Consider the following 132,755-nt stretch of genomic DNA (forward strand, 5'->3'; position numbering starts at 1 on the left):
AATAAAAAGTACAGTCCTAAATTAAAGTAGTATAAAATTAGGGTTATTAAACGTAAGGCCCCTATTAAGAAGAAATAGCGAAGTTATTCCTATAAATTGAAGATTTAGGTTAGTTTAAATCTATATGGTATAGGCTATTTAATAGACGAACTAATTATTAATTATTGTAGGTTATTACATATTTAGTATAAATTAAATTACTTCCCAATAATAATTAGTAGCGTTAATATATACAACCCCGCTTAAGAGTAAAAGTATTCGACAACGAATACCCTTTCAATAGTAATTACGATATTTATTATTACGAAGTAGCCCTATTCTATAGCGTACCTAAATTAAATATATATTGCTAGTAGAGGAAGAGGGATTATATATTCCTTAATTTAATACGCGAGGGTATACTTATATAGTTAGCAATAGAGTAGAAGTTGTATAAAGAATTTTGGATAACGAAATAGAGTAACGGCTTAATTACAATAATTTAATTTCGCTAATATTCTATATAATTTTTGTGGAGATTTATCCGGAATAAATAACGTTAGAGGAATTTTGTTTCTTACGAAGTTAATTTAGTAACTTCTTATTACGGTACTATATATTTAATCGAAGGATTATATATTAAGTTTAGAGACTATTAGCCGAATTGTATGTTAAAGTAAACTTATTTTTGAAGTAAGTTTATATATTTATATGTTTATATATTAGTGTTATTGTTCTTCGTATTTCTATTTCTTTATGAAAAATTTTATTAAGAAAGACCTAGATATTATTATAGAAGATTTAGAAATTGTTGGTGAAGATTTAGAGATTGTCGGTGAAGATTTAGAGATTATCGGAGGCTAATTGGTTTAATTTATAGGTTTATTAAGTATAATAGCTAGCTTACTATATTTAGTATACGTACCTGATTTCTTTTCTATATTATCATGAATTTCGACGAGATCCCCCTCCCTTTCGAATATTTCAATAACTATATTTATAAAATGAAGGGTAGTAAATTTATTATAGGTAAGATTAGTCGAAGTGGATAGAGTAAGCGGTAAGTCATTTTAATTCTATTTATTTTTATTGATTGGGTGTATTATTTTAAATTAATTATTATTTTTTATAGAGAAGGTACTTTTGATAAAATTATTAAGAAGAAAGTTTTCTATATTTAAAATATAGAGGTATAATTTAATAAAGTAACGTATTAGAACAAATAGTTATTATTTAATTGGTTTAATAATGAGTTCGCTCTTATTATTAGGGATAATATTAAGTAAGAGTTTTTATTAGTTATGGATGTATACTTATTTTATAATACCTAGCAAGTATGTAATAAGCTTAGGAATGAGATGCTTTATAAAGTGGTACTAGTTATAATTCTTAGTAGCTTTACTAGCCTCTTCTAGCCTCTTAATATAGTAATTAATTCATTATTTAAGAAATTATTAAGGGAAGAGATAGAGTTAGTAATGAAGGATTGGGAGGAGGATAACCTGGGTAAATAATAGTCTATTTTTAATAAGAGAATTATAGTTATTTATATCGCTTTAAAGTATTGGAAAACTTTATAGATTAATAAAAAGGCTATAGTAATAAAGTCTTTTAAAGATAACGGTATAGCCGTTCTTCTAGACGGATTAGAAAATTATTTTATTAATATTAAAGAGATCGATAGAAATATATTCGATTGGGCCAATTGGAAGTACGTTATTGATATTATAAGAGGATTTAACGATTTTGAAGTTATCCTTAAAGGCGAGGATAATTATAACCTTTATTATATTAAAGAGGCAGCTAAAGGTAGTGGTTTTGGTAGCATGTTTAAGAAGGATATGGTGGTATAATATACAAGAAGGAGATTATCTTTATATAGTAATAAGGATGTGCTTTTTATTCGTTTAAGAGTTTATAAATAGGGACGATAAGAATAATAAGAATAATAGTAATAATAGTAATAATTAGTAGTCTAGATAATAGTAATTAAATTTTATTATTAACTTCGTTATCCTTAAAAGAATTAATATCGTTAATATATTTAACGATATTAATATATATAAAAGTAATACTTTTAATTTCCTACTACTAGCGTACTACTTTAAGGCAGTTATCCTATTTATATTAGTACTTGCTTAATTTAGTTATATAATAGTAAATATTATTAATACTTTAAAATTTAACCTCGAGCTCGATTTTTTAACGGCTTTTATTACGAACTTAATTAAAGTAGGTTCGTTTATAGGCTATATTTATGAGTGTAAGGCCTTTTAGTACGTTAGGAAATAAGGGTATTTATGGGACGACGACGTAATCGGTATATTTAACGAGTTGTTAGGAGTTTGGGTAATCGTTGGTAACGTTTATAAATAGGGTAAGGGAATTAAATAGATAGTTTTAATACTAAGGGGTTTGTTTATTTATAGACGAGGTTGATATTGCTAAGGATTAGTTTTATCTTTGCTATAGTTAGATTGTTGGGATTCGGTTGTATGGAAAGGTTATAGGGGGAAAAGATAAGGGGTAAAAGATAGGGTAAAGATAGAGTATAATAATTTCGAATTTATAGTGCTCCGGGGTGGCAATATGTCTCCCCCACCTAAGTTGGCGGGCATATATATACCTGGCATCGGACAGAAAAATGGCATATATGTGCCTACCCATTGCATTCCCTAATCCCAATTTCGCAAGTTTATACGGTAGAGTTCGAAGTAAATAGCATAAACAAAAGTCAAGATGCTCTGCAATATCTCCCGTCATTACTAAACCAGAGTTCTGCCTTCTTCACGCATATGTGAAACTCACATCGTGCCTCGGGTTATGCGGGTGATCTCAACCCGCAGTGTCTGGACCGTGACTCGATTGCTGTTCACATGCCACTGCACCTTGAAAAGCAATTTACATAGCAGAAGGCACACTGTACAAGAGAACATGGCACAGAGGGAGCTTGGGACTGTTGAGGAAGGAACGAAGCCATTCCCAAGGTTAAGCTGGCTGCAGTGGCTGCTTGCGCCTGCCTGCGCCTGCCTGCCTGGCCACGAGAGAAGAGTCATATAAACCCATGGCCCCCCAGCCTTTTGGCCAGTCTCTTCTTCTCCGGAATCAAGTACTTTACCACGTTTTTGGATGAACACATCTTTTGCTTACATCTTTGGTCATCATCACACCTTCCGGTCCAAGAATAGCCCGATCAGCCCGGCCGATTGGAAAACGTCAAACTTCTCCTCCCGTCGGTTACCGTTCGGCCGAATGCTGCCCCCGCACCGCGCGCCGTCAAGCACGTCAAGACCGATCTTCCTTTCTTGATACGCCCTGTCAAGCTAATACAATATCTCCCATTTCTTCACTCGCCTCCACTAGTGGCAACTGAGTCCCTTGATCTTCTTCATCTGGCTTCCGAGTCTTGAGCAAGTCCATACGACCAAAGCCGTTAGCCATCAGGACAACCTACCTGGACGAAAGACTCTCACAACAATAACAACAACAGCCCCAGACAATCAACTCACCTGGACTGAAGACACTCACCCCATCCGTCCGCAACAAACAACTTACAACATGATGACCCCCCCAGTCGACATTCAATACCACAACCACAACAACAACCCGGCCCCCCCTGTCCCAGCCTCCGGTATCTGGGTCCCCACCATAACCCTCTTCGACCCCAAACTCGACACCGTCGACCTCCAGGCCCAAGCTAAGTACTTCCGCTATCTCTCCTCCCCAAAAATCGGTCTCGCGGGGTTTTTAGTCCTCGGCACCAACGCCGAGACCTTCCTCCTCACTCGCCAGGAACGTTACGACCTGCTCTACTGCGCCCGCACCTCCGTCCCCCCTGGGTTTCCCATCATGGCGGGCGTGTCGGGCCACAGCACGGCGCAAGTGCAGGGTTATATTGCCGATGCCGTTGAGGCCGGAGCGGATTACGTGCTTGTGCTACCGCCAGGGTATTTTGGACCGAAGGGACCACGGGGAGGGGAAGAAATGATCGAGAATTTTTTTGATGACATTGCGAAGTTTTCAAAGTTGCCGGTGCTGATAGAGAATTTCCCGGCGGTGTGTAATGGGATCGATCTCAGCAGTGAGCTGATAATCAAACTGGCGAATCGGCACAAGGGCAAGATTGTGGGGACCAACTTGATGTGCGGGAGCGTGGGGAAGATTACGCGGTTGGCGAAGGAGTTCAGCCCCTGGAAAAAGGAGTTTGCGATTTTTAGGGGGCAGAGTGACTACTTGATTGGCGGGTTGGCGGCGGGTTCGAGCGGGTGTATTGCGGCTTTTGCGAATGTGTTGCCTTGGGCGACGGTGCTGAACTATAACGACTGGGTGACGGGGGAGGAGAAGAATATTCAGAAAGACAGGGAGGCCGCACTGCGGAGGAGTGGCATCCTGGCTAAGGTGGAGGAACTTCTTAAGGCTGATGGGATTGCCGCGGTCAAGTTTGCTGCTAGCTTGTATACGGGGTGGAGGGCAGGTGTGGTCAAGGGGGATGGAAAGTATCCTTTGTCGAGGAACGGTTATAAGGGTATGGAGCTGTTTAAGCCGAGGAAGCCGTATCCGGATATCAGCCTGGAGACAAAGCAGAAGATTTGGGTGGCGGTTAACTGGGCGTTTGGGATGGAGAGGGATCCTATTGCGGATGGGGATTTGTTGGACCGAGAAAAGGCTGAGAAGATCCGAAGGTCGTGATCGCAAGAAGGGAATACAGCCGAGATGAGTAACAGACGGCTGGAGGATTGTACTGGATAACCTTCGTTTTTCAGCGGTCATCAGCGTACCAAGCTTTGGCAATTTGATGTAGCCAACGGTTGATGACAGACGTAGAAGCAAATGACTTTTCCTATCCTTACCCGTATATCGTATCTATAAACTTACCTTGGACATGAAAGCACACAAGTGACTTCGACTTTACATTACCAAGCCCATCCCACTGGCATCATCTGTCTCTCCTCTTTCCTCCCCCCAATCCCCATCAAACCTCCACCTTACCACCTCCTCCCCAAATCAACCTCCCTCACCAGCCTCATCTTCTCATCATCCCCCTTCCCCACCCCCTCCGCACCCACAAACCCACCCACCGCCTCCCTGACCACCCCCTCCCAAAACCCGCCCACAACCCCCTTCAACTCCCCCGTCTGCTTAAAGTCCGGGAAAGCATTAACCTCCAACAACCACGCCGTGTTTCCCTCACCATCAGCATCAGCATCGACCAGGAAATCAAGTCCATAAACCTCAAACGCCTGTTCCATCGGCTGGAAATGAATCATCATTCCCCTAGCGGCAGCCTCGAATAATTCACCCGTGACTTGGCAAATCTGGTCCCAGATTTCTTCCGCTTTGGCCTGGGGGAAGTGGACGGGCGAAAGGGTGGGAAGGTCCCAGAAGCGGTGGACGGAGTTTTCGGCTGCGTTGGGGGAGAGATATGTTTGGAGGCAGGTGTTTGTTAGGTGGGCTGAGAGGTCCATCTCGGTGGGTTCGGCGTCGGGGTTGGGGTCGGAGGGGTCAGAGGAGAAAGAAGTGGGAGCCGTGGGCGGGGTGTAGGGAGTACCGGCGAAAAGGGCCAGCATATCTTTGTACACGTAGACTTTGAGCGCACCGATGGCGAGGACGTACACCCTTATGTGGAACTTGCGGTTTTGGAGTTCCGGGAGGAGGAGAGGGGGGTGGATGTAGGGTTGGGCGATGAAGTGGCGGAGGTGGGAGGTGTTGATGTTTGCGTTGGCGTCGGAGTCGGAGTCTGCGTCGTTGTCGTTGTCGTTGTCATCCTTTTGGGTAGCTTCGCCGGCGTCGGAGTTGGAGTTGTTGTCGTCTTCGTCCTCGTCTTCGAAATCGGATTCGGATTCGACTTCCCAACCGTCAAAGATGGATTGGAGCTCTTCCATCGTGCTAAACAACCGAATCCCCTGTCCACGATCACTCATACTCGGCTTCAGAATCCACCATTCCACTTTTTCTGGGTTTCCCCCCTCAATGAGCTGGTCATTCTTCTCCAAGCTAGCGCGCAGGTCGAATGCTTCGACGAGGGAATCATCCAAAAACTCGGCGTAATCGACTTCGAACGCTTCCGCCCTTTTAACGTGCGTCTTGAGCGCGGAAGAAGGGTGCTTGGCGACCCAGTTCTCGACTGTGGAAGACAAAAAGTGTTTGCGGATGAGCGCTTTGCGGATGATGTAGCTGTTGATGAGCGTGGTGGTGGGGTGGGACAGGGCGTGGTCGAAGTCGATTGTTTCGTAGGGGGTTATTTGGAGGATTTTGGCTTCCGCAGAAGGGACGAGCGAGGAGAGATGGATTTCGAGGTCGTCTTTGTTGGAGGGGGTGAAAGGGGAGGGGAGGAGGGTGTATGACGAAGAGGGGAGGAGTTTTTGGAGGGCGGAGAGGATCAGGGGTTGAACGTAGGCGTCTTGGTAGTCGATTAGGGCGTAGAGGTGGTCTTTGCAGTTGGAGTTGGTGGTGGACGATTCCCTGATGGGGAGGTTGGTCAACTCGGTCTTAGTAGCCGAGGAGGGAGTCTCAAGAGGAGGCCTGTATCCAAGCTGCTTGTTAGGATCGTGACCGCCAGTACAAGTAAAGAAAGAAGCACACAATCTCATAGTGACAGTAGTGAGCCAGATCAAGAACCTTCTTGTCTATTTCACCTTTCTATGCTCTATCTGATTAGATAGTTAGGTAGTAATTCATTAACTCTTCTTGATCATCAACTGTGCCGTCGTTGCCGTAGTTCTGTCGTTTCCCATGTCTCATAACCAACTGTTGTCGTTCCTCTCATGAAAGCGCCGTGTCTCTTCTCATCACGCCAAAATAAAAACCAAACGCGAAGCCAACGCAAACCAAACACGCGCAAACTTACAGCTGCAACTCTTTGCCATGCAAATTCTCGGCCGTATTCCAAAAGTTGGCCTTGAGCGGGGTGACACTGTGACCATCATCGTTAGCAACCATCCCCCCAATCCCTCTCTCTCTCTCCTCTCTCAATACTTGAAAACTCACCTGGTATGCCCCTCCTTAACCGCCCACCCATCATTCCCCGGCGGCGCCTCCTCCACACTCTTATAAACATCCGTAAACCTCGGACTCCACTTAAAGTGCTTATGGGTATGCAACCCTCCTCCCCTTCCACCCCTCTTCCCAATCGCCTCCCCCCCATCCGTCTCCGCGCGTCCGGCCTCCCCACCCTCTCTAATCCGTTCCTCATCCTCCTCCTCGCCATATACTGACCCTTCCACTTCCTCAAAACAGCTGCCCGCCCCCCAATAATTCTGCAACATGGGCGTATACAACACCTTGCCCTCTTCTAGTTTTTCCAACAACGGCACGTTGACACTATACAGATCCACGCTCCCATCTTCCGGCCACTGCTTCCACAACGCCTCAATCACGCGCACCGATTGCCGAGAAGCCTTGGCGATGATAGCCGGGTCGTGGTTGCGGTTGAAGAAGGCGTAGCTAAGTGCGATAGCGCGACGCTTGCACACCGCGGCTTCCAGCGCGCCGCCGAGGGTTCCCGAAGAAAGGGCGAACACAGCCGTGGTGTTACGTCCGTAGTTGGGACCGGACACCACGAGGTCGATGGGGCCGCGGTCTTGGAAGAAATGGTAAAGGCCGATTTGCACGCACGAGGCGGGCGTGCCGTCGACGAGGATCCATTCTTCGGTTCCGGGCACGGTGGAGGGGCGGGGGTGGGTGGAGCCGTGGTCGGTTACGTTGACCGCCGTGGTCTCGGTTTTCTCAGGGGAGGAGTCGGAGACGAGAGCGGTGGTCAGGCCGGCGGCCGGGGAGGACGCGGGGGGAGGGCGGTAGTAGAGCGGCTTGACGGTTTGTCCGATCATGTGGGCTTTGCCGATCCAGGAGCGTTGGGTGTGCGGCAGGCAGACGGAGACGATGTGCCCTGCGGCTTGCAGGTCGCGGACGAGGGAGTGGACGTAGGGGGACGAGTGGGGGGAGGGAGGCCCGTCGTCGTTGACTACGAGGATGTGCATGTTAGGCAGTGTGTTGGTTGTCGTCTGCCGTGGGGTGGTAAGAGAAAGTGTTGGTGGGTTGTTGTGTGTAGTCGGGATCCAAGACCTGGGAAAACTTTTCAGGTACAAGTCCAGGAACCGAGGGACAATCCGAATTTTTTTAAGTGTTGAATTGGAGAAAGAAATGGAGTTGCGGTTGGTCCCGCTCAGCCTTGACGTTTTGACGTTTTGCTGGGCCCCATGATGCGATTGCGGGGGTGGGGCATCAAAACAAGCTGAAGAGTGGAGCGGCCCTGGATGGATTTGGGTTCACGGGGTGATGATCCAATAATATAAACAAAAACAATCACGGGGAGCCAAGAACCAAAGTTTGTGCATTTCTGACTAACATTGACTAACAATTACTGTTTTGTGTTTGCCAAAGACTTTGAGACTGTTTGACCATACGTTGATGCATGTTCAAGTGTCGTGGAAGGGGATGCATAACTGTGCTATCAAACTGGCTTGTCCTAGGGAAATATGCATACACGAAGAGCAGTGTCTCGACGTCTCCTACAGAGGTAAAATCGTCTTTACAAACTCCTCTTAGACATTGAAAACTTTGATTTTCATGCTCATCAATCTAAGAGCTAGCCTTATTTGAACCTCGTTCTCTTCCAAGACTGACACGTTAGACAAACCAGAGACCTAGTGACCTGATTAATGACTGCATAAAGGTTTTACTAAACTACCTAACTTGTAGCCTTGCATCCAGGTTTTGTGATAGCCACGGCAATTCCAAGCCTATCTAGACCTCATTTGACCGGGTGGGATGGAAGTACAGGTCCTTGTCCCCTATGCCATCAAGTGAATGGACCACATCCACAAACATCAGCCCATCTACCACCCGGAGCAGCATCAAAACATGGGTAACATGAAGAGAAAAAGAAAGTCTCGAACGGTCCAGTAATTGTAGCCTAGCCTGCCTTGTCCCTCATAAAGCAACATCAACAAGTCAAGGAAAGAAGTGAAAACAACCAAACGGAAATGACGACCGGTGCAATCTTGCCATGCTATACCATGCCATGCACTTGTACAACACAAAGTGAAAAAAAGAAAAACAAAGAGGAACGAGGGAAAAGGAAAAAGGGGATGAACGCCTTCGCTGGCCACCCCAAGTTCCAGTCATAGAATCTCCCAGACCAGACGTTAATGAATCACCAGACATGCAATCATTCCATGAACGCGCACAAAGTAACCACCAATCCCGAATAGTTTCTCCACATAATTCTCTCTCTCTCGTGGTATGTTCGTCGTCTTCTGCCTTGGCTGTCCTTGTGATGCCTTCTTGCCCTGTCCTAAAAGATAAAACGCCTGCGTAGTGATCCGTGTTCCCAACGCCTCCAAACCCCGTTGTTGAGTGTCCCATCAAAAGCAATAATATTGAGATGTCGAAGTCAAGCCAGTGTATGGAGATGCCGTCCGCCGGCGCCGTAGAAAACCTTTTGAAAGGAAAAGTGGAAAGAGCACCACCCATTAAGTTGTGTACCATATGCCAGAGCGTGATCAAGTCCTAGTTCGCTTAGCTGGACCGGCTCCGACCGATGGTGTCTCGCTGGCTCTCTTTGTACCAGCACTGGAGGATGCACCGGCCTTGGTTCGACGGAAGGCGTCGAATGGACTCTTCCTTCCCTTGGGTTTGGCCTTCTTGGGCGTGTCTTCTGCAGCCTTCTTGCTGCCGGCTCTTGTGGTGCGTGCTGTGGCTGGCGGTGAAGCTGGCGCTAACGGTGTCGTCTCGGGTGTGCCTGCTCTGTCCTTGTCTTCTGTTTGGAGCTCAGGGGCAGCGAGGGGCTCTTCCTTGGCCCCTTCGACTGGCTTTTCAGGCTCAACGACCTCCTCCTTCTCCTCCTCCTGTACCTTCTCCTCCTCGGCCTTCAGGCTCTCCAGGACGTGATCCTCAATGTCGGTAGGGGCCTCTTCGTCTGAGTCAGGTACCTTTGCCTCTTTGGGTTTGGGTGGGAACAGCAGACGGGGCTTGATGGAAGAACGAGTGAGAGGACGTCTCAAGGGAGAGGCAACAGCACTCTCAAATTCGTTATCGGCCTCCACCACCTCCTCTTCGACTTCAGCGAACTTGCGGAACTGTTTTTTGCCGCGGCTGTGAGGTAGTCAGTAAACATGCTCGTAATTTCAGGGGTCTCTCAGATTTCACTCACAACATGATCAACATGCCGTCCTTGCGGCCAACCGCCTCCTCCAAACTCACCACGCCCTCACCAGGAATGATAACCAGATTTCGGGTGCTTCGGCGGGTGGTGGTGCGCTCAGTAGAAGTGGTAGTGGTGGTAGTCGTTGTCTTGGTGCCGTAGAAAGGGTTGTCAATGCTGTCATCCACCACGGGGACGCGCTCATGAGAGTCAGTGAAAATACTAATTTCCTCCTCATCAGAGTGAGCCGCGAAGCTGTCCAGGGTGCTCTGCTTCTTAGCGCGCGCTTTCTTGGGGCTGGGCATGGCCTCATTCTCGTCGACCTTTCTGCTGAAAAGAGTCTTTGTGACTCCCTTCAGTTGAGACTTGCTGCGCTCCGTTGGCGGCTTGATGGGAGTCTTGGCGGGGGTGATGAGGCTGCCAGCTCCAGTTGAGCGACCGCCGGGGGCGTGAATGGAGCCCTCAAGATTTAGAGTCCTTGAAGCGCGATGAACTGAATCCACGGCGGGATTGACAGCGCGCTTCTTGACGGGGGTGAAGGTTGGGGTGACCATGGCCGACGATGAAGGTTCAGCAGCTTCAGTCTGATGATGGCTGTGATGATGGTGATGAGGTTGACGTTTTGTTGACTTTGGCGAACCTGTAGATTTGTGGTGGGGTGAAGGTTGTTGTTTGGCAACAGATGAGATGTGACGTCTGGGAGTGGGTTGAGGTGAAGGGGTGCGGGCGCGGCTGCGGGATGAGGATGAGGCTTGGGCCTGTGTGCGTTGGTGGATGCGTGTGGACTTGCGCGGCGTGTAGGGCTCCCAGTGATCCTCAAATCCGTGAAGCGGCGCTGGCGGGGTGTGGATGTCGGAGGGAGAGTGCGGGCCGGAGGGAGTCGCGGCCCCGTGACTGCGAAGTACCTCCATCATTTTCTTCCTTTCGTTACAAACAAGGCTGACAGTATATCGGACAATTGTTATCCAAACACAAAAGTGTGCGACCAATGAGACGATCGCTACTCAGGCGACAAAGGCCTAAAAGGATGCGATGAAGGAAGGAGCGGGATGGGATGAAAGACCCGCCCGCGCAATCGATCCTGAAATTGGCGACGACAATGGAAGGCGCGTCAATTGGCCTATGCAGTCGGATGTGCGCGCTTCAACGGCCCGATGTTGTCGATGCAAGGCCGGCGCAAGTGGATGTGATGAATGTGTTGCGACTCCAAAGTGCACACTCCAAGGGTTGTGCGATGTTGTCAGGATGTCGTCGTCGTCGGGGTCGGGGTCGATGTGGTGGTGGTGGTGGTGGCCGGCTATGCGGAGATCTTTGACTTCCAAACTGTGAAACCTGGAACGTGCGAAAACAACAAAAACTTGTGCCCAGTTTCTTTCCTCCTCCACACAAATCGCGCAGCAGCAGTACCCAATCGAAGCTAGTAGTAGAGTAGGTAATTGGACAATACAATAGAGGGTATAGTGTAGTTGCAGTATAGGTTGATGAAAACAGTTGACGATTCCACTTCTGTGTGGATGCAACACAACAATATAGAGGCTGAGTGGTGATGAAGATGGGATGTGTGAAATTGTCTGGGGTTAGGAGTGAGTGTGGGAAGCAAGGCCGATGATGCGGATGTTGTTTGGGGGAAAGAATGCAAAGAAGGGGCTGGGGGGCGGTCTGCGCCTGATTGATCTGAGAGCATGCCAGAATCACCACCCAAGTGCACGGACCATCCCTCGCTGAACACTCCGTCACACCCTGTCTTTCTCCCGTTTCCGTCGTCGTTGGCAACCAGGGTCAGTTGATGCATTCCTGTTTTTCCATTGGCTGGATCTTGATTGCAGTCTTGGTTGATTGCGCTAAGACGCGTAAAGTCTTTGTTCACCTGAGACGCGTCTTTTGCTCCCTTGCCCTTGGATGCTGCTGCCCACTTGCCCTTGCCGAAAAGTGTCCACCGTCCCTTGCGAAAAAGTCCACTTTGACCCCCGTCCTGCCCGTCACTGTCCAATCCCGTGGTTGCAGGCCGATTTGACGCCTGGCCTTGTTGGGCACAGCTCGCAATTTGATCAACGTCATTCCAATGGCGTGCATCGGCATCCGTGCACCATCAACCAGTCCAGAACATCAAGTCAACAACAGCTCTAGCTCTCTACCCTACCCCAGATCGTCACCTACCTTGTCGGCGATATCAACGACGACGAACCACCGCCAAAAGCAAAAATGGCAGACGACCGAATGGAAATCTCCGACGAGGAGGGTTCCTCCCTCTTCGCATCGCCCACTCATCCTCCCACCTCCCGCGCGCATCCCCCGTCGCAAGCGCAACAACAGCAGAAAACTCCCGTCGCTTCGAGTGCAGCAGCAGCCGCCTCCGCAGCCAAGGACCCCGCCACCAATCAGAGCAGTAGTCGCTCATTCGGCATCGACAACACCACGATCGAGAGTCGCGAAGCCGCTCTACAGCGAGAGCTAGAAGGAGTGCGCAAAATCAACCAAGTGATCGAAGGCGTCATCGGTACATTGGAGCGCGCAAAGGGGAATATGGGTGTAAGTTTTTGTTCTTTTCTCCGATACTCCTCTGTTTACTTTCACAGGTTTGGTTCTCGGGTCGAACATCCGTCCAAACTTTAACCACACCTCACCTGCCTCCCTTAACCTCCACCCTAAACTCTAATCCAACCACACCTCTTCCCTTCCATGTTTGCCAATCACTAACAAACCGCCTCACAGACCGTAAACCGCACAATCCACTCCGCCTCCCACCTCCTCACAACCTGGACCCGCATCCTCTCCCAAACCGAACACAACCAGCGCCTTCTGCTCAACCCCTCCTGGAAGGGCGCCACTGCAGATCTAATCGAAATCGAAGCCGAAGCCCTCGAGCGACAGCGCGAAGCCGAGCGCAAGGCCGCCGAAGCCGAGCGCAAGCGGGAAGAGGCGCGCCGCAAAGCAGAAGAAGAAGCGGAACGGAGACGCTTGGCTGCTACGAGTACCACAGGGGTAGGCAGGGGGAGGCCGAGGAGTAGATCTGTTGGCGTGGCCAGTTCGAGGTATGGGATTGGAGTTACGAGGAGCGCGACTAGTGCGGCGGGGACGAGGGGGGGTAGGTCCGGGTCAGGGGTGGGAAGTTTGGTTGGAACTGGGAGGACGGGGACGGGGACGGCGGCTGGAAGAGCGGGCATGACTACTAGGAGTGGATTGGCTTATCGACCGGCTGGAACGGGGACGGGGACGTCCGGGATACCGAGTGTGAGAGGAGGGAGAGGAGGGACGACGACAACCAGGAGTGCGAGGGGTGGGACGACGACGACTAGAGGGACGAGAGGTGGGAGTTCGACGAGGGGTGGTGCGCGTTGAACAATGGAAGGGGAGGGATGAAAAGTGTGCTGGACATGCTTATGATCATGATCATGACGAGATGAGATGAAGATATGATAGAATGCTGTACCTCCGCAACGGAGTCAAGAGCCATGTCTTTTTAGAACCCCATATACCCAATATGTACAGATACCCAAACCAAACCTTGAAACCCTTCAAAACGCCATTTTTGTGATCTTGCCATACATATCAATCCCTTTTCCCTTTTGCCCTATCCAGACAGAACCTTTCATCCCCCATTCCCAAAACCCCAATCCCCCACCAACTTCACGTCTTCTTCTGAAAAAAACTAGTCAACTTCATCATCCCCCTCGTATTAACCTTGGCCAACTCCTTCACCCCCCTACTCACACCCGCCTTCTTCACCTTTTCTTCTTCTTCCTTTTTGCGTCTTTTCTCCGCCCTCTCAAACGCCTCCTCCTCGTCTCCCGCTATCCGCTTCCGCGAGAAATCACTGTGCGACCTCGACGCGACCGCTTCTTGGCGGAGCTTGGTTAATTGCGCCAGGTAGGACTCTAGGGGGGTAAAGTCCACTGAGGAGGGAGAGGATAGTTGGGACTTGAGGTAAGAGGAGAGGGAAGGAGGGAGATAAGAGGAGGTGAGGAAATTGAGAGATACGCGGAGACGTTGGAGGTTGAGGATTTCTGGGGTGGGGAGGAGGGAGGCGACGACTTCGACTCCGGCTCCGGCCGTTGGAGTCGCTACAGCGGTGGTGGCTTCGGAGAGGGAGGTCGTCGTCGTCATTGTTTCCATCGTCTCCTCCCCTTCTTGCGACTCAGTACTGGTAGACTCAGTGGTGACAGTGGTACTCGACCTCGTCACCGTCGTCCTAATCCCCACAATCGGCGCCTCCAACGCCTTAGCGACAAACTTCTCCTCCATACTCTTCGGCAAACCGCCCTCGCTCATGCGCTTGGCTTTCGACAACAGCTCCTCGACAAGCTTTGTCTCGTTAAGTCGAAACATCGTCTCGTCACCCGCCTCCACGGTGTCGCAGACGCTCGCCATGCGCTTCTCAAGCAGTTTTCGCGCTTGAGGCCATTTGAGCACTTCCAGGAGGTGGTTCTTCCTCTTTCCATCACTGCTGTCCTGCTCCGATACGGCGTCAAAGTGGTCGTCGCTCGAGAGGAACATGCGCTGCTGCTGCTTCTTGTCTGTGATCTTGGCTGCTGCTAGGGCGGGCAGCACGAGGAAGAGGGGGTCGATCTGCGTGGCCACGTAGAGCTCGGAGTCTTTTGTGGTTTGCGCGGGCGTGAGGGGGGTGCCGTCTTCGAGGGTGGCGCTGTCGATTAGCCAGCTGCGTGGGGATTTGTTCTGGGGGGCGGCGATCTTGGTGAACTCGTAGAAGCTGCCGGAGTCGGGGCAGACGAGGTAGCGCGTGGGTTTGGCATAGCGCGGGTTTTGGAGGGTGACGATGCGGGATTGTGGGGTGGCGGACTTGGGGAGGATGAAGATGTTGGGAGGGGAATCGACTTCTGGGGCGAGGGTGTAGATTGAGCTGTTGCTGGAGGCGCTCTTGGTCTTGGTGGTGGACGTCGACTTTGTCTTTGAAGTGTCCTTGGATTCTGCGCTGGCCGTTGCGGCGGCTTTCGATCGTGTTGTTCGTGGCATGGCTATTTTTGACTTGAGTTCTTCACACCCTTCTGCCCGAAATTAGATGTTATGCTCGTGTCTTTGTTTGTTTCTTGTGTTAAGAGTCGCAATGTGTGATATCGCCAGGGTCCCAAAAGTCCGAACTCCAATGGCTGGATGGAGACGGCTTCGCTTGACCCAGCTCTCCACAGTGAGCGGCAGACCCCTGACCATCAATCGCGACTTTGGCTGGAGACCGACGCGACTGACCGCGATTTCGTAGCGCGCCCCACCCTCTTTGGTTAAATGACCCACTTACACGAGACTTCCCCAAGTTTTGCCGTTTGCGCTTTGCCAGAGATCGCGTTGTCTTGGAGACTGGACTCCACTTTCTGATGTCTGGCCAACCATGTGACCGGGACCCTAACTTCTCAACCTTGAATTCCCCCGCTGTCGTTGTCCCGTCCACGCACTCGCGCCCGCTGTTGATGGCTGCCAATGCCACTGTCACTCTCTCACCATTCCAGTTTTGGCTTTCGATCCAGTCTTGCACTTCCACGGCCAAGCTAAACCCGACCAGCCTTGATACCATCATACCGCCGCGATACCGACATCCGCCGCCGATTTCACGATTTCAATCTTTTTCGTTGTCAGTTAATTTGTGGCTTATCGTGAAACATCCACTTTCTCTTCACTATTCATTGGTAAAAATATTTTCGCTTTTTTCTTTTCTTCCATTACCACAGCAACGCTGCCTGACTTGACTACCCTATAATCTGTGAGTGTGCCCAAGCCTGGAAGATTTTGAAAGACTCAAAAAGGCCTGAATGGAGCCTTGCGAATGTTTGCACCTCATCTTGGGACTGGACCTATTCTTGGCCGCCACGACTGACTGTGTGGTTATTACACCATGACTTTTTAGATTTGCCTGGATTTCTCGAGTTCCACTAGGCCAACAAACTCAACCTAAACACTTTTACGAACAGCCACACGATTCCCGAACTCTTCTCGTCCATCTTCTTTCGCTTCCACCGACCACCGCACAGTCTCACCCTCGGGCGCCTCCCTGCATAACACCATCCAGCCTGCAGTCCTTCCCTTTGGCGACCAATGTCCGTAAATGTCGTCCTTGTCGCACACTAATTGGCCGCCCAAATAGCCATAGCCTTCAGGTCCCGTCCCATCCTTGCATAAACCTGGAACCTGCAACATCGATCCTGAACTGAACCAGCTGCACACACACCTCCCCGCCGCCGCCCGGTCAATAATCCAAATTCGATCTCCGCTTTCTATCCCGTCCCCGTCTCCCTGGGTTCCGGATCTGCCCTGGGCCACCAGTCCAGTCGAGTCGCTTTGGGCTGCTCGATAACCTTGGGCGGAGACGATCCCCATCACCTCGTCGATACTTCAGATCACATTCCCGGCGGATAACATCCTGGGTTCGGGTTACTAGTGTTGGAACGCAACAAAAGGTCATGGCGACACATTGGCCACCCCGGTCCCCTCACGAAGCTCTCATCAGTACCCCGCGAGGCCGCCAGCGCTTTCGTGAAATGCAAACGTCGCCCACCCCGTCGCCATCCAGACTCAGAATGTCCCGATCGAACCCCGCCCTAGCGGCGCGCTACACCGACAATGAGGACGCCGTTATGATCGACGTGGACGACCTGGAGGATGAAGATGAGGACGAGGAGATGGTACAGCTGAAGCTGCAAGAAATTCAGGCGCGCATGAAGTTGAAAAAGATACAAAATGCAAAGGCGCTAAAAAGGGCAAACTCATCCATGGACGCACGATCGAATGGAGGCCGGCCAGAAAGCGCTTCGGCGAACAACTCGAAGAACTCGATGCAACCCCCAGCCGGACTTCCCATTCAGTCAAGGTTAGCTGCGGCAAGAGATAGGATGGAACAACAGTCGAATCCCGTCCAGGTTCCCGCTTCTCCGATCAGGAGGGGACGTAGTGAATCCGCTCCTCAGCCTCCTCAGTCACCCCAGAGGGTCATGTTGGGAATCGACAAGGGACGAAAAGCGGCCGACATGTCACTCAAAAGGGCGCCCTCGTTACGAAAGGTCGAAAGCGAACGTCCTTCTTCCCAGAATCTACAGTCCCAGCAGTCCGGCTACTTGCGACGGTCCATGACGACATCCTTTAGCGAAGATCAACCCAGTTCCCGTCGTCCTGTAAGCTTCGACGGGCGGGCAAACTCCTTCTCCCAAGCAGAAGAAAGACGTCCCATGAGTTTCAACGAGCGGCTAGCATCTGCCAGGAACGAAGAGCAGGAGCGCAGGGAAAGAGCACAGAGGATACAGAAGATCAGGAGTAATGCCTTCAGTATTGGCAGGGAAGAGATGGAGGAGTACAAGACCAAAGCGGTGGACGTTCCCGAAGTTCCATACAAGGCTCCGGAATATTCCCGGGACGAGATTCTATCGGCAACAGGAGGATCTTCATCGACTGCAGGAGCTCGTGGCCGACCGGCCATGAGCGCATCATCGTCGTTTACGCAACCAAGCTCGACACAAGTCAACTCCGATAATGAGCCTGGCTTCGAACCATATTCAGGTCTTCGCCTGTCCAAGCGCATTCTCCCCCATAATGTGGTCACCCGCGCTATCACAGGCAAGAAGACGTATGGTCTGAAGGATCTTTTGAGGCAAGTCAAGGCGCCCGACTGGTCCCTCCCTGATGTCGAATCCGATGTTGTCGTCTTCGCCATTGTCGCAACCAAGTCCGAACCGCGCAGTCATCGTAGTGACGGCAAGCCCCTGCAAGAGCGCGGCAAGTACATGGTCATCAGCCTCTGTGATCTTCAGTATGAAGTGGAACTGTTTCTCTTTAACTCCGGATTCGACCGCTTTTGGAAGCTCACACCGGGAACTATTCTCGCCATCCTCAATCCGACCATCATGGCGCCAAAACAGGGGCAGCAAGACACCGGCCGGTTCTCGTTGGTAATCAACAGCGATGAGGATACCATCTTGGAGATTGGTAATGCGCGCGATCTGGGCTACTGTAAGAGTGTCAAGAAGGATGGTATGCTTTGCAAGAGTTGGGTAAACCTCCGACGTACCGAGTACTGCGATTTCCATACCAACGAAGCAGTGAACAAGTCGAGACAGGGGAGGCTTGAATTGAATAACTCTTTCGGTTTTGGAGAGAAATACAAGCAAAACTCTAGGTACGCCAAGAGTGAAGATGCTAGGAGAAAGGAGGAGGAAATACGACTGAGGGGTCAATACGACCGATCAACCGGTAGTCACTTCTTCATGAACCGTACTGCCGCAGAGCTCATTGATGGCGGTGGCATGGCTGATCAGGCCGAGAAGAAGGAAGCCATCAAGAGAAGCTTGGCGAGGAAGGAGAAGGAAGCTGAGATTGCAAGAAAGCTGGCCGAAGTGGGTGGTGGTGCTGGGAGAGAGTACATGAGTCGAGCCGCTGGTGGTCTTCGCGCAAGCTTCTCCTCCACCACCTCAGTACCCATGTCAGGTTCTGCTTCCTTCTCGTCAGCCACCGTCTCAACACCGATGTCGTCACTGTCCGGCCACAGCCAAAGCAACAGCATAAATGACCCCCTAGGCTTTGGCGGCAGACCCCGATACGACCTCCAAGCCCTCGGCCTACTCCGCAAAAAGGGCGAAGAACAGCCCAAGATCGACCTCGGCCCAATAAAGCGCAAGCGCCCCGAGTCCGCCCTCTCAAGCGAAAACAGCTTCAGCAAATCCAACTCCACCAGCAGCGCAACCATCACCCCCTCCAACTACACCAGCAACACGAAAGCCCCCTCCCTAGGCTGGGGCTCCGGCCTCCGCGACAAGCTCTCTCGGATGAAAGAAGGCGAAAAGCTCAACCTCTCCCACCGCGCCAGCACCTCCAGCATGCGCGATTCCACTCCGGCCCTAACCAAATCCTCCACCACCACAACCTCAACCGGCCTCACCCCCGCCATCAACCGTCTCTCCACCTCCTCCAGAGACTTCAACTTCACCAACTCCTCCAACGCCCCAACAATGACCCAGGGCCACAGCAACCTCCCCAACCGCCCCTCCCCCGCCGTCCGCTTCTCCGCTGCCCCTAATAACTCCTCCGGCACTACAACCACCGGTCCCACCACTTCCCACACCTCCTCTTTATCCTCCTCTCGTCTCCTCGGCGCCTCAGCGTCCGCACGTCTAGCAGCCGCTAGAGCAGCCGCCGCCGCACAAGCCGCTGCTGCTGCTGACGGGCACTCGCAAGGTGCCCAACCGCCGGTGAGGAAGAAGACGAGGTTCGTGACGGATAAGGGTATTAGAGAGGCGGGCAGGGATAGTTTGGGGGAAAAGGGGTTCTTGTTGAGTGCGGCGCAGAAGAGTAGACGACAGGTGGTGTTGAGTGAGGATGATGATGATGATTTGATTGTTTTGAAGTAAGGAGTCGAAAAGCTCAAGGGGTATGTATACATATGGATGGGCAAAGATGGTTGTTAGTGGGGTATACGTGGATGTTGTAATGCATTGGCATGGTGGACGTGGTTGATGCGTTGGGATCAAGAACTTTCATGCTCATTGTATGTCTGGATACGATGCGGTTGATCGGTTGGTTGGGTATTTCGGCTTGGTTCAGTTATTGGCTGGAAACTGGATGGCTCCTCGGAGGTTTGTTTTATAGACTGGATTGGATTGGATGGGTATGGTTGCAACTGTTTGGGGCATGGAGGATGGATGGGTGGCTTCGGGTTTCGGACTGGATCTTGATCTTTCTTTTGTATGATGAATTGAATGACAACACACACACACACACAGACATACGCAGACACATAACTGGCGCAATGGCAATATTTGTGTTCTGTCTATACCGAAAACATCGAAAGACCGCAAAGGCACTTTGTACGAAGTGAGTGGTCGCATACATGGGATGTCATATTGGGTATGTACACTGGAGTTGTAAAAGCAAAAAACGTCAGGAAATCAGAGTTGAGATGAAAGTTACAACGGTCAGTCTGAGAGGATTTCGTACTGGTCACTTAAGCCTCAGTTCGGTAGCATTTTTCAACAACAACTAATAACCAATCAAAGCCCGCATGGCTCAGTGGTAGAGCGCATCACTAGTAATGATGAGGTCGTCAGTTCGATTCTGGCTGTGGGCAACCCAATCATTTCTTTTAACTTTTTTTTTCTCTTGCAATGTTTCTTTTTGCAGTTTCCAACAATTCCTTTTTTTTTCCCAGGTGTTTGTCTGTCTTTCATCATATCTTCGGGAAGTGAATGAAGCGATTTTAGGAAAACCACCGGTCTTCCTTCGACATTACGAGACTCGCTCTCAGATGTTTAGGTATGTAATTCCCAAATACTCGCAGGTGCATGCCATTCTAGACCTTTCATTCCGTTTTCCAACAATTTTACCTACCTCCAACTCGCCAAACCGTCACACTCGAACGAATCCCCAACCGGTTCGCCAACTCACAATTTGTTCCATCCAACAACACGATATCTCGACCTTTCCATCAACAGAACGAGCAAATAACCCTAAATCCTTAATTTAGCTCTTAGAAGCTGCCGCCGCCTCCTCCTTCTTCTTTTTCTCCTCCTCTTCCTTCTTCTTTCTCTCCTCCTCTTCCCTCTTCCTCTGTTCCTCCTGCCTCTTCTTTTCGGCTGCCAGGTACGCCTGGTACTGTGGGCAATCTAGTCTGGATCATGCAACAAAGCAGGTTAGTTAGACTTAGGTTGTTGAGTAACAAAGGGCCAGAGCCAGCCCCCAAGGAGAGAAGAGAGCCAGCAGCTGGGTGCATGTATGATTACGTACGGGATGGCCATGTTGGATTTAGTTGGGCTGGTTTGACTTGGTGGATTGTGGAATTGTCAAAGATGGTTGGTTGTTGATATTGTAATTAGTGCGGCAGGGTTGGGAAGTTTATCGCTGTTGTTTTTCGATAATGGACGATGCGAAACTTGACACTGGGCGGGCATGAATGGTGGTGCAGAGGAACACTTCTATATAGGCTTGACATCGACTTCGAGAGACAGCCATTCATTGGCACCCATGCTGTACGCTTGAATCATGTAGACCGTTTGGCTGTCTGGCTTCATCCTAAGTGCATGGTGCATCGAAGTCACGATGGCCAATTACCTCTACACATAGGTACGTGATTCAAGAGGATTTTCCAAACCAATATCAACTCTCTCGCGAAGTCACCGCACCTGTTGTTACCGGATCGCCGACCTGACTCGTCACATCTCCAGCGCAAGTCCGATTAGGCACGTCAAGCTCGCAAGCGCAACTAGTGACATCGAGCTCGTAGATATCGTTTCGTGCGTCAACCTCGTGTCTCCTCGCGGCTTGTACCTTCCGGTGGCGTCACGGGCATTTCCATCACCAGCGGCTCCGTTGAAAGCTCGGCTTTGGTGTTGGATGACGGGCTACCTTCATGACACCCCAATTCCACGAACGAAGTCGGCATCGGTTTCCTGATCCACAAGTAGTAGATCAGTGACAGGAGAATTGCCGTGCCGACGAATGCTCCTACCACACCACCGGCTATCGGGCCAACTTTGTTGGAAGAAGTAGTCGTCTTGTTAGAACCAACCGACGTTGTTGAGTTCGAGTTCGAGTTATTGAATAAGACAGGCTTCGCGAGAAACATGTCTTTCACCTCGTCAGATGACCACGGCACAGCGGAGGAGAGATTGGTATTATTTTTGTACCAGTCCTCCACCACCTGAGGAGATTTGTAGGGCTGCGCATCGGCGTGGTAGGTGTAATCTTTGACCCAGCTCATGGCCGTCATATTGAAGAGACCGAGTCCTTGCGGGAACGGATCCTGCGTCTGCCAGTACCGCCCGCGGTCAGCTAGGCCCGAGGTAAAGTCGTGGCCGCCCACCACCAGCATTTGATGGTTCCCTATCAGCGCACAGGCAGCGTTGGCGCGGGTCTCGATTGAGCGCTCAGCGGCTTGGAACCAGACGAAACCGGGGAGACTTAGGACGTAGAGATCGTCGTAGGAATTCATAGCGGTTTCGTCGGCGCCTCCGAATACGAACCTGAGGTTTGACTAAGTTGTCAGCGAGTGGTTGTGGATGAGGGGAAAATGATATCGGAAGACAGCAGGCAACAAAAACAGTACTGAAGTCCGGGTCGTGATGGGTCTCCGTTAGACAACTCACAGTTCGTATGTCCCAGCCGGACCGGCCACACCAGCCATACAGACCGTTTGCCGAGGCTGTGGGATATCGCCGCTCGCGGTCTGCCACATCCATTGCCCAGTTTTCGGGTCGAAAAAGGTTATGTTTCCGAAGTCCAGCAGATGATCGGCCTGCAAACTTTTTTCAAATGCGGTCCCTCCCAAAAGAAAGACCAAGCCGTTGGGACCGAATCGAGGGACATATTGTGCCCGTCCATTCCGCAAGCCTCCGGCCGGCGGTATTGCGGCGCTCAAGTCAGAGGATACTAGTTGCTTAGACTTCATGTCGTAAGTAATCATATACGACATGACTGTAAACCCGCTCCACACGTCCGGGTCTGACATATATGACGTCGTGCCCCCTATGTGAATTCCTAGACTTTATGAGCCATAGGTGCTGGCAAAGGCCGCACTATCAGTCAGGTCGATTGACTGGAGCAGATGAATATTGGAGGATTTCTCCAATGCCCAGGCGCCACCGCCTTTTCCGTCGGCTGTGAACTTCCAGATCCCATTATCTTTTGTAATATTTTCTTTGCCGACGCCGTTCGGCGCTCGGCCGCCGAAGATGTGAAAAGCGTTACTGCTGGGATCTGTCCATATGGTCTCGTCTGAGAGCGCGACAGGGCCGTGGTCACCTTTTGGTGTTGCCTTGATCTCGACTGTTTGCGCGGACCATGATCTCGAGATGTCTATGGAGAGAGTCGACTTCATGGGGCCTCCGCCGGGGTTAGCCAGCTGAGAGATCTCCCCACCGTCGATGTAGAGATAGTTTCCCAAGACGGTAACTTTCAAGCGCCTATATTAGTACCATATACGCTGCTTGATTGCTGTCGGATTTGTGACAAGAAGGGAGGGATTATGGGAGAAGTATCGCAAGGTACGATTCTCATACCTCGGGCATGTCCTCTGCGGAGGAACTTAGCAGCGGGAGGAGCGTCCGACAGTTGAGCCAAAGCATGCTGAAGGTGAAATAACCAAATTGTCAGGGCGAAGCGAGGGGAGGAATGGGAAGTTGGGGTCAATCTCAAAAGACAATTTGCTACTGAATCCATGACGACATATGTCTTCTTCAAAAGAGAGAAGTATGCTCCAATTCAGGAACTTGGGATGGTAGTCGCAGTGGAGAGGGTAATGATTTGGAGAAAAGGGAAGGTGCCCAAGGAAGGAAAGTCCAACCCATCCATATTATCAGGCTGTACTTCCCTTCCGAGACTGAGTACTGAAACACTCGAGGTCTAGACTCTGCCTCGTGCTACTTAACCGGGCACAGGAAAAACGGGAGTATCGTGTCACCAAACTCGGATCTCACCAAGAATGTCAGGCGGTTTGTTTGCCCCTCGTGTATTTGGCTAGGTAGAAGGTTACCGTCTCAGTCGGCACCATGGAAGATACTCGGTCGCCCCGTGACATCCTCAACCAAGCTCTCTCGCTCCAACCCACATCCGGTGTTCAGGAATGAACGATACAACGTTTTGGAAAAATTGGATTCGGCCAATGCGGGCTCGTCTTCACCGTCCCCGACCAGCCCGGAGTCGTGATCAAGGTCGCCCGCCCCTTCTTCGGTGACGCCTTACAAAACGACTACCACGTCCACCAGCGCATAGCAGACGTCTTGGCCAGGCGCGACTCTCTCGACCACATCTCCACTGTCAGCACCGAGTCACCTCCCAAAATCCGTGTCCAAACCCCGCAAGTCTTCTCCTTCCTTCCCTACAAAGCTCCTGCCGGCGGCAGCAAACATGACCTCGACCGCTGACCGACCCTGAGCCGAACTCCGACTCCGACACCAGCGCCGCCGGCGGGTATAGCCATCTCTGGTGGAAGAAGAACCTTTCCAAATTTCCAGACTCCGAAACTTCAAACAACGGGGCTTCCATCCTCCCCGCCCCCGCCTTATTCACCGAACACATCCCCCCTCTCCCCTCCGCCCTCCGCTCCGCTCTGATCCCACTCTACTGTCTACCGTCCCAGCAACGCTCTGTGAGCTCCAACCTCGTCAACGTAGACTGTCTTGCGCGCGTCTACCTTGGCCGAGGAAGACCGAGGAAGCCTGACGGAACCATAATTGAGTCTGCTAATTTTGGTTTGAGGAATTATAACCTCCACCTGGACCAGATGCTAGATCTGGAGCTGCCGGTTGCTCAGTACGTGACAATGATGGCCGAGACGCTGGCGGAGATGCATTGGGCGGCTGGGACGGATGGGTATGATGTCGAGTTTGTTTTGGGCGGGTGTCGACATTTGAGGCCTCATTGTCGACGGCTCCGGAGAAGGGGAAGTGATGAGGAGAGTCACGATGTCGTTGGTGGTGGAAATTACGGCGGAACAAAGGAGAGAATGGCGGAGATGTGGTTATTGAATTTTAACTTGTGTAGTAGGTTTGAGTTGAAGGAGGGACACTGAGGAGAAGAGGGAGAGGCTGGTGAATGATCCGTATTATCCTAGGCCTCGGAGGGTAGAGGAGACGGAGAGAGAGGGTGGTGATGAGGGTTGTGCGGATGATGATGATGTCAAGATGTGGAGGATTTTTGAGAAAGCGTACTTGGAGCAGTCGAAGACGTTGGAGGGGAAGGAGGCGTCGGAGGAGGAGATGAAGTTGCCGTTGCGTTTTATTGAGGCATGTGTTGAGAAGCAGAAGACGTTGCCCGACGGAGTGGATAAGATTGTTGAATGATGATTTGAGGGTGTTGATGTGTTGGGTAGGCTTAAGATGTCTTTGTTAGTCTGGTAAAAGGTTGGGACACTGTGAGAAAAGTGCTGTAACTTACCAAGACATGTTGGTCCATGTTCTCTCCGCTTTCCAAATTTAACGACGGAGTACTTTACTAACTCCCCTTAGTTTCAATATGCACTGCAACCTTGCCGCCTTCGCTTAAACCCTTCATATACTAGTTCCGTTCTTCGTCCATCTCTAAATACCAACATCACCAACGTCGGTTCTTTCCCTTCGGCCACCCATCTTTCAACTTTCATCATCATCCGAGTGAGAGCACACCTCTATCCGCGCATGCATCATGGCCATAACCTCCGCCCCTGTTGAGATAATTCTCTATATCCTTCAATCTTGTGACTCCTTTACCGAGCTGCGGGCTTTGTTCTCGACCTGCCGCCGTATCCACAACGTTTGGCTTGAAAATGCCCCCAGGGTGGTGTGGCACGTTGCCCCCAAGGTCATACCAGCCTTTGACTGGGCTTTGCTGGCGGTACGTAATCCAGTTCACCGCACACTACTTCATTGTCATAGAGCCGGTCCGTCTAACATCCCAACCAGGCCCGCGCCACCGCTCTTGTCCACGATGCCCATCGCGATGGACGTCTTCCGCCGGAAATCAGACCCGACGATTTGACTGGCGCGTTACGGAAACCATCCCTTCAAGAGCTCGATTCCGTCTTGGGTCTGCATCACTTCGTCCAGTGTGTCGAGCTCAGATACTGCCACGACCACCTCACGATCAACAAGGCCTTTAACCAGCCCGCAAACCAACCGCAAAACCTATGGCCTGAGGATAGGAAACCGCCACCCCCCATCAACAATAACACTCCAGAGGACCCGGGAGAAGGCATGCGTGTCTGGACGGAGCGATTCCATACCGCGGCTTATACGTCCCTTCTCATGGGTGCCGTGTTTGCCCGTGCATATAATCAGCCGTTCTACCCGGATGTGGACGACACGTCGTCGTCGCCTTCGGGTGACGGCCATCTAGAAGACCAGTCTCCATCTTCAGAAGCAGAAGCGCGGAGGAAGGAGCTCTGGGATCTCATGCGCAAGGCTTCCTCAGACCGCTCAAACGAGCGGCATCACCGGCTTACCATCAAAGAGGACATGCGTGAGTATCTGCGTCAGTTCCCCGTCTATGATCTCAACAATGAGCTGGGTGGCCAGGAGAACGTGTTTGGTCCATTTATTGAGTGGTACATTCGTTTCACCATATCACAGTACAACAAAACCACACCAAAACCGGCATCACGGGATCCGTCCCGCCCCGCTATCCAGTTGGAAATCGACCGTCTTTATGCCGCTTTTGATAGAGGCGAGGATGTTGACCGTTGCCCCGACCGTCCGAGCAAAGCTTTCATGGAGTGGGATAGCACACAATTATCCGAGTCGTTCCCAACAAGCTTTGTCGGATCCCCGGCCGAAGGCGAAGCGGTTGTCTGGGCTGCCATGCAAGCGGTCCACATGTTTGAGTTTATTCTGACCTGCATCACGAACCTGGACGGGAGATGCCGGTTCGGGAGGAGTTGTACGTGCTGCGACAGCAACAATCAGGAGGGGACCGCGGGTTCGACTTCGACTTCGCCGACCCCTACTAACTTGTGGATCACACCATCAAAAGCCGTAACCGCAAAGGTTGTTCTCTTTGGCATTTTCCAAGCCGAAGAAATTCTGATGCAGGTCGACGTCAAATACTCAATTGGGCAGCAACTGGTCGCATATTCGCCGCCAACACATGCATCGGCCTCGTCTCCGTACACGTATCCTGACGGTGAAGGGTATGTCAACCACAACGACTATTTAGACATACCCCTGGTCTTTTGACGACCTATACAACCGCTCAGGCATCGCGAATCAAAACCATGGCGCAGAACGACCACCACCCCCTCTTCAACTTTTCATGTTCCTACTTGAGCATCGCTTCAACCTCGAATTTGACTACAGCCTGTTTACAACTCATACGGACGGTCCTCAGAGTTATTGGCTGTTCAAGAAGAGGGCTACCATCTTTGCCCACGGGCCCGAGCTCGTGCCGGAAAGAAGTGTGCTGGACTATACCAATGGTATGGAGTTTCTGGTGCCCTTATATACCCGGGTCTTCTCCTTTTATAACCATGACGATTCGTACTTTGACCATCTCACGTATCACGGCAACCCTCGTACGTGGGAGCCAGACTATAACTATTTTGAGGAGCTTCTCCATTTAGGTGAATGGTAGGACCTTCTCTATCTCGGTAACCCTCGCACCTGGGAGCCAAACCATAGCTTTTTTGAGAACTTGAGAACTTGTGTTGTTGTTGATTCCGACATGTTGGATGGGCTCGACTCCTCCAACCTTCATCGTTTATTGTATCTCCGTTTATTCTTCTTAATATTCTGTCTTTTGTCTTTGGCCAGACTAGCCCGTGGTTTCTGTATCCCTCGTTTAAGTTGTGCTCTGCGGAATGCAAAGCGGCTTGGACAGCTCAGGGAGCCCAGGGACTGAAGTCATCCCTGTCTCTCCACAGTGATGTTCCTGCAGTAACGCAGAATATCTCAATCCAGGGGTCACGGGCTGTTCCGTCACGGGCCGCCCTATCACAAGCGGAACAAAATGTGGAGGTGCCGTGGTTGTCGATGTACGGAAGTACCTCTAGAGTATCTCTGGAGTTGTAGTACGTAGCCTTAATGAAAGTTAAGAGGTTGAAAGTGAATAAAGAAATGATGAACAGAAAAGGAGAGAAAAGGCTGAAAGAATGTAATATGTCCTACCCCAAAGCAACAAGGATCCTCTCCCGTTTACACTTCAGCCACCTCCGCATGGGAACATAGTCGAGCATAGCGACCCTATACGCAATGCCCTCCCGCCTCTTGACTAGGAACAATACAAGAGACACGTTCAGTTTCTTTCGCCATAAACGATTACCAGGATATTTGTCAGGTAAACTGGAAATCGCAATGAATTCGGCCTTCATTCGTTCAACTTCCCAGGTGCGTTTAGGTCCCTCCCATTTTCCGTCCAAATTATCCACAACCGAGGGTTGATGAATGAACCCTAGAGGCATGATGGATCCTTTCTCGTCCTCTACGATGATAGGTGACTCGCGGTGGGAAGGCTTTACCAGATAAAGGTAAGCACGTTCACACCAGAAGAAGAGAAGCTGATCATCGGGGGTGTGAGAGAGGCGCTCGGGTGTGATATCTGGGCAGAGGGTCTTGTAGATGATGTCCAAGGTCACGAGTTCCGACGCGTTTGGATTTTTGTCAGGTGGCGGCGGTAGTTTTCGGTGTACAATTTCTGTACCGTCCATGGAGGATGTCGTCGTCCTTGGATTGTTGTCCAGAGGAACGTCGGAGATTTTGATAAGTCGAAGGGGCGTATTTCTGAGGATGTAGGGAGTGATCCCGAGTTTCAATTCCCTAATTTTGTTTTCTACGTCAGCTTTTGTCTCCAAGGAGTGGAAAAACGTTTCCCGAAACTTGTGTTGTTATCTGTCAAAGTTTCAAGCCACAAAGATTGTCAGTCCTAGATACATACCCTAGATTGGCGCTTGTGGGGTTCCGAAATATGCCACCTTTCCAGCCGAGCCATGACCAGCTTGGGAACGGCACCTTAATTTGCAGTGATGTAGTCGGTAAGGTGGTAAGACATTTTCTTCGCACGGGAGGCTTATACGTCCTCCAGAACCTGTACTGTATAGGCCTTGTGTCCAATTTTGCTTCAGGGCTCATAGCAGATCTCAAAGGACCGCCAAGTGTTACGTGTGCCTCATCCATACACCACCACGACAGGGAGGTAAGCTCAGTCTCAGTATCGGTCTCCTCCTATCGTTGACACCGCCTGCAACTCTAGAGTTGTTGCTCGCCTGTGAACGTGAACACGCGTCGCGACAAAGCTCTTTCTTGTAACGTCCAACCACAGTTGTGCCAAGGAAGGCTAGATGTGTAATATTCAAGACTTTCCGTACGAGGCATCACTGTTGAGATGAGCCACAAGGGCATTTCTTGTGGGCCCGCTGGTTTGACTTGGACCTTGCGTTGGATTACCGTTCGAGGCGTATGGATACTCGCAAGCCCTGAGCCGGAATTCTCACCTGCAGCGGCCACAATTGTGAAGACGGAATTCTTGTAGATATCACCCATGTTTTGGATTTGGGACATCTTATCCGTGTCATCATCTTGTATGATACAGAAAAGGTCCACCCAAAGGTACCGATATCCCATATCGGATGTGAAGATCATAGCGTCTATAATAGTTTGTGGAGTAATATGTGCGAGGGAACCGGCAGACTGTAATTGAAGGAGATTTTCACGCTTGAGCATGACTTGTTGTGTGGTGCCCCAAACATAGCTAAGCGTCACGTACGGAGTATCTCCGAGACGGTGCTCCTCGAATCCCACCACTGCTTTTGTTTTCGTGTCAATAAGGCGAAAGATTGACGCTTTGACACCTTCGCCTTTTAGTTTGGGAGCACAACAGTCGTTATCGTTCTCCAAACAATCACGTAACCATCGCCGTGGCAATTCCAGGTCGATCAGGGCTGGCCTTTCCCGGCCACTAAACAGGCTTTGTCGTTTTTTCGTGCCCACTTCAATGCTTTGAAAGCATTCGAAGAGCTCAATAACGCCTTCATACTCAGGGTAACGCTTCCACGAGGGCATCTCATGCTTTTCAGGCACCGTCCATCGCAAGGAGATTCTTGGATAAGTAAAAGCGGGGCCCCTCAGCGAGGGAGGGGATTTTTGCGGTAGCAGTTTACGCCATAGGTATTCATGCTTCCGCGCGAACTCCCGTAACGATGTCTCAAGTGGCGCGTATCGCTTCCAAGTAACACCAGGAGGCGCTTCCACGCAGCCAGCATCGGTGAAGTAGACGTCGCAAATGGGATCTTTTTCGAAAACAGAAGGCGCTTTTACTCGCACCCCTGATGTTTCGAGAACGTGACAGACTTCCCGGCAGAATGAGCAAGTGGCCGCAGACGTCTCAATACGGCTCTGGGTTCCTAGACTCCAGTGGGGACGATCATCGTTGTAAACATTGTAATTGGTGCAAGGAAATATTCGTTCGATTGGCTGTCCTTTGTTCAGCCCTTCCACATCTTTCGAAGATGGAAGGCGAAGCTGTTCAAAGTCAATGGCGGTGCAGTATTCACAAAGCTTTTCCGTTTCCGCCATTCTGGATCTGTCGAAATGGACAATGGCGATCCTAGAATATGGTTAGCTCATTTTCATAAACCGTAGCGTGCGAGTGATGACTTGCCTCCGATTCCGGCCTGCTATTTTCTGTGCGTTATCGTTGAGGAGAACAAGTGAGAGGAAGGCCAGTGTCGTTGCTGAAAACGCGCCGACCGTGCTTCATTGCGGAGGATGATCAAGGCGAAGATGCTTCAGCTCCTCAAAGGAACGAATACTGCCCAATCAGCTGAACAGTCACGTGGAAAAGGTATGGTCGAATCAACCATTGGGATGCCGTCCTAGCCTCACCGCCAAACGCATCTGGCGAGGCCAAATGGGATCTCGTCGACTAGAAAAAAAGGGCGCCTTAACACACCCACAACACCAAATTCCCAGGTGAGCGGCCTCCTCATCGGATGCTTTCCATCACAATAGATCAAGGCCATACGCAATACGCGATCTCCGTCATAGTCAACCCGGCGAGCGACTTCGTATTGCACGTAACCGCTTTGCTAACCGTACAAGTGGCCTGCCAAAATTTATCGCAAACGAGGTACCCGACCTCCTGCCCCTTGGTCGCCAACTGATTGGTTGCGTAAAAGCTACAAGTGCCTCCAAATACGGGCATATCGTAGATGGCGCTGGGAATGGTGAAGTCGACGGCAGGTTCGGTGTATGCTGGTACTTGGCTAGGAGACAGAAGATGGTTAGTAAGTAGCCCAGGCTGTCAGGAACAATGGTAATCAAGCAAATGGAAAAGAAAGGGCTGTAGGGAGTGAAGGAAAAAGAGGGGAAGAAGTAGAAGGAAGACTTACTTGCACGAATCAAAACTCGCACCCTCTTTCTCTCCAAACGCATCGACCGAATACTCCATGATAGTATCTTGTGGTCAGTTGGGGTCGAAATACCGCTCGCCGATATAGGGTATTCTCCTTGCGGCTTCTTTGGGTCTGGCCTGCTGGCGGCGGATCCGGAGTGGGCGTTGGCGTGGGGATCGACCAGCTGGCACGTCCATGTCGTCGAGGAGACGTACTTGCCTCCGGAGAGACTCGGAGCCCCTGTCGGCTCGAGTGTCGGCGCGTTGGTGAGAGTGAAATCCGCAAAGTCCCATTTTTTGCACACGGCGTGCGAGTTACACACGCGGTGCGATTGCATTTCAAACTGGTCGTCCGGGAAAATGTTGGATGGGTCAGGAGGCAGCGTGGGCAACTTAGTTGGGTTGAACGTTTGTGGGAAAACCTGTGTCGAGTCGACCTCTGGTAAGTGCTATTTGAGCGGCGGCTTCTGCGGCAATACCGCCAATCACTGCGGTCAAGGATGGTAAGTATTCTGTTCGCCCAACTCAAACGGATCGATTGCTGACATACCTGGCTTGGTTGAAACAGCCAAAAGACTTGGTCCAACGCATATATCACGACCAACATTCCGTCAGTGGATGGCACCCGCGGCCCCAGCAAAGAAGGTTGGATGTGTAACGGCGGTGATTTCAACAAGCAGTGCTGTGCCTCGACCGGATTCTGCGGAACGACGAGTGCCCGTTGCAGTACTGGATGGTACGTCTTATTTCCTCGCAGTCTTTTTGCTGATATTGAAGCTAACTCTGGGAACTTGGAAGGGAACAGCCAGAAGGGATGCGGACGTTGCAGCTAGAGCGGTCCGGGAGCAATGCTGCAGAGGTGGATGAAGAGGCATGGAGGTTGACCAGGCCCGACTAGATTCTCAAAGGTGAAAATTTGGACTGTCACAATACTTGAGGAAGTCGCATAGTCGTGATAGGAAGGAGCGCCTCAGAATAGGTAACGGAAGTATAGAAGTCCCGCATCCGTCGCCGTTTGGTTGTTCCTTCCTGTTCTTATCGACAACAGGAGTCGTTAACTGTAGCGTGACCGTCACCAGGAGCACCTCCCGTCTGTAGCCGAGTTGTGAATATTGAGTCGGTATGTGAAAAATAGCGAAACATAGCAGCGTCCAATCGTTCTATGCGTCGTGTGTTCCCGTTAGTGGCACTTCTTCCCACTCTTTCTCCCACTCAGTAATCACCGTCGATCGGGTTGTTGCTTCCACTCAGCCGTCCAAAAAGATGCCGACTTGTCCCCGGCCGTGCACGCTGCTGACTTCGTTTGCAGGTATCGGCGTGGCGGACATTTGTTGGATCAAACGGCTTAGAGAAGCATGCATCCATCCTTTTCCTGTCAGGTAGGCATGCATGGGGAGATGGAAAGCCGTTTGAAGCGTTCCCGGTGGGTAATGGTTGCCACCAGAGTAAGAAACAGTAGCAGTTTCCTGCTTTCTTCTTCATCCTTCTTCCCCCGTCTTAGTGATCGATTCAGCTTATAAGAACCTTTCGTCCCCCAACAAACATGGATGTCCCATTCGATGTCCCATTCGATGTCTGGTTAAGTCGCGTCCGAATGAAAGAAAAGGCCCACACACGACCAGCGAGAAGTACGCACTCCTCATCATCATCATCTCCTGCTTCTCGTACACCCTCAACTTCCTCAAGCGATACCATCCGAACTCCCACGTCCGACTCTGAATCAACAGCACCATCCTCTCTTCATACCTTCATCACTTCGATGCCTCGGCCAAAGATGGAACGCTTATTAGAATCTTCCGCATCTGGATCCGTTGGTGACTTCTACCAAGACCGTGACGACAATCCCACGGCCAAGTCGACATACCTCGTCCTCCACCAGCCCACCAACCTAGCGTTGACTCTGGTCGGCGGGAAGTTGACCCTCCACAAAGTCCCGGCCGTGGTGGGAGAGGACCACCCGCTCGCAGGCAAATGCAGTTGGCACTGGCAATGCGTCGAAACGGACGGCTGGCTCGGGTTCCGCAATGCCGCGAGCGGGCGGTATCTCGGACTTGATGGCGGGAAGAAAGACCCCGACTCTGAGCAGCCCTCCGGCATTTATCGGGTCGTCAGCATCAAACATGGGGCGTCGGAGCGCTTGGTATGCGTTAGGGCAGGGGATGGAGAACACGAAGAGGGATGTACGACACCGCAGCAGAAGAAGCGCGGATACATCCTGCGTTCTCTTTTTACTGCTGCGTCATCGGCGACGGCGAGCGAAATCTCGCGGCTTGTCAAAGCATGGGTGAAGCCACAGGGCTCGGGCTCCGATTCGGAAGAAGGCTGGAAGGAGGGATCCGAGGTGTCCATGGTTTGGCAGGATGGACAGGAGGGGACGATATGGAGGTTCGTCAAAGTTTGACACCTAACGGATTGTGTGCCACCACCGACACAACCCAAGCCGGATTATCTTTAAGATCTCAAGTTTTGACTCGGCGGGCAGTGTAATGCCGAATCAGTTTCATGTTCCAGCAAGAAGTTGTCGCATTCTTTCGCGGACTGCAAAGACTTCCCCGTGAGAACCATAGCATAATGCCTCGTCGGTAAGAGCATGTTTGGTATCGTTATCATTCGTTCTCTTTGGCATTAAAGTTGGGTTGATGACCACTCTGTTGATGATGCCTGTTTTGTCGCGTTCAGGTGTTGATCGTCGTCATCGTCCAAGGTTCCATGTGGAGGTGTATACCTAGAATTAGGGAACTGTCATTATCTTATCGCTCTTATCGATAATATGCACGTGACACCCTTCATCTTCAACATTTACCCCCATGTCTCTACTGCACCAACCAGACATAACAAGAGACGTATCAGGCTTTCATACCTACCTATCACCTCCAGTGCATTGAAGCATTAAAAAACAACCCAGATTTTTGTCTTCAAGCCGGCGACAATGGCACAGTCGAAATCAACACCGATCTAGTCATCGTCGGCTGGCCACAATGTGGCTGCTATTGTGCCTGCTCGTCTCCGATTGCTGTTACACTTACAGGTGGTTATTTTATATTCTCCCTTCTCGTGGTAATCTGCTGTTTTGATTCCTACGTTCACCAACAAACTTTCGCTTTTGTTGCTTTACTTCACCTCCATCTGTCTTTCCCTCATGCTAGTACCTTCACTCGTCTCCTCCCTCGACTGCTGTGTATATCCTGCTAGAAACGCGCAACCCATCGCGGTTTGGATGACATTTTTCGCTAAAGCCTGGTCGATATTAATCCGCCCATGTGTTGAAGTCACCTAGTTCACCACCAGTATTTGGTAGAAACTGCCTTGTTTATGGCGGTAGTAAGGCCAGGTAAGCAGAAATTTTGTTTGAGACAAACCCACAAGGCAAAAGATTCTTCTCCAGTCTTTTGGCTTACCCTCGTCAAGATAGTTCCCCTGATGGCTGTGCCTATTTTACAAAGTCAAATTTGCCCCTGGGAGGCCTCTCCCTCACTTCATTTCCTCACTTGCCATAATCTTGCTTCCAGCTACCCAAGCATGCCTCGACGGCAAATTACGAGGCTTGTACAAGAGATGTGATGGGGAAAGAGAGATGGCTCAGGCAGATAGGAATCTCTACGTGTATGCCTTGCTGAAACTTGCCAATGAGCCGCATTACCTCCACCTTGATGAGTTCACTGCCAGACTCGGTAGTCTTTCTACTCTTTAACGTGCTCAATTCATAACATAACATTGGCTGTCTGTTGAGAAACTGGAGAGTGAAACATCTCGTTGAATCTAATCCATCCTGGAGATGTAGGTTGCGAGTTTCTTGGCTGTGGAGTTTCTTCCTATTAGTTTCATGACCATCAATACTCCTAGCGCAAGTTGATCCCCACGTCCAACGTCCTTTGAGATCACAGCCAGTCATTACTCCCAAGTCCTTATCAATACCGCTGGGCGTGAACAGCAAGAAGCTTGGGATGGTCCATTCAAGGGCATAGCCACGATGCCAGAAGTTTGAAGATCAAGATTGTGACTTGGCAATTCAGGTGCCCAAAGAAAGGTCGAGATGACGACGACAATGACCGTGACGAGGGTGAGCATCTACCTTCAACCATCAACTCTTGCTACCCCCTAACTACCCTCTACCTTGATACAGCACACAAAATTCCCATGCCCATGCCCATCACGATCACATCCCCATCACCAACAAAGATCAAGACGTAGCGTAGCTTCAATCCTCACAGCCACGATGCGCCGAGTCGGAGATGGAGATTTGCAATATCCAGTTTGCCCAGACGATGGTAATTCTGACAACGATGCCCAGGACATGGTGATAGCTAACTAGCCACGACGTAACCTGTTTCCCAGGCTTGGTATCTGCCTCATAACATCTTGTCTTGCCATATCTACCCTATCATGGCTTGACCTGCCTCTTTTGACGTAAGTGAAGCGAAGTGTATACCTTGGCTCCCTCACGACATGATGTCTTTCTTGGTACGGGGATCATGGGAGGTATTCGTGACTGTATAATTGTCTCCTCTTGTTGAAAAACAAATCGACGATGGTAATGAGTGGTTAATGGACTCTATACCTCTATGCTTGGCCTACGCGTTGGTGTAGGTTGGTGAAGTCGGCTCGATTGGCTATGCCCAGCACGAAAGTGAAGTGAGCACTAGGTACACTGCCTACCTCTACCTGCTTGTCGTCCCTATCACCATCGGAGAAGACAGTGGAAGGCCAGGGCGTTCTCGGAGCTCTTGCTGAGACCGGAGAATAATCTCACGGACCTAAATTCTTACATCGAATTTTAGACTGTTCCTCTGACAACGAAGTCCTCCGCCCATAGAAGACCCGACGAAACGACCGTCGTCGTAATGCAAGAGAGCACATCGACATGGCATGTCGTCCAACCGATACCAGCCCCGTTCGAGTAATGTCAATGCCAATACCAAGGCATACTAATGCCAAACCAAAAATTGAGAGTCGGGGAGGCGGAGAACCGAAGCCGCCATCACACCCGCGCGGGCATATGCCGTGTACTGACACCTGCGTGAAGCGAAGGAGGCTTAGACTTTTTCGGCCTCCCAGTCCCTGTTGACGTTGCCATTTGTACGATATTATTGATGGAGCCAAGTGATTAGTTCGCGGTATGTTTGTTTGGGTCCAGCCAAGTCTGTATCAAGTTTCTTTCCTGCCTCGTTTTTTTTTCGGTATCAAGCCGGTGCTTGGAGGCCGGGCTAAGACTGAGGCTGGGAGGTTGGAGGTTGGCTAGCAGAGGTAGCATAGCATAACATAACACCTTCCGCAGTTTGAGGTCTCCGTCCAAGCTACCCAGCTAGCTGAATGGCAAGTCGTGATCTCCAGCCGAACGTTGATCAAGCGCGGATCTGGAAAGCTTCCGGTACTCCATCTTCTGACCATGGCCATGGCCTGGTCCGTGATATGACTGAGGTCTAGACTAGGCGGGCGGCATTGCCAAACAGCTGGCCGGGTGGATGGTTGGCATCAATGTCTCCGATTGGGATGAGAGCCTGCTAGTACTGTGACTGGAAGGGAAAAGAAAGAAAAAGGGCATAATAGGCGTTACGTCTCGTTACCTTACCTTCCACTTGATAACCAGACAACCGTGGCCCGGTCTCGAGAGCGAGAGAGCGAATACGTAGTACCAAGGACGCCGAGCCTCTCGATGCGTACTAATCATCATTATGCCTGGCATGACTTTCCATGATATTGAAGTCGGAGATTGTCTCCTTGGCGGGCTGAACTGAGTCGTTGGGATGAAGTCATCCAGGTAGTTCCTTGCCTTTCCTTTGCCTTCTTGGAAGCAAAAGTTCACATACCCACTTACCTAACACATTCATATATGATTCCACCAGGAAGCTCAAGCTTCTATCCTCGCTTTCTTTCTCGAAAGAGAAAGATGTTCATCTTCCACTACTCGTCAGGACTCTAAAACGTTCAAGTCGTAAGTTACCACCAAGCTTGCTCTTGTTCTGCAGGGTAGAGGTAGCATGTACCTACTACGTTGACACCGCTTTTCTTTCCACTCGGGACGGGGGCCCGGGAAGGGACTGACATCAAGCCCAAGCCCATTTTGTAGCAAGTAACGAATGAACTTGCACTCCTCCCTTATTTGTCCCACGTCAACGACGCAATGCAGATGCTGCGCCTCAATATTCCCTTTCACCCTTATCCTAGTGGAGGTTAGTATTACGGAGGACCATGTGTGTCTGGATCCTGAGTTCCGTCCCGAGTCCTGGTCTGGGTTCGATTTATCGGACACCCAGGCAGTGCCAGGGTCTTTGGCATACTTTTTTTCATACCACCTTCCCAATGATCAATTACCTATCGAGCCTATCAGTTGGATTTGAGTGATCAGTTCAAGGAAAAAAAAGAAAATGTAGCTATCCGTAGGCCACAGAGGTGCAAACAGCCCCTGGAATACGCTGAACCCTTGTTTCGGAGATCACTTGATCTCGAGTACCGGCCGGGACGGTAAGTACCCCTACCGGTGAGGCTGGACGCTCACCGACTTCAATTCGGGCAGCTGAGTTTTCAACCTGGAATTCGTGGGGTCTTCCAGTTCGTGAAGGTGTTATTTGAGCTTTCAAGAGCTGTGTCGAGCGGCGACGTTCTTGATGTGTACCTGGGTGCAATCTAGTATATGTGAGGTTTCGGATCTCCCTGGTACATAATAAAGGTACCGTTCTACATGCGGGGTGAATCTCAGACGAGCACCTCGAAAGAAAGAATTTTCTGAGGACTTCCTGGATGTCGGCTTGAGGGGGGGGTTTTGGCTGCCTGACCATTTTGCTTGAAAGTATCAGCGTTCCCATTCCTGATCACATTTCGAACTGTAACCGAAGACAACGTCAACTTGCAGTATCTCCAACGTCTTACGATACCCACTCGTCCTTTCGAAATTCCTCAACTTGGATGAAAATCTGTGAACGTTCAACTACCGATCAGACCACATCACAGCAATTCACAAAACCCCTCAAGTCAACAAGAGTCGAGTGTCCCAAACAGGCGAAGCGAACAACGGACGGGTCAGAATCCATATGGAATGGGGCCCTGGCTTACCTGGTTTGTGGCCACCAATAGATAGCTTGGAAATGGCCAATTGAGAGGGTCTGCATTTGCACAGCCTCAATTTAAGCTCCTCTCATAGGTCTTGGCTTTGCTAACCACCACTCAAATCCTGATGTTAGTTGCGTCTCAAGGACAGTTACTGATCGCCCCATCCTTCACCGCTTTCAGTTTGGGAGCAAGAAGTTTGACTTTTTCAGCATGCGGCCTTGTTGTTCTTGTTCAGGGAAAATCCTTTTACCACCTCTCCTGAAAGAACCTCTCATTGGTTGATGATGATCAGTGAAATAGGGGTGTTTCTGTGCAAATATTTTTGGTACGAAACTCGGCGAGAATCGTACCAGCGCACAGTGATGGTGAAAGTCAAATGGACCCCAGGGGATCAGATATGCTCCAAGTCCGAGATATTCGCGAGCCAGGTAGAAGGACGGCGGCACTGCCTGGTGTTTTATGGCGTGTACAAAATCATGGGCAAAGTGCATATTGCGTAGCGTCGCCGGACGTATCACAGTATTCAGATCGCCAAAGTCCAGACTATGCCTACCGACCCAGCAAATCGGGAGCAGGGCAATCCATGCATCATCGCCGACCACGAAGCTGGGAAACGCCCAACATCGTGTGGAGTTCGCTGCCGAAGCCCTTCGCTGGCAGGCGGGTCAATTGTGACACGTTTAGGACTTGCACATAGCGGCGGCTCTTTTGAAACACCGGAGGTAAATGGCGTCCAATTGTCCTTGTGAAGCTGGGAACATTGCGTGCATGGTGGTGAAAGCTTCGGAGCTTGCGTTCGTCGGCAAATATGGCAGAGACGGAGTGCCTAAAGCGACTGTGTGTTTGGCTGAAGCAACTGTGTGGAGACAGAAGCTGTAAGTCGTCCAAGTTAACAGAGAAGGTTAGGGTTAGTTAGTGTTAAGGTTAGCGGTTAGGGTCAGGTAGGTTTAGTTCCGAGGGTGCAGGGGGCCGGTGAGAGGCCCCCGCGTGTGAATGTGAATTTGGCGTTCAGAAAGACGTGGTTTGAACTCTCGTTCTCGTCGTCCAAGATGATGACTTCTGGTGGTGTTTTGGCGATGGACTTGATGCCAAGACTTGAGAGAGGCCTGGAGTTTTTGCAGCGGAAAGTCTGCTCCACACAGTCGCTTCGGCCGATTACACAGTCGCTTTAGGCACCCCGAGCAGAGATCACGGTCATGCTTGGCTCTTCGCCTGCTGAACTGTAAATGGAGACCAGATACGCCATAGCCAGTGCCATTGAGCTGCTAGCCCAGTATCGGTCTGGGCATCAGTATAGCGAAACAAGTAACTACATAGTAGCAACTTGGTGAGTGGAGTGCCTGATGAGATCAAGTGTCGTGTGCCATGACAGCAAGACAGTTGCATACCTAGCCACATATCTACTATGCAGACGTGACGTGATGTTGATCCTGCACTCGCGATCCTGCACTCGCGATCCCGTGACCTACTCAACATTGTTGTAGCTTTGGAACGGACTTGTTCGATGATGATACACGAAGGTCGGCAACTTCGGCTTCCAATAAGGCTGAATTCTCGGCGTGATATGGGACAGCCTTGGCTATGCATGTGCATCTGACATTCTGGGCACCACATGCGGCTCACAGCCTGGTTTCAAAACTTCATGTCGATGTAGGAAGCAAGTGGTGAAATCTGACTGGCTGCCTTGGGTCTCGCCTTGCCAACAACCTTCCGCTGGTGTACAAGCCACCGGCCTTGGAGGATTATCCGAGAAGGGCAGAATTTGTATAAGTGCGAAAAGGGGGCATTGACACTTGGAAATGATGTTAACGATCAGCTTCCTAAACAGGAATTGTCTCCAGGGTGTTAGAGGTGTGCTAAGTGGGGACGGATTTTGCGCGAAGGATCGATGATCGACTGTGGCATAAAAGCTTATTTGGTGTTAGCAGCGACAGGATAGTCGTGAATGATAGGTATTAAATCGCCATTTTGGGGATTTGCCCGCTTCGTTTGGAAGCTGGGTTGCGGGTCAAGCTACCGCACCCGATATCAGCATGGGTATATGGAAATGAAAACGAGCCTTCTGGAAACATGTTCCTGCAAGAGAACCCATCTAGAAGGTGACAATTTTGAGAGCGGATGTGCCTTGGGGGGCTTGGTTCCTGAGCATGCGAAATATGACATGCCTTTTCGATATTCCGCGTGTCACCAATGGGTAACCCAGCAATGGTGAGATTCGACCCGAGCGGAACTTCAATTCCACGTCGTCGGGCTGAAACTTGCCAGCACGTCTTACCATGCTAGCAGGCTCATAGAAGATACAACCAAGCCGCGCGCCAAAGTAGTAAGCATAAGCGGGCAGTGTTCTGAGGTTAAGGATAATTTCTCCGGAGCGAAAGGGAAGCCTAGAGGTCAGCCTTGAGGTGCCGGTAGTTGGCAGAGTGGGAACGAATCATGTGGCGTTCTTGGATGACTGCCGATGGACGATTGGAGTCCCGGGTGTCCGGGCTTCTATAAACCGGAGCGGAGGTGTCGTCACATTGAACATGTGGTGCCAGCTCCACGAGGGGAATTCCGGTTAAGATGTGGAAAAGAGGAGATGCCAATAGGTAGTGGCTTGAATGTCTCATGCTTGAGTGCCGGGCGAAGAGAGGGTGGTGGGAATCGCAAATGGATGTCGCATCATTGCGCATAAAACAGCGCAGCGGGATGATGAGTGTGGCGCTTGTTGTTGTGGTAGGGTGGTGGTCGTTTGCATGCGAGACCAAGAGGGTGTAATTGCGCTGCTTGGATGTTCGGGTTCGATCTCAAAACAAGCACGATCTTGGCCTTGACTTTGGATGTGTCGTGGAAATGAAATGCGAATCCGCCAAGATAATGCAATTCCATGACGGCGGCATGTGTCAGCTTCGAAGTCTTATTGGCCAAGTAGTCAGTGTTCCTCGCAGGGAAATGGCAGCAAGCGGTTGGATGCCGAAGAGATATCGAATTTGTGAGGGCGTTTCATGAAACATTCGACATGTATCCAATATCAAGCTTGACGCATTGCTCGGCGGCAACGAAAAAGTGTCGATAGTATGGATGCCAATGGTGGATGGACGAGGCTGTGTAAATGATAGCCAAGGTGAATGCTGGGAATTCCTTTATCCCTCTACCATCTGATACCCTCTTGGTGCCGTACTGTTCGATGCGAGTGTCGGATCAAAGAAGTCGATATGGCTCCGAAGTCCAGACTTGAGGAGGCGAAAGTAGCCGGAACCATGAGCATCACGGTAACTGCGCCTCAGCCAAGTCTCACTTCGCCCGAGGATATTTGATACAGACAATGGGGGTGCCGCGTCACGATCGTGTCGTTGTTGTTGAGTTTTGGTCGCATGTGTCCAGCTGGTATCGCCATTGTCTAGGTTAGGTGGTCAGGGTGGAGAGAGGTGAGATTGAGGATGAGGGGGAAAAGAGGCCAAGACGGGGGCAAACTAACCTCAAGTATCAAAAGAGGCAGCTCAAACTCATGGCAACTTCCTTGGCTACCTCTTTGAGCCATGGAACCATTGAAACCCAAGAGCACAGCCACTTGTCTAGAGGGAAGGCTGGGAGTGTTGGTAGCTGACATTGAGGCAACAGAAACGGGAAGATGTTGAGAAGAAAGTAAAAGTGTTTGCGCTTAGACAGGTTGTGGTTGTGGAGGGGTTACTTTCCGCAGCGAATTTATGTACACTGTTGTGGAAAGGCTGCATGCGCGCACAACCCTCGAGACGTCTGCCAAGTGCAGTGACTGACATAAAAACTTCCAGGTTTGCAGGGCGACTGGTGCTCCAAGTTGTTGAGGCAGCCGAGACATTTTCAGTCGTTGTCCCGGGTGCAATTTCCTCAAGTCAGGACTGAGTTGTGAGGTGCACAACCGCTCTTTCCAATGTTGATGTCAATTCATGGAGGTTGAATTGAAGTTGAAACTCCACCAGTTCGGCAAGACCCACCCCTGACTCCAAGTGGAAGGCACGCATGGCACGTCACAGGAATCCACGACGACTCGTACTAGGTACACACCTTGAGCCAGTGAAGCTGCTTGTTGTACGCATATGGACATTACCTTTTTCCTTGCCAGTGCCCCAAGGATATTGTCTAGGTTAATCACCCAAATCGCTAGGGCTGAGAGTCAACAACTCTTGGGAATCAAGAGATGCTGAAAATCTCGAATGTTAAGCTTTTGCAGGCCTCCACACAGGTCGCACTATCAGGAGCGAGCAGGATGTCATTGCGACCTTGAAATGCTTAGCGTGCATGCATGGGGACCCCACGGGAGGTTGAAATTAAAACTGGACCTCGAGCCTTTGTTAGTGGCGGCTCATCTGCACGTCTGAGGCACACACTTACCCCAAACAGACTAGCGACATGAGCTTTACCGACTTTGATACCACTTCAAGTTAGATCTTGAAGATTGATCATGGCAGGTCCCCCCGCATGGAGTTGTCCTGGAGATTTCGTATAAGAAAGGATGATGCCATCGATAAAACATCAAAGTTCAACGGTTATGGTGTCGCATCTTTCACCAGCAGAAACCAGCGCAGTTGGTGATTTGATATACCAGAGTGCAAACAAATGGTCTTCGGACGGTCAGGTCCAACAGAGAGAAAGGGAGGCCAACTGAAAATTACCGTAACGGTACTGGGTTACATTGACCGGGGCGGTTGGCCAGTCCCTGAGAACTAACAACGCCAAGCGATGCCAAGAGTGGCAGTGCTCAGTGAAGGTCCGGCGCCAAACCTATGAGAGGAGCTCGTTTGGAGATCCATTGTGCAGACGCAGACGTTGCACCGACATCGTTCGCCCATCGCCGAATGATTCGGTGTCGTTGTCGTTGAACAGTCGCCGTCAGTCCGTCCCATCTTCTGGTGGCCCGGCTGGTGGTGCCCGAAGGTGCAAATCGGTGAATCTGAGGCGGTCCAGTCCGAACTGGAGGCAATTGGAGCCAGACGCATCGAGAACGAATAGAGAGAGAATGAGGGCGTTGGGGTAAAATATGTAGTAAACGGGCAAGACCGGTGACAGGAGATGTTCTCTCAGGAGGAAGGACCTGAGTGCCAGCCAATGTCTATTTGTGCTATTCAACGCCTCAGATTTGCTTGCACCTTCCCTTTCCACAACTCATAATTGCCCGGCCAATTTCTGTAAGTCTCACTTTTTCCAAGATCAAAGCACTTTCGTGTGCCACATACCGACCGACTGCTGCCGCTGCACTACCTCTGGTTTACCAATATTCCCTCACCAGAGGAGCTTCCATTTTCATCATCATAGCCGTCATCAATATCATCATCCCCCCTTCATCAACAATATTCTGGTATAGTTGCTTTGGAGGTAGCATTGTTGATCCGCCGACAACCTCAAAGCGTATCTTCCTTGGCTATCGCAAAATTACATACATAGTACGACTCGACAGATGCGTGGTTAATACCGATCAGGGTTACACTGGTAACGGACCACGGGCGCCCTGGCTGCGTGATCGACCTCCTTCCCAGGAAGTTCCCCTTGGTTCTGGATTTGTTGTTACGGAGCAGTACGTTACAATACTGTACATACTGCGCTCAGGCATCTCACTTGCTCCTTCCTGTCTGAAGCTGGGCGCCCGTTTTCAAATATTATAGCATCTGGACTTGTAGATTGAATCTTCCAATCTTCCAATCTTCCAGTTCACTTCAACAAACTCGGCTTCGTGCTTCCCGCCGTTTACACTACAACGCGTCCAACATATGTAGAAGCTGTTGGTCGGGCGAATGTGCAGCGACCGGAGGCCTTGAACCTACTTCCGTATGTATTTTGGCTGACCGCGCATTTCCACCTCGCCTCCCTTTCCCCTTGCCGTCTTTCAGTTTACCATTGATTCTTTCAACCTTCGATTGTGACAAAGCCGAGGTACCTTCTACTTACAAGTGGGCAGCTCCGCCGTTGTTTGTTGGGCCGGCCACCTCACTCCCGCGCCTACCATCAACACCGCCGAAGCACGCTACGGTACAGGGTACCTTCGACGTCCCAGAGCGGAATAGCTTGGGAAGCGACAACAACAGCAGGGTCAAGGAAGAACCTGAAATCTCCGCTGGGGGTTTGCTTAACATCCCAGGGCACCCCAAACCCCTTCATCTTCTTGTCGGACTGCCCAGCTACAACCATACAGGTATCCAACCTACTCGACTCTTGGTTGAGTGTGGCTCTGTTTACCGCGCCTCGATATCCGAAGGCATCCTGATATTGCAAATCAAACAGAGTTCGCCATAGCAACGCGCGGACAATTGAACATTCCATCGGAAACCAGGAATCTGCCCTTGCGCAGCTGACGGGTTGCCCATTGGCCTCCGCGTCCACCGCGTTCGAGGTGGTCACGCCAGACAACACAGCCGCCAACTGACTCCTCTCTTTTGCCATTGAGTGTCAGAAATCATGGCGGACAACGCAGAGAGCCCTCCCAAGGCGGGCGAAATTCCTCCTGTCACTCGGAGACAGAGAGCGTAAGTACATGCCTCCTCCTACCTACTACATCTGCCATCATACGCATGCCTTAGAAGGGCTGCTGCTGCTATCAACATAGCCCACAGCTAATACATCATACAGCCCTACAATTACCATTGACACCACAGCGGTATCTCCACAACCCCAGGAATCTCCTGAAAGCGCCCCAAGAGGTGTCTCATACTCACCTACCTCATTGGGAGAGGACGCATATAGCCCTACCGCCATGGACCCCATCGCCAGTCACTGGACCCCTTCCCACCAACACTCCAACTCTCTAGGACAGAGGCCCGAAATGCGCCAGTCCACCTCTTTCGACAGCAGAGATAGTCGCCCAACAAGTCCTCACAATGTCTCCAGCCCTGTTACCTACCGACCCATGGAAAACTTCCTGTCAGTCCCCGGCGCTGCTGGCAGGTCAAGACAAAACTCAGTCAACTCCAACGATGAGACCCGCTCGATAACATCATCGCAAGGGGAGACGGTTATTGGAGGGTCTTCCCACCAAGGCGACAAGAACGGCCGCTCCCTGTCCAGCAACACATCGGACAACGCCCAAGTAATCAACGACCCAGATGCTCTCAAGCCAGACCAAGGAAGGGAGGCCGACTTCGAGGTTGTTGATAATCCTTTTGCCTTCACCCCCGGTCAACTCAACAAAATGTTCAACCCCAAGAGTCTTTCCGCCTTCTGGAAGTTGGGTGGCCTTGCCGGTTTGGAAAAGGGTCTCAGGACTGATAGGAAAGCCGGTCTCAGCATGGATGAGGTCCAAGTCGATGGGCGTGTAACCTTCGACGAAGCTACTGCCCGTCCATCTGGGAACTCACCCGACAAGCCCAAGGCTGCTGCCGAAACTGTGCTCGCCAAGACCGACAGCCACGCAGCAGAACACCATAAGAAGCATCATGGAGACGACCATTACACATCGAGAAAGCGCGTTTTCTCCGACAACAGACTGCCAGAGAAGAAGGGCAAGAGCTTGCTGGAGCTGATGTGGATCACCTATAATGACAAGGTCCTCATTCTTCTTTCTATTGCCGCCGTTGTTTCGCTCGCTATCGGACTGTACCAGACGTTTGGCCAGGCGCATAAGCCCGGTGAAGCCAAGGTCGAGTGGGTAGAAGGAGTTGCCATTATTGTCGCTATCGTCATCGTTGTTATGGTTGGATCCCTGAACGACTTTCAAAAGGAACGCCAATTTGCAAAACTCAACAAAAAGAAGCAAGATCGTCTGGTCAAGGCTATCCGGTCCGGCAAAACGGTTGAAATCTCGGTTTTCGATGTCCTGGTTGGCGATGTTTTGCATCTTGAGCCTGGTGACATGATCCCTGTCGACGGTGTCTTGATTGAGGGCTACAATGTGAAATGCGACGAGTCTCAGGCCACCGGCGAGTCCGACATCATCCGAAAAAGGCCTGCTGACGAGGTTTACGCCGCCATCGAGAACAACGAGAACGTCAAGAAGATGGATCCCTTCATTCAATCTGGTGCTCGCGTCATGGAGGGCATGGGTACCTACCTGGTCACTTCCACCGGTATTTACTCAAGCTACGGCAGAACCCTCATGGCGCTCGATGAGGACCCCGAGATGACTCCTCTCCAGTCCAAGCTGAACGTCATTGCCGAGTACATCGCCAAGCTCGGCGGTGCGGCTGGTCTCTTGCTCTTCATCGTCCTCTTCATCATCTTCTTGGTCAAGCTTCCCAAGTCACAGCACACTCCCGCCGAAAAGGGTCAGCAGTTCTTGAACATCTTCATTGTCGTTGTCACCATTATCGTCGTTGCCGTGCCCGAAGGCTTGCCTCTTGCCGTCACCTTGGCTTTGGCCTTTGCCACTACCCGCATGTTGCGCGACAACAACCTGGTTCGTCACCTCAAGGCTTGCGAAGTCATGGGCAATGCCACCACTATTTGCTCGGACAAGACTGGTACTTTGACCCAGAACAAGATGCAAATCGTTGCTGGTACCCTTGGCACCACCCATAGGTTTGGTGGCGTTGGCTCTGCCGGTGGTCTCAACCCCGAGACTCCGGACAGCCCGACTGAGGCCGACATCTCCGCAAAGGAAGTTGTTGCCTCGCTTGATGCCTCTGTCAAGGAATTGCTTCTCAAGTCCATTTCTCTCAACTCCACTGCTTTCGAAGGCGAAATTGACGGTGTCAAATCTTTCGTTGGCTCCAAGACTGAAACCGCCCTTCTCGAGTTCGCCAAGGAGCATCTTGCCATGAGCCCTATTGCCGAGGAGCGTGCCAACGCCAAGATCCTGCATCTGATCCCTTTCGACTCTGGACGCAAGTGCATGGGCGTTGTTGTGGCGCTTGACAACGGCAAGGCACGGCTTTATGTCAAGGGTGCCTCTGAGATCATGCTAGAAAAGTGCACCCAGATTCTGCGCGACCCCTCCAACGGCATCACTGCTGGCCCCTTGACCGCCGAGAACCGCGAGACCGTCTTGAAGCTCATTGAGACGTACGCGCGAAACTCGTTGCGCACCATCGGCATCATCTACCGGGACTTCCCTCAGTGGCCTCCTGCCAAGGCGCGCCGTACTGGAGAGGACAAGGAGGAGATCGTCTTTGAGGATATTTGCAACCAGATGATCTTTGTCGGCATGGTTGGTATCAAGGATCCTCTGCGCCCTGGTGTTCCCGAGGCCGTCCAGCTGTGCCAGAAGGCAGGAGTCGTTGTCCGCATGGTTACTGGTGACAACAAGATCACTGCTGAAGCAATCGCCAAGGACTGTGGCATTCTCCAACCTAACAGTCTCGTTATGGAAGGTCCCGAGTTCCGGAACCTCAGCAAGTCCAAGCAGGAAGAGATTATTCCCCGGTTGCACGTACTTGCCCGTTCCAGTCCCGAGGACAAGCGCATTCTGGTCAAGCGTCTCAAGGATATGGGCGAAATTGTTGCTGTCACCGGTGACGGAACCAACGATGCCCCTGCCCTGAAGATGGCCGATGTCGGCTTCTCGATGGGTATCGCTGGTACTGAAGTCGCCAAGGAGGCATCCGCTATTATTCTCATGGACGACAACTTCAACTCGATTGTCAAGGCCTTGAAGTGGGGACGTGCTGTCAATGATGCCGTGAAGCGCTTCCTTCAGTTCCAGCTTACTGTCAACATTACTGCCGTCATCCTCACCTTCATCTCTGCTGTCTCCAACAGCGAGCAGGACTCCGTCCTTACCGCCGTGCAGCTTCTGTGGGTCAACTTGATCATGGATACTCTTGCCGCTTTGGCGCTCGCCACCGATCCTCCTTCCGACAGTGTCTTGGACCGGAAGCCTGAACGCAGGGGTTCTGGCATCATCTCGACGACCATGTGGAAGATGATCATCGGTCAAGCCATCTACCAACTGGCCATCACCTTGTTGATCTATTTCGGCAAGCAAGGTGTTTTGCCCAACTACGATGACAACGTTACGGATGATCAGATCCAGACTCTTGTCTTCAACACGTTTGTGTGGATGCAAATCTTCAACCAATGGAAGTAAGTAATAGAATATGTCACTGCCACCCAAAACATGCCGCTAACCGCATTCATAGCAATCGTCGTCTGGATAACAACTTCAACATTTTCGAAGGACTCACCAAGAACTTGTTTTTCCTGGGCATTTCCGCCATTATGATGGGCGGTCAGATCTTGATTATCTTCGTGGGTGGCCAAGCCTTCAACATTGCCAAGGACAAGCAAAGCGGAGCCATGTGGGCATACGCTTTGATTCTGGGCTTCATCTCCATCCCTGTCGGCATGATCATCCGTCTCATTCCCGACTCGTTGGTTGAGCGTTTGGTGCCCGAATATATCAAGAGGAGGGCTAACAAGACGCCTGACTTGACGGTCTCTGATGATGAGCGGTTCGAGTACTACCCGCCTGCTTTCGCCGAGGTCAGGGACGAGCTGGCCTTCCTGAAGCAGTTCAAGGGTGGACGTATCAACAACCTCAAGTTCGCCATGAAGCATCCTCGCGAGACCTTCATGCCCAAGAGGAGCGCTTCCCACAGCAGGTCAAACTCCAAGTCCAACTCGATCAATGTCCCTATGACACCAATCCGCCAGGATAGCACCGGCGCCGCTCCTTCAATCGCCCCCCCTACACCTGATTCTAGGAGACGGAGCAGAAGCACGCGGTCCAGGTCCAACAGTGCTCTCGGGGCATCTATGGTGATGACTGGTATTATTGCTGGTAGTGTCGCCGCGGGATGGGCGCCGTCACCTGTTGAGCGCCGGCCGGATTCCGATTTTGGCCTGTTCCCTCCTAAGCCGAGCCCACAGGCCGAGTCTTCGCAATCTGAAGTGCAGCCCTCGCAGCGATCTCTCACCCCTTCCATTAATGAGGAGCAGGAGACGCCCGATGTTGTCCCCAGCAGCGTGGAGCAGACTGTTCCCATCCTCAGTGTGCCCAAGCCACCAGGGAAGAAGTCGGCTTGAATGGCAGGATATTTGGGAGTAATGGACGGTTAACGGGGAAGAATTTTAGATACCCCACTTTGAACCTAACTCAACTTGTTTACCCTTTTCCTCATACACATTCACTACGGTTTCCGTCCATCGATACGTTGTAATACTAGTTGTACACAACTGTGTTCATCCAACCAAGAAAAAGAGAGAGAGAGAGCTCGGTGGGAGAGGAGGAAGCGGTTAAACAAAAACGCTCGCTTAGTTTTATGGGATTTTGCAAGCTCGGCGTTCGAAGTTACATGTCTTTTTGAGCGTTTTGTCCTTCATCAACCATGCAGGTTATTACCTTGCTGGATATATATACTGTACGGGAGCAGGGAGTGAGTGTGGGAAGGGAGATTCGAGTGACTGTATGGTTATTGAGTTATGGTATGCATACGTTTATTTTAATGCTGTGCGGCAGTAATACGTTTTGGGGAGGAATGAGGGATGGATGGGAGGAAAGAAGAGAAGGATGGACATGAGATAAAAGACGTGGAATTGCGATACCCCTTGTCCACACGACGTTCGTTGTACGTATTTGGTTTTATGATTCCTTAGTACTGTTAGAAATAAATTAACAGCGGAATCGACATATGATGATAACTCGATAGTCTGGGATTGAAGGTTTTGGTGATGGGCTGATGTGTGATGCTTCTCTGGGACTGATGTTACAGAGCTCCTATCGCTGCCTGTAAGCTGGCTCAGTTAGCGGGCTAACACGCGTTTCCAAAACGCTCGTAGACACTCACCGATACGGACGATGATCATGGAATCACACTCCTGCATCATAACCTTCAAAATTGAAGATCTTTACCCGGTGACACAATTGTGAATAGCCGGGCAACATGGAACGGTCACGTCACTTTGTGATGTCTGGCACCCAGTCCCGCTGCAGGTCCCGCCCGGCATGTGGTGTGATGGTAGGGGCGGATGTTAGATTGTCAACAGCGCTGATAAGATAAGGATTTCGCAGTGCTAGGAGGATCTTCCCGGGACAATTAAGTGCTCTACAAGTACACTGCTGTTTTGTGCAAGCAATTCACAATTGCGACTCCATTCACTCGAACATTCTGCGAACGGGCAACATCTATCCCGTCCATCCGGATGAGCAGGCAAGCAACTCCGTTTGGATCCCCGAGTGCCGAGTTCGAGTTTTCATCGTTGAGATAGTCGACTTGCTCTTTCCGCTTTAATCCTTTCACTCTCTTGCCTCTTGCAATCACTTGTGTCCAAGGTTTATAATTGACCGGGACTACACTAGGCTCGTAACAGTGACATAGGTAACAAGGGCTTTCAGTCGGTAACAGTCGCTCAGGGCGTGTTTGGATGCTCTGAAATGGGCCTCTGAACGCCTCACTCTGAAGTGCCCATTCAGAGGAACCGCACAGACCTCTCTAAACCGGATTTTAGCGGTAAATGCCGATTTTGAGCTCCACCCTATTACTATTCAGAGCGGAATTTCAGAGTGCCGTTTAGTGCCCCATAATCGTAGAGTCTGAAATTTTTACACACATTTCGTATTTATAGGCCCATAATTAATATAATATAACCTTCTTTTATACCATCTTTTATCAATATCGACCAACGAAATAGCCAATCAACTGCCATCTACACAAGCCAACCAACCTACTACCTCCCAGACTACCAAAAAGAAGATATACAAGAAGGTATAGCAGTAGACCAAAGCACAAGAGAAAACTCTACTAAGGAAGCTTAAGGAAGTCGTCGACGATAGCCTTACTAACCAAAGTAGGTATAAAGAGATGGTATACAATGGTATCGTAGATGCCTTCCGCGAGAAGTACAGTATTGAACTTAATACTATACAAGTACGTAACAGAATTAACTACTTCAAGCGCAAGTAGCGTACTTAGCAAGTACTTACTAATTTCGTTAACTAATCCGGCTTCGGTTATAATAAAGAAACAAAGTTATATACTACTAAAGAATCTATCTAGGACTCCTTCTTAAAAATTAATTTAATTAATTTAAACCGGTTAAGTATACTTACTAACAATATAATAAAATTATAGAAAATATATACAATTTCGAACCAAAACACTTCCATACCATAACCTCATAGAAGAGGCCTTTTCTAATAACTAAGGTACGACCGGATCCCATACCTTAATACTAGGAGCACTCCTATCCCACCGAGAAATCCCTTCTATAAATACATTTTATAACTCGGATAACGAAGATTTCGAAGGCGAGTTCGCAATCCCTACCCATATACGCGACGGTAAGAAAAGAGCCGCTTTATCGACCGACTCCAAGAAAAAAAAGAAGAAAAATAATAGTAAAACTATTAATAAAAGCTTTAAATACCTTATTAATGCAATCTCGTCAGTAGAGCGCTATAAGGAAGTTATCGCATATAAATAAATAGCGAAGGCGGTCGCAATATTCGAAAAGAATTAGGAGGCTAAAGTCTACCCTAATACTAATATTTATATATTATACGAATAGGAGGAATTAAAGTCGAAGGCGCATTACTTCGTAATCATTTTAAAGAAGATAAAAGAAATATACTTTAAAATCTTAAAAAAAAGTTAGGTATTAAAAACAAAAAAGAGGAGGAGGAGGATTTACCCACCCTATAATTACAAGAGGAGGATCTAAATATATTTAACGAAAATTTAATCGACCCAACTTTACACTCGAATACGTTATGCTCAAACGACCCAAACTTATAAATACACTATATTACAACGTACTACAACAATTTACTCCTACACACAAAGTTCCTATAAATGGAAGGGAGCGGGAAATAGGACCTACCCCGGATTTAATTTTTATTATATTTTTTATCTTTCTTTTATACCGATATTTTAATACCAAAAAAAATCGTATGTATATAAAAAGGTTATCATTTTAATCGCCAAAACGAACTGAATCGATATATTTACTTTGCATCAAATTTAAAGCACATTTACAAATAATACAAGGAGATCTATAAATACCTTTAGTAGAAGGTACGGGTCGCTAAAATTACACTAACGGCGCTAATATTAATTAATATATTAAATAGAGCAAATATATCATCATATCTCAAATCTAAAGATTTCGAAATTTCTAAAATCAAATACTCAATTACAAACTTCCCCTCCCCTCCTCCTACTCTACTCTACTCTACATCTCTCTCCTCTTCTCCAACTCTATACAATAATCGCGCCACATCCTCTTTACAAAGCGGTCGCAATACTAACTCATTTAACTATTAACTCCTCCTTATCTCTCCCAATCCTCCATACTATAACCGATAAGAACATACTTCTCCGTCACAATCTCGCGTCGCTCTAAATCTAAAATATCCTCTGCCTCTATCATATTAAATAGCAGATCACTAGACCTATCCCAATCTAAAATCTAATTTAATAATACCGTAATAGTATATACGACCTCGACTTAAACCTCTAATAGCAATAATAAGTTCATACAATAAATTCTAAATGTCACCTTCAACTGACTAATATTCTTCTCGATTATAATACGAATCTAAGAATAATGCAAATTAAACAACTCCTTATAGTTAACTAATTTCAACCCCGCTCTAATAATTTCTGCTAAATAGTATTATACCCTATAATACGGTATAAAGAGTTTCAAATTACTACTATAGCCGGCGTCGGCGAAGTACATATACCCTTTAAAAATACTAAACCTAACGCCAAATACTATATTAAATACTCTTATATCGTTAGCGGACCCCTCCTAACTAGGAAGTACGTACGTAATCCGACTAAAGAAATCACATACTAGTAATACGTTTATAAAAACACTTCCCTTTCGGTTACACTATAGTCTTTATTATTTAACCAAAACCTTCACGCTAAAGTACAAACTATCAAAAACCCCTAAGACCTTCGCAAAATAGGGCAATAACTTAAAATAATTTCAATTTTAAGAGGGGTTTCTAACTTAAGCAGGCGGACTTTTTTCTAATACGATACCAAATAAATACCAAAAACCTTATGAAATATTCTAAAGTAGAGGTTAAAAGTAAGGTTCCTTCCCATACTATACTAAATATTATTAACCTATATACTATCTCCAAACTCAAACCCAATATATATACGATTATACGAAAAATAATACCTTATACTATAATAAAAAGAAAGACGATAACCTTTTTATATATTATAGTCTTCGAACCTAATAATAATTCTATATAGGTATCGAACTATACTACCAACCTATTAAACGTATACAGCATTATACGCAATAGGGACTAGAAGCGACCCTTATATCTATGAAGAAGGTCGTATATCGTTATCCATAAATTTATACTTATATTTATAAGGATTAGCAATACCTATAGTATAAATCTAATTATATTAAGTATTATGGCTACTTATATAGCCCTCTTACAATAACGCTATAATTGTTATTAATATTATACGACGTCAAACGAGGGCATAGTGGTTAATCTAGTCGATTAAGGTCGATTGAAGTTGACGATGGGAGTTGTCACGTATTATAAAAATATATAAAATAATAAAATTCTAGTTCAAAAGGTCGATTTAGAGGCCTTTTAAGCTCTGAACCAGTTCAGACATTTTTAGAGAGATTTACGTTATTTAATTAGCTCAAAATCTAAAGTGGGAGCATGAATTTCAAAGCCCAGATTTTCCAACAATTTCAGAGCGAGCCAGTAAGAGTGGCGCCAAACAGCACTCTTAAATTTAGGGCTCTGAACAGTTCAGAGCCCAATTTCAGAGCATCCAAACACGCCCTCACTGACCACCAAACCAAGAACCAACCCGACTGAACCATAGCACCCAATTGTTGTTGTTTCCTTCTAGCCTTCCTCTCTTTGTCTATTCGGTTCATCTGGGCTGTGCAACCTTCATCGTCGAGACTCACATTCTTGACAAGATTAGGGAAACAGCAGGTGACAAAGTGCCTGGAAGCCAGTTGATGTTGTCTAACTATTTGGCAGGACTCGCTGGACCTCACAGGCTATCCCATCACTGACTAACGATACGATACGATATCCACTTTCTTCCTCTTTCCGTGTCCCTAAATCGATCGTCTCATTCAGCTCATTGCGCTCATTCATAACTGTCTCTCCCTTTTTTTCTTCCCCCAGTCCAGTTCCAATTCCATCTCTCCCTTCTTTTCTTCCTTCCGTTTCCACTTTCGAACAAGTCGGCCCCCAATTCACCGAACCACACAGACTCCCGGCCCCCATCTCAACGCCGGCCATCCCAAGATTCCCGGAGACCTCGTCGTCGGCGACTTTCCTTGACAACCACCACCATCGCGCGTTTTTAACCACTTCCTAATTTTCCCGGTTTTTGGCACTCTCACCCCTTTTAACTCTTTAAACTCCTTTTATTGAGCCCTCTGGATCATCATCGGTCTTGGCGGCCCCATTTCACAACTTCGTCACCACCTTTTCTGTCTTGGGTGTCTCTTTGCCACTTCCATCCGCAACGGTATCTCGGGACTTGCACATTCAAGTTTCTCTGCCAGGCCAACCAACCGGGAATTAAAGAGTTTCACCTTTTTTCCCTTTTCCAAAATTGCTTCATCAACTTTCCCACCTCCTCCACCAAAACACGGGAACAACAAGGACGGACGCAACCACCTTCTGCTTCCCCCTCTTCCCTTTCTGCCTGCTGCGCGCGTCACGACTTTTGCGTTAGGCAACCTCGTCGTCACCTTACTTTGTTGAGAGCAACAACCACACACAACTTCTCACACCTCTCACACACGGTTACGGTCACCACAAGCTCACTAAACTCTTGACCACCTCATCATCCGTCATCCACAATCACAACACACACCCCTGCCTTATTTACCTCATTAACTCTCGAACCCACACCCGGGCCTTCACCGCTCAACACCACAAAATTACTTTGAACCCATTTCCCTCCCATCATCGTTGTTTCCATCGTCGCCCCCCATAAACCAACGCAGCGGTATTTTAGGATTCTCGCATCTTAAACTTTCGAAAAGACCGAAAGAAAGAGCGCAGAAAGAGAGAAATGATGGATCCCTCGCGTCGCGGGGTCGTCAACGGCGCAGGGGCCGCCGCAAGTGGCAGCAGCGGCCACAGCAGTAGCGGCAGCAGCAAACAAGGCAACAACAGCGCCGCGCCGAAAAAGTCGTCCAGAATGAAGGAGGTGGTCAACTACGACGAAAAGAAGCATTTGCTCGACTTGGAGGAGGACATTACGCACCCAGTTGCGCACAGGCAGCTGAACGAGCTGGAGGAGCACGTCAACGATCTTCATGAGTCGTGGGAGACGGAGTCGATTTTTGAGGAGATTTTGGAGGATATCACGGAGGACAAGTTTTTTACTGATGGTAGGTTTCACATCCCTCACACAGTCTCAGATACGGGGTCCGCGGGTTTTGTTCTTTTGGCGAGCCTTTGATGGCTTTGCAGGTGCAAACGGGTTATTTTGAGCTTCTTTCAGCTCGCGAACTGAGGAAGAAATGGGTATAAAACATTGCGTCGGATGCGGCGGAAAGCGCGAGGGAACTTGGAACATTGGTCAAATGCTGTCAAGAAAGAATTACGCTAACCATGAATTGCTTCTTAGATCCTGAAGCCTGCACTCCGGAGGAAGCGGTCGAGTATCGACGACTTCTTCGACTGGTCGGACCTAAGGTGTTCGTCCAGCGAACCGTAGACGCAGGCGTCATTCCCATCAAGAAGCTCCTCACGGCCTTTGGCATCCGTCCGCCCGCCTTCCTGGAAGGCGCTGGCGACGATGCCTACTTCAGCCTTCTCACGCTGGCTATGACCCGCGAGATCCAAAAGCGGGCAAAGCTAATGAAATACAACACCATCGACGACGCCGTGGAGCTGCTCAAGCGCTCCAAGAACATCATCGTCCTCACCGGCGCCGGCATCTCCACCTCGCTTGGAATCCCCGACTTCCGTTCTAAGGGCACCGGTCTCTACTCCAAGCTCGAACACCTTGGCCTCAGCGATCCGCAGGAGGTTTTCGACATAAACATTTTCCGCCAAGACCCCAACATCTTCTACTCGATCGCGCGTGACATCCTTCCCAACACGGAGCGCTTCTCGCCCACGCACGCCTTCATCGCCCTGCTCCAGCAAAAGGGAAAGCTGCTAACCAACTACTCGCAAAACATCGACAACCTCGAAGCCAAAGCTGGCATACACCCGGACAAGCTCGTGCAATGCCACGGCTCCTTCGCCACCGCCACCTGCGTGAAGTGCGGCTACAAAGTCCCCGGCGAATCCATCTTCCCCGAAATCAAAGCCGGCCGCATCCCGCGCTGCCGCAAGTGCGCCCAAGGCAGCCGCACAACCAACAACTCGTCGCGCAAGCGCAAGCTCGCCCGCGACGGCACCGAGAAGAAGCCGCGCCGCGTTAAGCCCGGCGAATACGACAGCAATTCAGATTCCGAGTTCGACCACAGCAACTTAAACCACTTCTCTTCCGATCCTTACTCGTCCGAGCACGGCTCCAACACCATGGGATGCGGGGTTATGAAGCCCGACATCACCTTCTTCGGCGAAGCCCTGCCAGACGAGTTCTCGACGCGACTGACGGAGCACGATCGCGACCTGGTCGATCTGGTGATCGTCATCGGCACTTCGCTCAAAGTAGCACCCGTCTCCGAAGTCGTCCCCTTTTTGCCGCCGCACATCCCGCAAATCTACATCTCCCGCACCCCCGTCAGCCACGTGAACTTCGACATCGACCTCCTCGGCGACTGCGACGTGGTCGTCTCCGAACTCTGCAAGCGGGCCGGATGGGATCTGAAGCATGAGATGATTCCCGAAGGTCAGGTCATCAGGACCGAGCTGGCCGAGGGATATAATTCCCGCCATGTGTTTACGCAGATAGAGCCGAAGCCGAAGCCGACGGTTGTGGCGGAGCTGACGCATCATAGTACCCCCAAAGAAGTGGCCAAGGAGCAGAGGGAGGCGAATCGCGAGGAGAGGAGACGGAAGAGGGAGGAGAGGGAGCGCGAGATGAGGGAGCAGGAGGATCTCAAGGCTGCGGCGGAACGGGCGAAGAAGTTGGAGAAGAAGGCGGAGAAGGAGAAGGAGAGGGAGAGGGTTATGCAAGAGGGGGGCGTTGTGAAAGAGAAGGAGGGGAAGAAGGAGAGTGGTAAGGTTGTGAAGGAAAAGGTTGCAAGGGAGAAGGGAAAGGGACTGGTGGAAAAGGAGAATCGGGAGAAGGAAAAGGAAAAGAGGAAGGAGCAGAGGAGTAGCGTTTCTACTGTTTCTGAGTGAGGAGAGTTCTCTACTTGGAAGGAGAAAGCACGCATTGGGTCGGTAGGCGATTGGTAGGGACTGGTATGGAATGGTATGGTATGGAATGGTATGGTATGGCATGGTTCGGATCGGTATTTCAACTCATTCATTGCTCGAGGCGTTTTTACGGGTTCATTCGACGCTGGTTATTCGCATCATGGTAAAGATGGGACGGGATTATAGGTATACACAAATGGAGGAACGAAAATGAATAAGGTTCAGAAGACGGAGCAGATGTTGGAGTAGTGGCATCGTATGTTTTTTTTCCCGGTCGATCGATGGATGCAGACTTCAAGCATTTCGTGTGTTGGATGGAGTAGTCAGTCTGTTATATGCGGAGGAAGTTCATCTCATCCTCATCATTATCAACCTCAGATGAAAGAAAAAGTATGAGATCGAGGTATAAACAAAAGCAGCCAAACAAAAATAATGTAATGATACCCCGCCGCAGTTCTTACTCCGTTAGTTACCATTCACTCAACAATCGTTCCTTCGCATTGCGGTCAGTAAGTCTTTCCGTAAAATATCACCATCCAACCGACCTGAACCTCCATTCACAGTCCAACCAACCCATCAACCAACCATGGCACACTTCCACCGAGTTTGCGTTACCATAGACGAGAATGAAATCACTGACGACTTAAAAAAAAAAAAAAAAAAAAAAAAAAAAAAAACCAGAAGAGCAGCTCCATCAAAGACTGGAGCACAGCAAAAGAAATAGTTAATTGCCCACAGCCAGAATCGAACTGACGACCTCATCATTACTAGTGATGCGCTCTACCACTGAGCCATGCGGGCTTCTCGGGTTATTATTGTTTTGAAGCTTTAGATCTGAGGCTTAAGAATGCAGCACTGCAATGGTAGAATGGTTTGCGATGATGGTGGTTCGCAAGCAACAAACAACACGACGAACAATAATTTGTGATAGTGCTTGCTGGCTGCATATCTAGTTTACAACAAGATATGACGGAACAGGCCCGTAGTATGGGCCCCCACTAAGAAGAAAGAAGTGGATCCCGATGATACCGCTGGATATATACAATTAATGACGGGGAGAAATCTCGCTCAAAGGATCGATACGACGTCTAACCAGTAGAAGTCGTGACCCCATATGCGCCCACCCCCTATATGCGGCCATATCTATATCGCGTTTTCCCCTCATTTAACATTACTACCTTTCTTTTAAGAACAATTACTATTTCATTAAATTAAGCCCGATCGCACTTCTTTCTATTATAATAAGCTCGTCTTTAATTGAGTAAGCGCTTGAGGATATTTATAATGAACTTTTTTAGTGTGTAGCTTCAAAGAAGTATAGGGTTTTTCGGTCTACCTTCGCCGGCCGCCTTCGAAGCCATTAAAGTAAGCGCGATTCGAAAATATTTAATTAGAGGCTATCGCCAACTTAAGAAACCTTCTTATACGATTGGATTCTAAATGAGGAGAAGGCTAACTATATTCCCAACCGTCGTTAGATTATTAGCTTCGCAACGTCGATACCAAAAAGAGGGGATAATTATAATAAACTGGGTACCCGTTGGATAAATCGGTTCTTAATAAGGAATCCTAATATTAGGACTAAATTTTCGACCCCTTTCGAATCCGCTCGAATTAGAGGGTCTACTAAGGAAGCCTTTACAAAATTCTTCAACCTTTTGGAAGCCTAAATTTGCGATAAGGGTATTATTCTCGCTAATATTTCGAATATAAATGAATATAATCTTTAAAAGTTAGAATTGATTTAAACTCGTAAGGCTTTAAAGTACGCCCCTAAGCGCTAGAAGGTTACTAGGGCAACGAAGGGGGTAAATCTAGTATAGGAAGTAGAAAGTGTACTCGAATCAATACTGCAAATTATTTACGAATATTAAAATAAGTAAATGAACATTTCAAACGGTTAAAATCCCTGCAAAAGTGGCCAATTTTCAATATCATCTGGGTCATGGTCATAATGTTACATGTGGCTCATTTGAGGGCGGTGGCCACATGTGGGGTCACGATGTCTAATGGATGGATATGCGAGCATCAAAGAGAAGATGTTGTTGATTGCCAACTGATCATTCATCCATCCATCCATAATCCTAGATGATATTCTAGAAATGGCTATCTATGCCAAACGCATGCTACCAAATACCAGGGCCAACAACGTGATACCGGGTAAGGCTATCCTATCCTATCTTACCAAGACCAAGCTTCCGAAGAGCTCACATAACGCCCAAAGAGACTATAAACCTAAGTCTAAACCGAATTTCCTGATAACCATCCATTCCAACCATGAAACCAACCAATCAAGCCAATACCACTGCCGAGGCAGTCAGCCAGCTCAAAACCTCCCATCAGTAATCTCATTCATGATATCCCTCATAATCGGCCTCCCCTTCATGATCGCGCGCTCGCTGATTCCGATACGCTTGGGGTTATGCTTCCCTCCCACGGTCCCCTTCTTGGGACTCTTCTGGCTTTGTTGGCTCCCGACATTTTCTTTCCCCTGACTTGGCGTCCCACCAAACTGCAACTTCGACTGCACCTTGTACCCCTTCCCGACAATCTTCGCATTCGCCCTCTTAGACGGCGACAACGCTGATCCCTTTCTTGGGGATATAGGCTTGTATAAAGGCACAGGCTTCCTAGGGCTAAGAGCATCGGCAGCAGTGGAAGCAGCGTTCGCATCCGCGAACTTGTGTCCCTCCAAAGCACCAGGAAGGAGTTCATACACCCAGTTGCGATCTTCCATCATGCGCACGAAGCGGGCGAGCATTTCGCCTCCTTCTGGTTCTCCTTGTGCTTCTTCTCCCTTATCATCACCGGTTTCTCCCAACTCGGGACTAGCGATTGCTGAAGGAGAGCCAGCCACAGATGATGCGCCGCGCAAAGTTTCGCGGCTGCCAACAACAAGAAGTTTCGTCTTCGCCCTCGTAAACGCCACGTTAATCCTCCTCCAATCCTTTAGCAGTTCACCGATACTGCACCCCTCGTTACTCCTCACCAGGGACAACACCACCACGGATTTATCTCTTCCCTGAAACCGATCAGCCGTATGCATCTCGATTTCCTCAGCCGCCACCTTAACTCCCGCTCTTACGGCCCCTGCTGAGCCACCCAGGGTATTTTTCAGGTTGTGCTTGAGCAAAGCCAGTTGCGAGCGGTAGTGCGTCATCACGCCGATTTCGGAAGCGGGGACGCCGACGGTGAGGAGCGAGTCGACTAGTTGGCAGACGATCCGGGACTCGAGCGGGTTAATGATGCGCTGGCCGCGGGTGGACTTTTCTTCGCGCGAGTGGGGGAGGAGGGAGTCGGTGTTTATAAAGCGGACGCGCGCGGAGGGGTCGAGGAGGTCGTGGAGCCAGCAGGTGGTGGGGGTGGGGGAGGGGCAGAAGGAGAGTTTATCTCCTTCTTTAAGGGAGTGTTGTTGGGAGTGGGCGAGGAAAGACTCGGCGTCAAAGTGCTTGGTTGCTAGAGCGTCCATGTCGGGAATGTCGAGGGATGTGGTGCGGAGTGCTTCGGTGCCGCATTTTAGACGGCCATTGTAGATGAGCGTGTTGGAGAGGGTCATGATGTCTTCGCACATGCGGTATTGGTGTTCGAGATTGACCACGCTTTGGGGGTGTTTCTCGGAGAGAAGCTTGAATAAGCTCACGTCGAGACCGCCGAGGCGGGCGTCTTCGTTTTGTACGAGAGGAGGAAGCTGGTTGTGGTCACCGACTAGGACGAACTTGCGCGCCATGCGGATGGGGCCGAGACAAATGGGGAGCGTGATCTGAGAGGCTTCGTCCACAATGCAGTAGTCGAAGATGCGCTCGGCGAAGACAGGGTGGTTGATACCCAAACAAGTCGTCGCCACAATCGGGGTGTCGTTCCAGGCCTCGTGGATCTCCGAAAAAGAAGTCTTGGGCACCCCCGCAAGGGTGGCGAAGGAGGGAACCTCTGGGTGAACCTTGACGGGAGGACCGAGACGAAGAATCGGAATGCCGTCATCCTTGAGCTTCAAAAGGATGTTGTCGACGGCGGTATGGGTGTAAGAAGTTAGTAGCACTGTCTTCTTCTGTGCAACCAAGGCACGAATAATGTGCGCAATGGTGGTCGTCTTGCCCGTACCAGGCATACCAAGCACGAGGGCATAGTCCTGAGCAGACATGACCTTCTCAACAGCAGCCTTCTGATCGACGTTCAGGCCTTGGCCCGAAGCGGTAGAAGGGAGCATGTACTGTGTTGGCACAGCCTTGAAGCGGGGGGCGTCAAGGTCGACAACCAGTCTCCTGATCTGCCTAGACCCAAAGACTCCATCGGCCATGACCTGAACAAGGTTGTTGCGTACTGTTGCCATGCCATTGCTGAACTCATCCTTGTCTAGACGGTAGCGGACCGGGCCGGCTTCGGGGTCATCCGGGGTGTCATCGCCGGAGCCAGGAACCTGCATGATGCTGGCAAAGACCTGATTATCGGCCTCATCGAAGCCGGGCTGCCGGACACGCGCATTGTGTAGTCTTCTGTCCACCGCGACAGCGATGCGATTCTTTCTAACTGAGGTGACATAGCCCAGCGCAAGTGCAAAGTGGCCTTGTTCATCAGAGATAACAATGGGCTCACCCACAGTCAGCTGCGAGTCCAAGAACGAAAAGCCAGGAGGAGGCTTCTTCTTGATAAAGGTGTAGGCGAAACGGTTGGTCTTGCCCATCTGTTGGTGATTTTCGTATGCTGAGCCCTCCTCGATTATGACATTGGCGAAGCAGCGTCCAACCTTCTCGCGCTCTGTGCTGATCATAGTCCATAGCTCCCGGCGAAGCTTTTGGCTTTCCTTTTCTTCCTTGGTTAGAAGCTCTTCCCATTTCAAGAAGAACTCCTTGTGAATAGGGTTGAGATGTTGGACTACTTCGTCAAACTTCTCGTTCATTGCGCTCGTCTCCCCATCTCCGTCATCAGCAAGCTTGTGGTAGATGAAACATGTCGTCTGGGCATAGCATCTGCCGCACGCATTTTTGTTCTTCTTCATCGGGGGAAGCTGGACACTCCGCTCACGAATGTAGCAAGCCAGCTGGTTGCGCTGCATGATCATGTGGCGGATCTCGTGCCTAACGGCGGGAATGCGCAGCGTCTGGGATGTCTCCATGTAGTATAGGATACCGTAGACAATCTCAATGTCGTAGCGATCCGAGAGCAGCAAATTGTAGAGTGCTGTTTGCGCCTGATGATTGCTGTTGACATTTTTGCCGGTCTTAACCTCGAAGGGTACGGTCAAGGTCTTGGTCGTAGGCGCCTTAGAGCCTGAGCCCCTTGCTGGGGGGTCGCGCATAGTGACCTGCACGGTGGCATCAATGTTGCCCTTGAGACCATACATGGGTGACCAGACATGTTCTTCGACATCCAGAAGCTTGCTGACACACATGGTGGCCTTGTCACCGTTCCGACCTTGGACGATAGCATCGGGCTTTGGCTGAGAAGTCACGAATAGCTGAGCCCAAGACCGAAGCTCAGGCATCTTGGACTGTACATGACTCTTTGCATCATCCATGCTGACCTTGAGGATATACAGATCCTCAAGATGCTTCTCAAGAGTCTTGTTAATGACGTTGGTGAGGAACGCCGGATCCCACTTGTTGGCCACCAAAGCTTCCTGGAAGATTTCGTGGAGAATCGTACCGTAGACAAGCGCGGGGGACAAGTCGCTTGTGGCTTTGACTCTGTCCTGCAAGACCGCACGCCGCATGCAGCTAAACGAGTCCGCAACGACAGTGGATGAGATCAGCTGATCCGGGTGTAGGATCAGCATGTTCTGGTTGTTGTCGACGACACATTTTCCCTGGTCTTCGAACTGGCCGATGATGTGGACGTATGCGCTGACGCTCGCGGGAGTGTCAAACCAATCGCCTCGGAGATAGATCGTTCGCACAGAGTTGGTTCTATCAGCCTGTACGATGAGGATCTGAAAATGGACAATATTAGTAGGGGAGACACACTCATACGCAACGGAGGGGACTTTACCTTCTCAGGGGATTCACGGCCACGGTCATCCGTATAGGAGCTCTCGAGAACATTGGTTACTAGATACCTCTGTATGGCTCTAGGTTTTTGACTAGGCTAATATGAATGTCTTAGCATACGCACTTCCATCTCTTTTGGATCAACAAGCTCACTTTCATAAACATACATGTGAAGAAGCATCTTGCGCATGGCCGGCATGCTGTGTCGCAGCCATTTCAACCGCATCAAAGTCAAAATCATTACCGAAATCATCACCGAACTCGTCATCCTCATCGCCCACGACCTGCTGGGGCAATTTCTTGGGTGACTGCCTCTTCCTAGGCGATAGTCTCTTCTTAGGGGACAGTCTCTTTCTGGGTGACAACCTCACAGCAGGTTGCTGTGTCGCAGACTCGACTTGAGCAACCAGGTCTTCTACCCCATCAAAGATATCGTCATCGAGATCACCAAATTCGTCATTATCGACTACTGTCTTTGACGATTCGCGTGGAGCTGGCGAGACAGCGTCGCTTGCTATGAGAGTGCTGCCGTCACCTCGACCAAGGAAACTCGCGTCCAGTTCCAGGAGCGTGTCCTCGTCAAAGTCAAAGTCGTCATCACCGTAGTCCGAAGACGCCTTCTCTGGTAGATTTGAGGCAGCAGCCTCGGTAGTTTGACGCTCGGCCTTTTTCCTTGAGGGAGAGGAGTTCTGGTCAGGAACGGTCTGGGGTGCTGTCTTTCGTTTTGATGGCGACTTCTTCTTGGGAGACGGTGACTTCTTTTGCTGTGCTGGGGCATTGGTCGTCGTTTTGGGGCTCTCGATCTCGCCATCAACGGATTGTAGTAGTTCTGAAAGGAGGCTCGACTTCTTCTTTCTGGGAGTGTTCTGGGAAACGGTCCTGTCTTCTTCATCTGGGCAAACGGTACGACGCCGCTTGGGCCAGGCGGAACCGCAACTGACGGACTTCCTCAATGATCGATCGCCTGATTGCGGACGAGGTGAGGAAGATGCCATAAGCTGGGCGAAGAGGGGGTTCTTATGACTTGAGGGACTCGTATCATTTCCATTAGAAGAGAAACGACTCCACAAGTCAGAGGCAGGATCTGCATGGGGTGTCTTGGAAGCGCCGGCAATCTTCTTGAGAGCGACATGTGGAGTGGTCAACTTGGCAGCCGGTGATGAAGCAGGCGAAGAACTTTTTGCGCGTCTTTTGCCATTCTTGGGGATCATTGGCGAAGCGGGTAATTGTAGAGGCACTCCGGACTTCCAGTCGACCCTGTCACCGGGCGATTTTTCTCCATCTTCCTCTTCGGTGGTGGCTTCAGGTACACCAAACAGGTCTTTCCATGAATGGCGATCTGCGGGAGTTTTGGCGTCGCTAGATTCCTCGTCGTTTGAATCTGGTGATGGTCTCTTCCTTGGGATCGACTTGGTGGTGTTGATGTTTTCTTTTTGGAGTTCGTCGGCGGCAGCCTTTGCGGGCTTTGCAGACTTTGGTGGTTTGGAAGATGTGTCGTCGGATCGGAAGGCCTGGAGCTTATTCTTGGTAGATTCCGAGACGGGGGCTAGCGATTGTAGAGGCCCTTTGTTGGTGGTGTTGTTGGCGGCAGGATTGCTTCTTGTCCTCTGCCATCCTCCGCGCTACGGTTGTTAGGTTAGTAAAGGATTATTAGCTCGCTTGAAAAAATCCATTTGTGACGGACCTTGGGAGGTTGAGCATAGGCGTCTGAATATGACTTTTTGAGAGGCATTGTTGAGGCGTTGTATTTGACCAAAATAAGGATAAAGTAAACAAAAACAATCAATGGCCACGGCGCTGGGGCCGATGGGTGGATGCGCTACTGAATGACCAAAAAAGTCCAAGATAGAGCAAGTTTTATGGTCAGGGCACAAATCAGAAAGCGAGGTTATATCGTAGGCCCATGGCGCCGAAGGACCGGAGTCTGGAACCTGAGTTGGTGGGCGAGGTGAAGTGATGTGGAAAGCGGGAGGAAGTCCGAAGAGACGCGATGACAGTCGCGTTTCCTCACACTGCACGGTTCTGCCAGTCAATCAATCAACGCGGACCCCCCTCCAGGTATTAATTGTTAGCAGGGGGTGCCTGGAGCTTTCGGCAGGTACCGCTGCGATAAGATAAGCCCCACACTTTGGTACCCCTGTAGGCACATGGGGGGAGGTTGGTCCGCTGACGTCTAGCGGTACTCCATCACTTGGGCAGCTTCAACTCTTCAACTCTTCAACTTGGATCCCGTCCCATCCCGCCTCGAGGGAGCTTGACCGCCCGAGGACATCTACCTACCTATAACCCGACAACCAAAGACAAGGGACGGAACTGGGACCAACGGACTTTGCAGAGAATCCAACAACGACTTCAGACCGTACGAACGATTCGCGATACGTGCGCCGCCGATCCGATCTACGGACTTTGATACTTGACACGCGGGGCACATCAGACCATACGGCCGGACGAAAGAGGACGGCGACGGTACTATGAACCGACTATAACCACCACTTGGCTCAACTTTATATACAGTAGTCAACACAGGTAGCAACCATGGACGACTATCCGCGCGGCAGCTTGGACCACAACATCCCCTTCCTCCTCACCCTCGGCGTTTCCCCTCCCAACTCTAGCTCAGCCCACAACCCCGAACTTAGCAAGACTCTCAAGGACCAAGCCATCGAGGTCCGATCCGACCTTCCTGCTCTCGATCTACCTCCCGCCCAAGCTTTACTACACTACATCCAAGAGCGGGATGCCTCGAACCTACCATGCATCGCATACGAGCACCAGCTTCGTTACCGCTTCCGGGTCAAGTCAGCAGAAAGGGTGAGTCCTCTTTAGTCACCTGCTATCTAGACCTCAGCCAGAAGATGGTGGCCTATAGTCTAACTTATGCTATTCTTTCTTCAGTCCTTCCTGCTCCCTCCCCGCCGCGCCCGCTTGCCTGAAGGGATAGAAGCACCTCCCGGTGCCGTCCTACACTCCCCCTTCTCGCCTCTGACTCCGATATCCCCCCTGTACCCCGACGGTCTAATCGATGCACAATGGATACTGAAGCACCAGGAACTGATCCCCAGTGTCGTGCTCTGCTTCTACAACCTCGTCTCCGACCCAAACCAGTCCACCCTAAGCGATAACCAGATCAAGTCCGACGTGAACAAGCTGAGGAACCTCATAATCCAGTCGGGATACAAGATCAAGCTGGCTATTGTGCTTCTGTCCGACTCTGCTGGCGACCACACCGACTACCTCCACCTCCAAGATCGCATCGAGATTATTCGCAGGGGCTGTGCACTTGACCCCAAGTCGGTCTTCCTCATGCCCCCCAACGAGACCCACGAGGACCTTGCGCGCATGGCTGAGAACATGTTGATCACATTATACGGTGCTTCAATGGAGTATTACAAGGAACTGGGTAGACATTCTCGTAAGAAGAGAGGAAGGGGAGTTGCTCCACCGCCAACCGTGCCACCAACAACAGGCACTTCCCAAACGCTTTCGCTGGCAGGATGGAATGTCCGTTATGACTTCAAGTCAGCTATACTGGCCGAATACCGTCTGGAAATGGAGAATGCTCTGCGTTCCTACGAACAAGCATACGAAAACCTACTAAGCTCCGAGGTTGTCGAACTAATACCAAGCTGGAGTCCTCGCTGGAACGAGGCTCGGCTTCTTGCTGACGTGATAGCCATCCGTTCCATTCGCTGCCTGTTATGGAACGCTCAGAATAGCGCGGCCGTTCGCCGGTGGCAATTTCACCGCGAAAGGATGGCGGACCTTGTCGAGCGCCTTGGAAGAGGCACCAGTAACTATGGGTGGGAGGCCTGGGAAGCGCGTTGGGCAATCGTTATGGCGAACTTGATGGAGAAGGCAGGCATCCCAGAGCTTGACCCTGCTGAACTGCGACTCTACCTCAACCCAGAGAAGAATATTATGGGGGAACGACTACAACCATGGGAGTTCCTCCACCATACAGGTTATTGGTACCGTCTGGCTTCCAGGCACTTGTATGCCCGGAGAGCCCGAGCTCGTGCTATGCCTGAAGACGATAGGAGACCACCAGGCTCTTCTCCGGCTTCTCACCTTGCGAGCAGAGGCTTCACATATGACACTTTCATGTGCCCGGAACCCCATGAGGAGTTTCCGCTGGAGCATATGACCTATCAAGGTGTTGACCATAACGGCATGATTATCGACTGCCTGTCACGAGCACTTCACGAGTTTTTGCAGAGGGATCAAGCACGGCTGGCTGCTGAGTTGTCTCTAGAGTTAGCCAGGGAACTAGGTCTCAGGCAGGAATGGGCCAAGATTGTCGAGTTACTTCGGCCTATATGGCAAAACATGTCCTTCAGGAAGGAACGCTGGCCAACATTGGCCGAGGAAGTTAGCTGGGCTTTAAGGGCAGCCGCTTCGAAGACTGGTGAACTTGGCGATGTGGTCACCATTGACTGGGAATTGCTGGATCGAGGTAAGATTCCAAGAATTTTGAGTGACTTCGCTTGCTGATGATGGAGTAGGCTTCACGAAACGCAAAAACTGGCAATATGACATAACCAAGTCCCTACAACTGATAACGCCGGATCCTAAGCCGCTTATCAATATCGCAGATGGCCAAATCATCTCGCCTATTTCAGCTACCTTTGTTTTCAGAGACGAGGAAGGGAAGGCCGGCCAGACCACCCGTGCCCAGCTGTGCCTCCGTTCCAACGCTCATGCCGAATCCGCTCCCATACCATTCAGCAGGATCGAGGTCAGGTTCAATGGCAGCATCAACACTGTCGTACTGAAACATCAAGTCGAAGAAGATAGCAAGCGACAAAAGCACGGTAACATTGTTCTCTGTCCGGTATCCCTTGAGGATGTCACCCCAAGCGAAAAAGAGCCGACGACAGAAGACTCGACCGAAGATGAGAGAGGAACTGAGTTACAAGGCACCACCGACCTGGCCCTCTCACCTGGTCAGACTCTCGTCTTCGTTCTGGACATACCCCTCCGTGAACAAGGCGAAGTAACCGCTCTCTCGCTCACCGCATCACTAGAGACCGAATCCTTTGACCTCCATCAGTCTCTTAAACTCCGGGATATGCCCAACATGACCCATATTTGGTATCCAACACCCTCATCCAGGAAGCGCATCACACGGCCAGTCAGCCCGCTGTCCCTCCGAATCCTTCCAAGGCCCCCCAAGATGGAAATCAATGGCGAAATCAAGGAGCAGTACTACACCAACGAGGCAATAACACTAGACTTTGACATTTACAACGCCGAAGATGTCGAGGCTCCCTCCAAGTTCGATGCGCTCTTATTCTGCGATGAGGATGAAGCGTCATTGACTGCTCCGGCATTCATAGTGGAAATCGTGTCAGGAGAATCAAAAGAAGAGAGCAAGAGATCATCAACAAGCAGTTCATCCGGCCGCGAATCGAAAGTCTCCTCTTACCTCCTAGGCGACATCCAACCAAGTGGCACCGCCACCGTCCGCCTACAATTTCCTCCCATCGAGCGACCCAGCCGCTACGAGTTGAATCTGCGCGTGGTCTACCGCCTCCCAACCAACCCAGGAACGACCATCATCCAGACAGCTGTCTACCAACTTAACGTCCTCAACCCCTTCGAATCCAACTATGAGCTCCTGCCGCGGGTCCACCCCGACCAGTGGCCTTCTTTCTTCGATGCCGAAGGCATCCAACCACTTTCCCTTCCTTCTCAAGAGGACAACGACACGGTAGTATCATACAAAGGCCTCACCCAATCCTGGTCTCTCCTAACCAGATATGCCTCCTTCGCCTCCGAAGATCTCAAGGTAGTCGACGTAGACATCAAAGTCCTCCGACAACCCAGCCAGGAACCCAACACTCCGCCACCAATGACCTGCCTGATCACTCGCCACGGCGAAAAATCCCTCCCCGAAAAAGGACAACTAATGGAGCCGCACACGATCGAGACCACATCCTTCGATATCGTAGCGCAAAAGATCAGTCTCGACGATCGCGGTCCGGCACCGCTAGACTTGGCTATGGTCATCAGATGGAAACGGGTTCCCTCTTCAGAAACAGAAGAAGAAACAATAAACACCACAACCCTCCCAGTCCCGCGCTTCTCCCTCTTCGGCATCGAGCCGCGCGTGCTCGCCCAAGTCAACTACCTCGACACCCCCGACTCTTTTACTCCATTGATCCTCCTCCGAGTCATCATCGAGAACGCATCCAACCACTTCTTGACGTTCGGCGTGTCGATGGACACCTCAGAGGAGTTCGCCTTCTCGGGACCAAAGTTGTCGGCGGTGTCGGTGTTGCCGGTTAGTAGACGGGAGGTGGAGTACAGGATTTTACCTACGGGGTTGGGACCAGCAGCGGGTGGGACGGAAGAGAGCAGAGGCGAGGGGGGGATTGGTGAGAGTGACAAGGAGAAGAGAGGTGAAAAGGGTTACTGGCTCAAACCGGGCTTGACTGTGAGAGATAAGTACTTCCAGAAGGTGTTGAGGGTGATTCCGGCGTCTGAAGGGGTGAGGGTGGATGCGAAGGAGGGAGGGTTTTTGGTTTGGGTTCCTACTGGTGAGGGTGGTGAAGGTGATGATGAATGAGGAGACTGTGAGGGCTGGACATGTTGAGTGGATGGGGAGTATGAAGCGATATATTTATATTGTACTTGTAATACGGGACTGTTCCGTTCTGTTTTGGGTATGAGTGAACAGGTCAGGTAATGCAACTGATGATTATATCCTCCCTTGTCTGTTTGTTTCTTGGCCTGAATTTCTTTTGTCTATGTCAATCAGCAAGTCACCCTCCGAGATTTTTTTTTGGAACTGTGGCGAGCATGGTAAGAACGACGAGCGGCGAGAGCCCTGCAAACACACAAGTTTTGAAATTTCTCAGGTTTTCACATCGTTGCCCACCCGTGGAGATGACAACGGTTGACAGGCCTGACCTATCTATCCTTACTCTCCAGTGAGAATAGGCAGGTTAGCATACCTCGTTCCCACCGGTATTATCGTCCCATGTCCAAGAACAGCGATAAAATGACACATCAACTCCCTCAGAGCACCACCGGATTCGTTGCTTGGAACTGTCCACAAGCTGGGTTCGATGTACAAGTATCCAGCTCTCCAGTCCGACCAGCTGCGTCGAGTTCCCAGACTTCATGATTGTTTGCCAGCTCCTTAGGCGGCACATACAACTCTGTGGCATGGGGCTCGGTGGGAAGCTCTTCTTCTTTGGCCTTTGGTTTACTGACGTCCTCGGCGGTGACGGCGACTTTTGGTTCGCCCGTTTCTAGAGTAGGTTGAACTTCACCCGGCGGCGAGGGTGGTGGTTTCTTCGACCTCCTCCTCTTGAACCGGAAGTAGTAAGCCAATCCTGCGATTATAGCTAGCACTACAACGCCGCCTCCGGCTATGCCACCGGCAATGGCTCCGACGTTGCTGTTGCTGGTGGAGGAGGATTCCTTATCCTTAGTGGTAGAGGCCGGTGTTGCGGACGCTGTGGAGGAGGAGGAGGAGGAGGAGGATGTCGAGGCAGACTCAGGCTCATCATCACCAAACGAAACAGGCGTCGCCGCCCTGGCCAGGAACATGTCCCTCACCTCATCCGACGACCACGGCACGGCCGAAGAGAGATTGGTCGCGTTCCTTCTGTACCAATCCTCAATAACTTTCGGTGTCCTGTAAGCCTCGGCGTGCGCGTTATAAGAAAAGTTCTGGACGAAGGTCAAGTCCACCATGTCGAAGAGGCCGAGGCCTTGCGGGAACGTGTCTTGGATCTTCCACGAGCGGCTTAAGCCTCCTTGCCGCTGGGCGAAGTCGTGGCCGTCGACGATTATCATTTGACGGTTGCCTATGACTGCGCAGGACGTCTCGCCGCGGGGCTCGGGGGTGCGGTCGGGGACTTGGAACCAGGCGAAACCGGGGAGGGTGAGGATGTAGAAGTCGTCGTAGGAGATGGTGTCGACGAAGTCGTTGCCTCCGTAGATGAATCTGGGTTTTTTTGAGGGGAGAGTATTAGCGAGAGCGTTTATGGATGGGAAGTTGGAGGATTAACTGGTGCAAGCCTGACGGGGTTTATTTTGTCTGTTCTTTTTATTCCTTGTTCCCTAGTTCTCCTTTTCTTTGTGGTTTGTTTTTTATGTTTTCTTGTCTTTTTTTTTTTTTTTTTTTTTTTTTTTTTTTTCTAATTTCCGTTATTCTGCTGGGGGGGAGCAAGGGGGCAGGGAAGACAGCTGTGAATGTGCATGGTACTTACAACTCATACGTCCCAGCCTGGCCGGCGACGCCCACCATACAAAACGATTGCCGGCTTCTTGGGGCATTTCCGCTCGTTGTCTGCCATAGCCACTGGCCAGTTCTTGGGTCAAGAAGGTGATGTTGGTCATGTCCAACATGTGATCCAATAGAGGTACCGGCTCCGCGTTGTAGGTTACACCTCCTAACACAAAGACCAAGCCATTGGGGCCAAAATGAGGTACGTATTCCGCTCGTGCATCCCGTAACGTGCCAGTGGGTGGTATAGCCATCTGGAAACCCGACTTGGACAAAGTCTTCGTCTTCATATCGTAAGAAACCATGCCGGCAATAGGTTTGAATTGGGCACCAGTCAAGTGGAAGTCAGGATCTGTATTGTTGTTGGCCGTGCCCCCAATCGAAAACCCAATGCTACCTGACGAGGTATGACTGGTGGCATATGCTGCTCTGTTCATTAGAGTGAGACTCTTTAGCATGTTTAGGTTGGAGGGTTCTTCCAATGCCCAAGTTCCTCCGCCCGCCCCATCAACTGTAAACTTCCAGATGCCGTCTTTTGCGAGCCTTTCCCTGCCCACACCGCGCGGTGCCCGTCCACCAAAGACGTAGAAGGCTTCACCGCTGGGGTCAGTCCACAATGCCTCGTCATCCGTGGGCACAGGACCACCCTCCTTTGGGGTTGCCTTAATTGTGACCGTCTTTGCGCTCCAAGATTTTGAGATATCGATTGAGAGAGTGGAGTTGTTGGGCAGGCTGTATACGTTGGTTGGCAGTGATATTTGTGACAACTCCCCGCCATCGATGTAGAGATAGTCTCCTAGAACGACCACTTTGAAGCGCCGTATATGTTAGCATTTGTTGCAGACCAGGTTTCTCTTGGTCATGTTACGTCGGGTAGGTAACTCGTGACCAGAAAACATAATGCAAAGACACAGCTTGGGAGACTTGGTTACCTCTGGTAAGGCTCCTACGAAGGAACTGGCTCTCAGGGGGATTGTCCACCAGCTCCGCCAAAACCGTTTGTAAAATCCAGAGTAGAAGCGTGAGACCTGCGTGACAACTGAACTGCGGTAGGAGCTTCCAGATTTGATACGACCTCAAAGTTCGGCCCATGATTATTTGTCAGAAACGGGCTGAGAGGCCGACAAGGTTGAAGAATCCGATGAGATTGTCAGAACTTTTGTGGAAGTGAAAATGAGGAGAGAAATCCTGAGTGAACGAATTTTCAAGCTCTAACCCATATTTCTAGGTAGTACTTGGCTGCTGGGGCCGAGTCTGAGACACTGGTGGTCTGGAGCCTGTCTTGTACAACCTGCTGGCGTACAAGCAGGGTATATTATCGTGATGCTTCAAACATCCCACTCGGATCTTCTGCATTAGGTTGCTCTGAAGGCACTTTAAGCCACTGTCGTGCCGTTCACAAGGCCGCTTACATGCATAACCCAGGCTGGATTTTGAGGCTGAGCAGTAACTGGCTGAAAAAAGGTGCCTTTACAGCACTAGTGTACAACATTGTTATCTGTAGTCCAAACTAAAGGGGGTTTCTGGAAAATGGTGTTGAAATATCGTATAAAGAAATCCCACCGTGGGAGGATGGTGTGGTAGGAGCTTCGAAGGAATGAGCACCATCCGTCCAATTCCTCACAATGCTGGCTTTCGCCAAGCCTTCATTTGTCAAGATGCTATAGAGACACTCTTCGACTTTCAGCGACAGGAAGTGTTGCACCCAAAGGGGTCTTTAGTGGCTGGTTCAAGGTTTCTTCGACGCTTCGATGCTTTCACCCTCTCCATCTCGAACAGCCACCGTGCCACTGATCGCTGTGTCGAGCTCCCAAACGTCATTGTTGCTTGCTAGCTCCCCCGGCGGCACGTACATCTCGGTGGCCTGCGCCTCGGTGGGGAGTTCTTTCTCTGATTCAGGTTTGGGTTCGGACGGAAGGGGCCACAACTCGTGTGGTCCGCCGCCACCCATCTCTCCAGCAGTTCCAATGTTGTTGGATGGTGACGATGGTTTCGATGTTTTGAACCGGAAGTAGTAAGTTGACCCAGCAAGTACGCCTAGGACAGCAACACCTCCTACCACGCCTCCCACTGTTGGTCCGTGCGGAGGGTGATGAGTAAATGATGCGGTCGAGGATGTCACAGCGGAAGAGGAAGCTTAATTTGATATAATTTTACACATGATCCCTTTTGGGTTTTCGGGTATGTGCGAGAACACAGGTGATGGTATTGATCAATGTATCCTACCGTATAATCTCAATAAATCCGGATTGCAGGTCAGCCCGGCAACGCAGGGTTAAAGCTCTGTGATTGCATCGACAACCACGTGCACACAGCCAAACGCAACTGGTAAACCTCTAAACCTGCGTTCCCGAGCTGACCTGGAACCTAGATTGCTCGAGATTATACGATACTTGTTGGGCTCGTTGCTGTTATTGAGTAACCCTCTGGTGTTCTGAGCTGAGTTCATAGGTCTCATTCGTTATATCTAGCTCTCGTGGTTGGCTCGCAGCGTCAAGCTCCCAGGTCTCATTGTTACTTGGAAGCTCTTTAGGTGGCACATCCAACTCTGTGGCCTGAGCCTCTGTAGGAAGCTCTTTTTTGGCTTCTGACTCGACCTTCGGTTCGCCACTTTCTAGAGCTTGAAGCTCACCGGATGAAGGTGGCTTCTTCGACCTCTTAAATCGGAAGTAGTAGGCCAACCCCGCGACAATGGCCAGCGCAGCAACCCCACCGGCCACACCCCCAGCAATGGCTCCGACCTTACTCTCAGACGACGCCTGGTTGGTAGTAGCAGGCGTTGCCGAGGCTGTGGCGCTGGAGGGAGAAGATGTAGAAGTTGAAGCTGGTTTATCAAAGTCGACGGTGTTCGCAAGGAAGGTGTCCCTCACTTCATTCGACGACCACGAGATATCAGAGAGATTGTGGCTTCTATACCAGTCCTCTACAATCTTGGGCGTGCGGTAGTCTTCTGCATCTGCGTTATACTTGCCGTCTGCATCCCATGCCAGCTCGGTCATATCGAAGATGCCTAGGCCCTGTAGGAATGGATCCTTGGTACTCAAATAGTCTTTCTGGCCGAAGGCATCCCCGCCATAGACTAGCATCTGACGCTTGCCTATGACGACGCAGTCGTGGTTGTTCCGGGGCTCGGATGAGCGGGCGTCTGCTCGAAACCAGACAAAGCCTGGAAGACTCAAGATGAAGAGATCGTCAAAGGCTTTTTTCAGCCTGCGTCGGCTCCGCCAAATACAAGTCTGAAAGTTATGACCGAGGCTGAATTAATTACTTATTCATACTTGTTTTCGAGAAAACGAGTTCGTCGTCACGGATCAACTCACATTTCATACGTCCCAGCTTGGCCGGCTACTCCCACCACGCAAAACGTTTCCCGATCCTCCGGAGCGACGCCTGACGTGACTTGTGATCTCCACTGGCCGGTCTTGGGATCGAAGAAAGTCACATTGTTGAAGTTCAGAAATCCTGATATACCAATATTCTGCCTGCCGACCGGCACCACTTTCACTCCACCCAAGGTAAACACAAAGCCGTTGGGGCCGAACTGAGGGACATATATCGCCCGACTATCAAACAGCGAGGTGGTTAACGGTAGGATTGGCCGAATATCGAGCGATCCCAACGTCTTGGTCTGTATGTCGTAGGAGATCGCTACTGGTGAGGGTATATAGTACCCCTTGCCGCCGTCCTGGATGTCGGGATCAGAAGCCATCGACGTCTGGCCGCCTATTACGTAGCCGATGCTGCCGAAGGAGCCATGAGCGGTGGCGAACGCAGCCTTCTCTATCAGATTGATCGACTTGAATATATCGAGGTTAAACGGCTCTTCCTTCTCCCACTTCCCGCTCCCCATGCCATCCGCCGTAAACTTCCAGATCCCATCTTTGGTAATCTTGTCAGCGTTGCGGGAATAGGGCGCGCGCCCTCCAATGATGTAGAAGGCGTTGCCGCTGGGGTCGGCCCAAAGGGCTTGGTCGGATAGCGGCACCGGCCCGTCGTTCGCTTTGGACGTCGCCTTGATCTCGACTGTCGATGTGAGCCACGACTTTGAGATGTCAATCGAGAGCGTCGAGTTCACCGGACCAGGGCCGACGGGGTTTAAGCCGTCCGGTAGCTGGGACACTTCGCCGCCGTCTATGTATACATAATGTCCGAGGACGATTGCTGTGTCATTTGGAAATGGGAAAGCCTCCCGTTTCAGCAACTGGGGCAACAGAGCATAAACGGGGTCTTATCCAATGAATGATACATACCTCGTGAGTACCCTCTACGAAGGAGCCTGTTGGCTGGGGGGTTGTCCAAGCGCTGTGTTAAAGCAGGTTGTAGGAAGATGGCGGAAAGAGCGGGAAATGTAAAACAGATCGACTGTAGTACTGAGGTACAGGTGGAGGAGCATAAAAACACGGCCATGGTGGCTCACAGATTGTACTTGCGAAGGAGGAAATAAAGATTGAAGCAACGATAGCAACAGAAAAGTGAGGACTGAGAGAGAGCCATGGAGGAAAAATTAGAAACGAACTGAAGTGAGCTTGAATCATATCTTCAGGTCGTACCAACCTCCAGGAACCGAGTTTGAGACACTCAAAGTCTAGACTCCCTCTTGTACAACCACCGGGGCGTACGAAACGGATCAAGGCTTTTACCAGGGGCATCCTGCAGGTACTCAACTCGGATCTTCATATTCAGGTTGCTCTCTCATCTTCAGGTTGCTCTCTTTTGGATGGCGAAAGTCATATCTGCCCTTTGTGCTGGTAACACCGCAGCGGAAATACTTGATGGGGGTCGGATTGAAAAGGCTGAACGTGCTGCTCTCGAAGGGAGGCAACCTATCGGAAATATACTGTTGCACGATAACATTGTCCATAGTACTAAAACTCAAGGGTCAAGGTTGTGAATATGAGAGATAAGGCTGCTTCAGTCGGATATAACAAGGAGGCTGAAGTGCTGTGTTACTTCCACGCTGTATTTCTTTTAGAGTGATGAGAAGACGTCGTCCGATGGACGAGCAGAAAGATTAAGAGAGGGAGAGGGTAACATCGACGAAGGATGTACGCCACTTCGAGGGCTCTCATGCAACCTAGTTGATGGCTCTTGCCTCCTATCAAATGCCACTGCAGGTTCTGCTCCTTCCGCCTTAGAAAACCCATGGGCTCTGCTAGGGTAGTGACTTCTCTCCATCGCATCATTGTGGCAATATAAATGGAAAGCGCCATGAGGCAAGGTGGGAGTGTCTTGGGGGTGTTGACAGGACGCGACAAAGATATGGAAACCACCACAAGGTACGGCCATATTGCGTAAAACACAGATCATGATATTACAGTACACGACTACCTGGTAACAATTCCGTCGTCAGTTCGATTCTGGTAGTGGATGACGATGCATTAACAAATAAGGTGATAACACATGTACGGATCTCCTATGAAAGCAAAACCGCTTGTGACTTCTCCCCCGGTTCGCTGAACGCATTCCAAGAGCTCATGACAGACCCACAAGCATCTCGTCAACATTAACCAAGCGGTACGCCGGCCTTCCCGAAGAACTGACTGGTCAGGTAGAGACCTAGAGGAAAGAGAACATGCCGTAGCCATCTGGAAAAATAAGAAGACGCTCGACGTACTGTATGATAATACCCCAATCAGTCCCTTTCCTTCAAGCCATAACCTCCTCCTCAGCCGATTGATTCGTTGGCGGAATGACCTTCACAAACCTCCAAAACGTGCCGTCATCCTCATCAGCATCCCAAAACATTTTTACTTGCGATCCCACTGCCCAGCCCTCAGGCCTTACCTGTACCTTGACCAGCTTCCGGGAGCCACTCGCACAAGCTGGGCAACCCGCAACCCGATGAAGATAACACGGCGTCAACCTCTGTGGTTGTACAAGAAGCGAGTACATTGCGGATGCCTGAGATTGCGGTCGATCCCCAAATTCCTCCATATCTCTTTCTGCGATCCCACCCTCTTCGTATTCTCCATTGTCTTCTTCTCTGTTGTCTTCTTCTGGTCCAAATTCTTCAAAACCATCCACTTCCCCATTTGATAGCATCACGCTCGGAGCCATCACCCCGGATCTCAAGCTCAGAAAGGCAAACTTCTCCGATGGCCCAGGCTGAGTGCTAGAGCACCTAAAATTTCCCGACCTCCGGTTCGCATTCCTTCCCTGTCTGTCGTCCCCGTCGGCGTCGTGGCCGAGAAACCTCCCCGTGGCGGCGTTGCGGAAGCTGAGCCAGTTGTCCGCCTCCACGCACTCCCAGTGCCAGTTGGTTTTGCCTTCGAGCAGCGAGGGGTGGGATACACCGGGTATTGGTTCGGGGACGCGGTGGAGAGCCAGCTTGCCCTTGATTATGCTGAGGGCGCGGTTGGTAGGCTGGTGGAGGATGATGTAGGTGAAGCCGGCTGTTGGGTAATCGCTGCGGCCGCTGAAATCGGAGAAGACGGATTGGAGATCGGGCTCCATATCTGGGGCGTGAATGCCTGGCATGGTTGCGGGGATATTGGGGCGAGATGAAGAAGGTTCGGAGTAGGCCGAGGGGCGTGTGTGTGAAGGAGATTTGATGGGGCTGGGAGGTGTTGGAGCTCCGACAGGAGAGAGCGGACGTTTCCGACGGTTGTCTTGAGTGCCGCCACTCATCCAGCTTTTCGGAAGGCATAACGCCGCGGCCCATCCGAGTAGATAGGCCCATGCGAGTAGATAGTTGAACATCTGGAAGGAGGATAGGTACCGAATGATGTCTAATAGAGGTTGAAGAAAGAAAAGGAATCGAGGACAGGCCAGGCGAGGAGCTGTTTTTGTATCAAGAGGGAATAGAGTGGCCTTTCCCAAACCTCTGTGATCAGGTTTTGCAGACATGGCCCTGAATCACGTGGAACCGACAATGCAAATTTCCCAGGTTCTGCAGGTAGAGGCGCCTCCAAGGCACAGTAATCAAGCCGACAGCTCAACAGCTCGTCCAGTTGTCTCCAAAATGGCTGTATGCGGAGTCAAGAGAAAACACGTTTCTCACGCAGTCCGATTTGCATGCATGGGCGGTATGGAGATTACCGGTATCTGTAGGATGCTCATGCCCGGCGCAGCTTGAATCCAACAGAAGTCGACCGCACCGAATATACTGAAAGATCGTTCGGAATATCTGAGGACGTATGGGTGCGCCGAACTTAAAGCCGACACAATTTAATCAAGATTCCGGAGGAAGATAAGAGTGTTGAATGTACCGACCTGGGAACGATATTTGAGTGACCGAGTGTTTATAAGTTGTAATCCATAAGAGTGCGGGAGGCCAAATGAGTAGTTGGTGATGTGCTTGATTCTGAAAAAAGAGACGGGAGATGGGCCAGAAGACTGGGGGGCCTGGGTTTGTAAACACATTTTCTTGCGGCCAGCCAGGCTCCCAACCAACCAACCCGCTTGACCTTGGGAATGGCTTCCTTCCTCGGCATTGATGGCCTCCTTCCCATTCGCGATTACCTCCTTCTGTGCCGGCGACAGCCTCCTTCTTCACATTAGGGCGTGCCTTCCATATGACAATTGCTACCGAGTAAACTCGCGAAATCCGGTTTAGGCCTTTCCCTCTTTAAGCGCCGGGCAGGCCAGGACGCGGCGCTCCGTAAGCACGCATACACCAGCAGATGTATCTGTCCCGATAGTGAAAACTTGAGGATAATTCCCACAACTCTAACTTGCGTGCATTTCAATGTACAGGCTCTGGCTTGCCCTGTACAGATTTCTGCCCTGCCCGGCGCTCAAAGAGGGAAAGGCCTAAACCGGATTTCGCGAGTTTACTCGGTACATTCCTGCTCGTCAACCCCGAGAGGCAGGTGCGTGCCAGGCGTGCATCCCTCAGTCCCGATATCCGGATGAGCCCTCAAGTACCTGCAGCAAGATATAGGTATTGCAAGTCACCTGAAATGTGGAAGGTGCTAGCAGATACCCGAGCTCGTGGAGTCACCCGGGAAAGGACCTCAACGAACTCTTGCGTGATAGTTTCTCTGAGATTTGGTCGCCGCCTTTCCCTTCTTCGCCTCTTGCACAAATATAGAGCATCAACTTCAAACAAGAAAGAAGTCCTCGATATCTCCTGCCCGTTCCATGAATTCGCCGTCCATAATGCCGTCGCAAAACGCCTCGCCGACAAAAGTGTAGATGCTGTCGTTTTCGTCCGGCCTTGTCGGCAATACGACGGGTTTTCGTTGTGGACGACTTGATAGGTGAAGTTTGTGTTTTTCATACATGGCCTGGATCTGCTCTTTTGTGTAGAGAGAGGACTCGGGGAGTTTAAAGTTGGGATCATGGCAATCCTCCACAGCCTGCTTGGCCTCAGTGGCCGAGCCGACACGGCTCTGGTCATCTGACTTGACCTGACTCTCAGCGTCCGGTTTGAACCGGTATCGATCCGTGTCAGCGGTGACTGGCCTGATCACATACGGTACTGACCCACCGGAAAAGATGACCAAAACATCGCCTGGCTGCGTATAAGATGGGGCCAAGCCCATGTAGCCCTTTTTGGTAAGGTAGGGACGCAGTTCAAACATGAGATTTAGGTGACATAGATATTTGAACAACACCCCTTTTCTGTCCTCAGCTCGTTGGACGACCTCTTCCTCCGCCTGTGATAGAATTGGTGTGAATTTGACATCGGGTATCGTGTGCTGTATCCGTTGGTGTCCGATTGACGTCCAATTTCGACAATACTCCAGAGCCTGCTCGAATATATGTGCACCCGGTTCTGAAGGAGGTCTAATCGACACAGGCTGACCCTCCTCCCTCTCGGACCACCGCCATAGGTCACCGATGGGCACACGCCAAAGGGCTTCATTCTGTCTTGGGGCATGTCTGTAAATGCCATGTCCCTTCTCTGCAGACCGATGCCAAAAGTATTTTATCGAGCACAGCAGGCCGTACAATTTCGCCACTTTGTCGTATTTATCAAGCGTGATAGCCGCTGATGAATCTCGGTTCTGTATGTAACTCCCCACCTCCTCGATTGTGTCGACCAAGTAACCTCGGAGTCCTAGGGTGCTCTGAAGAACAGTAGGTACAACACGAACTGATGTATTCAAACTTGCTGAGAAAGAACGTAATACCCGTCCATGGTAAGCCCTATATGGCCGTCGTAAACCGTTATACCAGTCGGGTACCCATGAAGGTAGTGGGAACTGCTCATCCACACCATCCTCCATTTCCGTGACTCCCTGCTTGGGAAACTGGGCCAAACTAAGGACTTCGAGGTGGTCATGTTCCTTTTCAATGACAGCTCTTGCTATTTGCGTCAAGACCATGGCCGTCTTTGTCTGATTTGAATAATCGGGCGAAGATCAAGATCCTCGGCATCCGATGCAAGGCCAAGTAGGCCATAAACTCTATCCCGATATTTCGATGATGTCCTTGCGAAGGTTGTGTCTGTGTATAGGCGGTCGAGAAGTCGAAATAGCCTCATGGATGAGCGTGACTGGGGGAATTGCCACTTCAAAGCCACCAAAATGGCAGAGAATTCGTAGTAGAGCTGCCTCAAGTAATCCTTTGCAAAAAAGCCTAGAATGTGAGTCAAAGTCTGGGGTAACTTGAGCTCGTATGTTGGGTTCTCGTGCACCCGGCGCCACAAGACTTCCTCGAACAAACGTGACGAGACAAAAGTATCGACAGCATCCAATGACTTTTCTCCGCACACAAAGACTGCATCTCTAGACAAAGACAACTCCTGTATGACCCAGATGCGCGAAAACCAATCTCTACTGAGCCATTTCTGTAATTTGTGGTCTTGGATGAGGGGGGCATATATCATCACCACTTCGTTTATTGTATCCTGGAAATCGGGCAACGACCAGGTTTCGTCAGTTGCAACGAATCTATCGAGGTTTGCCAGGGCTGGTTGATTTCCCATCGGGATTGTCCGATGGTATTTCCAAAAGATTTGCGCGACGTGTGCATGTGCATCCATGACATCGTCTGAGCCTTCAGCGGTGGGACCAAGCCAAATGATAACTCGTTGCGCCAAAGAATAGATTTTGCGCATGAGCTCGACCTGGGCTGATTTCTCTCGGTCATTCGATTGGTCGATGCATATCTGATCGATCCAAATCGTGAGGGACGCTGATCCGCAAGAACTCCGAAGTTGCCGCAGACAGCTATCCAGAGAAGCCGTTATGGGAATGATGAGGCTTCCGTGCCCGCCATTGGCAGAACCATCGCCATCTGTTGATCGACTGGCTGGGCTGATACCATGCTGGTGATCCCCAGCCGTTGGCTTGATGGTAAAGATTTTGTGGGATTTGGTACAATCGCCCCAGGCGTATGACAGAGCATGGTACGATGGAATTTCAAATGTCCTCCCGTTATCCTTCGTCAGACCACAGCCCTGGCAAGCGTCGCGGCCGTACCTGCGCTGAAGGTTGATATACCAGAGGGGATCTTGGACAGAACACTTGGAGCAAGGAAGACCGTCTCCAGCGTATTGTGGAGGCTCTTCAATGAGGGCGGTGTATAATCGACACCAAAGGTCGTCGGTGAAGTTGGGGGCCGGGAACAACTCGAGGAGCCGGATTTCAGGCAACTTGATTCGCAGCGGGATCAGGTCATAGTTAACATCTCTCTGGTGGTATTTTCGAGGTTCGTTGGTGAAGACATATGTGACGGACTGCCTTGACTGGTAGAATGGTGCGTGGTGAATCGTATCTGGCAAGAGAGGTCGAAGGTCTTGGGCGACTGCTGTTTGAAGTATTGAGTGAGGTTGGGGTATACAGAGCGTCTGCAAGTGGCTGTAAAGTGTCAGTTACGGCGTCGAATCACAGGCACGAAGCAGAATGAGCAAATCATTGTTGGGCACACTCACTTGAGCCTTGCCAAATATGAGGCTTTTCTCCAGCATTTCGACCCAATCGTTGACCGGAGTCGACCTATCATAACTCATCTCATGTGGTAGCAATCGGCCATGGTGTTTTGCTGCGCCGCAACACAAATCGGGCAACATATTGTGCTGTTAATGTTGTGGTTGACAGGACTGACTCCCAAACCTCAATTCCCCTCGTTTTCAAGATATGAAAGAGTTTTCTCTCAAGAAGGGTGATCGAGTGTTTGGAGGGAAAGTGCGATGATGATGTGAACCTCTTGTTCATCCAACCCTAACCCCATTATCCCTCAACCGGAAGATATCGGCTAGTACCCCGCACGTGATGACGGCTGCACAACTCCGTCTCCCATTTGCATTAACCGCGCACAGACCCCATCTCCGGTGCCCGCACCTCCAAGTCCAAAATAGATAGGACAACGGTCTGAATAGTTGCACGAGAAACGCAGAGGGTAAGGTCCTCAAAAGAGTAGAGTAGATTGTGTATATGGTGTGTGTGTTCTAAGAGTCTAAGAGTAAGAATGTGGGGTCCTACTGCGCAATTAAAATATAGGTTCTAGCACGTACATCCGCCAAATCTACTACCCAAATTAGCCGCCTCGGCTAACCAATTATATACCAATATCCTAATAGTCTTCAACCAGTAAAACTAGTAAACTCATCAAATTCTCTTAAAATATCTACCAAAAACTATAAAATAATAAAACTAAATACCAAAATTCTACGAACGCCTTCGCAAGAATTACAAAGAAATAACCTATACTGTATTTTTTCCAATCTAAAAAAAAAATTTCATTAATACCTCTATAAAATTATTAATATCCCTCGAAATTATATACCCAACTTTATAATCGAACAATTTAAAATCCTAAGAGAGGGATTTTAAAGAACTATCTCTAAATACGAAGAATCTAAATTTCAAAAAATAATTCTAATAGTAAATTCACTACCTAAATTTTGACCCTTCGCTTAATTTATTTCGATGGTAAATTCTTCAATATCGGAAACATCTCTATAAAGCTATTTATTAAAATCCAAATCCTCGAAATAACCTGCCAAAAAATAATCAAAATCTTCAATCTCAACATAAATACTAAATTTCCCTTTCAAATTATTTAATAACGTTATCTAAATACTATTTAAATAATCCTCTCTAAATTAAAACTAAATATATTTAAAAAAAGTAATCTAGGAATTGAAGAATAAACTGGGCACTAAATGCCTTTAATTGCTTTAAAGCAGTAATAGGGAATATATTGAGAATTATAATAATACCCTCAATTAAAAAGATCTTTTCCGGGTCTTCTAATTTAAGAATTAATAAATAAAATTAGTTTAAAATCTAAAACGTTATTATACTAATATTATCCTATCCTTTCCACTAATTTTCAATCTACTTAGGGTCTTAATTCCTAAAAATAAACGTTATTAATACTATAATATAAATCTAGACCGGGAAGGTATATTCCACATATTAATAATAAGCCGTCCAAATACTATTAAAGAATTCCCTTTTAATTATAATTTAATTCTCCCGTTTACGCCTAAAAACATTAGCCAAATTCCGAAAATAACTAAAAATAAGCCCCACTTTAATCAATAAAGTATTTATATCTTACAAAGTTAATTTAGAGGATTTATCTACGTTTAGAGCTAGGATAAGTAATAGAATTATAATTAGCGAAATAATAGGATTATCGATATTAGATTTGTTAAATCTAAAATATAGTAATCTATTAACTAATAATTTTAAATTTAAAAGTAAGCGATTACGAGTACGAGCTACATAAAATATTTATCCGAAATAATATTTAAAATATATAAAATAGAATAGAAATAAAATTTAAAAAAATAGAAGAATAAGAACCTTAGGCGAAAGGGTAGGGAAGTCCTCTTCTCCAATATAGGTTAAATACGTTCAGTCGGTTACAATAGATTCTCTTTCGTCTTCTTATAAATCCGATTCTAAATCGGATTCGGTATTATCTTTAATATAATCTATAGGAATAGAACTAATTATTAGAGAATCCAATATATAACTAGTAAAAAGTAATATAGTATATTAAATATCCTAGAATTTATTTTCAAATTCCGGAAATTTTACTATTTCCTAATTATACGTTCGGAATAAAAGCTAAATTTAATTATAGAAAATAATAACCTTCTTAATTTAATTAAAGGGTTCCGCCTAACATTTTCTTATCTTTTTTTTATTCGTAAATCTTTTCTATAATAATTAAGAAATAAATCCCAAAATTAATTAATAAATTAAATAGGTATTCGCTAATTCTTAAATATAAGCCGGAAATAGGAACCCTTTAATTTAAAGATTTGGAATGTAAAATCCCAGGTAATTATAAGGAAAAATAAATCTAAGAAGCGTTTACGCTAAGGAGGTTATAAATTTAATTAAATACCCTATTAAATAAAAATTCTAGATTAAAAGAGGGTAGGAGTCCCCTTCGGTAGAAATGAGGACAACGTTTTTATTTATTTAAATAGAAATCTAATAAAATAAATAAATATAGAAGGCGAATTAAAAAATCTAATAAAAAGTTTCGTAATGATTATAATAAATAAAAAACTATTTTAAAAATACGTAAGGAATAGGCTTAGAAGGCAAAACCCTCCCCTTAATAATACGAACCGGATCCTTAGTAATATAGAAATATTTAAAAATAACTTAAACTATAATAACGGAATATAGAAGGTAACAAAGATATTCCTATATAGATTAAAATAAAATATTAAGAGCTTTGCGAGGAATATAGTTAAATTTAACGGTAAAAACCGGCATCTGAAAGAAATTCTACTTGTCGATAATAATATTTAATACAATATAGCGTAATTTAGAAGTAAAAAACTCTAGAAGTAGCATTAGGGATCTAATTAAAATAGTTTAGATAATAGTATTCTAATTAGTATTAAATACCTTAAAATTTTAAAAGCGAAGTTTAATAAGGGAAATTCCAATCCTAAGATCTAAGTTATTTACTAATAATTTTATTAAGGAAAATAAGCCCTAGTAGAATAATAAGGCTATAAGAATAAAATTACCCGGATATTTGCCTCCCGAAATCTTATTATATTTAATTTCTATTCCTACACCCAATAGAATTAAACTCTTCGTAAATTAGGAAATCTTATTAGTTTTTAAGCTAGCCTTATCGAGTTCGCCAAATATTATTATAAAGTAACTAATATATATTGAATAACTAATTATAAAAAAGGTAATATTAAGCTACGTAATTAATTAATATTTAGGATTATAATATTCGCTTATTAGGTATAATAAGGTTATTAATATCTAATCGTTATATTTTACTACCGGATAAGCCGGGCGGTTAATTTAATAGAGATCGTCGTTGCTTATTATAAGGTTCGAAGATTATTAACGTTGTAAAGGATATAAATCAAGGTTATAAATAATTAAAATAGAATAAAAATTGAAATAAGGATAATGTTAGGGAGAAAAAAGGTTTAGGTAGTGAAACAATTAAAAATTAAAGAAAATTTTAATTATATTACTATTTATAAAAAACGATAGATAATAGTTAATGAATAGAAAATAAAAAATAGGGAGCCTTTTTTAATATATTGAAGTCATTAATAAGAAATTAATTCCTTGAATTAATAGTTTTAGAATTAGTATTCTTAGTAGTTTTATATTCGCGCTTAATATTAGCTATTATATAATCCTTAAATTTACCAAACATTCGATCGGCGGCCGCTTTGCGTTTAATTAATATATTGGATCCTAAAGATTTAATTTCTTTAAAATCTGTATTAGTTAATACTAATTTTAAGGGAATCTAAATAGTTTTTTTATCGGGTCCCTCCGCGGGTAGGTATGTATTATTATTACTTTCCAAATTAGAATCCTTACCTTCCGACGAAGTAGCCGAATTTCTATTAATTTCTATACTAAAACTAATAAATATTAGTACTAAAATTATCGGGTTTTCTTTAAATAATTCCAAAATAAGTCTTTAAATAATAATTCGTTATTCGTTCTCTATTAGATCCCTAATTGTAAGATAATTTTTATAGATTAATATTATAGCGTTTATTCTATATAACTAAATAATACTTAATAGTATTTATATTCTATTATTTCCTTCGGTATAAGGGGGAATGATTATAAGGATTCGGCGTTTAATTCTATAATAATTAATTTTTAAAGTATAAAAGTAAAATACGAAGACCGAATGGCTATTTAAAGTCTATATAATTAGATTAGCCCATTTAATATTTTGTAATAGAATAATATTGATTTTAAGGTATTTAGTTAACGAACGAGATACGATATTAAAATTAGAACCCTAATTTATTTAGATCCTAGCGATTTTAAAAAGTCGGTACCTTCTATTCCGGAAATTAATAACTTTGCAATTTAAAAAAAAAAAATTTCGTCGATCTTCGATATTTGTCGAATATTTTAATAAATTGGGTAGGTTTAGAATTAATTGGAGTAATTATTATAGTTCCGGGAAGTTCTTTAATAATCATAAGGAATTAAATAGTAAACTGAACTTTCTTTTTTCCTTTTTTATTATTCGTTCCAGTAATCGTTTACTTTATAATTTTAGTGCTATTTAGATTAGTTTGTATTAAATCGATAAAGGATATTATTACGTTTAGGCGTTCTAAGAATTCGAACTAATTAAACTATCCTTTACCTATACAATTATAGATTTCTTTAAAGCCTTTTTGAATTCGCTTTTTAACCTTTAGGTCTATCCTTTTAAGTATAGTAATAATTCGCTTTAAAATAAGTTTAAAATTATAATTTTAAAAAAGGAATTTAATAAGAATCTTAGTAAATTTATTAAAAGTAGTAAAAGTATTAATCATTTTAGGTTTATTTATTGTAAATATTGAAGGATTAAAATAACGGGTTGGGTTTAAAATTTATATTTATCGCTAAATCTTTAAGTATTTTAATTAAAGTAATTAATTGGGTCTTTTTTACTGGTTTAAATAGTGCCCCTTGGAATATTTTAGGGGGAGGGACGGGGTTAATAAGATTTTTGTAAATTGTTATAAGTTTGAAATTAATAGGTAAGTTATTTAATTTAATTACCTTCTCTTTTTTATAAATCAAAATTAGTACTTTATTATTATTACTACTAACGGATTAGAATTAATTAATTAAGGGAGTAATTCTTTAATTAACGGCAAGTTTTTTATAGATTAGTTTAATTAAATATATTTTAAAATAAATAATTCTCTCTTTTATAGTTAGGTTTAGGGGTTTAGTAGGGTTATCCTTATTTAGAAATTCTATTTAAATATCCTCTTTATAATTATTCACTTTACTATAGTAAATTTCTAAATAAAGGATAGTTTAATTGTAAACGGATTTATTATTTAAATTAGGTTGAAATAGTTTAATAATTTTTTTAATAGGAGATTTAAGAACGAAGTTTATTAGAATAAGATTTATTTTAATAGTATTCAATAAAAGGTTAGGTTATTTTTACAATATTCTAGTACGATTTATATTTAGTATAATAGTAGTATTAGAAATAGTGGTAATCTCCTTCCGAATCCGTTGTCTTTCTTTAACTTCTTAATATAGTTTATTAATAATCGCCTTTAAGTAAAATTATTCTTAACTTTCTAACCAGAATTGTAAATTTATATTTATGCGATAAATAAGTCTTTTCATTAATAACTCTAATATAATTGTAATTAAAGTATATTCTTTTATTTTAAATTAAGATTTGAAAATTATTTACGATTAGATATTTAGAGTTTCCTTAAGCGGGAATGTAGTAAAATAGGAGGATACGGGGATTAATATTTTCGAATTACTGAAAATTAGGTTTTAGGAAGTGGCAATTAATAAAGTAGCTGAGTAAAGGGTTCGAAAAATTATAATTATCGGAGCTTTAGAAGGCCCAACAGCTAAGAGACGTTTAGTCCTAATATAAGTTATTTTTATATTTTTATTAGAAATTCTAGACTATATATTTCCGAAGGACGAATTAAATATATTAGTTAGGCCTAGGAAGGCCTAAATAAGGATTTTATCAAAGTTTTTACCAGTTTACTCTTTGATGAAATAGCGTAGTATATTAATTTTTGCTTAAGTATTTACCTAATTGTAAAATTAAATCTTCTATTTTAGAATACTAATATAAGAATGGATTCTATTTAAAGTACCCTATAAATTTTTATAATTAAGAGTTCCCTTATTAATTGCCTTTCGTTTAAGAATTTCGTTGTTAAAATTACAAATAAAGTATTCAATTGTTACGAACTTTAAGCGAAGGACACGGGCCAACCAAGCTATTAGTACACAGCAGCCACATAAAGGCTGGGCAGTGTAACCATGACAGGGAAAGAAGGCTCATAGGCAGACACAGGCTCATGAAGGTAAGCCAGGCTCATAAAGGCGAGCCAGGCTCACAAAGATGAGCCAGCCCATAGTCAATGAGCCAGACAACTGTAACTAGAGGCACGAGAGTATAAGAGGACGACTGGAGAACTCAGATTGTCAGATAGTTCGACAGTAGTCAATAGATCATCGTCACTAGAGACACGTATAACGATACTTGTTGTGAACCCTTTGGCTTCACCGAACTGCACTTGATAGTCTTTACCTTCAGCTATCCTACTTAGGCAGATCAAGTCTACCGTTCGTCACATCAATAAAATTCTTTACAGTTAAAATTTCGAAAGGAAATAATGTAGGTATAGTAGTATTATAAAGGTAATTTTAGTATTTAAAACGAATTAATAAATTAAGCGTTTTATTATAGTAAATAATTAAGAATTTATTAATAGTCTATTTTAAATCCTAAATATTATTTATTAAAGGGGTAAGGGATTAAATATTAATTATTCTGGTAGGGAACTACTATTTTAAAATAGTTTCAACTATTATTAGATCTTCGTCAGTAGTAACTCTATTATAAGCCCGGGTAATATATTCGGTAAATTAAGAATAATTATTTAAATAAATAGTAATTTTATTAATATATAATATATTAATAGCTTATAAAATTTAATTAGCCAGGAGAGTAGCCGTAAAGTATTTATATTTTTAGAATTCTTAATAGATATTATTGAGTTAACGCCCAATAGAATATTTGGTATTAAATTTATTATATAAATAAATATCAGGTATATTTAGTAGAAGGATAATAAATCGACCCGCTATATTATAAAAATTTAAAGTAATTTTAAGTTCTAGAAGGTTAATAAGTAATTCTGGAAATTTAAGGGGTAATTCCGGAAATTTAAGGGATTCCTCTTTAAAATTTTCAAAATCGTTAGATAGACGATGAAGTAGGAACCTAAGAGCCGAGAATGAAATTATAAGAATTTTAAAAATATAAAAAGGGCGAATATTAGTAAGGTTAATTTAAACGTTATAATTACTATCTTTTAAATTGTAATAATTTAGAACGTCCTTGTAATAAAATTCTTCGTAATCCGAGATTTCCTCGTAATTAGAGTCCTCTTCGTAATTGGATTTTTAAGGTCTTTTAGTAAATTAATAGCTATTCCAGGGGTTAAAAGATATAGAGGGGTAGGAGAACTAAAATATAAATCGATAAATAAATAGCCTCTAATATTCAAATTCTAGCGAGCTAACCAAAGTTTAAAATAGGCTACTTTCAATTAATATATTAAAATCGAAAGTATAAGATCCAATAATAAATATAGGCAGGCCTTAATTATTAGGTCTAAGCAAATTATTTATACGCAAGTAAGTAAATAATTATAAAAGTATAGAAACCAATAAATCGATTCCAAAATTGATACCGAAAGGGGGTAATAATAAAATAGATAGTATAGTACCAAAGTAGGTATTTTTAATTAAAAAAAGAAAAGAAAAGAGAATGAAATTCAGGCGGAGCAAACTAATAAACTTAAAATTCGAATAATTAATACCTTCCTTATCATTACAATTAACTCTATAATTTCCTACGTACTATATACTACATACTATATACTATATATTATATATAGAATGCGAAATACTGGTAGCGAATATATAATAAAAAGGGGGTTCAAAAAGTAAAAACGAAGCCTTTTAAAAGGTAAGAACTCTAATTATTATAGTACGCCTATAACGTAATAATAATTCGCAAAACGCGCCGTTTAGGAAGTCACAATACACATTAGAAGTACGTTCTTACGAAATACTTAATAATTAACATAACATAATTCGGATTCTTAAGCGGCTTATATAAGCCCTAAGAGCGCGGGAATACTGACGCTTAAATATTTCTAGGTACAATCTCCAAAATAGATAGGATAACAGTCTAAATAGTTGTACGAGAAACACAGAGGATAAAGTTCTTAAAAGAGTAGAATAGATTATATATATAGTATATATATTCTAAGAGTCTAAGAGTAAGAATGTGGGGTCCTACCGCGCAGCTAAAATACAGGTTCTGGCACGTGCATCCGCCACCAAGCTTGCACAATTTGACTGGAACCGCAAACTGCGACCACAACTGCCTCACTCCTTGCAACTCTATCATCATCAACTCCGCCCGCCCTCGCCCGGCTCCATATCATCACGCACGCGGAACACAAAAGTGTGGAGATTTCGCCTCCGCCCCTACGTACCGTTCGCAACTCCTCGCTCCCGTCCCAAGAAGTGCAACCCCACCTGCCCCGGATTCCCCGTTCCGTCAGTCAATTGAGTAATCGGGGGTTGTCGTATCTGACATTCAACAACCTCCAACCTCCAACCTCTAATCCATCTTCAACTTGGAACTTCCGACACCACAAATCGCACCAAGTCGCTTCCTCTCCCGAATTCAACCTCAACCTCACCACACCACCACCACCACACCGATCGCGCAACCCAAGAACATATCAACAAAAATGCCAGCCCCCATCCTCCGCGCCGGCGCCCTCGTCGCCTCCCGGCGCGCATTCAGCACCACCCGCGCCGTCCGCTCCGGCGGTGCCCCGCACTACGACCCCCCCAGCGGCTGGCTGTTCGGCGTCAGACCGGGCGAGAAGTACGAGAGGGAAGGGTGGGAGATCCCGTTCTTCTATGGGTTCTGCGGCAGCTTTGCTGTTGCTACGATTGCGTATGCTTTTAAGCCTGATACTTCGTAAGTTGCTTTTTTCGCTGCTTTGCCTTGTTGCGGGAGCTTTGGGGACAAGGGAAGAGAGAGGGCGCAGGAGGACGGGAGGGACGGGCCAGAGAAATGATGGAGAGTGAATGGAAGTAGAGGGGACGGGATGGGATGGAAATGGCAATGGCAATGGGGATGGAAATATCAAATGACTGCGAAGACTGCGAAGGGGGTTCGAGGACTGGAAGACATGGGATATCCAGGGCCAATTTCCACATACGCTAGGAGACAAGTCGACTGTCTGGTCTGAACACAAGCTAACATATCCATCAACAGCATCCAGACATGGGCTCTCGAAGAGGCTCGCCGCCGACTAGAGGCCGAGGGCATCCTCGAGGATCCTCAGCCCGAGAAGTAAACGTCTCGAATGCCATGTTGTTGTATCTGCGCCCATCCATCAACCATTCGCCAGCACATTTACAAACCTCAAGGAGTGGGCGCCAACAACAACAACAACGCCAGGTGGCAATTTAACGATTACCTTCGAAATTTTGGGAATACCAGGAAACAGTCGAGTCGAGTCGAGCCACGTTAAACAGTCAAGACCACCAACGATAAACAGTCAGCAAACAAACAACGAAAATAGGGACCGGTTACACAGGACGGCCTTTTCACCACCACAAGTCTAGACAGGATAAATGAGGAGGGAGGGGTGGAAGCCATGAGGGAGGGACTCGGAAGACATGGTGCGAGTTAGTTGGGTGAGGGAGCGGGAACCGGGGATATATTAACGGAGTACTGTACTACTTTCTGGACTGCACTGCACTGCACTGAACTGCTTAGACGATGGAATTGATCATTTGAGAAAAAACATACACTTCCTTCCCCCCCATCACCGCTCACCCTTTTTTCTTTTTGGCCACATTGTACATCACTATTGCGTTTCATGATACGACAAGATGGTAGGTTATCTGCTGGCTTGGAGGCTTTGTTGTTTTAACTAAAAGGAGGTTGTCCGGCGGATAGACTGATGATGTGGATTGTATTTTTGATAGACAGTGGTGGATTATTTGAAGCCGTTTGTCCTCTCCACCACAACATACCTTATAACAGTGGAACTGGTAAGTGAGTACTTGTGACCGGTTACGGTGAATACTCAGGACGAACTCGAGCGAAGCAAGGTCCCTCCCCGGATGGGGTCGCCAGAGGCATAATCATCACAATTAGAGTAGCTCTCAGAGGAGGATAACGTGTTGTGCACCTCGACCTTTGTATTACCGGGCCGTCACCGACACAAGCGCAAGGCTGTGATGAAGCACAGGAGTAGGTAGCTTCGTGGAAGTGTAAAATAGGCTTTTTCTTCATGAACTGGCTACTACCCATCTACCGAAAATCCCATGTCATAACCCAAAACTATATACAGGAAGTCTTAAAGATTTAGAAGCAACCCTTTTTTGAAATCTTCGCTTAAATATCATTTTTGTCTTCTCTCTCATCATCATCACCCAGGTATCTTAATCTAAAATCTACTCGCAAACATAGCTCCACTCATGCTCCTCATCACCATACTGCCTCGCCTCCATCCAGTTCTTGACCTTCATCGTAAGCTCACCGCTCTCCTCCTCAGGCTTAAGACCGCAGTTGACGAGCTGGCCCTTCCAGCTGATCGAGCGCACAGGGCTAACAATAGCGGCCGTACCGGCGCCGAAAGCCTCAATAAGACGGCCCTCGTTCGCCGCCTCGGCAAGCTCCTTCATGGTATACTTGCGCTCCTCGATCCTCCAGCCCTCGGGCTCCAGCCTCTCGCGAGCCAGCGCGAGGACGGAATCACGCGTGACGCCCTCGAGGATGGTGCCGTCGAGGGGAGCAGTGACCAGGGTCTTCTGGCCGGTTTGCTTATCCTTGATGGCCACAAAGAAGTTCATGGTGCCGACCTCGGTGACGAACTCCTCCTCGCCGAACAGCCACAAGTTCTGCTGGAAGCCGCGGCTCATAGCCTCGACCTGGGGCACGATGCAGGGCGCGTAGTTGGCGCCGAGCTTCTTGTCGCCGACGCCGCCGGGCCAGGCGCGCACGGCGTAGTCGGTCGCCTCGAGCGAGACGGCCTTGAAGCCCGTGGGGTAGTAAGGGCCGACGGGGGAGGCGATGACGTAGAGCAGAGCGGAACCCGGGGGGCCGACGCCAAGGGTCGCTTGCGTGCCGATCATGGTCGGGCGCAGGTACAGCGAGTAGCCTTTCTGCTCGGGGATGAAGCGGCTGTCGAGCTTGACCAGCTTGCCGATCAGGTCGATCAGGGCGGGCGAGTCGAAGGTCGGCAGAGCGATGCGGGCGGCCGACTTGTTGAAGCGCGCCATGTTCTTGTCCGGGCGGAAGAGACGGATCTTGCCGGCCTTGTCCTTGTACGCCTTCATGCCCTCGAAGCACTCGAAGGCGTAGTGGAAGACGCAGGTGGCGGGGTCGAGCGAGAGGTTCTGGTAGGGCTTGATCTCGGGCGCGTTCCAGCCCTTCTCCTTGGTCCATTCGATGGTGAGCATGTGGTCTGTTGCGGAGGGTTTGTCAGTTAAAGCTGTTTTGCGCATTCTTTTGGGGGCACGGGGACGTTACCAGTGAAGTTGCGGCCGAAGACAAGCTCCTCGGGCTTCTTGAGGCCCTTGGGCTGGCTGGTGGTCTCGACCTTGAGCTTGGAAGGATCGATGTCGGCAGTGCCAGCGGCGGCGCTGTACTGGCGGGCAGCGGTGGCAGAGAAGGCGCCGAAGCATGGCCTCGAGGGCTGGAAGGCCGCAGCCCTGCGGAGGGAGGTGCGGAACATTTTGGTGATGTGTGGTATTTGGTGTTTTGGTTTAGGTTTGGGTATCTATGGCTGGAAACAACAACTCCTCTAAATAAAAAGGACTAAAGTGGATATGGTGGAAAAAAGAAAAGAAAGATGAATGATGACCTCTTCGCTCAGGGACAAGAAGGAGGACAGAGGACAGTAATATCTATTTACTACTCGTACGAAAGAGTCAGTCAGACCGCCCTAGATTCCCGCGCACGGCGCAAAGTGGACGAAAGTGGACGACGGCAATGTTGGGAACAAGGGACCATCGGAGGGCGATCGGAGCTTGATCTGGGCCAATTGACCCAATCATGACTCCCCATTGTCATCTCTGCCGTGCCCAAGCCCGCCCCATGCCGCGGCTAACCACGTATGCACGGAGTCATTGAGGTCTCGACTCGGTGTTGGCGACGTTGCGTGTTAGCTGTGTTCCAGAACACGACTGCCGCGCCCCGCAGATTGCCCCTGAATTGCAGCTGGTGGGGTGTAGCTCCCTAACAAAGTTCACCGCCCTCGGGGTTCAAAGTCGCGAGGCCGTGAACTGTGAGCAAGCTCCCCGCTGTCATTGCTGTCTTGGGTTTCCCCTGAGGTCATCTTATCTTTCTTATCGGTTGCTAACTTCAGCCTTACCACCAAGTGACACCGACTGACGATTGGGCCTTGCGCGCAGTTACACTGGGCTGTAATGAGGCCGGGCCAAGCTTGCGCCGAAACGTACTAACAACTGCCTTGTGTCATCGTCGGGACCCTTCATTGTTCTTCGAAGCACCAACATCGGTTGGTTGCGTTGTCGTCTCCCTTTGATCCTCTCATCGTCTACGAATGCGATTGCGATTCTGCGCGGTCGACTATTACAACATTGTCAGCTGGAGCCTGGTTGATATCTGTTAGTGGAGGGGCCTTGGCTGGTCGACCATCGTTAAAGCATCGACTGCTATAGGTACGAATCGCATCACTCCGTAAAGCCAAGTCAATTAGATAATGAGAATCTCCAATTCCAACAACTCATCGGCCCTACCTTTTCTTCTTCACCCTTTCTTGTTTAATTCTCGTTTTCCCCATTGCGCACGCCAATGGATCCATAGAAACGGTGACCGGGAACTCCGACTCTAATTGAACTTGACTCCAGCAGCCAACCCCCGAAAGCCACCCAGCGCAAACCATCCACCGAAACCTCGAACTCCCCGACCGATTAGACCATGGCCCTCGCCGGCGTCTTCAAGTCGCTTGGCGCGACCAACATCAACTCCAACTACAGCATATCTTCCACCCTTACGACGACAGCCGGACCATGGAAGATCTACCCGGCCAAGAAGAAGTCCACCGGCAAGGAGTACTCGGTCTTCGTCTTCGATAGGAAAATACTCGATGCGCATAGCAAAGATCTCAGTCGGTCCAGCGCCGCCGGCTTTAAGAAGGTGGTGGAAGAGGTGGTTGAGCGGCTGAAGAAGGAGGCCTCTTCGCTGGCCAGGCTACGGCATCCCGCCATTTTGGAGCTCGTCGAACCGGTGGAGGAAACAAGAGGCGGAGGTCTACAATTCGTCACGGAACCAGTCACAACATCACTCGCGGCAGTATTACAAGAGAAGGATGACCAGGAAAGAAATCATGGTGTCGGTGGCCGATCAAGTCGCTATGTCAGAGAGGAACCCGACGGCACCCGGAGGAGGCGCGAGGTGGAAATAGACGAGCTGGAGTATCAGAAGGGATTGCTACAAGTCAGCAAAGCTTTGGAGTTCCTACACGAGAATGCCGGACTGGTCCACGGCAACCTGACCCCAGATGCTATTCTTATTAATGCCAAGGTGAGTTCCCTCTGTGACCCTCCGATATGGCTTGCGCTGACCCCGTACAGTCAGACTGGAAGGTCAGTGGCCTCGCTTTCTGCAGCCCACAGCAAGACTCGAACAAGCCGACGTCGATACAACCGATCAGTCTTTCAGAGGTTCTGCACTATGAGCCCAGGTTACCTCGAACTGTCCAGATGAACCTCGACTATACTTCCCCTGACTTTGTCCTCGACAACAACCTCACATCTTCCGCCGATATGTTCTCGTTGGGTCTACTCTGTATATCTCTATACAACTCGCCCCATCGGTCACCATTCGAGTGCAACTCGAGTTTGTCTTCCTACAAAAGGCACTTCCAGTCTTCACAAGGCGTGCCGTCGTCAACCAACAACTACCTCTGTTCTCGCGAGCTACCCAAAGAGCTTGCCAACCATGTCCTGCCACGGCTTATCACGCGAAGGCCGGCCACCCGGATGACGGCCAAGGAGTTTCAGCAGAGCGAATACTTCAACAATATTATGGTCAAGACTCTACGATTCCTAGATACTTTCCCGGCCAAGACGCCCAATGAGAAGCAGGCGTTCTTGAGGGGATTGATCAAGGTTCTACCAGATTTTCCCAACTCCGTGATGGAGAAGAAGATACTTCCAGGGTTGTTGGAGGAGATGAAGGACAAGGAACTCATATCGTTGATTCTGCACAATATCTTCAAGATTGTCGAGCTTTTACCGTCTACGGCCGGCAAGAGAGCTTTTGGAGACCGAGTACGACCGGTGATCAAGGAGATCTTTGTCACAAACGCAAAACAGGCACAGGAACGAGATCCTGCTAGGGATGCGGGTTTGATGATCATCATTGAGCAGTTGCATGTTATTGTTGGAGCCTGTCCTGGGAAGGAATTTAAGGATGGTAGGCACTCCAAACACCTTGTGTCAATTCACACTTGCTAACACAGTCTAGACATCCTCCCCATCATCTTCGCCGCCCTGGAGTCTCCAACCCCCGTCCTAGTCGGCGCAGCACTCCAAAGTCTCCCAAGCGTCCTCCCAGTCCTAGACTTTAGCACCATCAAGAACGAGCTCTTTCCCGTAGTCGCCATGATCTTCAGCAAAACCAACAGTCTCGCCATCAAAGTCCGCGGTCTTCAAGCTTTCGTCGTCCTCTGCGGCGGCTCCACTGACCCCTTGGCGAACAACGACGGCCTCGACGGACTCGGTCCCAGCGAACGGAAACCTTCGTCCAGCTCTAGTGCGCTAGACAAGTTTACCATGCAGGAGAAGATCGTACCCCTGATCAAGGCCATCAAAACCAAGGAACCGGCCGTCATGATTGCCGCCCTGAACGTTTTGCGGATCGTGGGGAAAGTAGCTGATGCCGACTTTGTGGCTATGGAAATCTTGCCCATATTGTGGGCGATGAGCCTAACGCCCTTGCTCGACCTCAGGCAGTTCCAGTCTTTCATGGATCTCATCAAGAGCTTGTCCAAACGGGTGGAAGACGAACAGACCAAGAAACTGCAGGAGCTCAACGGCGGTAATACCTCCGGTCCAGCAGAAGACTTCATGTCCCTAGGCGGGCTATCCGGTTCCTCAGCTCTAGACACGAACGGGACATCAGCCAACGATTTCGCGGCTCTAGTAGGCGGCGGTGGTAATACTAACAATAACACCAGCCCGCTCGACTCCGGCGGATGGGACAACGCCCTAACCTCCGGCTCCAAACCGCCGGTAACCTCCCCCGGCGTCCGCTCCGGCACCGGCACCGGCCGCTCCACTCCCGCCGCGACCTTCTCTTGGTCATCCACTCCCCCCGCCACCACCACTGCGCCCTCGACAACCCTCAAACCCCAAACCACCGGCTCCAACTTCCGCACTGTTACACCAGATCTCAACTCCTTCCAGGCTCTAACTCCCCAATCTACTCAATTCTCTCAGCCGCTTCAACCTACCCCCTCCACAATCACCTCCCCAACAGGTATTGGTATCAACTGGGGCGCGGCCACTCAAGCGCAGGCAAATCCCTGGTCATCAACACCCGCATCAACCGTCACCTCTCCCTCTATCGCTCCGCCGACAAATGCCTTTGGGAATATGAACCTAGGCCAGTTATCTAGCAATTCCCGAACCAGCTCTTCATTTTCATTACAACCACCACCGTCGGCGTCGGCGGTTTCTACACCCGGGTTTGGCTCGGGGACTGGCGGATTCAGCCTAGCACCACCACCCAAGGCTCCTGCGCAGAGTGGCGCGCCGACGACGACGACGACGACTTGGGGGAGTGGGAGTGGGTCGTTTGGGAACTTGAGCCTGGGGAGTATCAATAATGGTGCTAATAGCATGGGGAATATGATGGCTGCTAAGAGCAATACCGGTGGTATGATGGGGTCTGGGTTTGGTGGGATGGGTGGTATGGGGGGGACAAGTATGGGAATGATGCAACCCCTCCAACCGCAATCATCTGGTTGGGGAACACCATTACAGCCTCAACAAGCGCGAGCACAACAGCAGCATCAGCAGCAACAGAACAAGTCTGGCTTGGATAAGTATGAGAGTTTACTGTGAAGCTCGAACGGAACGACAGAAAGGGGTGAAGAGAGGAGGCGCAGCAGATCTGATGAGTAGATCTGGGAAGTAGTGGCCAAAAGGGAACGAACGGGAGCTAAAGTAACTGAGAGGATGATGAAGTGAAGTAAAAGCTTGTTGAAGTTTATATATATCTCGAGAGCGTACTAGAATTATATAATACATACCCGGCGTGTTTAGGTGAGTATTCATTCACTTGGTACTCAGCTGTGCTCGGCTGTGCTCGACCCTGCTAGCTGTCTTGAATGCCCGTGTATAAGACTATCAAAGCAACCACGAACGCGTGAATGGTGGAAGTGTAATGAGACCTAAAATTCCTTGTTTGTTTGGACATAAAGGGTTAAAAGTGTTGTCACCTTGTTTACATTCCCCTTTTAACACCTTATCACCATCTTTTCATCATCTTTATGCACCGTCTTATCAATATCTTAGAGGAGGTTCTCAACATGTTATCAACCTGCCTGTCCCCAGCAACCAAACAACAACGTCTGTCTGTCTACTAATTATATAACCTCAAACTGCCAGTCAATTTATACCATCCCACTCCCCGCCGCTTGCGGAGGGCGACACGCCAAAACAAAAGGCGGGACAGTATTTGTTGACTGTCACTTGTTTCAAGTGTCCATATATTATCCCCCCTCAAACTTTCTTCTACCCGACCCCGTGGGTATGATGTGCTGCCTCCCTCCATCCACGGGACACTCACGGGTACCTACCTACCTACCTCTCTCTCTCTCTTAGCCGACCTCAGCCGACGTCGGTTCTCGGTTGGTCCTTGTATACCTTTTAGAAGTACAGATCGATCAACATCAACGCTCAGTTCATCCAGATGAAGATGTTAAAAAGGCTACTAGAACACCTTACCACGCCTCTCTTGCGGTTGCCATGGGCATGGAGGAGTTATCGCCCTCGCCCTTGCCCCCCCCAAAGCATCAAACATAATCATAAGGTCCGACTACAAACTCACAAAAAGACGAACAGGAGGGGATAGATGTAAAGGAGCGAGTAAGGTAAGGTAAGGTAAGATAAGACAAGGTAAATCGCTTTGTATTCAACCCCTCAAAGTACTAAAAGCCAGAAGCAAAACTGACTTCGCTAAAGCAGATAAATAAAGCATTGGGCGGCACCCTCCATTAACCACTTATAACCACCTATAATCACCACACACACCTATCTCCTCGTCCTCCCACCTTCCTCACGACACACGACATCTTATACGATGTCTTTCTGTCTCAGTCAAATCATAGACCAGAAGCAGAAACCACCCCTCCTCAGATCTCTCACCACCTTTCCCAATTGGAATCACACCCAAACCTAAGCCTAAGCCTCCTCACCCCCCTTATCCTCCGCCTCCAAAGGCTTCACACCACCACTTCCATCCCTAGTGACATGTTCCTGGACAATAGTCTCCCCAGCGGTGTTAGTCACCAGGGACTTGACTTCCTCCTTTGGCGCCTCTTCAGTGGTAGAGGTGGGGTCGGTAGCGGAGGAGTTAGTAACCGCAGTATCAGCAGCCGCCGCCTCAGCCTTTGCCGAAGCTGTAGTGGCATCGCGCTTATCTTCTACCTTTTCGGTTTCAGACGCAGTAGTGGTGGTGGGCGGTTCTTCGGCTTCAGTCTTCTTGGTTTCCGTCTCGGCCTGGGCATCGGCTTCGACGGGTTCGGGGGCGGGAGCTTCGGTGGAGGTAGGTGTGTCAGCCGGAGCGGAAGATTCGGCTTCTGCCTCGGCTTCGGCCTCCTCCTCAGCCTTAACCTCCGCTTCGATTGCGGGAGTGGAGGGGAAGGCACCGGGTGCTTCGGAGATAATAGCCTCGGGGGAAGCACTGGGCTCGGGCTCGGGCGAAGGAGCCTTCTCTTCATTGGTCTCTTCCTTTGGTGCTTCCTCCTTAGCCTCCTTCTGGACAGTTTCGGGAACCAGCTTCTCTACCACAGCCTTAGCTTCGTCCTTGACTTCCTCAACCTTGGGCTTCTCAGTCTCAGTCTCGGGCTTAATCTCGCTCTTAACCTCTTCCTTCTTCTCCTCCTTCGGCTTCTCCTCTTCCAAGCCCTTCAACTCAGCAATACCAACACGAACACCACCCTCCTCACTCTCAGGATTAATAGCCCAATAACTAACCGAAACCGAGAAACTCAACTTCGGACCAGTCACCTCCTTCTTCTCCTCAGCCACCGCCGGCGCCGCAGCAGCCGTAGCAGCAGCCTTAGCAGCAGCAGGCGCCCTCCTCTGGGGACCCCTCGCCCTGCCCTTTCTAGCATCACTAAGCGGCACCTTCTCCTTCACCTCCGCCTTCTCCTGCTCCTCGGCCGGCGCCTCCTCCTTCTTAACCGGTATCTGCGGGCCGAGACGCAAGCGGTTGTTAAGGTCGCTCATGAAACCGGCCTGCAGAGCGGCGATCTTAGAGCCCATCGGACGAGCGGGGACGGCGGGCTTCTGACGAGGAGGAGCGGCGGCCTCGGCGGGTTCGAGACCGCCGGACGTGGGAGACGCCTTGACGGGGCGCGCGGGAATGGCGGGCTTGGCGGCCGGCTTGGGCTTGGGACGGTCGGGGATGGAAGGGCGGGAGGGAAGAGATGGGCGGGAGGGGATCGCCGGGGGTGAGGGCTTTCGTTCTGTGACTGCGGCGGGAGTGGGAACAGGCTCCTTTGGCTCGGGTGTCTCGTCCTTGACCTCGGGCTTCTCGGCAAGCTTTTCGTCGATCTTGGGCTCAGGCTCCTCTGTACGGGGAGAGACCTTGGGAGACTCGGCCGCGGCCTCCTCCGTCTGCTCCTCGTCCTGCTGGGGAGTAGAAACCTCGGTCTGCAGCTGCAAGCTCTCCGGGCTATCCTCCCAAACATCGCGGCTAGGGAACCTCTGAGCCATGGCCGGCCTGGCAGCCTTGGCAGCCTCCTTCTTCACTTCCTGCAGAAGATGGGGCTGACCCTGAACCCAGGAAGGTCTTTGCTGGTGCGAAGAAGGCCTGGGAGTACTCGACTTGACGAAACCATCGGGGCCGTTTTCCCGGGCTTCCTTCTCGGCAAGCTCTTCTTGCTGACGGGCAAACGCTTGAGCAAAGGTCTCACCCTCGCGAGGTTCTATCTGGGGCTTGGCCTGCTCCTGACCCTCTTCCTCTTGCTGCTCAGCGGTGGGTTCCGGGGTGGAAACTTCGGCGGTGTACATGGTACTGCTAGGGGCGTCCTCCCAGACGTCAGCACTGGGGAAGCGGCGCTTGTGCTCGGTCTTGGGTCTCAAGGGAACCTCAGGCTTCTTCGCGGGTTGTTCGTCATCCTTGAAGAGGGGCTCATATTCCTCGACATCCTCGAGGGGGGTAGAGCGCATCTCGAAAGAGTTCTCCCTGTAGATGCTGGCCGGTCTGCTAGTCGGGCGACTCTTGGGTTCAGCACTTTCGCGGCGCTTGGGCACAACGGCCGGCTCGTGAGCGTAGGGCGATGGGTTCTGTGCGACCTCATCCTCGGCAAGGATAGGGGCAGTGTACTCCTCCTCTTCTTCAGCCGCCGGTGCTGATCCATCCATGGACTTGCCTCTTGAGCTGCGACGGTTGGGCTCGTCCACGTGAATCACGTTCTTCCTGGGTTCTTCGTCCTCCTCTAGAGCGCGGGACTCGCCATTGTCATCTTGCACAGCAAAGGTCGGCTTGACAGGAGACTTGCGGCCGGAGGAATGAGGGCGGGGAGACGCGACGCGAGAGGTAGACTCCTCAATGGCTTGCCATCCAACCTGCTCGCTGGGGGTACCGGGGTAGTTCTGGACACCTGTGATCAGAACTTGTTAGCCAAGAGCGAGCATAGTAGTTAGGCATACGAGTGGTGCTTACCAAGACCAGAGCCACGACTGGCGGTCTCGCGAACAATCTTGTTCAGATTCTCGCTGCTCATCGAGAAGTTGTTGGCACGATCGTACTGATAAGGCGTGTGCTCCTTCTTGAGAGCCTCGGGGTGCTTGTCAAAATATGCCTTTTCAAGCTTGTCCACAGCAAACACACCATGACCGTGAAGGCCATAGCTGCCGGGAGGAAGGCTGCCGCGGGCAGAAGTCCTACGACTGTGATGCTTCACCTTATCGGCAGTTGCGCCAGGAGCAGGCGATGGAGCCTGGACATCACCAGCGTTCTTGTACATGGGCACTTGCTGGCCAATCTCGGGAATACCATGCTCGTCCTCCAAGTCCACCGACAGCTGGCTAGTAGTGCTAGCCTTCTTCTTAAGACTCCTATTGGACGGGAGGACGTGCGTCGACTCGTCGTTACTGCTGGGACGGCCGATTCCAAAGGCCGCAGCTCTGTCGCTATCGGTGCGCGTAACGGCCATGATGCGCTGCTTGGCATTAGCAGGAGGCAGGGACGGCTTGGGCGCATGAAGCTTGAGATCGTGGCCGATAGTCCTAGTCTGCTCGGGGGCAGTACTCTGTTCGCTGGAAGGAGTATTCTCGGTGATGTTGGCATATTCCATGCCCTCTTGGCCGAGGGACGGCAGGTCAACAGACGTGGATCTTTTGATATCCTCGCCATTGTGACCGTTGCGCAGGGGATGCGCAGACTTGGGCTGAATAGGCCCCGCGTTAAGAGGCGAAGGCGCAAAGCGGTTCGGGTTCGGGCTCATGGAGCGCTCGATGCGGTTCTTGTTCGGGCGTGGAGGGACCATTGGAGCTGGCTGTTTCTCGGTACTCCTAGACGGTCTAGGGGGGATGGGAGGCTGAGATGCTGTGGTAGACATGGTGATATCTGGGCTCGGGACGAGTCGAAGCTATGTATGTTCGGTGTGTATAATGGAAGGAATGTTTCCGTTCGTTATCAGCCGGGGTAAGTCTGGCTCAGTGACCAATGTCTCGGATCTCTGGATATGGATGTCGAGGTGTGATGCACGTGTAAGTGGCAGTGGCGGGTATAGTAGGTCGTGTAGTTTCGTCAAAGTCACTCGTGTAAGTGGCTTGGTACTAAAGTGACTATCAGGGAACGTGCGCCTCAGGTTAGCCCAGGTTCTCTGCCATGTATTCAGCGTTATAAAGGCACAGGAACAAGTCAATAGTAACAGATGTTAAAGGAACAATGGGATGCAAGATAACTGAAGTGCGCCTGGCCTGGCAGAACAAGGGTGTGTTGAAGGTGAGGGAAGTGGGTGTGGTGCTTCGTGATCTTTCGTGATAATGATGGGTGGTGATACGGCAGTGTCCAGCCAGAAAGGGGCAACCCGGGGCAAAGCCAGGGCTTCCCGGATCCGCCGTTCCCCTTGGACACCGCTTGTGGTTTTGGACGGGTCGCAATAATCTGGAAACACCGCGCTTGTCCAGTGCGTCTCGGTTGTTCGGTTGGCGCGGCCCTTTTTTCTGTTGGGAGGAATCGTGGAAGGTATTCCAAGACTTTGCTCACGCAGCCTTCCGCCGCAAGATAAGAGGTCTCGTCACTGCCATGGAAACTTGTACCGAGAAGCCCGGTACCGTCTGATAAGACGACACTGGGTACTTCTCTTTGCAATAGCAGTACATGTAGCTGGAAGATGTGCTTCCGTGTGTAACTTGAGCTTCTTCAGGTCTGGATGTAGCTATCACGGGAAGGAGGGAGATCACCATTGCCCGCTTCAGGTTGATGTCTTCCCTCCTTTCCCAGCTTCCCAACTCCACCCATCGCTCAGTATTATCCGCACCTCATCTGCCAACTCAGGGTTACGGAGACTCCTGAGTTTGCGCAGAGTGGCCCAGCTCAGAGAGGTTGACCCGGAATCATGGAAGGTGGTGTTGATGGAGGGGCTTGAGGATATCGATGTCTTGGCTGGGCAGATGCTGAGGCAGGATCGGGAAGATGGTTGGGGAAGTAATGTGTCAAAGTGCCTTCAGCAGGCGAGGCCGGCGCTTGCTCAAGCCCGTGGAATCCGCATACGACCTTGACAGGCTGGGGAAATCGGATGGGATGGCGTGTGTCACTGCGCTCACTCACCTAGAGATAAGGTTCCGTGTTGACAATGCAAGTATAATGGTGGTGATATCGGGCGATTAGGTTCATAGGAAGGGTCAAGTCGGGGTCAATTGGAAACTGAAAGAGTAAAGTGAGTGGCCTCTCTTGCTTTTGTTCTTTGAAGACGAGTAAGTTAGTTGCGAGTCGAAGGAATAATGGAAACGGATTTGCGATGGAAACAGGCCTGACGAGTAGGCGGCGCGCTGGCCACTTATATCGTCTTTATTATGTACAATCACTCATCATTCATGCCGCACTTATACACTACTGTCCCGACTGTCTATCCGCACAATGAATTGTCTGCTTCCATGACCAATTGGGACATTCATCTGCATACTTTCTCCGACGGCATGTGCATCGTCAATGGCCTCATTAGGCTTAGGACAAAGTGCCCCAATGCCCCTCGCCGTCATCAACCGCCAACGTACCGCAAAGGTACCGCCAAAAGCCGTCATGGGGCGCATACAGTGTCATGGCACCGCTACACGGTACGAATCGACCGGTTCCTGATTTACAAAATGTTGCCATCTGACCGTCAAACTCTGCCGTCCAGCCGAGTTGGTCCTATATGAGTTTTGGTTAACTGTCATCTTGAAAGCGTCCTCTTTCTGCTCCAGTTGAGATTCAATGTTGTGGTTCCAAGACAGACAGCCGGAGACATCTTGAGCAGAGTCAACTGAAGACAAGTGCTCATCAAGGTGCACAATCCAAAGCTCCCCCTGGCAGCGCCTCAAAGAACATTTCAGGTTTTCCAACGTTAAACCCCTTTCAGGAGTCAGGACACCCCCTGGCAAGGCCCTGTCATATCTCTACCCCACCATTGCCCCACCTCTTTGAGATGCAACGGGCAGTTAGGGATCGATCTGAAATTTCTGAACGTAGAAAATTTCAGAAATTTCTGAAAATTTCATGCAAAAATGAACATTTTTTCTATCTTTTCAGCACACGTAACTAAAATATAGGTAAATCTAGGTGTTTTGGGGTCTTAAATAGCTACCCAAAATCGAAAAAATCGATAATTTTAGTAATAATCGTCATTTTTACTACTTTTTACTAGAAATTGATTTTTATATACATAAATGCAAATTTATAAATTTAATAATTATTTTAATTAGCGATGCCCTCTTATTGAACCTGCTACTTACTCCGCCTTATTATATTAAATTTAATTGTCTACGTATATATAATTATATAACTACTCGTCGATTTATAATAATAATTAGTTCGTTTATATAGGAAATAATATAATAAATGATTAATTTAAATTTCTAAGTTTATAACCGTTTATATAAACGAATATAGCTATATCTATCTTTTTGCTAATTAGTCAGTTATGGTAAGGACTTTCTAGAAAATTTATAATAAAGAAGGCTTGCTTATAAAACACGCTATTAATTAGGGTATTAAATATTTATATAGTTAGCAGTATAATAAATGAACGGTTATTTTATATTATAATCTACTATAATTTAAGGTCGAAGTTATTATAATTTTAAAGACTACCGTCCGGATTGTAAATACCTTTACGCCTTTTAAAAATAAAGAAATCAGCGATAGCCTATTCGTTTATTACGTTATTAAATATATAAATATACTCCCTTAGGAAGGATAATACTACGCCAATAATATTCTAAATAAAGGGTTAAATAGCTTCGAATCTTACTATTATAGTAGATAGGTATAAAAGGAAGCCTAACCAATTAATAGGAATTAACTATTTAATCTTCTTCAATACGTAAAAGAGTTCTAATTCCTACTAATCCGCAGCGGCGAGAAAATAACGTAAACGCAATTATTCTTCTTAAATTTTAATTTAGCGTAGAATAATATAACCAACGTACGCTCTATCCGCCTCTAATATTAATTATACCTTATAAAATAATACTAGAAACTGTTTAAAAACCTCGAAAATATATTAGAATTATATATTCTTAATAATATTTATTATTTATATAAATTATATAGGGTTTACGCCGGCTTTATTATTACTAATAACGGCGGCGATATAGGGTACTTCTTAATATTAATTAAAGAAATAGGTATCCTTTACAAAGGTTTATAGAACGATTTATACGCGTTTAATCGAAATAATAGATTTATACTATAACCCCTAGCGGGTATTTATATTAATTTAATGAATTAATAATATAAATGGAATATTTAGAAAGTAATTTACTTTATTAAAAGCGATAAAATTTTATTATAATATATAATTATTAAGAGAACCTCTATCTATACGTAGATAAAACTCTATTTGTACGTAAATAAAAATATAAAAAGAAGTTTAATTTAATTAAATCTAAAGGTATAAAACTAATAATAATATTAAAATACTCGTAGAATTTTAATAGATTTTCCCTAATAAGCGCCATTTTGCACAGAGTAAGTACCACTCCAATAATACTTATCCTAAAATTCAATTCTTAAATTAACTTCTTTTAAAACTGTTATTAGTTTTGGAAGCTACTAAGTACGTACGTATATAAGCTAAGGCTTATAAAATGCAAAAAAAAGTAATACAAATTCTTAACCCTTATATAGGCTTAAAATCCCCACTTTCGTAGCGAGAAATTAGATTCTAAATTTTAATCCACGTACAAATAGAGTTTTATCCACGTACAAATAGAATTTCTCATTATTAATATACGTAATTACAAAAATTATAATTTAGAAGCGCAAAAGGAATTAATAATAATAATAACCTACTAAATTAAGAATTTAAATAATAGTAAATTAAATAAATCCTTTAATAATAATTAAAAAGAATACGAATTATATGAAATAACGAAGCTAAATTTAAAATAATCGTTAAATAACTCTTAAATAATATATTAGGCATTATTATAAATATCAGTAATAAAAGAATTAATTTTAATTAATTTAACAACTATTTTATTATAAACATTAGAAACGATGCCGGCGAGGTTTATTACTATATATTCTATTAAATTAATATTTTTATTGTACTAAAATTAGGATTATCCTTCTAGAGGGGAAAAAGAAATATTAAGAATACGCCAGTTAATATAATCGTTTGATTTATTAAAAAAGACGTTGATATATATATAGTCAGTAATATACTATTCAATAATTTATTATTTTATTTTAATATAAATAAAAGGAAGTTGGTAATTAATTAATTCGGTTACGTTAAGAGGAGTATATATTAGTACTAAAATATAGAAAAATATGTTTATAGAAAATGATTCGAATATAATAAATAAGCGGCCGTTAAAAAAGAGAGCTTTAACCATATATTAATCGATCTTATCCTTCTAAGTAGTATTGAAGGTAATAGTGTAATATTATATATCCTTACGTTCTTTAAATTACTAATTAATGCGAACGATCTAATACTCCGCGTAATTATTAAAATAACCGCGCATTTGAATAACGTTAGCCATATTGCGCCAATTGTAGTAACGGTATATTGCTTATTGAGTTTATCAGCTAAGGATATTTATGATATTGAACTCCCTAAATACAGCCTCATTTTGAGAGTTACAAATTAGTAGTATTATTGTAACACTAAGAAGGTTATTAATAATTGAAAAGGTATAAAGATAGGTGTATTAAAGGGGGAAGAGTATGGGGGCACGGACTCGTGCACGGTCCTAGAAATTTCAGAAATTTCAGAAAATTGAAAATTTCAGAAAAAATAGGTCATTTTCAGAATGGATCGATCCCTAAACGGGCTGCAGCTTCCTCGACCACAGCCAAGTCCTGCCAAAGCTGACAGTGACGACTTCCCAAACAGCTCTGGACTTCTGCAATCGAGGCCCAAGTGACGTGAAGAGTTTTTACCAGAGTTGTCCTTCTAACCTTTCTAGAACATTGGCCCTTTCTTTTTCCTTCTTTCTTCCCGCAACAGCCAGCTCGAGCACTTTGTTGTTCTGTCGAGGACCTGGATCAGGCCCCGAGATGGAGAGCGGATACACCTTAAATAGGTGGGGCCTACTGATCTGCCCTTCTTTCCACTTCATGACATGGGTTTCGATATTGTTCTTGATGAGATCATGAGACTCTCCTCGGAAACAACACCAGTGAACAAGAGCACACGGTGTTGGAGTGATGGTTACTGAGGCTGCTACACACTCTAGCGAGACGGCAGCTCCGGTGAAAAAGTCCAAGACTCCGGGCCGTTCCCCTCATCTCCTCCTCCCAGCTCCTCTCTCCCCTCTCGGTCCCAAGAGATGTTGGGAATGCAGCAAGCCCCAAAAGAGACACAATTCGCAAAGCTCCAGGCCAATCACAACCGCAACACGACGTTGTGCCTAAACTTAACGGTGACCGCTTCTTTACACCAGGGCAAGCTTCTGTGCGATTTGATGCACCTCTTGCATACTACTATAGTATGTATGAACTTCGTCAAGTATAGGACAGGTACCGATCTTTATCTCGCCAGCTCGCCAAACCCAGGGCTGAGCGTGTTGGCTCCTTGCCAGTCGAACACGTATTGTACCTCTGACCACCGTTCACGATAGCAGAGTTTCAGAGAGGGAAAGGTACGTCCCTCTTTCTTGTGGACATGTTTTATCATTTGAAGTGCTCGATCACCATGTCTTCAGCAAAAGTTTCTTTTTCCAGCAGAGAGAACCCCAAAGAAACCATGACAAGAACAAACACATCAAGCATGACGCAATCCCCATTCGATCGTCAAGCTCCAGAACTACATAACATCATATCATCCCACGCCCACAACGGGGAGGACCCTTTGACCTTTGTCGAGCAAGCTCCTCCCGTGGCAACAACGTCGGTTTCTTAGTTAACAGAAACTCAAACAACTACAAATCCAAACAGTCATCCCGAAAGCCAAAAACGCGGGGTAGCCCGTTAAAAGTCTTACAGTACACGATCGTGGCACAAGAAAACGATCAACAAACCTGCATGACGGACCATTTATTCTTTATACGCCCAGAAACGCCCTCTCTTTGAAAACTTGCATGATATCAGCCAGGTATTATGTCATTCCCTGGTTCCGTTTTTCAACAGCACAGGCAACCAAACCGATCCTACCAGGCAAAACATAAGGTAACCGAGAAAAATTGAAGAGAAAACTGCTGATAACTATCCGTTTCATGCAAGACATCCATCCTATATCCGAAAGGCGGTCAACCGCGCGAACTCCCGTCCAACTTTTGTAGTACCAACCCCAGCTTTCTACGTAGCACAAAACCGCCCTTTTACTATTTCGATTCTCCGTTCCATCACAAGACCATTGCACTTTTCTGCCATTCCAACCAGCTTCAGGATCCCGCCTATGCAGTTCCGCCTCGAGGGTTCCCCCGAGCGAGGCGTGGAAATCGCGGGGAAATCACAACCCCAGACATCACACAGTTATGAATATGTGTAATTGACAGCAGATGATTGGCCGAGAAGCTGTTTGATCGAAGAAACTCAAAAGGAACAGCCCTTGGCGTTTATATCCCACCCATAGTCTTCATGGTCTCGTTCTCTGGTCGAGTTACACGGACGAAACGGATTGTGAGATCAATGCTTCTTGATGGTTACAAACACTGCCAGATTCGAGCACGGTATACATAAGTGGTACTTGGTGTAGTTCTATGTATGGTATGTCGTCTCTAGATTACAGCTTCTGCTGATGGAACACCCAAGAAAATCCCCAGCATACTCGAAGAACCGAACCGCAACAGGTGTGTCACAGCACGTATTTTGAGGGCTGACGCACAAAAAGAACTGACGGAGGTAATAAGATGTTAAAGATGTAAGAAGAAACCAGAAAGCTGAGCTACCTACATTGGATGGAAAGAGATAAGGGTTCTTGGTATATGCGATGACAGATGGGATGGAAGACCAAAAGACCAGATGAAAACCCCAAGTATCTGACAGGTGCTGGCATGTGCCATCACAACGGGCGAGTTTATGATGCGGACTGTCCACATGACTTTCTCCAGGATGATGAAGCCAGCTTGTATCAGTCCCTCCAGTTTTGGTTCAACATCTCCAAGGTCTTGAGTGATGGTGCTTCGTTTGTCAATGAAAATTGCTTGACATGTCTGGCCAGCTGTGAGCGACCAGTGTAGGCGGTTGTCCACATTGTCTAAAACGCAGTTTCCTGTTGAATCCCGTGATTGGGAGAAGCCGGAACGAGATCACATATGAGAGAGCAGTAGTGCAGGTAAATGTATTTTTTCTTTCTTTTTCATATATAAAGACGACCCAAGGCCCACTGTCCTCTGGTCTCCTCTCCATGCCTCTTTCCTTCATTGTTCTAAATAAACCAAGTTTCCACTGAAGAGAGCATGTTAGCTATGTCTCTCTTGCTTGCTGATAGCTCTCGACGGATACGTTCATGGCAGAACAGGAAGTGATTGCTAGCTGTAATCTCAGAAGGAACAATTGGTACAGTCCACGTATGGCTGTATCAATACCTCATCACCCGAAGGCATAGGAATCCCTTTTATCATCATGTACAGCAGTGGTGGAAAGGGGAGTGAGGTGTGAGAGGGTTAAAGGAAGAGAGAGGGATCTTGGAGGATGAGTCGTACCTTGTTCATGATACGAGAACATCAACTTGTTGAGGCTTTGTGTTTGACAACGTCATGCACTCAACACCACATGGTCGTGATGAAGTTAACCGGATCGACACCGTTGATCATCTCGGAGCTCCTCCCAACCGACAAAAGAACCCTGATACGCCAGGTATGGAATCGAGAGTCCGCAGTCACCATCTTGTCCCCCATGCCTTTGGTGCTCAATCGTGACTTGGATGCGGCGAATGCGCCATCTCTGGCCACACTACATCTCCCTCGATCACGGCCACCACTAGGTGGGAAAACGATTGGCTGTCATGCAACCTTGCAGCATTCTTCAACCCCTGGTGCCTGGCCATGACAATGTCCGTCTTCGCGGTGTTTTAACTCCCGTCAAGATCGCAACAGATCGTCGTCGACTGGACCTCGTCGACTGGACCTCGCCAGGCAGGCAGCCAGGTAGCCTAGGGTAGCGTGCCGTCCATGCCGTCCGGAGCAGCAAAGCTGTCGGCGTTTTTCTACAAGAAATCTGAACCAATTGTTAGCCTTCCGAAACGTTAGACAGACGCCTTGGTTGTAGAGTAGAGAAAAGCAAAGATTTGCAAGGTGTGTCAGACTGTTGAGCTTGATATATTAAGTGTTCAACATAGAGATTCAGTTGTTTGAAGAAGAATAAGTCATCATCCGAGGGGAAAGTGGTAAACAGCAAATGCGATTGTGTCTTACCTGTTTGGAGTTAGTCAACGACGGCGCTGGTGCGCCAATTGCCTCTGTTGTGATGGCATCGCGGCCCAAACAGAGGTGCAAGAAAAGTTGCGACGAAAAAAAAGTTGAAGAGGAAAAGCTCCAAAACCCCTGCCGCGAATTTTATGCTGGCGAGAACCGAATGGAAGGAAAGCTTGGACCACTCACAACGCGATCGCAACCAGCCGCCTGCCGGGCGTGACAGTACCCCGCTTTTAGCTGAGGCCGAAATTTAACCCCACCACGAACCTTCACTTTGCGAGCGGTATCGCGATCGGTCAGTCACAGGCCACAGGCACAAGGCAGGCGGCGTCGCAGTCGCAATAGCGCCTAGGCGGGCGGCAACAAGCACAGCCTGTCGTCCCTCCCCAGCAGTAGCGAGTGGGCACCTCATATCCCCCCCACCAGCCCCCATCATTGGGTACTGACAAACTTCGAACTACGAAAGAGGCCAATATAATATCAACACCATCCGCCATCCACCAACTCTCTCTTCCTCTTCTTCTGCCCGACGTCTTGCGCTAGGCATCCTCTTGCATTATACCCATTTCGAAACCTTTTCTAAAAGTTTCCAGCAAAACAACCGCAAAAATGGCCGGTAAGTGCGCATGGCAAGCGATGAGCTGGGGAGGCCGACAGAGCAGAGGGACAGGCTCGAAGCTCTCGGTCCAGCCCAACGCCGCGATGGCAGCCAGTGAACGACAGAAAGGACCAGGATTGCTAACCTCTTGACCTCCATGACAGACTTCGCGAGCGTCGCTAGTGAGTAGAGATCCGACCATGCACAAGCTCGAACAGCTCCCTCCCCCTTCGAGGATACGGGGGAACATCACATCCGCTATGGGATCAAGTCCCTAGAAAGAGGAGGACCTGAGCAGGACGAGGGCAATAGGCGGCAGACCAGAACAAGGCTCCCACGATGATGACCACTGCTATCGCGATCGACTGAACTGATCCTAACACGGCGCTTTTCTCGCCTGACAGAGCAATTCGTTACCCACTACTACGCGACCTTCGATGCCGATCGCAAGAACCTCGCTGGTCTCTACGTACGGTTCCTCTTCCCAGAACTTCCACCAAAGCGACGATGATGCGCTCTTTCGTGACGTACACGCGCATGTTGGGGCCACAGGAGAAATGCATATATGCTGACATAATCACACCACAACACAGCGCGAGAACTCTATGCTCACCTTCGAGGGTGCCCAGTCTCTCGGTGTCCAGGGTATTACTGAGAAGCTTATTGTAAGTTTGCGTCTGCCGAAACAAAAACCGTGAAACATGAGGGCCGGGGAAACTGACAGAGCAACCAAACAGTCTCTCCCCTTCCAGAAGGTCAAGCACGAGTACGGCGAGCCCGATGCCCAGCCCACCGCTAACGGCGGTATCATCATCCTCGTTACCGGCCAGCTTGTTGTAAGTGATATCCGTGAAGCTGAAGCACAAGACAACGACAGTAAGTCATCTAACACCCCGGACAGGTCGATGACGAGCAGCGCCCTCTTGGCTACTCCCAGGCCTTCCAGCTCTGCCAGGACGCCTCTGCCAATTGGTTCGTCTTCAACGACATCTTCAAGCTTGTCCTCCTCTAAGCGAGTAGCTGGTGGATGTGTGTGAAAGGATGTTGGGAGTATCTGAAGAGGTGGAAGAATACCAATCGAATCAAACAAATATCCTAAAGATGGGACTGTTGAGTTTGCGTGCATGAGTGAATGTGTAACGAAGGGAAGAAGATGGAGGAAGCCGAGTTCGATGTTTTACTGTTGATGATAAGAGGCAGGACTTTGCCGGTCCGTGGTTTATGGAGCAGAGGAATAGAGGTCTACGATGATAAACGAAGTTTACTGTCATCAGGTCATCCCAGGCTTGGCATTGAGATGTTCAGTTGGCGATCTCGGAAGAGGGCTTGGCTTTGTGCCCATGCCTTTGGCTTGTAGCATGTCACTTGTTGGAACATTGCTACCGAGAGAGGCCTCATCTGTCAGATTGCCGCGTAACGTCGTCGTCAGCGGGCGAGGTTTGCAACAAAGACTTTAGGGTGCTGCCTGGCAACTTGACGATGTTGATGAATGATAAGAGCAGCATATGAGTGATAAGCATTCATGCCACAGCCTGGGCTATGACAGGGGACTTCTTCATGTACCCTGAAACAGTTAAATACGCCCAGATTCTTTATCCCCTCGCTTGTTGAACTAGAAGTGCTTCATCGAACCTCCCTTTCGGTTTCATCAAGGGAGCACTCAAGTTCTTCCTGTTCACAAGGGGTCCAATCATCGGCTCAGCGCATCCGTTTACACACCAGACCGAGTGACACAAGCAGACACGGCAAGCACCGCCACTGTCAGGCACTTGAAAGCACCGGCCACACTCCTACTTGGCGCTCACCTTGGGCCCTTGGCACACCCATTGCACCTTCCGTTGTAGGGCGTCGAAACGACCTCCAATCAGCCGGAGTTGAAGCTTACGCAGCGTTACCCTTGCCGGAACCTCCTCCTTCAACTAAACACTTCTCACTACACTTCTCCATTACGTCGATTGCTGTTCTACCCTCTTGAGCTCTTCAACAATCGTGGAAAAGAGCATTGGTGGCTTCTCAGTAAAACCTCAAGATCCCCTCAATAAACAGAACAAAAACCCACCGGTTTCCGGAGTAACCCGCGACTCGGTCGACGACCCTAACCCAGACCCCATCCAGATCCAGCATCGGCATCTTGTCCATACCGACTCTGTCGACGGACGGAGACCCGACCCGACCGACTGGGCATCTTTTCTTTACCGCCCAGCCTCATACTTTGTTCACCTATTTCGCTCTCCCGCTCGCTCTTCCTCTCCACAAGGCGATTCGGCAGGACACGGCCAAACAGTAACATAAAGCCTCTTGGAAAGGACAACAAGGGGAACCCAGGTCGTACCACTGTTAATTCCCATTGTTGCCGAAACGAACGAAACAACCAACAACCAACCACCTATTTCCTACAACAAGCGAGTGGAAGCAACAGCAACAAAGACCGCCGGATAGGTCCCTCAATAAATCAATTTTCCTCCTCTACCTCACAACCAACCAACAACTAAAACTACTCACGAGCGAGCTAGTAACGACGACTTTTTACGAAACGAAACGAACGTTGAACCACGAGTAACGAACGTCTTGCGCAAGTAGCAAGATACAAATCGGCGGGAACGACCAAACTACCAACCACAGAAGAAAAAAAGGAGTAAACGAATAGCTTCGATAAATCAGCCAAGATGACGCTCAAGGATGAATTCGCGACGCGCAACTTCAGTACGTTACTTCCGTCACTCTGCCTGCCCTCTGCCCCTCCCTTCCGCCCCTCGCCGGCGCTGATCCCCCTCGGCGTCGGTGAAGCTTGCGCCGACGCCGATGGGATGTGTAACGGGGATCTACTCCTCATGATTCGATGAGCACCTTGCTGACTATAATGTTTCCCTACAGGTATCTATGGACAATGGTGAGCACACACTGTCCCTTCCCTTGCGTAGCTGGCGCAAGTTAGCTACGTCTTGCGTACCTTCTCTCTGTCGATGCTCCTCGAGAGCAAGCTCGAAGCAGCTGGAGCTGTTCGCTCGACAGCTCGACAGCTCTCCAGCTCTTGAACACCAACCGAACAGACAGCGAAAGAGAAACAGAGACACCATCATCATCACATGAAGCCAAGAAACAGAAGAGCTAATCAACCACCCCCACAGGCTCGGCATCCTCTCCATGATCCTCTGCTTTGCCCTTGGCATTGCCAACATCTTCACCTTTAGAGTCATCATCATCGTCTTCTCTGTCATCACTCTGTAAGTGCCCCTCCAGCTCTCCCAACCCCTTCTCCCCTCTTCCCCTCAAAACCACTAACACCGCCCCACAGGTGCTTCTCCTTTGTAATCCTCTTCGTCGAAGTCCCTCTCCTCCTGCGCATCTGCCCGACCTCGTCCGGCTTCGATAACGCCATCCGCAAGATCTCAACAAACTACATGCGCGCCGCCGCCTACGGCGTCATGGCCGCCGTCGTCTTTCTGTCCAACATCGATCGCGCCACTTCGCTCATTGTTCCCGGCATCTTCTTGTCGCTCACCGGTCTCTGCTACGCTCTGGCGGCGTTCAAGGGCCAGGCGTTTGTGGGAAGTAAGACGCTGGGTGGAGCGGGGGTGGCGCAGATGATTGTATAAGTCAAGCGCGAGGGGGAAAAAAGGGGGGAATGGGTAGTGGGGGACGTTGTAGTCATCGAAGAATGGAAGTAAGGGTACCATAAAGATGGAAAGCATTGGTTTTGGGATAGGGAAGAAGGGTGTGGGTAGGATGTGGGGGTATTAAATACAAAAAGGAGGAAAGTAATGGGTAAACAAATGGTGGGAGAAGACGCTGAGGGTAGATGGGAAAATGGAGTTTTCGAAGAATGAGAGATACCAAAAAACAGGTACGGACAACTTGTGTTGGAACTGACTGATCCAATGGTTACTTATTATCCACTTCAAAAGAAAGGGGTCAATGTCCTGTCCTGTGTTTGTGGGGATACCAATTAGCAAGACTGGTTTCTTATATCTTTTTATGGACGGCGGACGGCGTTCTTGTTGCTGTGCGTCTCCTTCAGGCGTGGTCTGCTAAATGTTGGGTTCCGTTATTTACGACTTTGTTAAAGTTCACTTAACTTCTTTTTTATCAAGACCATGAGTTCTAGCAATCTCATGGAACCTTGGAGGAAATAGTTAACACTCTTTACACATTGGTATTCCACTCAACTCTCACTCACGCACTGAAGAAGTGAAACTTGAACTTTAAACATCCGCTGTATTCCTAGCTCAGCTATCAAGGTAACCTTAACTACCTTTTTCAGTCCACAAGCCAAGCCCACAACTCCTGAAGTCTTAAAAGTCCAAGCTCGATAATCCATCATACACGAGCTGCCCAATTCAGCTCAGCTATCCTATATTTCACAAAAAACATGCAGCAAGGTATGCCATGTAATGTATGTATGAACCTGTCCACCAAAGTCAAGTTCCTCTATGCCCCCAATAAGAGAGTCCAAGTCATAGCTAGACGACATGAAACATTTTCCGCTTCTGGTGCTCTCTCTCCCTCTTTTTATCGAGCCCCCTCCTTGTTCGTTGATGATTCCGTCCAACACAACACGTGATGACAGCTCGGTTTCCCTTTCCGTTGGCTGTCTCAGTCTCTCCTTTTTCCCTTTTTCAATGACTCTATGCATAGTGCAAGAGCAACACATGAAAACGCTGGGTTCTGACAGTCTCCTTCATGACCGCTCTAATGAAGACAAACGAGAAGCTTTGTGCATCGAGTTTTCGATAATACAGAGGAAAAGATGTTTGGGTTGGTTTGGCGGGTTGATTTGTCTGTTTCGGGCGTGGTATCTTTCGCTGTATCATTTTCCGTAATCTTCTTTCTTCCGAGGCACCGGCACATGGTCGATTTTGGCGGGTATTGACCTGCTCTTCGCACCCACTCACTGCCACCAGTGAGTGCCCTCTCAACTTGACATCACCGTCAATGATATCATTGGCATGAAGAAGATCTCATCTTACCCCGCCTGTCATGCAACCGCCGCAGCTTCCTGGTATATCTAGCCCTCTTGGAAAGCCAGCGGCTGTCAGGGCGAGCTTCGAGAGTGTCCTATAGCTCCTCCTCGTCCATCTCGCCACCCATCGTCTGCGGTAGAGGGGTCTCCGCGGCTTGAGCGAGTATCCCACTGAGACTCGAGGGCACGGAGGGCACAAAAGAGCTGCCGCTCAGTGGCTTCACGTCACTGCCCACGTCGTCTACGCTCGCGCGAGGCTTCTTCATGGGACTACCCACAGCGGCGGCCTCGTCGGTTAGACTCTTGGGGAATAGTGATGACAGGCCAGTGGTCGTTCCTGGCGCGCCTCCGTTATCTGGGGAGGCATCTCCGGCTTGTGAACCAGTGGTGCTGCTTTGGCCCGCGTCGTGAGCACGCTTGAGCTGTGGGGTTGTTAGTTCACCGAAAGTTAACACTGCAATTATCACCGGCCACACACCTTTATGCGATTTACTCCATCCGCCAACTCTCCAGTAAATTTGACGTCCTCCGGACCCAGCTTGGAAGTGTCGACATTATCTTCGTCGTCAGCAAGCATCTTGTCGCTGATATCGTCATCATCGTCTTCGTCATCGCTGTCTTCGTCCATGGCGCCGGCCTTGCCATTGGTGTTCTTGCGTGGCTTCTTCGGCCTCGGCTGTGCGTCGCGATCACGGAATGTCGAGAAGCCCACGGTACCTTGCTTCTTCAAGGGTCCTAGGTTGGAGAAGTCGAGCTGAGCTGATCGTCGCTTGGCGGCAGTAGGACTGGTAACCTGCTGCTTTTCGGAGGCAAGGACGCCCATCTTCTGTAGTTGGCCTGTAGCAATGTGGGTTAGCGTACTGTTTTTGTGCTCCGGTATTGGTACCCGATTACTTACGCTCGCCGCGGTAGAAGAAAGTAAACACCGCATAAGGCTTCTCTGGCCCGTCAATGCCGGTCACTGTCTGAGTGCTAATAGTCTTTGGATCGAGCGTCTTCGGCTTTGCAAAGCTAGTGGTGTGCTCAACATCCGCATCAATTCCGTTGTTGCCGCTCTTGGAGCCGCCTTCCTCGTCATCGTCGTCATGGGCGTCGAATTGCGGACTGTATTCGCCCTTCTTGATTTCGCCAGACGCAATAACGCGGAACATGGCCACCTTGATCTGCCCGGTGGCCTCGGGGGGCTCGTCGTCATCCGAGGAGGAAAGCGAGACGTCCTCGTCTACGGCCTCGACCGGCCTGTCTTCGGATCCATACCTAAGGGTACCCTGCAGACGGCCGGAAGCTGCGTTGCCCTCGGAAATGGCCTTTTGCCTCCTACGGCGCTTCTCGAACTTTTGCCTGCGACGTTCGAGCTTCTCGGCGGCGTCGTGACCTTGAAGATCCAGACCGTTAAGCCATCTCTCGAGACCGACCTCGCGGAAGAGAAACTCGCGCTCGGCTAGACCTCCGCCCTCAGATTGGGGTACCTGAACCCATCTACTGTTGACCCACGTCTCCTCGCCAGGGCGCAACAGAGTAGCCACTTCTTCCTTGCCCCTGCCGTCAAAGTAAATGTACGCAGCAATTGTCTCGTTCTCACTATTCGTCATAGGAATGTAAGGGGCAACAACGCCATGGTACTTTCCGCGCTCGCCCGTGCTGGTGGGCATGGTGCCGACGAAGGCCGGCTTCGGATAGGGATTGTTCTCAGTGGCCTTGGGTGTCGAGTAGGGTATCGCCAGACCAGGGGTGAGCAGGGTGATGGAGATGGCGAACTTGGCGGCCTCGGGCTTGCCAGACTCGGGGCTTATCTGGGGCTGAGGTACGGGGATGTAGGTGTTGATTCGCGAGACGCGGGACTGTTTCTGGATGCCATATTCGGGCAGGGGCGCTCCGTTCGCGTGAATGCTCACGGCGATGCCCTTGAAGCAGGGCATTTTGTCGGTTGTCGTGCCTCGACCAAGGGCCTAGGTTCTACGTGGACCAGCGGTTGATGTTGTGGGTTGTAATGGCACGGCCGGTCTCTCGAAGGGGAAGCGGGGGAGACAGGACGCACGTCGGCGGTGGTACGATGTTGTAGTAAGAGAATCTATTCGCGTTCTACTGGTATAACTGGTAAACGAGAAAAGAGCCAAGCTGGTAGGTATGGTTATGTTGCGTAAAATGAGGGGCACGTGGCCGTGTTGCTTGCTGGTCGCTTGTTGCAGGCAAAGTGACGACAGAAACAGGTGTATCGGTAAGGGTGGGATGGGATGGGTATCGCTGGTGGATTGCCTGGCTAGATATGCTGGATAATGGAATGGGGCGTCCGTGACAAGAAGGCACGAGACGGGTCTTGTGGGCGCGCTTGTCTTGGTCTACTTGGGTATCTGCGACAGGATATAGCAAGTGTGGGCGCAGTGCCTGGGAGCGAAAGTTGTTGAAGGAATGGAAGGGTGCGAGTCTCGAGTTGCACCTTCTCTCTTGTTCAGGTTCGGGAGTAAGGTAGGTGTGACTCTCTAACGGAAGACCGAATTACAGCTACAGCGGGTTCGATTAGCAGGTGGAGAGGGGTTGGGCCACGGTTCGCGGTTGACACGGCCACCGACCATTTACCTGCCTTGAACAATGAGGTTCTACGGCACTTCACTTGCACGGGCAGGTTCAGTTGCACACCTTGGCAATTTCGAAAGGCACCTCGATGCGTGGGGCCTTGCTCTTTTCTATTTTTTGTTTTGAATTGCCAGATGGACGAATGCTCCTTCACCAGGCTACAACACGACGGGAAGGAACCTGCCCCGAGCGCCTACCTACACTCACTACGGAGCTCACACAGCCGTCATTGTCCCAAAGCTCGGAAAGAGAGATTGAGAAGCACAACGAATAATCCAATTTGTTCGTACTAGCAAACCATTGGTAGCCTAATTATTCAGCGATAATAAGCCAACGTTGGCGGTCATTCGCAGCCAGACGGAGATTGCAGAGTGACGATTTTAATATGAGGCTGAAGGAATGCCCTCTGACAAGTGAGGTTCAATCTGGGCTGGGAATTGGGAGGGGACGAGGGGTGATTGTCATTGATCGTTCCGTTGGTGTGGAGGGGAGGGGAATGATTCCGAAAAAAGTGGAGATCCCACCTCATCGTTGATCTCAGGACCTGGAAGCACGGGCCAACAATGCTCGCCAAATCCCTTCTGTTTTCCCTTCCTCATCGGACTCTTCATTGTTCCTCGCTTCGTTCGCATTCAGTTCTTGACCGACCAACCGGCTTGCCGGCGACGAAGCACCTGCATGTCCGGACACTCCGGTTGCAACTGCCAATGGCCTGGCACGGTGCCTGGCAATCTGTAACTCTTTTCCTGTCACTCCAATCAATCTCAACCACCACCGTTCTTCCATTCCCCTGTTGGATTGACCACAGGCCACACAGCTCCCCGCTTTGGGCTTTCTCCCTTGCGGCTTTCAAGGCTGTCGACAACTCGACGACAGGTATCAGATATCGCCAACAAGGCAAACATAATGTGTTGGCGTTGGGCTGATAGTACTGTGTATTTATCTGCCCAATTTCATCAAGTGAAGGAAATTGTCAGATTCTAGTACACCACTTCGCCAACCAGCCAAATGATGTGTTGGAGTACATAGTAACCAGCCAGCCAACCTGACATTATGACAGAAATGGTCAATGATATCGGCATCCATCACATGTCAACCCCAAGCGAGCCAAGTCGTGACGAACGTTGAGAACACAATTCGAGACATCGCTTAGGACAGTCGAACAGCCAACACCAGGTGGCCGGGCTTCCAAAAACCAATTGGATTTACCTTTACAGGTTTCAACTTGGTATAGATCGCCTAGAAACACCGGACCTCATACAAGACAAGAGTCATGGAAGAAACAGCCGGAGAAGAGGTCACCTATAAGGGGGGAAAACAACCCACAAGACTTCAGCCATGCTGAGGGTTGGCAACGGGTGTCAGAAGTGAAGTGGGTGCAGAGGCCGATATGGGACGTCATCACGAGGTTTGTTCTCCTAGTCATTGTTTTTTTTTTTTGTCTTTTTTTGTGTCTTTTTTTGTGTCTCTTTTTCCTCTTTGCAAAGAGCGTTCAGCTCATCGAAGCCTTCTTCGCCTGAGATGTTGAACTGTGGGGAGGGATGTCAATGGTAGTGTATGTCGGGTGCTGAGGAAAGCGAAAGTGAAAGTAACGAGGGCCAGTCACAACTGCTCGTTTGACGATGCCGTTACTGTAACACCGCAAAGCGAAAGACTACACAGGACACTTAAACTGGACCATTACTGTCATTCAAGTCTAAGCCAATGGATTCTTCTACATAGGCTCTACATATGAAGTTGAACAAACTTGTTGTTTAGGCAAGGGAAAGCCGAACCGAAGGCCTTGAAAACCAGGGCAGTAAACGGAATTATGGCTGTGGTTCTTAAAGAACTTAACCAGGACACATGACATAGTGTTATCCCAAGCACCGACATGTCTTTAGTTCCGCGAGTTGTCCGCCGTCACGAGCCGAGAATGTCCTGCTGGAGACAGACAGCCTGAGCCTTGAAGTAGAAGGTCGAGATCTGAGAAGCAAGACAAAAAAAAGACTTAATCAAGTTTGTATCGGTCTTATCAATACTAGTTTGGGAGAGTTAGTAACCGGTTATATTCAAAATCCATCACCCAAATCTTACACCAAAGTTACCTAAACATGGCATTATCATCACTGGGACTGGAACGGTCCGTCGGGAAGTCATGCAGCCAAAGAAGAGAATATGGTTTCTCCCAGCACATCCGTTTTGATATCACAAGTCCAAAGAGGACGAGAACATGACATCGAGTAAATTACGATCCAACTACTTTGCTAAAATGCTCGGCAGTTGAGATTATCTACCTCAGGACTAGGTATTATTTGTCTACATCTTCAGTACATGTGGGCAGAGATCGCTTTAAGGTAGAACCTTGGGCTGTATTCATCATGAGGCATGTTTAAGAACAGTCTATAATGGTGTGGTTCTCGTCATGAAGGTGTACTTACATTTCTACACTGCCTGGAGTAATTGCTGGAGGAAGTGGAATTTCTCAGGCTTTTCCTGTTTCATCGTACCCTAAAAATATGTACGTAGAACAAAGAGAGTCTCGAGGTTGAGGATAAATTAGGAAGGGTCCTGTCATGGCCCACCTCGGACAGTTCCAGTACCTAGTTGTGGAGGCAGCTTATCTGCCATTGTCAGTTGTGATAGTTCATTACTTGATCCCGGAGAAGGCAAAGGGAAACAACACCAAAGTAAACCAAACAATTTGTTATTCAGTACTGTCCAAAGCTCCAAGCCTATAAAGTAGATATCCTCCCAAAACACAATACTCCACCGATAAGAGAGAACGCCATCCATAACCATACCACACTTTCCATCCTCCCAGAGTCCCAAGCTAGCCTCAAAAGCCAGCCTCCCGAAAACAGCCTTCGGAGCCAGCCTAACAAGCCCTACAATTGCGTGCCTTCCGAGCAACAGGAATCAAAGAACCATCCGAGTCCTACTCCTTTCTCCTCCTCCTAGCCGTACTTCCACTGCCACTGCCCACCGCCGTCGTGCTCGACACATCACTATACCCACTCGTGCCAATACCCGAATCTCTAAACTCGTGTCCAGCCTCCTGCACACTCGGCAAGTGCACCGGCAAATCATACAAATCATCATCCTCCTCGTCCTCCTCTTCCTTGATCGCCGCACTCTTCTCTTCTTCTTCCTGCTTGATTCCCGGCTCATACTTAAGCGGCGGCGCCCCCGACCTGCTAGGGAACGTCCGTTCCGTATCCGACATGGTACTCCCCTCTTCTCCATCCGTCTCATGCTCCGGATCGTACCCGTCACCCGTTCCACTGCCCTCTTGTAGTCTAGCCTTTCTCTTGCCTTTAGCAGTTCCCTCCTTGGCCTCCCCTTCCTCCTCCTTACTGCCGCCCTCCAGCAACCCACTTAACAAATACCCCCCAACCCCCCACCCAATCACCATCAACACCACCTCCGCCGCCCAAAACGCTCCCGTCCCCACCAAAAAGCTCACAACCCGATGATGATACATAAACCACCTCAGCCCCGTCAACTTCGCCGTAATCGTTACACTCGCCTCATACACCTGCAACTTCTGGCCCGCTTGCACCTCCACCAGCAAACTAGTCGGTGTCCCATCGCCCACCAGCCCTAGTCTAGCAGCATCCTTACTGCTACTGCGCCTAGGAAACTGCACTTTTTCAGCTAGCGGCAGCTGCAAAGTAACCACCTCCGCGTGCTCGGGAAAAAGGACGTGATACCCCAGAAACATGACGCGCTTCGCTTGGGCTACCAAGGGGTCAATATACGGAATCACCGCCGCGCGGGTCGAAGAAAACAAAATCTTGTTGTTCGTCAGGTGGGAGACGGGGTCGGGCACGGCGAGCGGGATGGGCGTGATGAAGGCGGCAATGTCAGGGCCGCCGGGCTTGCCGGTTAAAGGGTTGTCGATGTTGAGCGGGGGAACGGGAGGCTGGATGACGCGTTGGATTTCGGGCGAGCCGTTGAGGAGGTGCAGGGCGACCATGAAGTTGCCTGTTTCGCGGTAGATGTTGGTTGGAGAGCGGGGGAGGTTGAGGGTGACGGAGATGTCGTAGGGTTGGGAGGGTTTGAGGTTGTAGGAGGTTAGGGGGGAGATGCCGTAGGGGTTTGGGCCGTAGCTGTTGTCACAAACACGGGTGTATCAGTAGTGTTGGATGTTGGAAAGGGGAAGGTGACGGGACGCACCCATATTGAAGATGTAAAGGCACCGTGGTAACCTGATCGGGCAGATATCTGTGGTAACAAAAGAGGTAGACGATGATGGCGACGCCGTAAAAGATGGCTGACGCGGTGGTGCCTAGGATCGAGTAGAGGACCGTCTTTTGGGTGGTCTTGGAGGTGATGATTTCGTAGGCGAGTTCCCATAGGGCATCGTAGATGTCGCGCAACTGTTGCTTGATTTGAGCATAGTTTTCCTGCATTTCGCGATCATGTTAGCAATGTAGTACTCTTGTTATTCAATTATCACCAGCGACTTACAGAAACAGTCCCCAGCTCGAACTTCTCGAGCCGAGTATCGCCGTGGTCCGACATGGCGAATGGTGTTTACCGGTGGTCGATATCGCCGGTTTTGGTTGATCTCTAGAAAGTCATAGGAGAGGAAAGAGAGTGGGCTCAAAAAAAGAACAAGGGATGGGTGGGACGACTTATGATGAGGAATATTAGAGGTAATCCCACCTCATTATCGTCTGCTCAGTTTCACATGTCGCGGGGAGCTCTTGCTCTCCCAAGTTTAAGCGAAGCACCCAAATGTTCCCAATTGCAGTTGGGCTGGCCACTGATGTCACCAGGCGGGTACGTACCTGCTTGGCGGTTGGTGACTGAGGGTTAGGGTCATTGGTGAAGAATGGTTTGTTTACTATCGTGAAAGGGGTCATCGTGACATCGTCAGCATATGTGTAAAGGTACCTTTCTTTAGACAGCATGATTGTCTTCAATAAAGGACAAGAGGTGTTCAAGTTCTCACAAATCACACTCCATACTTCCGTAACTACAAATTCCATTTTCTCATGGTATTTACAAAACGCAAAAACGCCCCAAGGTATCCTGCTATAAACGAACCAATTTTAAACAAGCAGAATCCAGATCCAACATCAACAACCGCTGGCTGGCTGGCTGGCTATGCACCGAACCTTCTTCCTCAACCCCCCATCCCCATCCCCAGCCTACAATGCCTGCAAATAATTGCTCGGCACCAACCCAACCTGTCCATTGCCCCCATGCACCGTCGCCTCCCACCATCCATCATCCTGATGTCTCAACACCGCCAAAATATCGCCCTTGGCAAAGCCCAGCTCCTCAGCAATGGCGGCTTGGTACATGTACATTGCTTTCGCTGTTTGGTCATAACTCATTAGCTTCCGGTCCACCCACAAGTCATATAATAGCAACAGCAGCAGGGAGAAAGAAGAAGACTCACCAAAATGAATAATAACCCTCCCATCCCTCGTATACTGCCTTCCATCCGCCCCCTGACCACCTCCCGCCGGCGCCCCTCCCCGTCCCACATCCACCACACTCTTACTCCTCCCTCCGCGCCCATGTACCGTTCCTCCACCACCCACCATCATCGAAGCCGGCACCATCTGTCCATCTCCATAGAAACTCATCCTCGTCCCTGTAGCAGCTTCCCTATTCGAATCTGGCCTACTAGATTGTGTTCCATACCGTCCTCTCATTGAGCTACCGCTCGTGTACCCATCATCCGGTTGCCCTTGGCCACCAGGTCCGTAGTGAGCGAGCTGCATGTGGTTCTGGGTATGGTCGAGACTAGATCCCGGACGGTTTACTCCGCTGGTAAAGGGCGAAGGAGAAACAGAACGGGCCATGTCCACGGGAGACACGGCGCCGCTGCCTCCAGCAGCTTGGTACATGTTGGATGAAGAGCCGCGGTAGTCCATGCTTCCGTGGCGGGTGTGCTGCGTGTCGGAGCGACGGGGTTGTTGGCCTTGGGCGGGGATGCCCATGGGACCCATGGATTGGGAGTGCGCGTGGCGGCTGTTCATGCTGCCTGGGTTGGAGGAGCCGCCGTAGGGATTGGGAGAGGCGGAGCGGTAGCCGCGATCCTCGGAGGCGTTGTTACCGGACCAGCTGCTGCCATAAGCGGCGGCGTGACTGCCGGGTCGAGGGGAGGCAGCGCGAGAGCCGGGGCGGGGGCTGGCTGCGCGAGGAATCTCGGTGCTGCCGCCACGGGAACGGCTTTGGTAGTTGGCGGAACCGGAGCCGGGACGCTGATCTGCCCCGCCGGAGCTGCCGCCGTTAGAGAACAGACTCCGCGTTTGGGCTTGGAACTTTTGGCTGGATTCCTTCATGGCTCTGCTGGTGACAGCGGGAGGCGGCACACCGAGACGCGACACGGGTACCATGGCGCCTTGCATGCCGTCGTAGGATGGCGGAGGAGTGGCACGCGTGCCGTTGCTGGCGCCGGGGATAACGGGTGGCAAGGCCAGGTCACTGTTGCTTCGGCTGTTGTGCATGCTGTGCGAGCTGGCATTGCGTCCACCAGGGGAGATGTTCCCGGATTGCTGAGGACCGCCAGCACCAGGAGGAGCAGGAGTGGTGATACCGTGGTAGTGGTCAGCTGACATGCGGACCGACATTTGCTTGTTCATCTCAGTCCGGCTCGTGCTGCTTTGGTTCCCAGTGTTGCTGGTGACGTCCTTCAACTCAGCCAAAGCCAGGGCAATGGGATCATCATCGGGTGCCGGTTGCTGTTGTTGCTGCTGCTGACCCTTCCGCTTATCAAGCGGATCGACAGCAAACACGTTTCCGCCGATATTAAGAGCCAAGCTGGCATTAGCAGCAATGGGATCAGGGCTGACGGACCGTTCGATGCCGAAAGGGGTGTTGTTCTCCTTGGTTGGACTGGCATTAGCTCTGGGCGTCCTGTTGCCCATACTGCTACTCTGTCCACTCTGTCCTCCATACCAAGTCTGCCTGCTTCCACTGCTCCCAGTGGCCTGCTGCTGAAGCTCCTTGGTACTCTTCCTCCTGAACGGGCTGTTGTTAGCGAAAAAGCCACTCTTCCTCTTGGGCAACTCCTTCTTCTCGGGTGAGGCCGAGCCAGACTGTGCACCATTAGCGGGAACCAAATCGAGCGGCGTCTGCGGCGTCTGCGGTTGCTGCTGTTGTATCTGCTTAACAGGCGAGACAGGACCAGACTGCTGCAGCTGTTGTTGCAGCTCTTCCAACGTCGGTTCGCTACTCTTATCTCCTCTTCTAGAGGGACGGGATATAGTGTTAGTTGATGGCGCTACGTTGAGACCAAGATCAGAAGAAACAGGCCCCGGGGGACGGCTGAGCAATGCCGTGCCGTCCAGCGGGTGCGGACTATGAGGAATAGGAGTAAAATCAGTTGAATCGTACTCAACGTTGTTGGCGGCACGTGGATTCTGCTGAACCCTTGCCACCTGCTGTTGCTGCTTCCGCTGTTCCTCGTGAAGGCTGTGCTGCGTAGTCCTCCTCTGTTGTAGCTGCGGTCTCTGTTGTACTAACTGTTGCTGCTGCTGCGGCGGCACCGGTTGTTGTTGGGGAGGAGGGGCTTCAATCTGTTGTTGCTGAGGTGGCATCGTCAGTGCCGCTGCCGGAATGGTTGGAAGTTTGGACGGTGTGGCCGTGGTCTCGCGACTGCCGTTAACACCCACAGAGATATCATGGCCTAGCGTCTTCACCAATGCGTTATTGGGATCGTGATGCGACTCGTATGTGCTCGGCTGAGGCGACGACGAGCGGAATGCTGGGTTGATGCTCCGTGGGAACTGGGCCACCGAGAAGGCGTCGCTATCTGGTTCGACCGAGACCTCGGATTGCGCATCAACATCACCCCGGCAAAAGTTGATGTACTTGGGAGGGTCCGGAATTTCCTGGCCAGTACCCTTCTCCTTGATGAAAGTTGCAATATCCTTCTCAACCTCCATCTTCTCCAGCGACAACCGGATCTTCTCGCACGAGGCGTCATCGCTAACGCATACCGTAGAGGCAATGTTAGCAAACGTCCAGAGACTGCTCTTGGTGAAATCCAGTCTCTCCTCCTCAAGGTCCTGGAACTTGTCAGCAGCACCCTTCCACTCCTGGTTCCATCGAGCGGTGGTCTTCTCCAGTGCCTTGACGGCGGCCTCGTAGTCGGCGTTGGAGCTGGCCAGGCTAATCTGTGTCTTTTCGAGTTTAGCCTTGTTCTTGCGTTCCTCCTGGCCCATGACCATGTGTCCTTGGGCGAGGTATCCTTTGATCTTGAGAGATTCCTGCTCATAGCGGTCTCTTGTTTTGTTCACAGCCTGGGTCTGCTGTACCTTGACTTTCAGCAGCTTTTCGACTGTGTTCTGGATGATCTTGCGGCGCTCCTTCATGCCGCCTGCGAATGCGACCAGGGGTTCTTCGAGTTCGCTTCTCATCTGTAAGGCGATGGCCTGGTGTTGCTTGCCCATGGATTCCACCTCTTGTCGGACGGTATCAAGGGAGACTTTTAGGGTTCCAGACTCTTGCGATCCGAGGGATTTGCGGCTTAGGTTGAGAAGTTGTCGGGAGTATTCCTCTTCGATCTTTGCCCGCGCTGTTGTGTAGACAAGGTGTTAGTGCCCAGTTTTTTCTCAAGGTAAAGATATTATCCTCTTGGAGCATACCTGTGTAGAAGCTCTTAAGTTCGTCGCATGTCGTTTTGGCAGCGGACATGCGCTCGAGGAGAGGTTGAACACCGGCATCGTCCTTGCCCCAGAAGTTGTTGGCGACTGTATCCCAGTGTTAGTTCTCTCCCACTGCTATTTCCCAGCTGTTGTCCGTGGAGGCTCACAGGAAAGGGCCACAGCCGGCGCTTCGCTCATGGCAGCCGGCATCGCGCCTCTATTTCACAAAACAAGGGCGCGGCTTGCGATTCTCTTTGTTTCCGGTGTTGTTTGTTTTCTTTCCCGTCTCCTTATCGCACGAAACTATGCTTTATCGGTCTGCTTCTTTTGGCGGTGAAGAGTCCGTTCCTGCGTCTTGGTCTGGTACCTGCGTCTCGCGCAATTCCGAATTGTCGATCGTGGGTCGTCAAGACTGTCGTAGATCAGGTACACCCGGAGTTCCACAGCAAGACGTCGGTCGGTGTCGAGAAATGCCCAACCTCTTCGTATAATCGTGGGTTCGTTTCTTCGAATTCGTTTCGTTTCGTTCGGTGCGATTCGTTGTGACGTCGTTGTTCTCCCGTCCACGTCCGGTTGTCGGCCAAGTCCAAGTAGCAAGCAAGCCCAGAAAGGTTATTTGTTGGAACCTGAAATGCCCCTGGCCCTGGTTTATCGTCGCTGTCGGATGCTCGCTCGACCGCTATCGATGTCGCACAACCACGCTACAAATGCTGCACTCCACCAATTCAATGTCAGCTCCAGTCGCAGTCGAACCATGCAAGTTGCCGTTTGTATGTACGTCCGCGAGATGAAAAAAAGAGAAGAATGGGATGATGATGAAATGCCCGCAACCAAAGTCGCGTCGCTGGAAAAAGAAGGGGTTGTGTTGCCAAAAAGCAAAAGCAGGGCACTTCGACACCTTACCATTTCAGAACCAAGTTCAGCTTCCAGGTGACTGATTGCCGGCTTCAGGTTCCTGCCAAGCACCAATTGGGTCGACAATTGTTGACTCTGTACTGGTTGCGGGGGGCAACAGGACGCTCTGGTTGGGCGGCCCCACGCTTCTTGGGGAGTGTTTGGGTTCCATCGTCAGGGGTTGATGCTCACTGAAAGGGACAGCCCTGCCCCTCCCCCGGCTCCCCGGCCTCTCCATCCCGTCTTTTATGTCGTCGTCGTCCAATGTCGCGTGCAGTTGGGCTTTGGATGGTTCAAGTTTTGAATGTATTTTCTGGGAGCAGGTTGAGGGGATTCACACACGTGTCTGATGTGGGAATGGGGAATTCTTGCTTTCTGGAAGTTCGGATGGGAAAGAGCGAATCTTGATGTCATTGCTCTTGTTCGCAATGTCCAAGTGGAGATATTGTCCGAACTCTCGGAGGGGACAATGCGGCAAGGCAGATCCGAGTCCGTGCCTGAACATCAAAAAGATGACCCTTGGTGTTGACATAAACGCCGCCCGAACCTAGACTCCGGTCTGTACACTACAATAGAATCGCCGGGGCGGAGCCGGGGCCGGATAGTTAGAGCCGTCCGTATCTGTGTCAATATCAGCAACAACCGCGACTCATCCCATACAAATGTAGAACACTATACACATATCTATACATGAAAAGACACAGCTATAGTACAAAGAAATGACGAGACGCATAGTCTCATCTTTCAGTTCCCTTGGCTTTTGACCTTCAACTGCACCAACACCGTAGTGCCGGCCTGGAAGAAGCCAGGTCTCTCAATCTTCACAACCTCCAATCCAGGCACCTTCTGCTCCGCCTCCTTCACCAACTTCTCAATGTCCCTGTTCCACCAGCACCCGTACCGACTGAAGTGCTGAGGTGCCCAAGCATCCAGCTTCTCGTTGATCCAATCCGACCAACCCTTTCCGTGCTCCAGCAAAATGATCCGTCCAGTATCCGGCTTAACCACGCCCGCCATGTTTTGCAGCAGGGCAAGCGGGTCAGAAACCGAGCAGAGGCCAAAAGTCTGAACGACAGTATCATACTTCTTCTTCTCCTCGTCCTTGTCCCCAAGCCTCGCAGGATAAGCAGGCGCCTCAGGCAGCTTAGCCTCGGCATCCGCCCTCACCAGCCTAATCCTATCCTCCAGCGTAGTGAGAAGCACCTCCTGCTCCTCGCCCCTCTTACCCTCTCCAATCCTACTATCACTTCCCTCCCTCGACGCCAAAAACGCGCCCTTGGGCACCAACTTCCTTCCATCCGGAACATTCTCCCTCAACCGCTGCCTCGCAACGCCCATCATCCCTTCGCTAATATCCACTCCCGTAAAAGTGAGCATCTCGCCCTCCAGCGAGCCAGGCAGCTTCATCTTCTCCACCCAATCCTTATCCCTTTTCTCCCCATCCTTCCCTCCCTTATCCAAAACGCTCCTGATCCTCTCCTTCGCCTTGTTCTCCTCCTCCTCCCTCTCCTCCTCTGTCAACTCCCGCCCAGTGACCGGCCCCTTGACCACATCGGTCCAGTCGTAAAACTGCAGGTTCCTGCCCGTGCCGACCGCCACCTCCAGCACGTGGCCCTTCACTCGGGTACCCAGCCATTTTCTCAACAGTCGGATACCCGCCATGCGCTCGGGCAGGTTGAGCCCGTTGTCGAACGCCATGGCCTTCTCGCGCAGGATCCGGTCGTTGATGATGGGGTTGCTGGTTAGAGAGTCCAGCTCGCGAGGACGGCCGGTGACGGGGAGTTGACCGGTCACCGGGTGCACGTGAGAGCAGGCGTCAGGACCCCGAGATAGAGAGGCGATGAGCATGGAGATGTAGGCGCCCATGATCAGGGCGGTGAGGCCGGAGAAGAGGAGGGGCCATCTGCGTTGCTGGAGGAGGGTGCCGAGGTCTTGGGGTTCCGAGTTGGATTTGGGAGGTTCCTCTGATTTTGGTTCGGGAGTTGGGTTGTCATAGTATTGACGGTGTAGAGAATAGTCATAAGCTGGTTCGGGGGTTACTTCTGGGATTGGTTGGGCGGTGGTGGATGGCCTGGACAGCCTGGACGCCTTGGACTGCGGAGGGAACTTGGACTTGGCGAGGAGAGAGGTGGTTGTGAAGGCTCGGGTGAGGGTGAGGCGGTTGGCTGTCACGAAGAGGTGGGATGAGCGTTGGGAAGCTCCCCTAAGGGAGAGTGGTATCCTTGTTGCCATGGTGGTGGTTGGTGGTGCAGTCACAAGCTTCAAGAACTGTCATTCCCCAAAAGGCTAGCTCCCGAACTCAAAGCCCAAGAGTTTTGAGTTAAACAAGTTCAGATTCGGAAGCTTCGAAAGTCGTTCTGGTGTCGATGAGAGACCCCACAATTTTCCGCTGCCAAGCATCAGCAGCTGCGCTAAAGTGCGCCACGCAGTGACGCTATTGGGACAGGGGTGCCCCAATCTCGTCCCAGATCCCCGGATCGTCGTCACCTTGGTCACTCATCATCTTGACAACAAACAAATCACTTGCACTTCATATCATCGCCTGAGCTCACTCTCTCCTCTCTCAACTCTGATATAAGTCGAGTAGCAACCGCAAGCACTAGTACAAGGACAAAGACCAGCTGCCATGTCAGCACAACAAGACCTCCAAGAGCTCCTGCGGCTCCTCACCGTTGGCCGCAAGACTCCCATGCTTCAAGCTATGGCTCAGATCAAATCTTTACAAGCTGTTGAGATCAGGAGGTAAGTCAGTCACACTTTCTTATTCTTATGCTTCAGGCTCACTCCACCATACCAGCCTCGCGTGATGATATCATCACTCTAATCTCCAAGTCATGTTCACTTACAAAGTCCACTAGCATCCAACAAATAGCCGAAGCCCCCCTCGACACCATCAAATCCGCCCTTAAAGACGAAAAGACAGCAAAGTCCCTCCAAAATGCCTGCAAAGCAGCCATGAAGCGGACCAGCACGGCAGGAGGCTCAGCGGGTACCAAACGCGGCGCCCCGTTACCAACCACAAACTCGCCTTCTTCAAAGCGCCTCAGACATGACGACAACCCACTTATGCCTTCCCGTACCCCCGGTGAAGAGCTCACGCCCCAGGAACTGGAAGCCTCACTCGAACTTCCCATCTGCTTAGACGAAGAGCTCATCTCCCAAACCGTCCTAGAGACCAACCGCGCCCCTCTGGTTCTCGCCTTTGCCGTCGAACTCTTGCGACACACGAGGCCCGAGCAACCACTTTCCTCTCGATTGAGCCTGGGACAAGCGGTAGTCAGCGCCAACTCGCGCTCAAAGGCAGTGAGCATCGGTCTGGCTGCTAAGGGGCCTAGTGCCGAAGAAGAGGGGTTGATAGGCTCAGGCCAACCGAGGGTGAAGGTAATGGGTAGGGAGGTTCCCGTGTTGAAGAGGGGAGGGTACGAGTGGAAGGAAGAAGTCAGTGAAAGCACTTTACAACAAGAAGATCAAACCACCACCGCGCAATCATCATCATCAAAGGATCCTCAAGAACAACCCCAACCACCACCACCACCACCACCACCGCCGTCCAAAACCATCCAAAAA

At 49.3% G+C, this 132,755-nt stretch overlaps 35 protein-coding genes and 2 non-coding genes across 37 annotated transcripts in view; 17 read left to right on the forward strand and 20 right to left on the reverse strand.

Annotated features, from left to right (window-relative positions):
- Nucleotides 1–3,540: 3,540 nt before the first annotated feature.
- On the forward strand, nucleotides 3,541–4,668 carry B0H65DRAFT_428487 (uncharacterized protein; the record flags this gene model as incomplete). The annotated part of the gene is made up of 1 exon (XM_062824763.1): nucleotides 3,541–4,668. One exon carries the CDS (start codon nucleotides 3,541–3,543, stop codon nucleotides 4,666–4,668), a length of 1,128 nt encoding a protein of 375 aa, XP_062680205.1.
- Nucleotides 4,669–4,964: 296 nt separating this feature from the next.
- B0H65DRAFT_575610 (survival protein sure-like phosphatase/nucleotidase) lies at nucleotides 4,965–8,261 on the reverse strand (the record flags this gene model as incomplete). Its single annotated transcript, XM_062830626.1, has 3 exons — nucleotides 6,967–8,261; nucleotides 6,827–6,892; nucleotides 4,965–6,501 (listed from the first exon to the last, which is right to left on the reverse strand). The coding sequence occupies exons 1-3, from the start codon at nucleotides 7,953–7,955 to the stop codon at nucleotides 4,965–4,967; spliced, it is 2,592 nt and encodes an 863-aa protein (XP_062680206.1). The 5' UTR covers nucleotides 7,956–8,261.
- Nucleotides 8,262–9,387: 1,126 nt separating this feature from the next.
- On the reverse strand, nucleotides 9,388–11,148 carry B0H65DRAFT_218739 (uncharacterized protein). The gene is made up of 2 exons (XM_062822020.1): nucleotides 10,130–11,148; nucleotides 9,388–10,071 (listed from the first exon to the last, which is right to left on the reverse strand). Exons 1-2 carry the CDS (start codon nucleotides 11,032–11,034, stop codon nucleotides 9,480–9,482), a joined length of 1,497 nt encoding a protein of 498 aa, XP_062680207.1. The 5' UTR covers nucleotides 11,035–11,148; the 3' UTR covers nucleotides 9,388–9,479.
- A 759-nt stretch (nucleotides 11,149–11,907) lies between these two features.
- On the forward strand, nucleotides 11,908–13,204 carry B0H65DRAFT_495386 (DASH complex subunit Duo1-domain-containing protein; the record flags this gene model as incomplete). The annotated part of the gene is made up of 2 exons (XM_062827787.1): nucleotides 11,908–12,649; nucleotides 12,833–13,204. Coding segments are annotated over exons 1-2 (699 nt in total), but the record flags the coding sequence as incomplete, so codon positions are not given.
- Nucleotides 13,205–13,603: 399 nt separating this feature from the next.
- On the reverse strand, nucleotides 13,604–15,269 carry B0H65DRAFT_218762 (ribonuclease H2, subunit B). The gene has a single exon (XM_062822021.1). The coding sequence runs from the start codon at nucleotides 15,089–15,091 to the stop codon at nucleotides 13,748–13,750; it is 1,344 nt and encodes a 447-aa protein (XP_062680209.1). The 5' UTR covers nucleotides 15,092–15,269; the 3' UTR covers nucleotides 13,604–13,747.
- An 830-nt stretch (nucleotides 15,270–16,099) lies between these two features.
- B0H65DRAFT_395065 (uncharacterized protein) lies at nucleotides 16,100–16,345 on the reverse strand (the record flags this gene model as incomplete). The annotated part of the gene is made up of 1 exon (XM_062823763.1): nucleotides 16,100–16,345. A coding segment is annotated over one exon (246 nt), but the record flags the coding sequence as incomplete, so codon positions are not given.
- Nucleotides 16,245–19,556, forward strand: B0H65DRAFT_218764 (uncharacterized protein). The gene has a single exon (XM_062822022.1). The coding sequence runs from the start codon at nucleotides 16,528–16,530 to the stop codon at nucleotides 19,459–19,461; it is 2,934 nt and encodes a 977-aa protein (XP_062680211.1). The 5' UTR covers nucleotides 16,245–16,527; the 3' UTR covers nucleotides 19,462–19,556.
- Nucleotides 19,557–20,101: 545 nt separating this feature from the next.
- Nucleotides 20,102–20,772, forward strand: B0H65DRAFT_218792 (uncharacterized protein). The gene has a single exon (XM_062822023.1). It carries the CDS (start codon nucleotides 20,142–20,144, stop codon nucleotides 20,571–20,573), a length of 432 nt encoding a protein of 143 aa, XP_062680212.1. The 5' UTR covers nucleotides 20,102–20,141; the 3' UTR covers nucleotides 20,574–20,772.
- B0H65DRAFT_t279 lies at nucleotides 20,106–20,177 on the forward strand. The gene has a single exon. It is a non-coding gene; the product is annotated as a tRNA-Thr (tRNA).
- A 550-nt stretch (nucleotides 20,773–21,322) lies between the features above and the next one.
- Nucleotides 21,323–21,833, reverse strand: B0H65DRAFT_468185 (uncharacterized protein). The gene has a single exon (XM_062826948.1). It carries the CDS (start codon nucleotides 21,813–21,815, stop codon nucleotides 21,345–21,347), a length of 471 nt encoding a protein of 156 aa, XP_062680213.1. The 5' UTR covers nucleotides 21,816–21,833; the 3' UTR covers nucleotides 21,323–21,344.
- A 756-nt stretch (nucleotides 21,834–22,589) lies between these two features.
- Nucleotides 22,590–23,655, reverse strand: B0H65DRAFT_575617 (uncharacterized protein; the record flags this gene model as incomplete). Its single annotated transcript, XM_062830627.1, has 2 exons — nucleotides 23,104–23,655; nucleotides 22,590–22,996 (listed from the first exon to the last, which is right to left on the reverse strand). The coding sequence occupies exons 1-2, from the start codon at nucleotides 23,261–23,263 to the stop codon at nucleotides 22,590–22,592; spliced, it is 567 nt and encodes a 188-aa protein (XP_062680214.1). The 5' UTR covers nucleotides 23,264–23,655.
- B0H65DRAFT_575621 (uncharacterized protein) lies at nucleotides 23,229–24,885 on the forward strand (the record flags this gene model as incomplete). Its single annotated transcript, XM_062830628.1, has 4 exons — nucleotides 23,229–23,658; nucleotides 23,737–23,904; nucleotides 23,979–24,589; nucleotides 24,657–24,885. The coding sequence occupies exons 1-4, from the start codon at nucleotides 23,593–23,595 to the stop codon at nucleotides 24,883–24,885; spliced, it is 1,074 nt and encodes a 357-aa protein (XP_062680215.1). The 5' UTR covers nucleotides 23,229–23,592.
- A 112-nt stretch (nucleotides 24,886–24,997) lies between these two features.
- On the forward strand, nucleotides 24,998–27,145 carry B0H65DRAFT_558692 (uncharacterized protein; the record flags this gene model as incomplete). The annotated part of the gene is made up of 4 exons (XM_062830112.1): nucleotides 24,998–25,414; nucleotides 25,483–26,455; nucleotides 26,549–26,709; nucleotides 26,732–27,145. Exons 1-4 carry the CDS (start codon nucleotides 25,226–25,228, stop codon nucleotides 27,143–27,145), a joined length of 1,737 nt encoding a protein of 578 aa, XP_062680216.1. The 5' UTR covers nucleotides 24,998–25,225.
- A 398-nt stretch (nucleotides 27,146–27,543) lies between these two features.
- On the reverse strand, nucleotides 27,544–28,356 carry B0H65DRAFT_218813 (uncharacterized protein). The gene has a single exon (XM_062822024.1). It carries the CDS (start codon nucleotides 28,215–28,217, stop codon nucleotides 27,675–27,677), a length of 543 nt encoding a protein of 180 aa, XP_062680217.1. The 5' UTR covers nucleotides 28,218–28,356; the 3' UTR covers nucleotides 27,544–27,674.
- A 399-nt stretch (nucleotides 28,357–28,755) lies between these two features.
- Nucleotides 28,756–30,955, reverse strand: B0H65DRAFT_443257 (heterokaryon incompatibility protein-domain-containing protein; the record flags this gene model as incomplete). Its single annotated transcript, XM_062825628.1, has 3 exons — nucleotides 28,756–30,112; nucleotides 30,639–30,770; nucleotides 30,897–30,955. The coding sequence occupies 3 exons, from the start codon at nucleotides 30,953–30,955 to the stop codon at nucleotides 28,756–28,758; spliced, it is 1,548 nt and encodes a 515-aa protein (XP_062680218.1).
- A 1,148-nt stretch (nucleotides 30,956–32,103) lies between these two features.
- B0H65DRAFT_218819 (uncharacterized protein) lies at nucleotides 32,104–33,324 on the forward strand. Its single transcript, XM_062822025.1, has one exon. It carries the CDS (start codon nucleotides 32,442–32,444, stop codon nucleotides 33,297–33,299), a length of 858 nt encoding a protein of 285 aa, XP_062680219.1. The 5' UTR covers nucleotides 32,104–32,441; the 3' UTR covers nucleotides 33,300–33,324.
- Nucleotides 33,325–44,353: 11,029 nt separating this feature from the next.
- Nucleotides 44,354–48,853, forward strand: B0H65DRAFT_443260 (uncharacterized protein; the record flags this gene model as incomplete). Its single annotated transcript, XM_062825629.1, has 3 exons — nucleotides 44,354–44,421; nucleotides 44,525–47,911; nucleotides 47,968–48,853. 3 exons carry the CDS (start codon nucleotides 44,354–44,356, stop codon nucleotides 48,851–48,853), a joined length of 4,341 nt encoding a protein of 1,446 aa, XP_062680220.1.
- Nucleotides 48,854–54,466: 5,613 nt separating this feature from the next.
- On the forward strand, nucleotides 54,467–57,269 carry B0H65DRAFT_218993 (DHS-like NAD/FAD-binding domain-containing protein). The gene is made up of 2 exons (XM_062822026.1): nucleotides 54,467–55,180; nucleotides 55,420–57,269. The coding sequence occupies exons 1-2, from the start codon at nucleotides 54,859–54,861 to the stop codon at nucleotides 57,090–57,092; spliced, it is 1,995 nt and encodes a 664-aa protein (XP_062680221.1). The 5' UTR covers nucleotides 54,467–54,858; the 3' UTR covers nucleotides 57,093–57,269.
- Nucleotides 57,270–57,839: 570 nt separating this feature from the next.
- B0H65DRAFT_t338 lies at nucleotides 57,840–57,911 on the reverse strand. Its single transcript has one exon. It is a non-coding gene; the product is annotated as a tRNA-Thr (tRNA).
- A 5,254-nt stretch (nucleotides 57,912–63,165) lies between these two features.
- Nucleotides 63,166–65,093, reverse strand: B0H65DRAFT_468212 (uncharacterized protein). Its single transcript, XM_062826949.1, has 2 exons — nucleotides 64,776–65,093; nucleotides 63,166–64,713 (listed from the first exon to the last, which is right to left on the reverse strand). The coding sequence occupies exons 1-2, from the start codon at nucleotides 64,821–64,823 to the stop codon at nucleotides 63,247–63,249; spliced, it is 1,515 nt and encodes a 504-aa protein (XP_062680222.1). The 5' UTR covers nucleotides 64,824–65,093; the 3' UTR covers nucleotides 63,166–63,246.
- Nucleotides 65,094–65,290: 197 nt separating this feature from the next.
- Nucleotides 65,291–69,810, forward strand: B0H65DRAFT_558696 (Gryzun, putative trafficking through golgi-domain-containing protein). Its single transcript, XM_062830113.1, has 3 exons — nucleotides 65,291–65,902; nucleotides 65,987–67,544; nucleotides 67,594–69,810. The coding sequence occupies exons 1-3, from the start codon at nucleotides 65,627–65,629 to the stop codon at nucleotides 69,657–69,659; spliced, it is 3,900 nt and encodes a 1,299-aa protein (XP_062680223.1). The 5' UTR covers nucleotides 65,291–65,626; the 3' UTR covers nucleotides 69,660–69,810.
- Nucleotides 69,811–70,111: 301 nt separating this feature from the next.
- On the reverse strand, nucleotides 70,112–72,725 carry B0H65DRAFT_540097 (uncharacterized protein; the record flags this gene model as incomplete). Its single annotated transcript, XM_062829140.1, has 3 exons — nucleotides 72,199–72,725; nucleotides 71,314–72,062; nucleotides 70,112–71,034 (listed from the first exon to the last, which is right to left on the reverse strand). The coding sequence occupies exons 1-3, from the start codon at nucleotides 72,420–72,422 to the stop codon at nucleotides 70,112–70,114; spliced, it is 1,896 nt and encodes a 631-aa protein (XP_062680224.1). The 5' UTR covers nucleotides 72,423–72,725.
- Nucleotides 72,726–73,271: 546 nt separating this feature from the next.
- Nucleotides 73,272–75,737, reverse strand: B0H65DRAFT_575637 (uncharacterized protein; the record flags this gene model as incomplete). The annotated part of the gene is made up of 3 exons (XM_062830629.1): nucleotides 73,272–74,540; nucleotides 74,651–75,491; nucleotides 75,581–75,737. 3 exons carry the CDS (start codon nucleotides 75,735–75,737, stop codon nucleotides 73,742–73,744), a joined length of 1,797 nt encoding a protein of 598 aa, XP_062680225.1. The 3' UTR covers nucleotides 73,272–73,741.
- Nucleotides 75,738–76,976: 1,239 nt separating this feature from the next.
- Nucleotides 76,977–77,957, reverse strand: B0H65DRAFT_509539 (uncharacterized protein; the record flags this gene model as incomplete). Its single annotated transcript, XM_062828323.1, has 1 exon — nucleotides 76,977–77,957. The coding sequence occupies one exon, from the start codon at nucleotides 77,955–77,957 to the stop codon at nucleotides 76,977–76,979; it is 981 nt and encodes a 326-aa protein (XP_062680226.1).
- Nucleotides 77,958–79,372: 1,415 nt separating this feature from the next.
- On the reverse strand, nucleotides 79,373–82,652 carry B0H65DRAFT_540100 (heterokaryon incompatibility protein-domain-containing protein; the record flags this gene model as incomplete). The annotated part of the gene is made up of 3 exons (XM_062829141.1): nucleotides 82,153–82,652; nucleotides 80,800–82,068; nucleotides 79,373–80,614 (listed from the first exon to the last, which is right to left on the reverse strand). Exons 1-3 carry the CDS (start codon nucleotides 82,288–82,290, stop codon nucleotides 79,373–79,375), a joined length of 2,649 nt encoding a protein of 882 aa, XP_062680227.1. The 5' UTR covers nucleotides 82,291–82,652.
- An 8,273-nt stretch (nucleotides 82,653–90,925) lies between these two features.
- On the forward strand, nucleotides 90,926–91,803 carry B0H65DRAFT_219132 (NADH:ubiquinone oxidoreductase 11.6kD subunit). The gene is made up of 2 exons (XM_062822027.1): nucleotides 90,926–91,253; nucleotides 91,554–91,803. The coding sequence occupies exons 1-2, from the start codon at nucleotides 91,018–91,020 to the stop codon at nucleotides 91,633–91,635; spliced, it is 318 nt and encodes a 105-aa protein (XP_062680228.1). The 5' UTR covers nucleotides 90,926–91,017; the 3' UTR covers nucleotides 91,636–91,803.
- A 734-nt stretch (nucleotides 91,804–92,537) lies between these two features.
- Nucleotides 92,538–94,317, reverse strand: B0H65DRAFT_219154 (putative branched-chain-amino-acid transaminase). Its single transcript, XM_062822028.1, has 2 exons — nucleotides 93,822–94,317; nucleotides 92,538–93,756 (listed from the first exon to the last, which is right to left on the reverse strand). Exons 1-2 carry the CDS (start codon nucleotides 94,024–94,026, stop codon nucleotides 92,744–92,746), a joined length of 1,218 nt encoding a protein of 405 aa, XP_062680229.1. The 5' UTR covers nucleotides 94,027–94,317; the 3' UTR covers nucleotides 92,538–92,743.
- Nucleotides 94,318–95,037: 720 nt separating this feature from the next.
- B0H65DRAFT_219205 (kinase-like domain-containing protein) lies at nucleotides 95,038–98,459 on the forward strand. The gene is made up of 3 exons (XM_062822029.1): nucleotides 95,038–95,840; nucleotides 95,891–96,734; nucleotides 96,786–98,459. The coding sequence occupies exons 1-3, from the start codon at nucleotides 95,235–95,237 to the stop codon at nucleotides 98,384–98,386; spliced, it is 3,051 nt and encodes a 1,016-aa protein (XP_062680230.1). The 5' UTR covers nucleotides 95,038–95,234; the 3' UTR covers nucleotides 98,387–98,459.
- Nucleotides 98,460–99,411: 952 nt separating this feature from the next.
- On the reverse strand, nucleotides 99,412–103,440 carry B0H65DRAFT_219221 (uncharacterized protein). Its single transcript, XM_062822030.1, has 2 exons — nucleotides 102,219–103,440; nucleotides 99,412–102,156 (listed from the first exon to the last, which is right to left on the reverse strand). The coding sequence occupies exons 1-2, from the start codon at nucleotides 103,114–103,116 to the stop codon at nucleotides 99,728–99,730; spliced, it is 3,327 nt and encodes a 1,108-aa protein (XP_062680231.1). The 5' UTR covers nucleotides 103,117–103,440; the 3' UTR covers nucleotides 99,412–99,727.
- Nucleotides 103,441–112,326: 8,886 nt separating this feature from the next.
- On the forward strand, nucleotides 112,327–113,181 carry B0H65DRAFT_509544 (nuclear transport factor 2; the record flags this gene model as incomplete). Its single annotated transcript, XM_062828324.1, has 5 exons — nucleotides 112,327–112,351; nucleotides 112,574–112,638; nucleotides 112,763–112,834; nucleotides 112,907–113,005; nucleotides 113,071–113,181. 5 exons carry the CDS (start codon nucleotides 112,327–112,329, stop codon nucleotides 113,179–113,181), a joined length of 372 nt encoding a protein of 123 aa, XP_062680232.1.
- A 1,654-nt stretch (nucleotides 113,182–114,835) lies between these two features.
- On the forward strand, nucleotides 114,836–115,765 carry B0H65DRAFT_427610 (uncharacterized protein; the record flags this gene model as incomplete). The annotated part of the gene is made up of 4 exons (XM_062824701.1): nucleotides 114,836–114,872; nucleotides 115,044–115,059; nucleotides 115,298–115,393; nucleotides 115,465–115,765. 4 exons carry the CDS (start codon nucleotides 114,836–114,838, stop codon nucleotides 115,763–115,765), a joined length of 450 nt encoding a protein of 149 aa, XP_062680233.1.
- A 1,341-nt stretch (nucleotides 115,766–117,106) lies between these two features.
- Nucleotides 117,107–119,531, reverse strand: B0H65DRAFT_219371 (uncharacterized protein). Its single transcript, XM_062822031.1, has 3 exons — nucleotides 118,028–119,531; nucleotides 117,608–117,966; nucleotides 117,107–117,551 (listed from the first exon to the last, which is right to left on the reverse strand). The coding sequence occupies exons 1-3, from the start codon at nucleotides 119,046–119,048 to the stop codon at nucleotides 117,225–117,227; spliced, it is 1,707 nt and encodes a 568-aa protein (XP_062680234.1). The 5' UTR covers nucleotides 119,049–119,531; the 3' UTR covers nucleotides 117,107–117,224.
- Nucleotides 119,532–120,308: 777 nt separating this feature from the next.
- Nucleotides 120,309–121,428, forward strand: B0H65DRAFT_468257 (uncharacterized protein). The gene has a single exon (XM_062826950.1). The coding sequence runs from the start codon at nucleotides 120,411–120,413 to the stop codon at nucleotides 120,627–120,629; it is 219 nt and encodes a 72-aa protein (XP_062680235.1). The 5' UTR covers nucleotides 120,309–120,410; the 3' UTR covers nucleotides 120,630–121,428.
- A 946-nt stretch (nucleotides 121,429–122,374) lies between these two features.
- Nucleotides 122,375–124,398, reverse strand: B0H65DRAFT_495430 (putative adipose-regulatory protein-domain-containing protein). Its single transcript, XM_062827788.1, has 3 exons — nucleotides 124,156–124,398; nucleotides 123,862–124,091; nucleotides 122,375–123,794 (listed from the first exon to the last, which is right to left on the reverse strand). Exons 1-3 carry the CDS (start codon nucleotides 124,207–124,209, stop codon nucleotides 122,621–122,623), a joined length of 1,458 nt encoding a protein of 485 aa, XP_062680236.1. The 5' UTR covers nucleotides 124,210–124,398; the 3' UTR covers nucleotides 122,375–122,620.
- A 229-nt stretch (nucleotides 124,399–124,627) lies between these two features.
- B0H65DRAFT_575663 (uncharacterized protein) lies at nucleotides 124,628–128,504 on the reverse strand (the record flags this gene model as incomplete). Its single annotated transcript, XM_062830630.1, has 4 exons — nucleotides 124,628–125,011; nucleotides 125,096–128,224; nucleotides 128,295–128,399; nucleotides 128,462–128,504. 4 exons carry the CDS (start codon nucleotides 128,502–128,504, stop codon nucleotides 124,842–124,844), a joined length of 3,447 nt encoding a protein of 1,148 aa, XP_062680237.1. The 3' UTR covers nucleotides 124,628–124,841.
- A 1,249-nt stretch (nucleotides 128,505–129,753) lies between these two features.
- B0H65DRAFT_468269 (S-adenosyl-L-methionine-dependent methyltransferase) lies at nucleotides 129,754–131,548 on the reverse strand. The gene has a single exon (XM_062826951.1). It carries the CDS (start codon nucleotides 131,418–131,420, stop codon nucleotides 129,933–129,935), a length of 1,488 nt encoding a protein of 495 aa, XP_062680238.1. The 5' UTR covers nucleotides 131,421–131,548; the 3' UTR covers nucleotides 129,754–129,932.
- Nucleotides 131,549–131,662: 114 nt separating this feature from the next.
- Nucleotides 131,663–132,755, forward strand: part of B0H65DRAFT_468271 (uncharacterized protein) — a 2,287-nt gene continuing 1,194 nt past the window's right edge. Inside the window, exons 1-2 of the mRNA XM_062826952.1 lie at nucleotides 131,663–131,930; nucleotides 132,047–132,755. The exon at nucleotides 132,047–132,755 is cut by the window's right edge and continues 1,194 nt beyond it. Coding sequence (XP_062680239.1) covers nucleotides 131,815–131,930; nucleotides 132,047–132,755 — 825 coding nt within the window. The 5' untranslated portion in view covers nucleotides 131,663–131,814. The remainder of the gene's footprint in view (nucleotides 131,931–132,046) is intronic.

This window comes from Neurospora tetraspora, assembly GCF_033439725.1.
Source record: "Neurospora tetraspora strain CBS 560.94 chromosome Unknown B0H65scaffold_5, whole genome shotgun sequence".
Classification (NCBI taxonomy): Eukaryota; Fungi; Ascomycota; class Sordariomycetes; order Sordariales; family Sordariaceae; genus Neurospora; species Neurospora tetraspora.

Bases quoted from the DNA above. Each gene is read 5' to 3' on its own strand.
- B0H65DRAFT_218739 (XM_062822020.1), bottom strand. From the start codon at position 11,034: ATGATGGAGGTACTTCGCAGTCACGGGGCCGCGACTCCCTCCGGCCCG. The intron at 10,072-10,129 runs GTGAGTGAAATC...ACTACCTCACAG, and splicing joins GACGGCATGTTGATCATGTT to CCGCGGCAAAAAACAGTTCC.
- B0H65DRAFT_218762 (XM_062822021.1), bottom strand. From the start codon at position 15,091: ATGCCACGAACAACACGATCGAAAGCCGCCGCAACGGCCAGCGCAGAA.
- B0H65DRAFT_218764 (XM_062822022.1), top strand. From the start codon at position 16,528: ATGGCGACACATTGGCCACCCCGGTCCCCTCACGAAGCTCTCATCAGT.
- B0H65DRAFT_218792 (XM_062822023.1), top strand. From the start codon at position 20,142: ATGATGAGGTCGTCAGTTCGATTCTGGCTGTGGGCAACCCAATCATTT.
- B0H65DRAFT_468185 (XM_062826948.1), bottom strand. From the start codon at position 21,815: ATGACGGCCATGAGCTGGGTCAAAGATTACACCTACCACGCCGATGCG.
- B0H65DRAFT_218813 (XM_062822024.1), bottom strand. From the start codon at position 28,217: ATGGACGGTACAGAAATTGTACACCGAAAACTACCGCCGCCACCTGAC.
- B0H65DRAFT_218819 (XM_062822025.1), top strand. From the start codon at position 32,442: ATGGATGTCCCATTCGATGTCCCATTCGATGTCTGGTTAAGTCGCGTC.
- B0H65DRAFT_218993 (XM_062822026.1), top strand. From the start codon at position 54,859: ATGATGGATCCCTCGCGTCGCGGGGTCGTCAACGGCGCAGGGGCCGCC. The intron at 55,181-55,419 runs GTAGGTTTCACA...ATTGCTTCTTAG, and splicing joins GGACAAGTTTTTTACTGATG to ATCCTGAAGCCTGCACTCCG.
- B0H65DRAFT_468212 (XM_062826949.1), bottom strand. From the start codon at position 64,823: ATGCCTCTCAAAAAGTCATATTCAGACGCCTATGCTCAACCTCCCAAG. The intron at 64,714-64,775 runs GTCCGTCACAAA...TAACAACCGTAG, and splicing joins CCTATGCTCAACCTCCCAAG to CGCGGAGGATGGCAGAGGAC.
- B0H65DRAFT_558696 (XM_062830113.1), top strand. From the start codon at position 65,627: ATGGACGACTATCCGCGCGGCAGCTTGGACCACAACATCCCCTTCCTC. The intron at 65,903-65,986 runs GTGAGTCCTCTT...TTCTTTCTTCAG, and splicing joins GGGTCAAGTCAGCAGAAAGG to TCCTTCCTGCTCCCTCCCCG. The intron at 67,545-67,593 runs GTAAGATTCCAA...ATGATGGAGTAG, and splicing joins CTGGGAATTGCTGGATCGAG to GCTTCACGAAACGCAAAAAC.
- B0H65DRAFT_219132 (XM_062822027.1), top strand. From the start codon at position 91,018: ATGCCAGCCCCCATCCTCCGCGCCGGCGCCCTCGTCGCCTCCCGGCGC. The intron at 91,254-91,553 runs GTAAGTTGCTTT...ATCCATCAACAG, and splicing joins GCTTTTAAGCCTGATACTTC to CATCCAGACATGGGCTCTCG.
- B0H65DRAFT_219154 (XM_062822028.1), bottom strand. From the start codon at position 94,026: ATGTTCCGCACCTCCCTCCGCAGGGCTGCGGCCTTCCAGCCCTCGAGG. The intron at 93,757-93,821 runs GTAACGTCCCCG...CCTCCGCAACAG, and splicing joins CTTCGGCCGCAACTTCACTG to ACCACATGCTCACCATCGAA.
- B0H65DRAFT_219205 (XM_062822029.1), top strand. From the start codon at position 95,235: ATGGCCCTCGCCGGCGTCTTCAAGTCGCTTGGCGCGACCAACATCAAC. The intron at 95,841-95,890 runs GTGAGTTCCCTC...GACCCCGTACAG, and splicing joins CTATTCTTATTAATGCCAAG to TCAGACTGGAAGGTCAGTGG. The intron at 96,735-96,785 runs GTAGGCACTCCA...AACACAGTCTAG, and splicing joins TGGGAAGGAATTTAAGGATG to ACATCCTCCCCATCATCTTC.
- B0H65DRAFT_219221 (XM_062822030.1), bottom strand. From the start codon at position 103,116: ATGTCTACCACAGCATCTCAGCCTCCCATCCCCCCTAGACCGTCTAGG. The intron at 102,157-102,218 runs GTAAGCACCACT...TTCTGATCACAG, and splicing joins CAGTCGTGGCTCTGGTCTTG to GTGTCCAGAACTACCCCGGT.
- B0H65DRAFT_219371 (XM_062822031.1), bottom strand. From the start codon at position 119,048: ATGCCCTGCTTCAAGGGCATCGCCGTGAGCATTCACGCGAACGGAGCG. The intron at 117,967-118,027 runs GTAAGTAATCGG...ACATTGCTACAG, and splicing joins TTTCTTCTACCGCGGCGAGC to GCCAACTACAGAAGATGGGC. The intron at 117,552-117,607 runs GTGTGTGGCCGG...ACAACCCCACAG, and splicing joins ATGGAGTAAATCGCATAAAG to CTCAAGCGTGCTCACGACGC.
- B0H65DRAFT_468257 (XM_062826950.1), top strand. From the start codon at position 120,411: ATGGCCTGGCACGGTGCCTGGCAATCTGTAACTCTTTTCCTGTCACTC.
- B0H65DRAFT_495430 (XM_062827788.1), bottom strand. From the start codon at position 124,209: ATGTCGGACCACGGCGATACTCGGCTCGAGAAGTTCGAGCTGGGGACT. The intron at 124,092-124,155 runs GTAAGTCGCTGG...CGCGAAATGCAG, and splicing joins TCGAGCTGGGGACTGTTTCT to GAAAACTATGCTCAAATCAA. The intron at 123,795-123,861 runs GTGCGTCCCGTC...TTGTGACAACAG, and splicing joins CCTTTACATCTTCAATATGG to CTACGGCCCAAACCCCTACG.
- B0H65DRAFT_468269 (XM_062826951.1), bottom strand. From the start codon at position 131,420: ATGGCAACAAGGATACCACTCTCCCTTAGGGGAGCTTCCCAACGCTCA.